At 45.3% G+C, this 139,214-nt stretch overlaps 6 protein-coding genes and 1 pseudogene across 9 annotated transcripts; 2 read left to right on the top strand and 5 right to left on the bottom strand.

Moving 5' to 3' along the window:
* Positions 1–23,605: 23,605 nt before the first annotated feature.
* On the bottom strand, positions 23,606–38,940 carry ZNF805 (zinc finger protein 805). Of its 2 annotated transcripts, XM_030941696.1 has the most exons (4): positions 38,683–38,940; positions 35,641–35,767; positions 31,627–31,722; positions 23,606–26,711 (listed from the first exon to the last, which is right to left on the bottom strand). In XM_030941696.1, exons 1-4 carry the CDS (start codon positions 38,710–38,712, stop codon positions 25,081–25,083), a joined length of 1,884 nt encoding a protein of 627 aa, XP_030797556.1. In that variant the 5' UTR covers positions 38,713–38,940; the 3' UTR covers positions 23,606–25,080. The 2 variants fall into 2 exon arrangements, with proteins under 2 accessions (XP_030797556.1, XP_030797557.1); XM_030941697.1 differs by lacking the exon at positions 35,641–35,767 and having other exon boundaries at positions 38,683–38,702.
* A 6,216-nt stretch (positions 38,941–45,156) lies between these two features.
* On the bottom strand, positions 45,157–50,570 carry AURKC (aurora kinase C). Its single transcript, XM_010387017.2, has 7 exons — positions 50,292–50,570; positions 49,798–49,843; positions 49,350–49,541; positions 48,897–49,035; positions 47,714–47,862; positions 45,651–45,825; positions 45,157–45,458 (listed from the first exon to the last, which is right to left on the bottom strand). The coding sequence occupies exons 1-7, from the start codon at positions 50,347–50,349 to the stop codon at positions 45,288–45,290; spliced, it is 930 nt and encodes a 309-aa protein (XP_010385319.1). The 5' UTR covers positions 50,350–50,570; the 3' UTR covers positions 45,157–45,287.
* Positions 50,571–61,621: 11,051 nt separating this feature from the next.
* Positions 61,622–80,853, bottom strand: ZNF264 (zinc finger protein 264). Of its 2 annotated transcripts, XM_010387020.2 has the most exons (4): positions 80,433–80,853; positions 78,393–78,519; positions 69,423–69,518; positions 61,622–64,465 (listed from the first exon to the last, which is right to left on the bottom strand). In XM_010387020.2, exons 1-4 carry the CDS (start codon positions 80,463–80,465, stop codon positions 62,838–62,840), a joined length of 1,884 nt encoding a protein of 627 aa, XP_010385322.1. In that variant the 5' UTR covers positions 80,466–80,853; the 3' UTR covers positions 61,622–62,837. The 2 variants fall into 2 exon arrangements, with proteins under 2 accessions (XP_010385322.1, XP_030769457.1); XM_030913597.1 differs by lacking the exon at positions 80,433–80,853 and having other exon boundaries at positions 61,622–64,493; positions 78,393–78,515.
* Positions 80,854–86,090: 5,237 nt separating this feature from the next.
* Positions 86,091–90,362, bottom strand: LOC104680964 (annotated as a pseudogene).
* A 4,332-nt stretch (positions 90,363–94,694) lies between these two features.
* DUXA (double homeobox A) lies at positions 94,695–102,942 on the top strand. The gene is made up of 6 exons (XM_010387021.2): positions 94,695–94,755; positions 97,679–97,833; positions 98,672–98,783; positions 99,515–99,660; positions 101,688–101,793; positions 102,590–102,942. Exons 1-6 carry the CDS (start codon positions 94,731–94,733, stop codon positions 102,658–102,660), a joined length of 615 nt encoding a protein of 204 aa, XP_010385323.2. The 5' UTR covers positions 94,695–94,730; the 3' UTR covers positions 102,661–102,942.
* Positions 102,943–114,836: 11,894 nt separating this feature from the next.
* Positions 114,837–120,600, top strand: ZIM3 (zinc finger imprinted 3). Its single transcript, XM_010387022.2, has 5 exons — positions 114,837–114,851; positions 116,967–117,093; positions 118,369–118,467; positions 119,258–119,423; positions 119,589–120,600. Exons 1-5 carry the CDS (start codon positions 114,837–114,839, stop codon positions 120,598–120,600), a joined length of 1,419 nt encoding a protein of 472 aa, XP_010385324.1.
* Positions 120,601–122,894: 2,294 nt separating this feature from the next.
* On the bottom strand, positions 122,895–137,000 carry USP29 (ubiquitin specific peptidase 29). Of its 2 annotated transcripts, none has more exons than XM_010387023.2 (4): positions 136,815–137,000; positions 134,985–135,136; positions 133,310–133,410; positions 122,895–126,124 (listed from the first exon to the last, which is right to left on the bottom strand). In XM_010387023.2, the coding sequence occupies exon 4, from the start codon at positions 126,106–126,108 to the stop codon at positions 123,370–123,372; it is 2,739 nt and encodes a 912-aa protein (XP_010385325.2). In that variant the 5' UTR covers positions 126,109–126,124; positions 133,310–133,410; positions 134,985–135,136; positions 136,815–137,000; the 3' UTR covers positions 122,895–123,369. The 2 variants fall into 2 exon arrangements, with proteins under 2 accessions (XP_010385325.2, XP_010385326.2); XM_010387024.2 differs by having other exon boundaries at positions 136,730–136,953.
* Between the last annotated feature and the right edge of the window lie 2,214 nt (positions 137,001–139,214).

The following is a 139,214-nucleotide window of genomic DNA, read 5'->3' as shown; positions in this document are numbered from 1 at the left end:
TCACAGGATGAGATAGGAGGTCAGCACCAAATACAGGTCATAAAGACCTTGCTGATAAAATAGGTTGCAGTAAAGGAGCTGGCCGAAACCACCAAAACCAACATGGTGACGAGAGTGACCTCTGGTCGTCCTCACTACTACACTCCCACCAGTGCCATGACAGTTTAAAAATGCCATGGCCATGTAAGGAAGTTACCCTATGTGGTCTGAAAAGGGGAGGCGTGAATAATCCACCCATTGTTTAGCATGTCATCAAGAAATCACCATAAACATGGGCAACCAGCAGCCCTCGGGGCTGCTCTGTCTGTGGAGTAGCTATTCTTTATTCCTTTACTTTCTTAATAAACTTGCTTTCACTTTACTCTATGGACTCGCCTTAAATTATTTCTTGCGCGAGAGCCAAGAACCCTCTCTTGGGGTATGGATGGGGACCCCTTTCCTGTAACGTTTGCCTGGCCACCACAGAAGAGACTATACTGCAGAAAGCCCTGACCCAAAGGCTCACTTTGGGTATGTGGTGAGATCCAGTGACACCTTTCTTGCAAACCACAAAAGGAACAATACTGAGGAGACTGCAGCACTGATTGGAGGACTTTGGGTAAGTGGTGGGGTATCCAAGTTAAGAATGGGATTGGGATAGACACTCAAGTTAGGGGAGTTAGAGTCTCTCCTAAGACAGAGTGGGTTAGAGGCCCCTCTTAATAAAAGGCAAGGACACTAGACCGACCTTGGGTTAGAGGCCCAACTCAGGAGGATTAGAGTCCCTTCTAAGATGTAGGGGATTAGAGACCCCTCTCAGTAAAGTCCCTGTTGGCTAAGAACAGGTTTGGCACCTTGGGATGTTAACTCCTATTCTCTTTGGATTAATTGCCTTGCATTCTTTGTTGATGACTGTGGGCAACAGGGTTAGGCATGTACAGGATCATGGGACACTGGGAGCTTTTTCCTCCCGCAAAAGGGGAAACTTGAGAGCTGAGGGGACTACTGAAAAAAAATACCTTCACGACAGCAGCCGCAGCCGCCTGAACTTTTCAGTGTCACTACAATGGGTGGGTCTTTCTCTGGCCTCCCTGATCATTTCGCCTTCCTTGGGAAAGTATTGCCTGTGGAAAGTATTTCCTGGGAAAATATTACCTGGGAAAGTATTTCCCTTTCTTATCTTTTCTGTTACTCTGTTACTCAGGGCGACCGTCTTCCCCAGAGACCACATATTGAAACTCCAAGTCAGAGGTTGGATTAAAGATGATGGGGCCCATCTGGGGGCAAATTTAAGCCTTGCCAGTTTAATATCGGGTGCTAAGCAGAGTGGCTAATGTGTATGTTTTATCGCATGTATTTTGTTCTGGTCAGAATGAAAAAATGTAATTTTCCTTTATAATGCGACTTGGCCCCCAGGGCAATGGTGCCACAAGCCAGATCACTGGGACCACTCAGAGAAAGGGAACACAGAAGCCTCGCATGCCAGCAAAAGGGTAAGAATTTGTTACCAGTCAGATTTCTGACTTCTCTCTCTATGCAAATGGTTGAATGAATGGTAAAATAATAATAATAATAACAAATCAATAAATCAGTGTTTATCTCCTCTGTAAAGTTTTGATTAATGTGAAAAAGAATTGTAAGGCTAGTCTTAAGCTGGTGTATTTTGTGCTTTGAATTCGTTTTTCTGTAGGATAAAACATGGGCTTAGAACACCTGTAAGCCCACTTTTCAAGACGACCCAGCAAGCTGGTCAGGTCCCTGAAACAAACAAACTGGATGAAGTCTCCCCCTTGTTTTATGTCCTTGGGAGCTTGACTTTTTAACCACGTAGTGGTACCTTCTCTTGGTCTCTGCCTTCTCGGGAACAGGAATTTTAGGGTTCATGTCATAGTCAGCTCTAAAAATCGTATTAAGTAGTTAAAAGCCCTTGCAAGCTCAAAATTAACTACTCTAGGCTTCTGTGAAAGGAAGTGGGCATCGTCCCCCACTGTAGCTCAGTAACTAAGATTTTTGCACTTTCACAGTGGCAGTCTGGGTTTGATACCCCACCTAGGAAGTAAGTCATTTCTGGTTTAATATCTGCGGGACCTTGTCTGTTTTCCTCCACAGACTGTTTTAAATTGTCCTTTTTCTATGCACCTAGGAGATAACCTTTGGTAAAGTTCAGAAGCTAGAAATATTGGCTTCTTGGCATGGCTAAAGTTGGGTAATAAGAGATTTGAAAGGATTTCTTTTTTAAAGAGCACTATGGTTAAAAGTTAGCTTAATTAAAAGTGGATAGGCCGGGTGTGGTGGCTCATGCCTGTAATCCCAGCACTTTGGGAGGCCGAGGCGAGTGGATGACTTCATTACTGGAAGCCAGTAATTCAGTTAAAAAACTGGCATATGAAAAATCTTACAAGTGCTGAATCTTTTGTGTGTTTGTGTATTTATATGTGTTGTATGTTTAGATATAAAAGAGTTCTAACTAATTGCCTTAGAAAAATAAGTGCTTAAATCCAATATTTTGTCAGCAAAATAGAAACTGTAATGCGTTTTTGTTCTTGTGACTTTAGTAATCTTTTGGAAAGAAAGACAGTTTTAGAGATTATTGGTAAAATAAAATATCTTGAAAATGTAGACGCGTGGTCTAAATTAAGGTCAGATATCAGATTGCTAAATGCTTTAAGGTCAAACTGTTTCTTTAACTTTTGAAAATTGTTCAATTTACCTACCTTAAAGCCAGTAGATTCTAGGTAAGGCCTGGGGACCTCTGGAGTTAGCCACACCCCCTTTTAACCATCGTGCTCTTTAGTTATGCTGGAGAGTCAGTTCCTATTTGCACTTCTGCCTGGTGTGTCCTAGGCAGGCTCCACACCTAGTACATAATTAAAATCCCTTACTTACCAAGGTTTTCACCAAAAATAAAAGTTGCTAAGAGTTAACATTATAACATGTAACTGACACTACTAAAGAAACAGTTTTGGCCGGGCGCGGTGGCTCAAGCCTGTAATCCCAGCACTTTGGGAGGCCGAGACGGGCGGATCACAAGGTCAGGAGATCGAGACCATCCTGGCTAACACGGTGAAACCCTGTCTCTACTAAAAATGCAAAAAAATTAGCCGGGCGTGGCGGCGAGAGCTTGTAGTCCCAGCTGCTTGGGAGGCTGAGGCAGGAGAATGGCGTGAACCCAGGAGGCGGAGCTTGCAGTGAGCCGGGATCGCGCCACTGCACTCCAGCCTCGGCGACTGAGCGAGACTCTGTCTCAAAAAAAAAAAAAAAAGAAACAATTTTACATGGAAGGGGTGTAAGAAAAGTAAATGTGTTTTTGGTAAAAAAAAAAAAAAAAAAAAAAAAGAAAATGATTATAAGAAGGCATGGGAATGTGGACATTTTTTCTGCCTAAAGTGTTGAACAATTGTTTTAAGTAAGAAAAAAAATCTAAATATTTAAACAAGTTCTGGAAGGTTTATAAAAATTAATTGTAAGAGATTCTGTGTGTGAACATATTGGCTAAAGTTAAAGGGGTATTACTCAGTTTTTCCATAAATTAAACATTCATCTCAAAAAAAAAAAAAAAAGAATCTTACCTTATGGTTAAACATTAAAATTGGGTAAATATGTCTATAAGGGTTTTTTTTTTTTTGTGAGACAGAGTCTTGCTGTGTCACCCAGGCTGGAGTGCAGTGGCACTATCTTGGCTCACTGCAATCTCCACCTCCTGGGCTCAAGCGATTCTCCTGCCTCAGCCTCCTGGAGTAGCTGGGACTACAGGCACCTGGCTAATTTTTGTATTTTTTTTTTTTTTTTCTTTTTGAGACGGAGTATCGCTCTGTTGCCCAGGCTGGAGTGCAGTGGCCCAATCTCCACTCACTGCAAGCTCCACCGCCTCCCGGGTTCATACCATTCCCCTGCCTCAGCCTCCTGAGAAGCTGGGACTACAGGTGCCTGCCGCCATGCCCCACTAATTTTTTTGTATTTTTAGTAGAGACGGGGTTTCACCATGTTAGCCAGGATGGTCTCCATCTCCTGACCTTGTGATCCTCCCGCCTCGGCCTCCCAAAGTGCTGGGATTACAGGCGTGAGCCACTGCGCCCGGCCTGATTTTTGTATTTTTAGTAGAGACGGGGTTTTACCATGTTGGTCAGGCTGGTCTCGAACTCCTGACCTCATGATCTGTGCACCTCGGCCTCCTAAAGTGCTGGGATTACAGGTGTGAGCCAGCACGTCCGGCCATCTATAAGGTTTTATTAAAAATTGGGTTTTGCCGGGCGCGGTGGCTCACGCCTGTAATCCTAGCACTTTGGGAGGCCGAGGCAGGCGGATCACAAGGTCAAGAGATCGAGACCACAGTGAAACCCCGTCTCTACTAAAAATACAAAAAATTAGCTGGGCACGGTGGCGGGCGCCTGTGGTCCCAGCTACTCAGGAGGCTGAGGCAGGAGAATGGCGTGAACCTGAAAGGCGGAGCTTGCAGTGAGCTGAGATCCGGCCACTGCACTCCAGTTTGGGCAACAGGGCAAGACTCCGTCTCAAAAAAAAAAAAAAAAGAGGCCGGGCGCGGTGGCTCAAGCCTGTAATCCCAGCACTTTGGGAGGCCGAGACGGGTGGATCACGAGGTCAGGAGATCGAGACCATCCTGGTCTACACGGTGAAACCCCGTCTCTACTAAAAAAAATACAAAAAAACTAGCCGGGCGAGATGGCGGGCGCCTGTAGTCCCAGCTACTCGGGAGGCTGAGGCAGGAGAATGGCGTAAACCCGGGAGGCGGAGCTTGCAGTGAGCCGAGATCGCGCCACTGCACTCCAGCCTGGGCGACAGAGCTAGACTCCGTCTCAAAAAAAAAAAAAAAAAAAAAAAAAAAAAAAAGAATCTGTTTTCCTTTGTAACACATAATTGGAGAAATTGATTATTTTACTAAGGCTTTGACTAGCATGATGTGCTTTCCTTTAAGGAATCAAAGTTGACTTGTAGAGCCAGTAAAAGCCCTTTGGGGAACTGGCCTCACACCTTGCCTACACAGTCCCTGTACAGGGTTTCTGACCTGTGGTTAAGAATGTCACTTTCTCACAGGTCCAGGAGCTCCACGTTATCTTGGGACCTCAAAAGGAGAGGAATTTACCCAACTTACAGGTATTTGAAGGTACAAACCCATGGCAGGGCTCAGCTTTAAAAAAGTCTTATCAGAGATTCTCTATGAAACAAAGTTCCATCAAAGTCAATTAAAAAGCCTATGTGGGCTGGACGCGGTGGCTCATGCCTGTAATCCCAGCACTTTGGGAGGCTGAGGCGACCAGATCACAAGGTCAGGAGATCAAGACCATCCTGGCTAACATGGTGAAACCTTGTCTCTACTAAAAATACAAAAAATTACACAGGCGTGGTGGTGGGCACTGTAGTCCCAGCTCCTCGGGAGGCTGAGGCAGGAGAATGGCGTGAACCCGAGAGGCAGAGCTTGCAGTGAGCCGAGATTGTGCCACTGCACTCCAGCCTGGGCGACAGAGCGAGACTCCATCTCAAAAATAAAAAATGAAAAAAGCCTATGTGAAAAATAATTATTCTTGCTGCACTTTATGTAAATAATCAGGCCAAGTGTAATAAAGCAAAACAGGCTTACCCTAATTTGCCTTGAGTAAAAATGGGAAACTGGAGAGAGAAATATTGTATTTCAAGAACTATGGTACACTTGTTATTAAATTCTAGTCTCATTAGTTCTTTTTAAGTTTGTTTCTGTAATTTAAGCTAACCCTGCTTATTCCTGTGAACCAACATCTCTGATTGCTGCTCAGAAGAAACAAGAGGGATGGGTAATGTAAAAATCTGGATCAATATTCTAATTCTGGGCACATTATAATCAGCTAACAACCCCATGTCCGCTTAGTTCCAACAGTTGCTCAGTTCATGAAAAGCCTTCTAATTTAGTTTACTTAGAATAACTTTACTTATTTTGCTTTACTCTTGTGGAATATATTGCTGTTATATTCTTTGTGTAGGAATACAGGACAAGCTTACTGAATGTTTTCTTTCTATTCTTTTTTCTTTGACGGAGTCTCACTCTGTTGCCCAGGCTGGAGTGCAGTGGCACGATCTCGGCTCACTCTGCCTCTCGGGTTCAAGCGATTCTCCTGCCTCAGCCTCCTGACTAGCTGGGATTATAGGCACGAGCCACCACGCCCCACTAATTTTTTGTATTTTTAATAGAAACGGGGTTTCATCGTGTTAGCCAGGATGGTCTTGATCTCCTGACCTTGTGATCCACCTGCCTCTGCCTCCGAAAGTACTGGGATTACAGGCGTGAGCCACCGTGCCCGGCTGGAAACTCCTGTTTTTAAAACTATCAGATCTGTAAGATTCCTTCATTATCACAGCAGTGCAGGAAAGACCCGGCCCCATAGTTCAGTCACCCCCCCACCGATCCCTCCCATGACACATGAGAATTGTGAGAGTTACAATTCAAGATGATATTTGGGTGGGCATACAGCCAAACCATATCATATGGGGTCTCACTATGTTACCCAGGCCGTCCGTGAACTCCTAGGCTCAAGTGATCCTTCAGCCTCAGCCTCCCAAGTAGCTGGGACTACAGGTGCACACCACCATGCCTAGCTTGGAAATCAAATTTCAACATGAGTTTTCGTGGAGATGAACTATTTCCAGATCTTAGCCATCTCCCTTACCTTATGTGTATAAGATGGGATTCACAAAACACACATAGAAGGACTTATATTTATTTGATTTTTAATATATGTACTGCTAAGGTGAGCACTTTCTTGAGTTTTCAAAAATTAAAACCAGTAATTAATAAGGCTTGCCCATAAATAAGGAGAAGAAACCAATCTTAAAAAAGAATTGCAAATAGTATACATAGATACCACCATCCCCTTTCAGACAGTAGAGCTTTGTGGTCTTCCCCTTGAGTTGGCTGGACTTAGTGACTAATTGTGGAAAGTGAAAACAGTAACTTGACAGGAGAAACCTGGCAGACAACCACCTAACCAAGTGATCAAGGTTAGCATCACTTAAGTCAATTTTTTTTTTTTGCGATGGAGTCTTGCTCTGTTGCCCAGGCTGGAGTGCAGTGGCACGATCTCAGCTCACTGCAACCTCCGCCTCCCAGGTTCAAGCCATTCTCCTGCCCCAGCCTCCTGAGTAGCTGGGACTACAGGTGCCCACCACCACGCCCGGCTAATTTTTGTATTTTTAGTAGAGACGGGGTTTCACTGTGTTAGCTAGGATGGTCTCGATCTCCTGACCTCGTGACCCACCTGCCTCAGCCTCCCAAAGTGCTGGGATTATAGGCGTGAGCCACCGTGCCTGGCCCATTTTAGTCATCTTGACATCAAGTAACACCTACTATGATGATACAAGGAGGACACTTTGCCAATCTGATGTTCTTCCCCTTAACCCACAATTCTAGACTAATAATGAAAAAATATCAGACAAATGCAAATTAAGGGACATTACATGATGAGTACTCCAGAAGTATGTAGATCATGAAAAACAAGAAAAGACAGAGCAACTGTCCCAGATGAAAGAAAACTAAAGCAATAAGATGATTAAGTGAAATGTGGTGTCCTGGACTGGATCCTGCAACTGCAGGTCATTAGTGGAAAAACACTGGTGAAATCCAAATGCAGTGCGTAGTTCAGTTAGTAGTAGTAGTATACCTATGTTAATTTCTTAGCTTTGACAAATACATCATAGACTTGTGATGTATTAACATGAGGTGGAGCTGCATGAAGTTATATAGGAACTCTATAATATCTTTGCTTCTTTACAGCTAAAATTGTCAGAAAATAAAAAGTTTAAAACAAGAAAAGCAAGGAGAGACTTCTGGCATGACAGCATAAGGAGCTCTGTGGGCCCACTTCCCAAGAAAACTGTTGAAAATTATTAAAAACAAAAATGAAAAAAAAAAAAGTCACGTCTCTGGAGATAGTCCTAAGGAGATACATCAAATGAAAAAATATTTATTCAAGAGAATCTGTCCTTCTGTAAGAACTGTGAGAGTCTGTAGTATTTGAACCAAGACCATCTCTTTCCTTCAACCTTCCCAATTCAGTGATACGGAAACTAGACTCCACAGTGTTGCAGACAAGAACACAGGGCTCTCCCTCCCAGCTTCCAGACAGAGGGCTGTCTTCTCAGCAGGGTAGGATGTCAGCACTTCTTATCTTGCCACCAGAAACTTGCTGAGGCTAAATCCGTAGTGAGTGCAGCCCCAGAGGCAGGAGCTCCCTTCCTCCACCCATCCAGTGCTGGTGAGATGAAGGGTCTTCCTTGGGCACCTTGATGCTGAGTACTGGGGATTCATCACACTTGCCCCACTGAAAGTTGAAGGGGTGGCCTGCCCCTCCACACCTGTGGGTATTTCTCGTTAGGTGGAACGAGAGACTTGAGAAAAGAAATAAGACACGGAGACAAAGTATAGAGAAAGAAAAGCGGGGCCCAGGGGACCGGCGCTCAGCTTACAGAGGACCCACGCCGGCCCCGGTCTCTGAGTTCCCTTAGTATTTATTGATAATTATCTTTACCATCTTAAAGATAAGGGAGTGGCTGGACAACAGGATCATTGTAGGGAGGAAATCAGCAGTAAGACATATGAACAAAAATCCGTGACATGAATAAGTTTAAAGGAAAATGCTGTGCCTTGATATGCATATGCAAACTCTCCATAAACCTTTTAGCAGCATTGCTCCAGCAAGTCCCACCTTATTCCTAAAGGCGGTTTTCCCCTTGCTCAGTAAACAAAGCACACAATCGGGTTTTACACGGAGATGTTCCGTTGCCCAGGGACGGGCAGGAGACAAATGCTTTTCTCTTACTTGAGATTAAGAGAATGGTGACGACCTTTCACCAGCAAGCAGCCTTTAGGCACTTGTTTAACAAAGCACATCCTGCACAGCCCAAAATCCTTTAAACTTTAAGTCACCACAGCACATGTCTCTTGCAAGGACAAGGTTGGGGGTAGGGTCACAGATTAACAGCATCTCAAATACAGAACAAAATGGAGTCTCTTATGTCTACTTCCTTCTGTATAGACACAGTAACAGGCTGATCTCTCTTTCTTTTCCCCACAAAAGTCTGTAGTTGTGTACCATGACAGAGCAGCTGAAAAGACATGAGGCCACTGGCCACCCACTAACACTGAGCACTCAGCCCTCAAAGCAGGGATGTCAGAAGTGGACCATTGTTCTCACTCCCAGCTTTAGAGCCCAGATCCAGAGATACTGCCTGAGGGGACAAGCAGAGAACCTGGAAAGAAACATGTGGGGATAGGCCAACCTGAGGTAGAACAAATATCAAACAGTTTGGGAACCCAAAAAGCCTGATTTTTTGTTTGTTTGTTTTTGAGATGGAGTTTTGCTCTGTCACCCAGGCTGGAGTGCAATGGCACAATGTCGGCTCACTGCAACCTCCGCCTCCTAGGTTCAAGCTATTCTCTTGCCTCATCCCAAGTAGCTGGGGTTACATTTTTGTAGTTTTTAGTAGAGACAGGGTTTCACCATGTTGACCAGGCTGGTCTCGAACTCCTGGCCTCAAGTGATCCGCCTGCGTTGGCCTCCCAAAGTGCTGGGACTACAGACTACAGCCTGACCAACATGGAGAAACCCTGTTTCGATTAAAATACAAAATTAGCCAGGTATGGTGGTGCATGCCTGTAGTCCCAGCTACTCGGGAGGCTGAGGCAGGAGAATCACTTGAACTTGGGAGACAGAGGTTGCAGTAAGCTGAGATTGCGCCACTGCTCTCCAGCCTGGGTAGCAGAGCGAGACTCCGTCTCAAAAGAAAAAAGAAAAGTTATGTTTTAGCATGGACTTAGAGGAATTAAGGACTCGTCGAGTGGAGATCTGAGGAAACAGTGTTATCACTCAGAGAAAACACATAGGACAATGGAACTGACAGCGCATCCTGGGTGTTTGAGGAACACCAAGAAGCCTAGTGCGGCTGGAACTGAATATGCATGGAAGTTGGAGAGATAGATGGAAACAAATTGTGTAGTCTTTTATGCCAGTGAAGAGAGGTTGTCATATGTTCCTATGTGTTCAAAAATGTACCTGGGGTTTTTTTGCAGTATGGTCTGGTAAGAAACTCAGACATGCAAATGATTGCCGGGAAGGAAAAACTTTAGAGTTAGAAACAGTAGGCAAAACACATCCTGCAGGGGTATGTGAGAAGCACCAGGGTGGTATAGGAAGCAGAAGCAGAGGAGAAAGCAGAGCCCAGATCCTTAATCAGAAGAGGATTTGCTAGTTTGAATAAAGTTAGTAGACTTTGGGGTCTAGGAGCTGTCCCTGTCTGCCTAGTACCTGGCCCTGGAGTCATTTGGGAAAAAAAAAAAAAAAAAAAATTATCTCCTGTAGTGTAAGAGCCACACAGAGGAGATGATTCTCATTAGAGGACTCTGGATTTGTTAGTATGCAAATAAAAGGCATGGTTGAGAGTGAGTCATTTGCAATCTCTAAGAATCAGTTAACTCTAAATGACAAGGTCCCAAATTCCATAGCATCAAGAATGCAGAAAATAAGAAAATACAGCTAATGCACTGTGAAATGGGTAGCCATCATGGGGTTTTGAACAGAGCTGTGATGTTATCTGATTTATGTTTTTTGTTTGTTTGTTGAGACGGAGTCTTGCCCTGTCGCCAGGCTGGAGTGTGATGGCACGATCTTGGCTCACTGCAACCTCCTCCTGGGTTCAAGTGATTCTCCCGCCTCAGCCTCCTGAGTAGCTGGGATTACATGCACGTGCCACCACGCCCGTCTAATTTTTTGTATTTTTAGTAGAGACAGGGTTTCACCGTGTTAATCAGGATGGTCTCGATCTCCTGACCTCGAGATCCACCACCTCAACCTCCCAGAGTGCTGGGATTACAGGTGTGAGCCACCGCGTCTGGACTGATTTATGTTTTAAAAGGATCACTCTGGGTACTCTATGGAAATTGGAATATGGGAGGGGCAAGAGGGAGAAGTCCTGTTAGGGAGCTCTGGCTCTTTTCAGATGTGCAAGGTGGAGGATAACTTAAGCCAATGTAGTGAGAGGGGAGGTGGTTTACCACAAGGTACAGATAACAGTAGATCAAGGAGAACAATGAGTAATTGAATTGATACAAATATATGGAAAAGTATGAATGGCTTTATGGGATGGATTGTTGTTTCTAAATCTATCCATTCCCCCACACGAGCTGCTCCAATGGCTCGTCATGTTCACGATGATACTGCTGATGTATCTTATATAAATGTTATACTAAATGTAGATGCTCAGTAAATATGATTGTTTTGCTGTAAGAGACTCTGGGCTAGGGCGAGGGCTTGGGTTCTACACGAAAGTATGAACTCATCAGGCTTCAGTTGCTCAGATGCTATACATGCTAAAGAAAGGAATGGCCCTTGGCCACCTCCAGGAAGACAGTTCTCTTGAGTTTCTGGAATATTTTGCCTGGTAAGAGTAATTTTTAAGCCTGAGTCCATAGGCCTTGATGTATGGATTTGATGAGATAATTTATTCTAAGAATATTGTCACTGAAAAGAGGTCCCAATCCAGACCTCAAGAGGGTTCTTGGATCTTGCATAGGAAAGAATTCAGGATGAGTCCATAAAGTGAAAGCAAGTTTATTAGGAAAGTAAAGGGGCCAGGCATGGTGGCTCACGCCTGTAATCCCAGCACTTTGAGAGTCCGAGAAGGGTGGATCATCTGAGGTCAGGAGTTTGAGACCAGCCAGGCCATCATAGCAAAACCCCATTTCTGCTAAAAATACAAAAATTAGCCGGGCGTGGTGGCACATGCCTGTAATCCCAGCTACTCGAGAGGCTGAGGCAGGAGAATCACTTGAACCCAGGAGGCGGAGGTTGCAGTGAGCCAAGATTGCACCACTGCACTCCAGCCTGGGCAACAGAGCAAGACTCCATCTCAAAAAAACAAAAAAAAGGAATACAGAATGGCTACTCCATAGGCAGAGCAGTAGTTCGGGCTGCTGGACTAAGGCTACTAATAGTTATCTATTGATTATATGCTAAACGAGGGTTAGATTATTCATGAGTTTTCCAGGAAAGGAGTGAGCAATTCTCAGAACTGAGGGTTCCTCCCCTTTTTTAGACCATATAGGGTAACTTCCTGACATTGCCATGGCATTTGTGAACTGTCATGGTGCTGCTGAGAGTGACTTTTCGCATGCTAATGCATTATAATTGGGATATAATGGGCAGTGAGGACAACCTTGGTTTTGGCCGTCTTGGTTTTGGTGGGTTTTGGCCAGCTTTACCCCAGAAAGCTGTTTTATCAGCAGGGTCTTTATGACCAGTATTTCGTGCTGACCTCCTAGCTCATCCTGTGACTTAGAATGCCTGACTTCCTGGGAATGCAGCACAGGTCTCAGCCTCATTTTACCCAGCCCCTATTCAAGATGGAGTTGCTGTGGTTCAAACGCTTCTGACAATATTCCTCGTGGTGAATGCTGGATGTTGCATGCCAGAGGCCCTGGGCCACACTGCATGTTTGCTTTTTGCAAGGGCTGTATGGCTTGCAAGCACCCTGCATTCCTATGTAAATGACCCTCCAGAAAAACCCCAGAAATGAATGCTTGAGTAAACTTCCCTGGCTTGTATTGTAATACCGTCAACATGTTGTCACACCTCTTTGCTGGGGGAATTAAGTGTGTCCCTCTGTGACTGTAATGGGAGATGGCACTCAGAGTTTTGTGCCTGGTTTATTTCCCGTGGACTTCACTCTATGTGATTTTTCCCTTTGGTGATCTTGGTCTATATCCTTTTGTTGTAATAAACTATAACCATAACAGCTTTTCTGAGCCTTGTGTGTACTTCTAACAAATCATGAAGCCTGAGGTTGTATGAGGGAGTAAACCCTGCATAATAGGTAACCTAAAATATCAAAATGATTAAGGCCATTCATCCACTTATCCATTTAGCAAATATCTGAATATCTACTACTGACTAGGAACTATGTGCATGGAACAATTAGGATAAAATCTGTATTAACATCTGTGCTCTTTTGAAGCAGGAAATCTAGTTGGTGAGACAGTCAGGAGTCAGTCGTCAAACCTAAATATATATGCCCATGTATGCACACACACAGACACACACAGATATTTATGAAAGAATGCTTATGATGCAGCTGGGATGAAGGACAAATATGCACTACTGGACAAAGTGTGTGGTAGGGCCGGTGGGAAAAAGGAAACACAAAGTGAAAGCAGAAAGGGCATAAATTATGCAAGATGAAAGGTAATAAATTAGGCACGTCCCAGACCAGATAAAGCCCAAAGGATTGACCATGTAATGATTTGGGAGTTGTTTTTAGAGATGAGGTCTCACTCTGTTGCCCAGGCTGGTCTCAAATACCTGGGCTCAAGCAATCCTCCTACCTTGGCCTCCCAAAGTGCTGAGATTACAGTTGTGAACTACAACACCTGGCCATGATTTGATTTTTATCCCAAGAGTTAAAGGAAGCCATAAAAAGTTTTAAGGAAACATAGTGGAGGCACAGGGAGGGGGAAGCAGAGCACTATGAAATCTGAGATGGTTCTCTGGTTTCAGCTTAGAGAATGAAGAGAAAATGTGGGTAAAAGGAGACTCAGTAATTGAGATGACAGATGATGATTGGATGGACTAGGAAGAGGTGGTAGAGTGGAGAGAAGTGGACATACTTGAGAGACACGTAAAAGTTAAAAATGACGGGGCTGGGCACGGTGGCTCACGCCTGTAATCCCAGCACTTTGGGAGGCCAAGGCAGGTAGATCACCAGGTCAGTAGATGGAGACCATCCTGGCCAACATGGTGAAACCCTGTCTCTACTAAAAATACAAAAATTAGCTGGGTGTGGTGGCACGCACCTATAATCCCAGCTACTTGGGAGGCTGAGGTAGGAGAATTGCTTGAACCCGGGAGGCAGAGGTTGCAGTGAGCCAAGATCGCACCACTGCTCCAGCCTGGGGACGGAACGAGACTTTGTCTTAAAAAAAAAAAAAAAAAAAAAAACTTTCTGATTGTACATGAGGGAAGAAGAGATTGAGGTAACTATGCTGAGTTGGAAATTTCTAGCCTAGGTAACTTAACAGTACCATGTAGTAAAGAGGGAAGACTGAAGTAGATCAAAGTCAGGGAGAAGCATTTTATTGATCTTATTTACATCAGGTAAAGAATGAGGTATCTTTGAAACATCTATGTGAGGATAGCAAGAAGATAACTGGTAATTCAGGTTTAGAGCTGTAAGGATTGCTCAAGACAAGGGTATTCTATTTTCAATGCCATCGAAGGAAGGAAGATAACTGAAGCCAACCAAGGGCACAGATGCAGCCTGGGGAGAGGCCATATGAGGCAAAAGAGCCTTGGACAAAACCTTTAGGTATTTCAACATTGAGTGGGCAGCTAGATACGGATGACTGCACAAAGAAGGGAGAGAGGGAGGGATTGAACGAGGAAAAAGATGTTACAGAGCCAAGGAAAGAGAACATAGTTCAGGAATTGAGTGTGTGAGACAATCAAATTCTACTGATGGCCCAAGAAAGACAAGGACTTGTGATTTATAAGCATGAAGTCACTTCTGACCTTAGTCACAGTGTCAGAGAAGGTGGCATTATAGCAAGGACTTCCACAAAGAGTAGAGGTTTGGGAAGCAGAGAGAAAAAAAGCAAGAAAGAGGTAATGGAGAAGTGAAAATATTACACAAAAAGGAAAACATCTCTAAGAGGCTTCTCTGTTGAAGGAGGAGAGGGACGAAAGGACAAATAAGTTGGAGAAACCCACACACACAAAGACCAGAGTGGTGGTGACTACACTCAAGCAGAAGTCAGTTGTGCAAAGATAACTTAGAAAGGGTGAAAGTGACAAAATATGCAGATTAAAAACAGGCTTGTAGGTGGCCATGATGACATCAAAGGCAAATGTTAAGAGGAAACTCAGGATTGCAAAGGAGGTGACCACTGCTTACGTGTGATTCCAGGGATCAACGAGACAGAGAAGGGAACACTTCAAACACGTGTCATTTTACCCAAGAGCAGGGATATGGAATGGCACCGGGAAAGGCAAACAGGTATGTTGAGAGGCTGTACAACTGCAATGCCGTAGGTCATAAGAAAAGACAGTTAATGCAGATGCCTGAGAATATCAAGAAAACAAATTATATAGGTAGGACTGGGAAATAATATACAGAAAGACATTTCTTCCTTCAAACCTCAAACAGCTTGGAGAAATGACAGATCTAAAGTCTTGACTACTCAGATCACTGGGATCCCACCAACACATTGGTCCCTTGGATGTCTGGTTCCTAGTAATGCACCTAAACAGTCCTTCCTTGGCATTGATCCATCCTCCAATCCATGGTTCTATACCGTGTTGCCTGATGTACATACCCAGTACTCTAGAAATTACATGGAAATTACATGATGAGGCCAACACATCAGGAGATACTGCCACTGAAGAGATACTTAGCTACACACACTTCCCAAGAAAGGGGCACATACCAGGCAGTGTAGGACCACATGTGGATGCACGAAGATCGGAAAAACAGCAGGAGTTGGTGGAAAGCATGGGCAGGAAACTTCACTGTGCTTTTGCAGGTAAGAATGGTCAAGACAAGGTAAGCAAGCTAACCAGGGTTAGGCTTGACTTTCTTATTTATTTTTTTGAGACAGGCTCTCACTGTCACCTAGGCTGGAGTACAGTGGTGCCATCATAGCTCACTGCAACCTCAGCCTCCTGGGCTCATTTAACACTCCCACCTCAGCCTCCCAAGTAGCTGGGAGTACAGGCATACAACCACCATGCCTAGCTAATTATTGTATTTTTTTTTTTTGTAGAGATGGAGTCTCACTATGTTGCCCAGGCTGGTCCGAACTCCTGGACTCAAGTGATCCTCCCACTTCAGCTTCCCAAAGTGCTGAGATTACAGGCCTGAATTTCATTAGGGACTGTCCCTACTTGCTTAATATCTGACCCTGGAGTGGTTATGGCAGGAAGATAGTGGCTCCACGTGTGAGACCTTGATAAAGGGGGTGGTAGAAGGGAATGGGCACTGAATTGTTGGGTTGCATATCAAAGGCACATACCCAGGGGAGTCCTTTGCTACCACTTAAAATTAGCTAGTCCTGGGATGGGCAGTCTCTCAGGATCAGCAAGGCCCCATTTGCCAAACAGCAGAATAGCCAGTACAGTGGCTCATGCCTGTAATCCCAGCACTCTGGGAGTCTGAGGTGGGAGGATTACTTGAGCCCAGGAGTTTGAGGCTGCAGTGAATTATGATCACACTACTGCCCTCCAGCCTGGGTGACAGTGAGACCCTATCTCTAAACAAAGCCAGCAAAATAAAAACACATGTGAATACATGGATCTCCAATTAAAGTGAGGCAGAGTGGCTATGAATGTCCTTTCCAGCAGGTAAGAACAAGGACAGAAAGTGTAAGTAGATAGTCTGTCTCCCAGGTCCATGCTCTTGACACTGCTCCAAAAGAGGCAAAAGAAACTGTCCATTTACGATTTAGCTGAGACCATCCAATTGTGAGATACGAAACACAAACAGATTTTGCTAGGAGCAAAAATAATCCATCTCTTAGCAATCATTTAAAATCTTCAATCCTCAAAATCGAAATACATCACTGAGCATTGTGGAGCCTCCCCAGCTTTCCACAATGGAAAGGAAAGGCTGTCTGTCGGCCGGAGTCCGAGTACAAAGAGGAGTCACAGAGACCAGATTTCTCAAGGTCTCTAGCATCATGTCTCTGTAAGGGCCCTCTCAGCTGGAGCCAACTGCTCCCACTTCCTCCAAGTGAAACTCACAGACAGATCCATCAAATTGATTAAGCCTGCAACAACATATTCTTTAATCTCAAATTATCCACATTTAATGATACAGAAATTATGACGAACTCCATATTCTTCAACTATCTCTGTTGTAGCCAGAAGCTACAACTTTCAATAGCAAGAACAAAGAGTGGATGAGAAACTGACATACATACGTGCTAGGGAAAGAACACAGCATTTACCTACTCATCACATGTTTGCCAAAGTAAAGGCCAAGAAAGAGTGTATCTGCAAGTCAAACCACTTGAAGACTATCTATGAAAGATATTAGGCAGAGGCAAGATCCTTTCTCACAAGACTTCCTCTGTTTCCTGTCATCACTGAATTAAATCCTGGCCAGTTTGTTAAGTATTTTCACCGTGACTCTGATTTTTTTTTTCTTGGTTACAATAGTTTACAGGTATATAAGCCTTCATCTCAAAGCTATGGCTTATTTTTGTTACAGAAAATTTTATTTGCTTAATGTTACAGAAACTTAAGCTAACTCAGCATTTTTCCATTTAAGTTACTGTGAAAAAGACAACACAGCAGGCCAGAGACTGCTATTCTTTGATCTTGCAAGGTTCATCCTTGGCTGGAGTCTGGTCTTTAGGTTTCGGGAGGTTTCCCATTGTTCCCAGTAATGAGAAGTAGCTCCATGTGCCTAAATTGTCTGTGCATGTGGCTTATGCTGAACACCTCCTATTCTTCTGGAGGTCTAGAACTGTGGTATGTGCTAGAAAGGGAGTCCAATATAAACTCTGAGCAATGGATGCCCAAGACGACCTCCTGGAATACATCTCACACGCGTTGTTGTGAAGTCCCAGATGGAGCTTCAATGAAGCACATCCTGTGTGATTTCATTAAGATTCTTGAAGATTGTGCCTGGTTTCCTCTGGACTTGGGTCTGAGCCTTTTCCTTTTACTGAGTTTGCTCTGGATTCTTTCGGTGTGGTAAATTATAGCCATTGAGTATGACAAAATGCTGAGTCCTGTGAGTCTTCCTAGCAAATCATCAAATCTGGAAGGGGTCTTAAGGACTCCAGCAGTCATTCATTATGATTTCTAAAACTGTGTACATAGGTCCATAAAAGTCCATGTAGATTCTCTGAGGTCAAGGTATGCCATATATGGTGCCACCTATATGCACAGCTTTGTGGTAAATGCGCTGAGGGAACTGAAAATTGTAATTAAAAAAATACCCTGCTGTGTATGGCCATTTACCAAAACACACACATATATAAAGGGTCTACTAAGGAACAAAAAGGAATGGGGTAGTGGTTGGACGGGGGGATGATAAAGGAAAAAGAAATGGCCACAATGTGTCTGGTTTGAGTAACAACAGAAATTAGGGGGTTCACTGATGTGCCTCAGGCATCTCAAACACACTTAAAACCATATGCATGCCTTAGCCCTTCTCTACTCCTCCCCACCCTTCCCACATTTTCTCAAACCCAGACATTCTCCGTCTTTTCTACAGTCACAATAGCTTATGCAGGTATTAAAGAGTGAGTCTGGTTTATCTCATTTGCTCGAAGGAATGGCCAAGATGTACTGTCAAATAAGAATAGATTATAAATAAATGAGCACACAGTTTGACCCATTTTAGTAAAAATAAGTGACCAGGAAACAAAAACTTACCATATGAGAAGCAATGAAGTGGCTGAGGACATGGGTTCTGAAGCCAGTGTAATGGCTTCCAATCCCCAAACCCAAATTTCATAATTGTGAAACCTTTGACAAATTCCTTAGTCTTTCTGTATCTCTGTTTTCTAAACTGTTAAAGGGCAGAAATAACTTTATGGAGCTGTAATAAACGTTAAAAGAGCTGATGCATGTAAAACATTCAAAACAATGTCTGATACACAGTAATACTTTATGTTTCTGTTCTCTTATGATGATTATGGGTGCATCCCCATGACCAAGGTCATGGCCACATGATACATGCATATAGGCTCAGTGAGTACAAATACAGAAAAGGTGTGGAAGGATGACCAGTGGGGAATGACATGAGAAACATCCAACTTGGAGACACGGATTTAGGGAAACTCTGTAGATCACTGAGAGTAGAGTCTTCAGCGTGAACTAACTCACTCATGGGGTGAAGGACAAGTTAGAAAACAGCAATGATCACGACAGATGCTGGGAAATAAAGCTGTTTTATAGATGGAAGAAAGACACAGACTCTACAAAGGAAAAAAGCCAGGAATTCACAGAGGCCAGGAAAGGACCTTCAAGTCAGAGATTTAGCAGTATGGAGGTCCAAAAAGAGAGTGAGGGGGTGAAAAGGGACCTTTCTGAGACATGCTTAAGTCAGGCAACGGTGGTGGAAGCCATTTGGTAGTGTATGGGGAGTAAAAGGAAATGTAAAGGGGTGGAGACGATGCACAGAACAGTTACTCAGGGCATATGGGTGGAAGAAAGAAGGAATAACCAGAACTTGATAGGCAAGGAAGGGTGAAATAGGTTGGAAATGAGGCTTGAGATCTGAATAAAGCTATAGATTATGGGAAAGAAGTTGGTTAATAAGAAGTTAAAGACGAAACAAGAGTATGAAAGACAGAGGACACAGACAAATTTGGTTCGGGAAGGGTGCGTGGGTCTAATAAAAAAGTATAAGAGTGATTTTAGAAGAGAAATGACCCCTTCTCCATTGAGGATATAACAAGGCTTACAGAGCTGGAGGATTTTACATACAACCTTCCCCTGGAGTATGTAACTCTGAATGATACGCAGATCACCCTCAGTTATAAGATCTGTTGACAGAAATATTTAAGGAGCCCAATATAAAAGACTACAGGACTTCTACTCCTCCAGATAATTCAGGATTTCTATTCAAATATTGAGACAAACCACCAGAAAACCATGACTTTGGAATTTAGTTTTGTCTGTTTTCTGTACCCTTTAGTATTATAAACTAAGCAAAGAAATCAAAGATGTACAAAAGAACCAAATGGAAATTAAACAACTGAAAAATACAAAAACCAGAATGAAAATTCACTGGACAAGCTCAACAGTAGACTGCATATGACAGAAAAAAAAAAAAAAAAACAATCAGTGAGCTGAAAAAAAGTCAACAGAAATTAACCAATATGAAACAAAGGGAAAAACAGACCAGAAAAAGGGGGTAAACATGAAAGCACAAGAGACCTCTAAGACAGTAACAAAAGATCTACCATTCGTATCACTGGAGTTCCAGAGAGGAGAAAGAGTAGGGATGAAAAAATATTTCAAGAAATAATGGTCAAAAATTCCCAAATTTGGCAAAGGGCATAAACCTACAGATCAAAAAGCTGAAAAAAACCAAACAGGATACACCAAAAAAAGTCATGTCACACATCTCATAAGCAAACTTCTGAACGCTACAAAAAACAAACAAACAAAAAAACACTTTGAACGCAGGTTGATAAAAATGACACATTACGAACTAGGGAACAGCGGTTCAAATGGTAACAGATTTCTCATCTGAAACCATAGCAGACAGAAGGAACAAACATGTTTCTCAAGTACTAAAAGAACTGCAGACCCTAAATCCTGTATCGCACAAAAATATCCCTCAGGAATGAAGGGAACATAAAGACACTTTGAGACACCAGCAGACCGACCCTAGAAAAAAGGCTACAAGAAGTTCACCAAACAGAAAGAAAATGTTAATAGAAGGTGGCTTAGAATTTCAAAAAAGAATAGTGGAATGGGTAAAGAGATCAACAAGCAATATTTGCTGTGACTTTTGTAAAATATATTTGACAGTGGAAGCAAAAATTACGTTTTCCAACATGGTGCTCAATTTTGAAGAGGAATTACTTTAGACAATTATATTAACAGGCAAGGTAAAGGGACCAATGGAAGTAAGGTTTCTATACATCAAAGTGCTAAATTTTTCATACCATTAACTGTAATTATGTTACATATGTACATTATACTACTTAAAGCAACCACTAAAAAAATACAAATAAATATATTTTAAAAACACTACAAATATATCAAATGGAATTCTAAAAAATGTTCAACACCAAAACACAAACAAACCCAAAAAACTCAAGAAAGAAGCAATAGGGAACACAAAAAACCAAAAAACTAATCATAAAATGGCAGACATAACACTAACATAATTATTGTAAACTTTAAATGGTCTAAATACACCAATAAAAGACAGAAATATGCAAACTGGGACCAGGCACAGTGTCTCATACCTTTAATCCCAGCACTTTGGGAGGCTGAGGTGGGCAGATCACCTGAGGTCAGGAGTTTGAGACCAGCCTGGCCAACATGATGAAATCCCTTCTCTACTAAAAATACAAAAATTAGCTAGGTGTCGTGGCAGGAACCTGTAATCCAAGCTACTTGGGAGGCAGAGGTTGCAGATTGCGCCACTGCACTCCAGCCAGGGTGACAGAGCAAGACTCCATCTTTAAAAAAAAAAAAAAAAAAAAAAAGCTGATGCGGTGGCTCATACCAGTAATCCTAGCACTTTGGGAGGCTGAGGCGGGTGGATCACCCGAGGTCAGGAGTTCGAGACCAGCCTGGCCAACATGGTGAAACCTCATGTCTATTAAAATACAAAAAATCAGGCGTGGTAGCAGATGCCTGTAATCCCAGCTACTCAAGAGCCTGAGGCAGGAGAATCACTTGAACCTGGGAGGTGGAGGTTGCAGTGAGCCGAGATCACACCACTCCACTCCACCCTGGGCAACAAGAACAAAACTCCATATCAAAAAAAAAAAAAAAAAAAAAAGGCCAGGTGCAGTGGCTCAAGCCTGTAATCCCAGCACTTTGGGAGGCCAAGGTGGGCAGATCACAAGGTCAGGAGATCGAGACCATCCTGGCTAACATGGTGAAACCCCGTCTCTACTAAAAATACAAAAAAATTAGCCAGGTGTGGTGGTGGGCACCTGTAGTCCCAGCTACTCGGGAGGTTGAAGAAAGAGAATGCTGTGAACCCGGGAGGCAGAGCTTGCAGTGAGCCAAGATTGCGCCACTGCACTCCAGCCTGGGCGACAGAGTGAGACTCTGTCTCAAAAAAAAAGATATGCAAACTGGATATAAAATCACAACCCAAATATATGCTGTTCACAAGAAACTTACTCCAAATATAGTGATACAGATAAGGTTTTAAAAAATGATGAAAATGTATAAATCATGCAAACATTAACCCAAAATGTAAGCATGACCACATGAATATCAGATAAAAATTGATGAGTATTAACAGGAGCAAAAAGGGACATTACTTAGTTATAAAAGGGTCAATACACCAAGACTACTAAGCAAACCTATATGTGTATATATCAAACAACAGAGCTCTAAATTACGTGGAGCAAAAACTGATAGAACTTAAAGGAGGAATAGATAATTCCACAATTATAGTTCAGGACTTCAACATCCCTCTCTTGACAATTGATAGAAATACTAGAGAGAAAATCAGCAAGGATATAGGAGACCTAAATAACACCACCAACTAACAGGATCATACAAATATGTATAGAAACTCCACCCAATGACCGAGAACACACATTCTTTTCAAGCAGCTATACAAAACAAGATAGCCTATATCCTGGATCATAAGGAAAAAAAAGTCAACAAATTTAAACAGTAACATCAAATGCAAAACAAATTAGAAATCAATAACAAATAGCAGGGAATACTCCAAATACTATTAAACAATATACTTCTAAATAATTCATGGATTAGAGAAGATGTTTCAAAAGGAATCAGGAAATCTTAGAACTGAGTGAGATAATCAAAAACATATTAAAACTTGTGGGATGAAACTAACAGTACTGTGAGAAAAATGTACAGAACTTAAAGGTTACATGAAAAAAGAAAAAAGCCTCAAATCAATAAGCTAAACATCCACCTCAGGAAACCACTGAGTCAAATACAACCAAAGCAACTAGAAGGAAGGATACAATACAGATCAGAGCAGATATCAGTGAAATTAAGAACAGAGAGTGGAGAAAAATCAGTGACATAAAGTGCTATTTCTTTGAAATGATCAATGAAATTGACATACGTCTACAAAGACTGGCAATAAGTGATACATTTCCAATATCAAGAATACAACAAGGAACGTAAGTACAGATCCTGCTGCCATCAAGAGGATAAAAGGAAATATTTCAAAGAATGTTACAAATTAGAATATTCACATAAAATGAACACTTCCTTAAGAAAATCTATAAAAATTCATTCAATATGAAATACTCTGAATAGTTCTATACCTATTAAATAAAATAAATACATAATTACAAAGCATCCAAAAGGAAAATCTCCAGGTCCCACTTGTTTGCTGGAGAATGCTACCAAACATTAAGGGAACAAATAACACCGATTCAACATATGATCTTCCAAAAAAATGGAAGATAATTCCCTCCAACTCATGTTAGGAGGCTAGTTATCATCTAGACATCAAAACCAAACAGTAACAGTTGAAGAATGGCTGGGCGCGGTGGCTCAAGCCTGTAATCCCAGCACTTTGGGAGGCCGAGACGGGCGGATCATGAGGTCAGGAGATCGAGACCATCCTGGCTAATACAGTGAAACCCCGTCTCTACTAAAAAATACAAAAAACTAGCCGGGCGACGAGGTGGGCGCCTGTAGTCCCAGCTACTCGGGAGGCTGAGACAGGAGAATGGCGTGAACCCGGGAGGCGGAGCTTGCAGTGAGCTGAGATCCGGCCACTGCACTCCAGCCTGGGCGGCAGAGCAAGACTCCGTCTCAAAAAAAAAAAAACAAAAAAAAAAAAACAAAAAAAAAACAGTTGAAGAAAAAAAAACTACAGATTATCACTCATGAAATTAGAGGGAAGCTTCCTCAACAAAATACTAGCAAATGAAATACTGTAGCATAGTATATAAACAAAATTATATACTCCATGAGCAAGTAGGGCTTATCACAAGGATGTGAGGCTGGTTCAATACACGAAACTCAGTCAAGGTAACACATCAACTGACTACAGAAGTAACATGACATAATTAGATGAATCAGTGGAGAAAAAGCAAGTGACAAAATTCAACACTTATTAATAATAACCAAAAAATCCCAGCAAATTAGGAATAGAGAGAAACTTTCTAAACTCGATAGAGAAACTCTTTGGAAGAAACTTTCAACATCATATTAATGAGAAACTGAACATTTCCCCCCAATATCATGAACAAGGCATGGATAACGTGTCACTATTTGTATTCAACATCACACTGGAAATCCTACCTAGTGCAGTAACATGAGAAAAGCAAATAAAAGGTGTACAGATGGGAAGCAAGAAATAAAACTGTCCCAAATTGCAAATGATATTTCTATGTTTAAAATCTTAAGGATTATCCCAAAGGAAATGGCAAGAAATGATGAGTTTAGAAAGGTTGCAAGACAGCAAGATGGAAAAAATGTTTCTGTATACTAGCCAACATCATGTGAAAATTGAAATTTTAATCAATGCCATTTACAATCACGCAAAAAACTATGAAGCTATAAATCTTATTTTAAATGTGCAGGAGTTATACTGTGTAAACTATAAAACAGTAATGAAATATATAGAAGAAAATTTAAATAAATGAAAAGATATGCCATGTTCATGAATTGGAAGGCTAAGATGCCAATACTCAACATACTGATCTACAGATTTAACTCAATTATATCAAAATCCAAGCAAGAATATTTGAAAAACAGAAAAATCAATCCTAAAGTGTATATGGAAAGTCAAAGAAACTAGGAATGCTAAATGAATTTTAAATAAAAATAAGACAAAAGAAATCACATTACCTAATTTTGAGATTTACCATATAGCTATAGCAATCAAGTAAACCGACAGATGGGAATCAAGAAAAATTCTCAGTGTTAGTGTTCAAAACCCATTAAAAAAGGATTTTTTTTTTAAATCAAAGACTTAAACAGTCTTAAGTGTTGGAATAAAATGTGCGCATTCATGTTTCCTTTAATCCTTAAATATGAAAGTATTTCATAACGCAAGCCTTCATATTTCTCATAAACAATGCTTCTTAAGAAGAGACAATGTTGAAGAACAAAGACATTCAGTAAGTTTCCAGACCTTCCCTTACTAACTTTCCTGACGTGGGACAGAAACGTACATATAAGACAACAGTATAAAAGAAGCAGTGTCTGCATTTCATTTTTTCTATGTCACCTCTTTTTATAAAAATTCCTGAGATAACACTGCACTGTAAACTAATGACAAAGATGGAGCTAAAGGTTTTCCTAAGTGCATAACAACCATTGGGTGTTTTTCCAGGATGAATTCAGATGGAGAATAAGGCTCTAAGCTGTGTGATTTTCTAATATGACTCCTTAGGTGACAAATGACATTTGGCAACAGGTTTTCTCACAGTGAAGACACTTGTGGGGTTTCTCTTTGGTATGTATGATCAGATGCCATGTAAGATGCTTCCTCTTGCAAAAGATTTTCCTCAGTGGTGACATTCAAAAAGTTTTTCCCCAATAAAAGTTCTTGGATGTTGACTGAGGTCTGCCCACTTGGAAAAGGTCTTCCCACATCGGTTACACTGATAGGATTTCTCCCAGTATGCATCCTTTGATGCTGAGTGAGGGATGAGCTGCGACTGAAGGCCTTTCCACATTCACTGCACTCATACGGCTTCTCTCCAGTGTGGATGATAGAGTGTCGAATGAGGTTTGTGCTCCAGCAAAATGTTTTCCCACACTCAATGCATTCATAGGGCTTCTCTCCACTATGAATCCGCTGGTGCCTTGTGAGGCCTGACCTGCGGTTGAAGGCCTTTCCACACTCCATGCACTCATAGGGCTTCTCTCCAGTGTGGATGCTGAAGTGGCGAATAAGGTCTGCCCTATTGCTAAAGGCTTTCCCACATTCTTTGCACTCGAAAGGCTTTTCTCCAGTGTGGGCCCTTTTATGCAATATAAAAGTAGAGCAGTGGGTGAAGGCCTTTCCACATTCATTACACACATAAGGCTTCTCCCCAGTGTGAATCCGCTGGTGCCTCTTGAGGTATGATCGGTGGTTGAAAGCCTTCCCACACTCGAGGCACTCAAAGGGCTTCTCCCCAGTGTGGATGACATAGTGGTGAATCAGGGCTGCGCTCTCACAGAAGGCCTTCCCACATTCACTGCACTCATAGGGCTTCTCCCCGGTGTGAGTCTGCTGGTGCCACATGAGGTATGACCTGTGCTTGAAGACCTTGCCACATTCGAAGCACTCGTAGGGATTCTCACCACTGTGGATGATGTAGTGTCGAATGAAACCTGGTCTATCTCGAAAGGCTTTGCCACACTCTTTGCACACAAAGGGTTTTTCTCCAGTGTGGCTCCTGTTATGCAAGACGAACGTGGAGCGGTGGGTGAAGGCCTTTCCGCATTCACTGCACTTGTAAGGCTTCTCTCCACTGTGAATCCGCTGGTGCTGGGTAAGGTGTGACTTCCGATTAAAAGCCTTTCCACACTCCATGCACTTATAGGGCTTCTCCCCAGTGTGGACCATGTGGTGCTGCAGGAGGTATGTACTCTTGCTAAAGGTTTTTCCACACTCTGTGCATTCATAGGGCTTCACTCCAGAGTGAATCCTCTCATGCCGAGCAAGCAGACGTTTCTTGTTAAACACTTTTTCACATTCACTGCACTTAAAGGTATTTTCCTCTTCCTGAATCACTGGATTTTCACCTGATCCATGAGAGTCACAGTCACGGACATCATCTCCTAAGGAGACCTGATCCTGTATAACCCTTGAACACACACCATCAGCTGTCCCTAAACCATCATGTTTGGGGCTCACTTTTCCAGGAAGCTTCTCCTTTTGGGAATCTAACCCTGGTCTCAAGTGTTCTCCCTGCATTTCTGAAAACCCATCCTGATCCTTGGGTTGCCCCAACTGGGAGTCCCCTGAAGCTCCTTGTGTTAGTTGTCCCCAGAATGAGATTTCTTCAGACAAGGCTAGCTCACAGGTGGTAGGTTCTGGGTTCTCGGGTTTTCCTTTGTCACCTGAAAGAAATCCAATACACAAAAGGGCCTGTTACTAACGTAGAAAGAGAAGAAACAAAATCACCACTTCAGTGAAACAAATGAAGTTGTAAACGGTGTCTTTATGTCTGTTATGTTTTGCCATCTTGAACCCCAGGTCTGTAATTTGTTTCTTTCTTTTCCTTGGATTCCTGACTCCTTGAAAGGGAGACCAGGCAGAGAGACCGGGTGAGGGGACAGGGCCTTGGGTGGAGATACCGCCTCAATTCCAAACTGAGTATTTATATAAAGGTAACTCATTATGGGTTCCTAAATAGTTTATCCTAAATAGATGACTCTGGCTGAGGTCTGGTGGCACCAGAAAGGCCAATCAGTGAGTAGAAGGTTAGGTCTCTGAGCCACAAGATATCAGCTGAACTCTGGAAAAGGGGCGAAGGCTGGAAACTTCACATGGCACTACGGGCAATGTCTCGATCAATTGTGCTTGTGTAATAAAGCTCAATAAACTCTAAAAACCAGAGCTCCACTGAGTTTCCTGGGTTTGCAATGCTCTGTGCACATATTTTACATATCAATGCTGGGTGTGTAACAAGTCACCAAGGAAGCTTTGTGTTTGGAACACCCTCAGCCCCATATCCTGTGTCCTCTTCTAATTTGTATGCTTTGTCTGCAATACACAAAACTGTGAGTATAATAGGTTTTAGAAAGTCTTGTGAATCTTTTTAGCAAGTTATGAAACCTGAGGGTGGTTTCAGGAAGTCCCCGAATTTGCAGTTGGAATTAGAGGATTTGGGCAGACTTGACAAAGTCCTGGAGGACTGTGTCCTTAATTTTGAGTTTGGCTAATCCTGGGTAGAAAAAGATCAAGGCAGTTTTCCAGTAGAAGATACCCAGTGAAGTAAGTCCTACTGGTCACGAGAGAAAGTGGAAGGTCACTATAGCCTTAGGAGACAGAATATGCAAATGAGCTATAGCACATGAGAGGGTTGTGGTGATGAGAATCTAGGGAAAGAAGAGGCACAGGGGAACTGATTCCCAACATCCTGACCTAGGTGACAGCTGTGAAGAGCAGTGCCACTCTCAGGACAGGGCTCATAAGGCAGAGGTACCACTCTGGCACAGACACAATGCCAACTGGAAATAAAGAAGAACAGAGAGCTCAGAAATCCCCTTGCACACAGATGGGGCTTTGGTAGATGGCAAGGAGGCACAGCACCTCAGTGGTGAGAGACTACTAAGGAAATAGAGCTAGAAAAATTCGGTACCCACATGGGGAATGGAAATATTGTATTCCATCACATTCTATACTCAAAACCAACTTTAGATTGATAAAGACTTAAATGCTAAATGGCAAGTTTTACAACTGACAATAAAATAAACAAGAATACCTCTTCAATATTAGGGTAAAGCAACATTTTTTTCCACAAGGCACAAAATCATTAATCACATAAAAAAACCATAAATCAGACTACACTATGTAAGGAACTCACTGAACAAAAGATACTTTAAAGAGAGTAGAAGGACAAAATTAAAAACTAGAAGAATATACCTACAGCAAATGTAACTGATAAAAGATAGGTATCTAGAATGTACAAAAATCAAATAAAAAAGAGAAAGCCAAAGAAGTTAATTGAAAAATAGGCATTTATCACCAAATAACATCTCACAGAAGAAAATACAGATTGGCTCAGAATCATGAAAAACACTAAACAACCTTACCAATGAGGAAAATGCAAATCAAGAGCACAAAAGATAATATTTTGTGTCCATTTGATTGGGAAAAATTGAGGGGCCTTATAGTTTCAAGTACTATAGGATATGGATCAATGGAAACTTCCAAAAATTCCTGAGAGGAATTTTTTGATATAGACCCTTTAGAAAACAGTGAGAATGATCTTGCAAACTAGAACATTTACATAGTCTATAATCCAATTATTGCACTCCAGAAACATCAAAAATGTGCCCCTACACATGTGAAAGATGAACATATATAAATGTCCACAGCATCACTGATATAAAAACATGTAAACAATTAAGTGCTCAGTGAACGAATATATGAATATACTGTGAACCATGAACACTGAATTGTTGAATTTTCTTCAAGGGTAAGGAAGTCGAGCATTTTTATGTTGACTACAGAAAGGATGAAGTTACAAAACAAGCAGAATATAAGTGAAGAAAAAATGTCCATGAAAAGGTGTGATATAAACTCTTGAAAAAACTGACCATGGCCAAGGGCAAGACCTCTTCCATCAGGGGAAAAGAGAAGCTACCGATATGAGAGGTTGAGAGGAACGTGTAAGGATTGCTGATTAAACAATATAAGTAGATGATACTGTCAACATGAAAACCTGCTGATACATCAGCAGTCACATGCTGAGTGGCTGGGGAAATATTAACTGTCTGGAACAAGGTCTGAATGCTGGAGTACCCCATGCAGGACAAAGAGCTGACCAGAGGCACAAAGCAGATACAGAGATTAAGTTTTGGGAGTCTATTAACATCCCCTAGAAAAAAGATGACAAGAGCTTAGAGTAAGAGCATAAGGAGGCTGGGCGTGGCTCACGCCCATAATCCCAGCACTTTGGGAGGCCGAGGTGGGCAGATCACCTGAGGTCAGGAATTTGAGACCAACCTGACCAACATGGAGAAACTCCGTCTCTACTAAAATACAAAATTAGACAGGTGTGGTGGTGCATGCCTGTAATCCCAGCTACTCGGGAGGCTGAGGCAGGAGAATTGCTTGAACCCGGGAGGCGGAGGTTGCGTTGAGTCAAGATCACGCCATTGCACTCCAGCCTGGGCAACAAGAGCGAAAGTCCATCTCAAAACAAAGGGCCGGGCGCCGTGGCTCAACCCTGTAATCCCAGCACTTTGGGAGGCTGAGACGGGCGGATCACGAGGTCAGGAGATCGAGACCATCCTGGCTAACACGGTGAAACCCCGTCTCTACTAAAAAATACAAAAAACTAGCCGGGCAAGGTGGCGGGCGCCTGTAGTCCCAGCTACTCGGGAGGCTGAGGCAGGAGAATGGCATAAACCCAGGAGGGGGAGCTTGCAGTGAGCTGAGATCGCGCCACTGCCCTCCAGCCTGAGCAACAGAGCGAGACTCCGTCTCAAAAAAAACACAGAAGGATAGGTTTCATGGAGGTGATAGAGGGATGAATTCAGGAGACATGCATGATGTGAAATCGAAAGGCTCTGGAAATGGGCTGGATGCAGGGACTCATGGAGGTGGAGGGGTTGACCCATCTGAGGTTGGATCCAGTCACCTAATCTGCCTGGATGGCAGAACCATTCACTGAAACTTGGGAGGTGGCAGGAGAAAGCAAGATCACGGGTTCCTTGTTAGGCATGTTGAGTTTTGTGCTTTCGTGATTTTCAAGTGGAGATGTGGCACTGAGGAAGGGACGATCTGGAACAGACTCTGAAGGGCTGAGTAGGAACTGCACAGACACTCAGGGTTGGATGAGCAGCTCAAGTAACCCATGCGGGCAGACACCAAGGCTCTGCAGTGGCATCAATCCACACACCTGACAGATGGCCTCAGTGTCCTCAGCAGCCTGAGTGTGGGACAGAGGTCAAATGTCACCCTGAGGTTTTTGGAAAACAGGAGATATAGGAAGACATGGAGGAAGTACTGCTTCTTAGTGTCTGTCTGACACTAAGGGAATGGGTGGAAGGAGAAGGTGGGAGAGGCTGATAGGCAGAATGTAACTGGAAAGAGAACTTGGGAGAGTAAGACAGGCCCTGTTCCCCAGAGTTCAGAAGGAAATATAACGTATCATCACTCATTAAGGTTTATATGACATGAGTAACACTCATAGCTTATTCTGATGAGTCACTTACGTAATATGGCTCAGAAACTATGCAGTTTTATGCATTAATGTATCACATGATTACATCTTCAAACTGCCCAATGGCATAAAAATGTTTTTCTTTTTTTTTTATAAAAATAATTTCTGGGCTGGGCGTGGTGGCTCATGCCTGTAATCCCAGCACTTTGGGAGGCCGAGATGGGTGGATCACAAGGTCAGGAGATCAAGACCATCCTGGCTAACACGGTGAAACCCTGTCTTTACTAAAAATAAAAAAAATTAGCCAGGTGCGGTGGTGGGCGCCTGAGGCAGGAGAATGGTGTGAACCCGGGAGGTGGAGCTTGCAGTGAGCCGAGATTTTGCCACTGCACTCCAGCCTGGGCGACAGAGCGAGACTCTGTCTCAAAAAAAAAAAAATTCTAATAGCATTTTTCAGGAACAGACTGAGTATAGTGGACTGAGTAGGTGCTCACCAGACCATCTGCTCTTCTCCTTGGACAGGCAGCTCAGCCACAATTCCTAGACTCATGGACCCAAGTACAGCCAAACGCCCAGTTCCCATGGGTGAAATGTGAGGGGAGGTGGTATTTCTGGAAGTGGGTATGACTTCCCTTATTCCCTTAATTCTCTACCAGCAAGAGGATGTCAGGACAACCTTAAAGCAACAGGTTGATAACAGAAGGACTCTAGGTCCTGAATAACTGTGTGGTACACAGTTCCCTCCGGACCCACACAGACCTTGGTATGAGTGAAAAAAGAGTTTTCATATGTGAATCATTTAAATTTTGGAGTTTGTTGGATACAGCAGCTGGTGTTAACTTAGCCAAACTCATATACAAACTTCACTAGGGTCACAGAGTAGCTGACTGGCAAACCAGGTTTCAGGCACACAAGGTTGGAGCCCCAGGACCAATCTCAGTTCATACACCTCACTCCTCCCCAGGAGTGATGACAAGTGTGACAGGGCTAGGAGGACGGAGAAACCACTAAGGGCTCCAAGGCTCCCAAACCCTTAGAGAAGCCACAGTGAGAAGCTTCCCAAGAGATCCCAGGGCCAGTGGTCTCTATCCAGTCTCAAGCCAGCAGGGACACCGACCTCCCCAGATCTTGGCTCTTACCTGGACAGGCGTCTTGGAAGAGGTCTTCCTTCCTGGTCCATGGCTCCTGCCCATGCTCTAGGTGGTAGATCAGCTCAGGTCTGGGAACAGGACATCCTGTTTATGGAGAAAGAAAGTGGACACACGGATGTTGGTGAAAAGAAATAAAGACCTTCAATCCAGTCTGGGACTTCAGGATGGGGACCAGACCTTGGAATGAAGCTACACCTATCCATGGGAACAAAAAGTTAGCATGTGATCTGGAAACCAAGCACAGGCCATGTCATGCTGCCACAGAATCACTACTCCTAATAGTAAGTCAAAAACTAGTATTTGTAGGCTATAACCATGTCCAGGGGACTATGCCAAGCATTTAAATGCATTATGTCATTTCAAAAGTGAACAATATTTACGGAATATCTTAGAGAAAAAGTGATACACTTTAAATATTAAATATTGATTCTTTTCATTCAAAACAAGGTATGTATCTTCATTGATCTATTCTTTTTTTTTTTTTTAAACATCCTAAGCGATGTTTTATAATGCTCTTCCTCTAAACCAAAGACTAAATGTGTCTGTTGCCCAGGCTGGAGAGCAGTGGCATGATCTCGGCTCACTCAGCCTCCCGAGTAGCTGGGACTAGACGCGCGTGCCACCACGCCTGGTTAATTTTTTTGTATTTTAAGTAGAAACGAGGTTTCACTATGTTGGCCAGGCTAGTCCTGAACTCCTGACTTCAGGTGATCCACCTGCCTCGGCCTCCCAGCGTGCTAGGATTACAGGTGTGAGCCACCATGCCTAGCCATTAAATGAGGATTCCAGTTGAGGATTTCCTCACGGTATACCCAGGAAGTCCATTATCATAATCAACACCATTTTGTTGACAAAGAAACCCAGGCTCGGGGAGGTAAAGTGATTTGCTGAAGAGCACAGAACTGGTGAATGGCTGAGTCAATAAGGACACCCAGGTCCTGCCATCTCTGTCTGTGTGTTTAACCACAAAGCTCCACAATGCTGCCCAGAAAGTGCCAGGTCAAGGCATGCCCCTGACAATAATCATGACGAGGATGATGGTAACAGTATTGGTGGCAACAGAGATTGTGATGGCTCCCAAGACACAGTCTGGTCTCCCAGGTGCTGTTCTGAGCCCTTTTCATAAAATAACCCTTGACCCTGGCAACAGCCCTGGGATGCAAATAGGATAAGTCCTCATTTGAACAATGAGAACACTGAGGCACAGGCAAGTTCAGTAACGTGCCCAAGGCCGTGGAGTTTTTAAAGAGCAGAGCTGGGGCTGGACACCAGGGTTCTGGCTCCAAACCCTGCTCTCCCAAGCAATACACTACAGAGGAAACCAAGAGCACCAGAGTGGGTGGCAGAGGGTGGTAACGAGGCCGAGATGTGAGCTGGAGGATTCACCCTCAGGGACCAGTGGCCAGGGTGAGGGGCGGGTCAGTGACTCCAGACCCCAGCATTTCATGAACCATTCAAATATTTAAAAACTGAACGTCCTATTGTGATATGGTTACATAAGGATATTGACAGAAACTTCACATAGCAGCACAGTGGCTCACATCTGTAGTCCCAGCTACTGGAGAGGGTGAGGTGTTAGGATCACAGTGAGCTATGATCTTGCACCACTGCACTCCAGCCTGGGCGACAAGAGTGAAACCCCATCTCAAAAAAAAAAAAAAGTTCACAAAAGAAGAATTTTTACTACAAAAAAATTCAGTGATGGTTTCATAAAATGAAGGTGTTTCATCTGTGCTGAGTAAGTTAAACTGGATGAGGGACTCATAGGAGTGGCTAAGTTTTCCTTATTTGCTGAGGACAAGGATCCTGTGAGAAGAAATGGAGCATGAACACTGCCTGGAACAGGCCTGAGACACCCAGTCAGTGCTCTGGGGATCTGGACTGTTAATTGCTTTTCTTTTCTTTTCTTTTTTTTTTTTTTTCGAGATGGAGCCTCACTCTGTCAGCAGGCTGGAGTGCAGTGGCGCGATCCCAGCTCACTGCAACCTCCGACTCCCTGGTTCAAGTGATTCTCCTGCCTCCACCTCCTGAGTAGCTGGGACTACAGGCATGCGCCACCATGCCTAGCTAATTTTTGTATTTTTAGTAGAGATGGGGTTTCACCATGTTGGCCAGGCTAGTCTCTATCTCCTGACCTCGTGATCCGCCTGCCGTGCCCTCCCACAGTGCTGAGATTGCAGGCATGAGCCACCGTGCCTGGCCTGCTTTTCCTAAAAGTGATCCACTTGTTATTTTTCTAGATTTCTTCAAAAATGGAATCCTTATCACTCTGGTAAATGAAAAATCCAGAGTCACTTGTCTTGATGGCAGGTAACCATGAAAAAGCAGCAATAAATCAAAACAACGTATACAAAAATTAGCTGGGTGTAGTGGCACCTGCCTGTAATCCTAGCTACTCAGGAGGCTGAGGCATGAGAAATGCTTGAATCCAGGAGGCAGAGGTTGCAGTGAGCCAAGATCGCACCACTGCACTCCAGTCTAGGCAACAGCGAGACTCTGTCTCAAGACAAACAGTGCTGTTTGGTCCCTGTGAGCTCATGCTGCTTGTTCAGGGCTGTGAGCCTAAGGCTGCTCCCTCTGTAGAAAAGGGGAAGTTACCAACAGTTTGCAGGATGTTAAGACTCAGCACTAAACCAGACTTTTCCTCAAATGCTAAGAAGGCAAGACGAGATGCAATAAAAGAACAACTTCCTTGGGTGTCTCTCAGCACCAGCTGATATAGTGTCTGTCCAAGCACTCTCTGAAAAAGAGCTTCTCAACCTTAGCACAACTGACATTTAGGTTCAGATAATTCTTTGTGAGATCGGGGGACGAAGAGGAGAAAGGATCTGTCCTGTGCATTACAAGGATGTTTAGTGGCATTCCAGGTCTCCACCCACTAGATGTCAATGTCATCATCTTAGCTTTAACAACCAAAATGTCTCCACACATTGCCCAGTGTCCACTGAAGCTCAACATCGTCCCTGCTTGAGAACCACTAGCTTAGAAAGACATGAACAAGGTAAAGGGAGGAGGCTGTGGTGAGAAAGGGGCCTCCTCAAGATTTGGTGGTCAGGGAAGGGCTGGGTGAGGAGGCAATGGCAGTGCTGAGAAGCGGCGGCCATGAGAAATGCTGAATTACCCTGAGAACACTCATCAAACAGAACAGCAAATGCAATCGCCTGAGGGGGGTGGGCACTTGGGGAAATAGCAAGAAGCCCAGCAAGGCTGCAGCAGAGTGACTTTAGAATCAGAGGACACGAAGGTGATTAAAGTGTTGTTTAGAGTAACACCTGGTGGTACGGAAGGTCAGTCTCCTGGGGGCCTGCCTGACTCAGCCCTTCTTGGAGAACACCCCACCACCCTTGACACCACAGACTGCGCTGTGGAGCAGATACACAAGCAACCAGGCCCACCCAGGCAGATCCTGCTCTGGAACTCAAAAAAAGAACTGCAGACGGAGGCCAGTCCATGCTGGGCAGCGGGTGAGAGACAGAGGCAAGTATGAGCTGGAGGTGGAGCAGCATTTGCTGCCTCAAGCACGCCCCACAGAGGCCAGAGAAACAGACAAGAAATCTGGAGGGGAAGGAGGGATCACAAAGAGTAAAACCTGGGGTGATTATTCTTCCCTTGAACTCGCTGAGGCAGAAAAAACCATACAGAGTAGACAGTGACATGAGCAGACCCAGAGAGAGAAACTAGGACACCATCGTGGTGGTTCTCAGTTCCTACTTCAACCCTTCATAACATACAGCTGGAAATCCTACCTTTGGGGTCTGCAAAACACCCCATTTCCTTCCACCACCTTCTTCTCCTTTGGCTGGGAGCCAGAGAGTACACTATTTCTTGTCCAAAGTGATACAGGGAGACTGTTCAGGAAGAGGTGAGTGTAGAAAATGACTGAAGTTGTAGGAAGAAGGCAAGGCAGGTTCGAGAAGCCTTCTTAACCCATCAGGCCTGGAGTCAGGGGATGGAATGAAGGAGGTGGCAGGTCCCCTGCATGGTGGAGGGGGAAGGCCTTACCCAGAGATACCAGGAGCCCACAGTTTTCCAGCATCACCTCCTGGTACAGGGTCCGCTGAGCTAGGTCCAGCTGCCCCCACTCCTCCTGGGTGAAAGTCACAGCCACATCATCAAAGGTCACAGACACCTGAAATGTCAAATAGAGGTAGCAGAGTTTGCCGTGGGACTGTCGTATGTGGTTTGCTGGAAAAGGTGCAGCAAGATCAAGGCCCAAGTCACTGAGGGACCTCCTGAGGGCCTAACTTTGTACCAGGCTGAAGGACGAAGGCAGACATTGCTTTGGACAGATGACTGCAATGTAAAAAAGAAAAGCGTCCTATACAGGAGCCATCAGAGAATGACAGAAGACAATGGCAACAACTTGTAGACAATTAGAGTTCGGGGACATCAAAGAAATGAGGAAATAATGACAATAATAATAGCAATAATGCTGACAACCACAGTGCCTGAGCCTCACTGGTCCAGCTCATGCTGAAGGCTTCATGTTCTGTTTTAAAGCTACTACAACTCCCAAACTCTGAAGTCAGACTTCTCACGTTTGAATCCAAACTCCTGAAACTGACACTTGCCAGTTTTGTGACCTTAGGGACCTCATTTATCTCTGCCTCAATTTTCAGATTAATACAGAGTTCCCATTTTCCTAATAACAGACATAAGTTATTCAGAGCTTGATGGACCTTGGGATTTTATTAATCCTCCCACAGCCCCTGAAGTGTTACTAAACACCACCGCCAATCACCTCCATGTCACAGTCGCTGACTTGAGGCTAAGGGAGCTCCGCGGATTCTGCTAGTCTTTTGTGTTTTCTGTTTTTCGTTCGTTTGTTTGCTTTTTTCAGAGACAGGGTCTCACTCTATTACCCAGACAGGAGTGCAGTGGCATGCTCAGAGCTCACTGTAACCTCGAACTCGCAGGCTCAAGCAATCCTTCTGCCTCAGCTGCCCAAGTAGCTGGGACTACAGGCATGCACCACTGCGCCCAACTATTTCCTTTTGGTAGAGGTGGGATCTTGCTATGTTGACCAGGCTGGTCTCGAACTCCTAGCCTCAAGTGATCCTCTCACCTCAGCCTCCCACAGCATTGGGGCTACAGGTGTGAGCACCAAGCCCAGCCAGAGTTTCACATGTTATAAGCAGAGACAGAATTTTAACCCAGGTCCCTCTGCTTCAGGATTTAATACTGTGACCCCAACAACCCTCCATCACCAATGTGAATCTACAATACAGTTGTGAAGCATTTCTACATATTTTTGCTATTTAATCTATTTTAGTAGCTCCTGAAAATATCCCCAAGACGTGGGCAAAACCCTCATCACCAAATTCAAGAGTGCCAAATGCCGGAGGAGTGGCAGTGCCTGGACCAGCTCATCCTCTCCCCTGGACCCCAGAGAGACTGCATAATGAACCATCAGCCTTTTCCTTCCCTGAGTCCTGCCAGCAGGTATCCCTAAGGCCAGTGTGCTTCAGGACCAGGAAACTCAAGTGGCTGAGGATAACACAGGCTGTGGTCATGAGAACCCCCGCTTATGACTGGCCAAAATGCCTTATGGGCTGAAGGCAGGATGAACATCCAAAAAAGACCACAGGATCTTGCCCTTCCAGGCCATGTCTCAGCAGGTGGGGATGCGGGTAACCATGGTAACCTCACAAGTCCTCTTGGACCTCCTTAAACAACCAACACACTTTGCCCTTATCTACACAGTCCTCTCTAATGGAATATCTGCCTTTCGCTTCCGATGGCCACTGTGACTTGCTGGAGAAAGAGTGCAAAGTTCACCTCCAGGGCTTCTCAGCCAACTGACTGTAAAAACAAAGGCTCTGGTGGTCCACACACTAAATATGAATTTCTGTTATTTAAGTGCTGTGTGTCAGCAGGTAACTAAACAGGTTGGAGTCTTGACCTCCTCTTGTGTATGGCAGTGTTTATAATAGAATGTCACTTTAAGGAGATCAGGATTAAATGAGATGATAAATAATGTTCATTTCTCAGTTCACATCAAGGACTCAATGAAGGCCAACCGTTATAGTTCTTGTGTTAATATTGATGCTCTTTGTCCCCACAAAATCCTTACGACCTCAAATCAGTAGCTGTCTAAAATTTTGCCAGATTCTTTATACAAAAATGCTAGACCAAGGGCAGGTGAGAAGGGGACTACTTTAGTCTGAACTGCCACGAAAGGCCACTTCAAAGAAGTGACATTTGAGTAGAGCCAACAAGATATGAAAGGGTCTTGCAGAGATCTGAGGATAGCGTCTGAGGCTGAATGAACTGGAAAGGCGAAGGCTGAGGGATGAGAAAGAACTCTGAGTGATCATATTGGTGTGTCTGAAGGGCTGAGCCAGGGAGGAAAGGAAGGAAAGAAGGACAGAGGTGGTCAGCCATAGTGGACCGGGTAGGGATATGCAGGCCATGGCTGAGTTCTGCTTATGTGTGTGACGGCAGTCCCTGGAGCGGAACTTAATTTATCCTTCCACCAATTATTGAGCACCTATCAGAGGCCTGACACTTTTGGCGGTGGAAAGCTGCAGAAGGGCTAAAAGTGGGGCATCGTATGTGATTGGTTAGGCTGAGCACGTATGGCTTTCTCTGCTTGGTCCTCTGTTGGAAGCGGAGGCAAAAATTAGAAGAACAGTCAGTTACTAATCAAGTCCTATTTGGGGCCTACTGTTCCAGGAGTTACCGTTTAGCTTCCTGAAATGTCACCAGAGGGTAATCTAGCTCCTTGCAAGACTAAGTTAAGGCAGGCTGGTTTCCAGAGTTGTTTAATGTAGAACAGGAGGTTGGTTTCCTGGGCAGGTGGCTACAAAAAATTGTACGTCACAGTCCTATAATCTATGTATAGTCTGACTACTGTTCACTTGAATATTCAGTCTCTCAGGTACTACCACGACAGAAGATAAACTAAGTGACGAGCCTGCTCCACGTTTCCTAAACAAACAACACTACAAAGAGGAATCCTGTGGCTGTCTTGGCTTCCGGCCTGCCCAGGAGGCTTCCCCGAACTAGCAGAAAAGCAGCAAGGCCGAAACCTCGTCCACTCACCTGCGCCGGGTCCGTCAAAGCCGTCGCCATACTGGGACCCTGAGGCCCGAGCGCGGCGGGGGCTGCGGCGAACAGGGCGGGTCTCGCGGGCTCAGCCGAGCCCCCACCCCTTCCCTGCGCCGGGCGCGGTGACCTTGGCTGACAGTCGAACTCTCCCGTTACGGGGAGGCTCACGGTTCGCTCCGAGACGCGGAGGTCGCTGTCGGCCTCCTACCTGCTCATTTCCCCAGAGCCGCCAGGGAGGCGGCCACAGAACACCGCCCCCTCCCTACAGCCGGCGTGGACGGAACCGTCGCGCCCAAATTACGTCTCCATCCAAATGCCGGAAGTCCCGCCCCAAGCTCGCGTCCCACAGGAAACGCCCCTGGACTATCATTGGCCCCAGGGCCCGCCGTCGCACCTGGCAATGCCTTTTAGTTAATGTAGTTAAATGTTCTAGTTAATGTTCTCAACAAACCACCTGCAAAGGGGGCCGATCCTGAGCCGGCAGACCTCAGTGTAAAAACCGCAGCGGGCCTACAGCCCGGCTCAGGCCTGCCTGTGTCCTGGGGGCACAACTCGGAGGCCAGGGGCCAAGCGTGAGACCGTCCATTCTTCGCCGGAGGAAATCGAGCCCCAGGAGGCAGGGACATTTGTCAGGGTCTGGGCCAGTGCAGAGACCCTAGACCAGGCCCCGGACCCTGACTTCCACCTTGCGTTATCTCCCCTACGGATCCTCTTACACAGATCAGTGGGCAGTCAGAGTAACCAAAGGGGGACGTCAGGCGGCGCGATGCGGCCGGCCTGGAATCCCAGCGCCTTGGGTGGCCAAGGGGGGCGGATCGCTTGAGCCCAGGAGCTCAAGACCAGCTTGAGCAACGTAGGGAGACCACTAAAAAAAAAAAATCTTTTTTTTTTTTTTTTTAATAAGCTGCGTGTGCTGGCGCACACCTGTGGTCCCAGGAGGCTGAGGCAGGGGGATCGCTTGAGGACAGGAGTTTGAGACCTGTCTCGGCGACAGAGCGAGACCTCATTGGTACCAAAAAAAAAAAAAGTAGGCCGGGCGCGGTGGCTCACGCCTGTAATCCCAGCACTATGGGAGGCCGAGGAGGGTGGATCACGAGGTCAGGAGATCGAGACCATCCTGGCTAACACGGTGAAACCCCGTCTCTACTAAAAATGCAAAAAATTAGCCGGGCGTGGTGGCGGGCGCCTGTAGTCCCAGCTACTTGGGAGGCTGAGGCAGGAGAATGGTGTGAACCCGGGAGGTGGAGCTTGCAGTGAGCTGAGATCATGCCACTCACTACACTCCAGCCTGGGCGACAGAGTGAGACTCCATCTCAAAAAATATATATTTATATATATATATATGTATATTTTTTTGAGTCAGGGTCTCGCTCTGTTGCTCAGGCCATAGTGCAGTTGTGCGATCACAGCTCACTGCAGCCTCAAACTCCAGGGTTCAAGTGATCCTCCCACCTCAGCTACCCGAGTAGCTGGGACTACAGGCACACACCACCATGCCCAGCAAATTTGGGGTTTTTTGTTTTGTTTTGTAGTTTTTGTAGTCAGAGTTTCACCATGCTGCCCAGGCTGGTCTTGAACTTCTGGGCTCAAGTGATCCACTCACCTTGGCCTCCCAAAGTGCTGGGTTTACAGGCGTGAGCTACCGCATCTAGTCTGCTCAAAAATTTTTTTTAAATTAGCTGAGCATCGTGGCGCACCCGTGTAATTCCAGTGACTCAGAAGGCTGAGGTGGGAGGATGTCTTGAGCCCAGGAGGTCAAGGCTGCAGTGACCTGTAATCACACCACTGCACTCCGGTCTGGGCAATAGAGCAAGACCCTATCCGGCTGGGACACGTTGCAAATGCACTGTCTGTCTTGGAGCTTCTTTGGCCAAGCTCCGTCTTCACATGGTCCAATCACTTTTGCTTTCGGTATTGGCCCAGAGCCCTGGTAGAGTGGATTTGCCATTCCTTGATGTGGGGAGTCTTGGAGTGGGGGAGCTCATGACTCCAACTTTGAGCATGATCAGTTTGAAATGTCTGTACAACCACAAAGTGTCTGTGCCACCGCAGTTCAATCTCTGACTGAATATTGGGAGAGAAGTCGTGCCTGGACATAAAAATTTGGAAGTTTTTGGCAAACACTGTTATTTCAAGTTATGATACTGGACAAGACCACGAAAAAAAAAATGAGCATAGATGGAGAAAGGAATGGAAAGAGGTGAACATTGTTAAACAAAAATTACAGGAGGCCATTGTTTTGGAGCTCCTACAGTAGGCCCCACCGACCAAACCAAAATGGAATCTTTCATGCTAAATGTCATCTAATCAAACTGAAGCTTTAAGGAAGCAGACAGATCCCAGTTTTTCCTAAAAGCAGATTTCAGCCTACCTGAATTAGTGAAATTAGGAAGTCCCCTCTGCTTTAACCCTTAGAAAAAAAGTAACCTGTTAACCAATCAACTTTTGTTTTCTATTGTTCTATTTTATTGTTCCCACCTTACAAAACCCAGTGTTCTGCCATTGTCCAGTGGGAACCCTAATTTCTATTGTGTAGAACAGAGATTGCCCCAATTCATGAATCACAAACAAAAGCCAATTAGATCTAAATTAGTTGTAATTTTGGCCTTTTGACAACCCTGAACTAACTGGTTGCAAACAAGAAAGCAACAAAGTCATGTTAGGAGTTACAACAATCTTTTTTTTTTTTTTTTTTTTTTTGAGGCGGAGTCTCGCTCTGTCGCCCGGGCTGGAGTACTGTGGCCGGATCTCAGCTCACTGCAAGCTCCGCCTCCCGGGTTCACGCCATTCTCCTGCCTCAGCCTCCTGAGTAGCTGGGACTACAGGCGCCTGCCACCTCCCCCGGCTAGTTTTTGTATTTTTTAGTAGAGACGGGGTTTCACCGTGTTCGCCAGGATGGTCTCGATCTCCTGACCTCGTGATCCGCCCGTCTCGGCCTCCCAAAGTGCTGGGATTACAGGCTTGAGCCACCGCGCCCGGCCAACAATCTTTTAAGAATTATATTATACAGGCTGAAATTCCAGCACTTTAGGAGGCTGAGGCAGGCAGATCACCTGAGGTCAGGTGTTTGAGACCAGCCTGGCCAACGTGGTGAAACCCTGTCTCTACTAAAAACACAAAAATTAGCTGGGCGTCGTGGCGGGTGCCTGTAATCCTAGCTACTTGGGAGGCTGAGGCAGGAGAATCACTTGAACCCGGAAGGCAGAGACTGCAGTGAGCCGAGATCATGCCACTGCACTCCAGCCTGGGCAAGAGAGCAAGACTCCGCCTCAAAAAAAGAAAATAAAAAAAGAATTATATTATACAAAACTTTAGTACTCTCCATTAGTGACTGCTTTTTTTTTTCTTCTCATGACTATGAAGGTTAGAGAATAAGATCCAGCTTTCAATGATTTGACAAATACATTATGGTTATGAAAATGGAAACAGGGTGTACAGAAAATGCCCTCCAGAGATTTAAAAGTGGAGAAAGTATCATGACAGGATGTTAACTGCGTGGAAATGGAGATGGAATCAATTTCCTAGAAGGTATTATTTATAAATTGTGATTACTGAGCGATGTGGCTTAATTAGCATGCAAGCTGTTAACACTGTTATCCATCACTGACAATACTATTTTGCCCAATTTAGAAGAGTCATAATTCTCCTTTTCACATATGTACGACCCTTAGGGTTAGTTTTGGCTTTGGATGCAGAACAGATATTAAAGTTAATATGTGCAGGTGAGGAAAGCTATGTAGATATTGGTGACAATTTTTTTTTTTTTTTGAGATAGTCTCACTCTGTTGCCCAGGCTGGAGTGCAGTGGCACGTAGCTGGGACTACAGGCACGAGCCACCATGGCCAGCTAAGTTTTGCATTTTTTAGTCAAGACGGGTTTTTACCATGTTGGTCAGGCGGGTCTCGAACTCCTGACCTCGAATGTTGATGTGCCTGCCTCAGCCTCCCAAATTGCTGGGATTACAGGTGTGAGCCACCACACCCGGCCTGGAGACACTTTTAAGTCCCTCATGGAAGGCATGTCAGTGTCTTCATTATTTTATTTTTTTATTTTTTTGAGACGGAGTCTCGCTCTGTCACCCAGGTTGGAGTGCAGTGGCCGGATCTCAGCTCACTGCAAGCTCCGCCTCCCGGGTTTATGCCATTCTCCTGCCTCAGCCTCCCAAGTAGCTGGGACTACAGGCACCCGCCACCTCGCCCGGCTAGGTTTTTGTATTTTTTAGTAGAGATGGGGTTTCACCGTGTTAGCCAGGATGGGCTCGATCTCCTGACCTCGTGATCCGCCCGTCTTGGCCTCCCAAAGTGCTGGGATTACAGGCGTGAGCCACCGCGCCTGGCCGAGTGTCTTCATTATTTAAACATATATCATCTGGTGATCAGTGCTGAGGCCCTAGTGATTTTTCTATCCTTACCTGCCAAAAATGTGCCCAGTGATGTGTTTATCCAGCACCTAAAATGTATAAATAGCAGAGTGTATATGTATGAACCAGTTAATTTATTAGGAATTGCCAAGTGTTTGAAATGTTAATTCAGGAAAACTGATAGGATAAAGCAAAGCATAGAGAGGTAAGCACTGTGTCTCCTCATGCAGGTAAAAGAAAGAAAAAGAAAAGAGAGGCAAATACTGAAGGTGCAGGTTAAAAACCATGAACCAATGTCTTGGAGTATTTAACTTACAGATCTGCAATAGTGGGAGCTGCTCATCTGAGTGAAGTGGCTGAATTATTTATACTTAGGTTAGTGGGTCTGGTCATAACAGAAATCATGCCTGCAACTGCTGGACATTTCACAATGAGGAGCCTTTGTAGAATATAATGATAGGAATAACATTAACAAGGCAAACTCCATATAATGTGCTTAACAACTAAAGTTAGGAGAAATACTGGTGTAACTGACTGCATTGATCAAAAAACGTATTGGAGCTTACAGCTGAGTAGTTTAGATGCTTACTGTGGTAGTTTAGTCAGTTTATAATGGGTGCAGGGAGCAGCTGACACATGGAACTGTCACAGAAGGTTACAGAAGGCTGGAAGGCCACTCCCCAAACTGCAGCATGCAGTAATTTCTTTTTTTATTTTATTTTATTTTTTTTTGAGACGGAGTCTGGCTCTGTCTCTCAGGCTGGAGTGCAGTCGCTGGATCTCAGCTCACTGTAAGCTCCGCCTCCCGGGTTTACACCATTCTCCTGCCTCAGCCTCCAGAGTAGCTGGGACTACAGGCGCCCGCCACTTCGCCCGGCTAGTTTTTTGTATTTTGTTAGTAGAGACGGGGTTTCACCATGTTAGCCAGGATGGTCTCGATCTCCTGACCTCGTGATCCACCCGTCTCGGCCTCCCAAAGTGCTGGGATTACAGGCTTGAGCCACCGCGCCCGGCCTGCAATAATTTCAAAAGAGGTGATGTTATATTTATTATGAGGAATGACTTATTCTAATGTAATCAGAGTATGACACAACACAGAGGTGCTAATGTATTCATTTGAGAATTGCGTTGCACTGATGTGCAGTGAAATATTTTATTTCTAAGACAGCAGCATATTGATGTCCATAAAAAGACAGTGGATCTTTCGGTTGATGAGTCTTGTTTTACAAATGGTGTACTCCTGAAAACATGAAGAATAAGTTGGATCAAGGAGCCACTGTGATAGGTGGCAGGTTATGTACCCTCAGGGCATTTATCTGCAGAAAGTAGGCAAGAGTTTTCTTCTTTTCTTTTTTTTTTTTTTTGAGACGGAGTCTTGCTCTGTCGCCGGGGCTGGAGTGCAGTGGCCGGATCTCAGCTCACTGCAAGCCCCGCCTCCCGGGTTTATGCCATTCTCCTGCCTCAGCCTCCCGAGTAGCTGGGACTACAGGCGCCCGCCACCTCGCCCGGCTAGATTTTTGTATTTTTTTTAGTAGAGACGGGGTTTCACCGTGTTAGCCAGGATGGTCTCGATCTCCTGACCTCGTGATCCGCCCGTCTCGGCCTCCCAAAGTGCTGGGATTACAGGCTTGAGCCACCGCGCCCGGCCTCTTTTCTTTTTTTTTTGAGATGGTGTCTCACTCTGTCTCCCATGCTGGAGTCCAATGGCACGATCTTGGCTCACTGTAGCCTCTACCTCCCGGGTTCAAGCGATTCTCATGTCTCAGCCTCACGAGTAACTGGGATTATAGGTGCCCGCCACAACGCCCGGCTAATTTTTGTATTTTTAGTAGAGACAGGGTTTTACCATGTTGGCCAGGTTGGCCTCAAACTTCTGACCTCAAGTGTTCCACCTGCCTCGGCCTTCCAAACTGCTGGAATTACAGGCATGAGCCACCATGCCCGACCTGAAAGTAGGCAAGAGTTTTCAAGGAGAATGGAGTCACCATCTCCAGAGGTGGAGGGTGGGAGTAGCAGGGAGAACCACCTTGGGCAGCTCTCATAGGAAAGAGTTCCCACAAGAAATATTCTATCCAGTCTCATCCTAATTCACACAACTATGAAGAGCTGGTACGAAATGATTCGGTTTTTATTAATTAGCATCTTACATCTTAAAAGAGAAAAAAAATAAAGACAAATGAGGTGGCAGAGCCAGGAGAGCTCCCTGAACACACACAAAGGAACAGAGGCAGACAGGGCTCAGGAAGCCACCTGAGCACAGGGAGGCAGCACCCTTCGGGAGTGGGCCTGAACCCAGGGGTGCTTCAGGATCTCGGCCAGGGGCAGTCGCTCCCAGGGCTGGTATCTGAGAAGCTTGGAAATCAAGTCCCGGGCCCCCAAAGGCATTGATAGTGGAAACCTCACATCTACCTGATGAGGCCAGGAGAGAAGGAAGAGAAGTCTGGTTAATCTCTTTGGTCAATGTTCTCCCTCTTCTTTGAGCCTTGTTAAGGCGCTGTTCTGGACCACAGCAGACAACCCTGTGTGTGTGCCCCAGTTCCCACAGCCCAGCAGCCATCACTGACCAGCTCCCCCATGAATGCCCAAAGGTGACTGTCCCACCTTGAGGATGCGTCTGTAAGTCTCACTATGGGAGGCGCTCTCGAAGGGTGGATATCCCACCAGCAGCTCATAGCAGAGCACTCCAATGCACCACAAATCCACCTTTTCATCATATGTTCTTCCCTCAATCATTTCTGGGGGCAAGTAGTCCAGTGTCCCACACATTGTCTTTCTCCTAGAGGAAGGCAGAAAAGGGAGTAAGTACTAAGCAGAGGCCCAGGATGAGGGAAATTCTCCTTCCCCAGCTTTCATTGAGATGTGGAGGCCCTAGGACATCCTGGAAAGTCTCTCCCAAGCACAGGAGTTTGGAGAGACAAATTTTTAATATGGATCAAGGTTTAGAGAAGGTAAGTACTGGAACAGACTATTCATAAATTTATATTTTGGAAGTATAGTGATTTAGCTCATGCTCCAGAATGTTTTCACAGAATAGTCTCAGCATTAAGAAAGATCTAGAACAGGCCGGGCGCGGTGGCTCAAGCCTGTAATCCCAGCACTTTGGGAGGCCGAGATGGGCGGATCACGAGGTCAGGAGATCGAGACCATCCTGGCTAACACGGTGAAACCCCGTCTCTACTAAAAATACAAAAAAAAAACTAGCCGGGCGAGGTGGCGGGCGCCTGTAGTCCCAGCTACTCGGGAGGCTGAGGCAGGAGAATGGTGTAAACCCGGGAGGCGGAGCTTGCAGTGAGCTGAGATCTGGCCACTGCACTCTAGTCCGGGTGACAGAGCGAGACTCCGCCTCAAAAAAAAAAAAAAAAAAAAAAAAGAAAGATCTAGAACAAACTGATGGTGTATCAATGAGAACCAAGTAAATAAATTATGGTAAGAAAATTTCTGTATGAAAATTATTCATACAGAAAAACACACTGCTGGAATTGTGGAGCAACGACTTTCTTTTTTTTTTTTTTTTTTTTTGAGATGGAGTCTCGCTCTGTCGCCCAGACTGGAGTGCAGTGGTGCAATCTCGGCTCACTGCAAGCTCCGCCTCCCAGGTTCACGCCATTCTCCTGCCTCAGCCTCCCGAGCAGCACAGGCGCCCGCCACCACGCCCGGTTAATTTTTTGTATTTTTAGTAGAGACAGGGTTTCACTGTGTTAGCCAGGATGGTCTCGATCTCCTGACCTCGTGATCCGCCCGCCTCGGCCTCCCAAAGTGCTGGGATTATACGTGTGAGCCACCGCGCCCGGCCAGCAATGACTTTCTTTACATGCAAACTTACTGGTATAGTTATATATTAACAAAGAACAGAAAATAAAAGGTTTGAAGGGATCACATTATTGAAATTTACAAATACATATTAAGTATATGTGTTTGAAAAAGGCAGCAGAGGCCAGGCGTGGTGGCTCATGCCTGTAATCCCAGCACTTTGGGAAGGCCGAGGTGGGCGGATCACCTGAGGTCAGGAGTTGGAGACCAGCCTGACCAACATGGTGAAACCCATCTTCAGTAAAAATACAAAATCAGTCGGGTGTGGTGGCCCATGCCCGTAATCCCAGCTACTTGGGAGGCTGAGGCAGGAAAAGCGCTTGAACCTGGGAGGTGGAGTTGCAGTGAGCTGAGATCACACAATTGCAATCCAGCCTGGGCAACAAGAGCAAAACTCTGTCTCAAAAAAGAAAAGAAAAGAAAAAGGCGGTATTTCAGCCAGGCGTGGTGGCTCATGCCTGTAATCCCAGCACTTTGGGAGGCCAAAGTGGGCGGATCACCTGAGGTCAGGAGTTCGAGACTAGCCTGGCCAACATACCAAAACCCCGTCTCTACTAAAAGTACAAAAATTACCTGGGTGTGGTGGCACATGCCTGTTATCCCAGCTACTTGGGAGACTGAGGCAGGAGAACCGCTTTAACCTGGGAGGCCAAGATTGTGCCCCTGCACTCTAGCCTGGGTAAAAGAGTGAGACTCCGTCTCAAAAAAAAAAAAAAAGAAAAAGAAAAAGGCAGTATTCCAATACAAACCCCAAGTTCGTATCTAGGTTTTACACATGGACACATGAAATACATTAAATTGGGTCATTCCTAACTGGTACTTAGAACTGACCCTACCACCACCACCTGACCTACCTCAGGGAGGGGGTGTGCACAGACCAGCCAAAATCTGCAATCTTCACCTCACCCCTGAGCCCCAGTAGCAGGTTCTCTGGCTTTATGTCTCTGTGAATCACTTTCTTCTCATGGCAGTACGTCAGGGCGTCTGCCAACTCCTCTATTATCTGTGGGTGCAAAGAAAAGTCACCCTGAAAGTGAAGCCTGGCACAATTTCCATCTGAGGTGGAACGCTCATCATGAATTGAATGATTGCAGTGGGATCTTTTTGGTCTGGCAATTAATTGCACCAGTTACTGGTGTGTGGGGTGTGGATTTCCTTTCCTTTTTATGTGGTCTTATAGGATGGATGGTAAAATGGACACAGATCCTCCCTGTTGTCCTAGCACAGCAAGTAGCCAGATACAGAACCTACACTGAGCCACTCAGATGATCTCTTACAGGACTTGAGGCCCGAGGAAATGAAACAGAAACAGGAGGAAAGACGGAAGACCACTCATCCTGGCAGACCAAGCTGACTGGACCATTGCTGCTGGGAAAATCATTGCCATGATTCCCTTTCCGGCACCCTCTAGAAATCTCTTTGTACCTATCTCTAAGCCAGTTCTAGCTGTTTATTCAGTGAACTCCTTCACAGGCTTTCAATATGTTTCTTTACATAAGGCAGTGGAGTTAGATTCTGTTGCTTACAACCAAGGAATCCAAACCTATACACAGTACTTATTAATATTCTGGAGATACAATGAGGTTAATTATGGTATCCAAGGATGAAAGTAAACTTTTCTTTTTTTTTTTTTTTTTTTTTTTTGAGACGGAGTCTCGCTGTGTCGCCCAGGCTGGAGTGCAGTGGCCGGATCTCAGCTCACGGCAGCTCCGCCTCCCGGGTTCACGCCATTCTCCTGCCTCAGCCTCCCAAGTAGCTGGGACTACAGGCACCTGCCACCTCGCCCGGCTACTTTTTTTTGTATTTTTTAGTAGAGACGGGGTTTCACCGTGTTAGCCAGGATGGTCTCGATCTCCTGACCTCGTGATCCGCCCGTCTCGGCCTCCCAAAGTGCTGGGATTACAGGCTTGAGCCACCGTGCCCGGCGAAAGTAAACTTTTCAAAAGGCAATCCGGACCCTCCTGACAGCCACAATCAGAGCTCCCACCAGCCCACAATAAACTCATAGACCCCAGAGCCTCCAGTCCCCCACCTCACCGTGGCTGTGCGCTGTTCATCTAATTTCTCGCTTTTTTGCAGCTCCTTGTAGAGCTCCCCCCTCGGAGCATATTCCAGAATCAGGTACACCCGGCGTGCATCATGGAAATAGTTATACAGGCGCAGGATATTGGGGTGTCTGAAGGATTAATGTTGGAAGAGTCAGATTTCTCCCTGAGGCCTATCATATGATGCCACTGTCACTGCCTGGTCACACAACTGGCAAATTACGCTGGGACCAGAATAACAACAGCCTTATCTGGGAGCGAGTGAGGGGAAAACAGAGGAACCAGGATTCGACTGTCTGACCCAGGGTAGGAGGTAGTGTAAATGGAATGAGCTGCAGAGAAAAGTCTTCAAGGTATAAGTGAAGGGTTTACTTGGGGTTAGTATTTGGGGAAAATGCTGGGCTCTGACGTCAAAGGTGAAAGAGCAAGCAGAGACTGTCCTTACTGTAGATGCGCCTGGATCTCAATTTCCCGGCGCAGCTGGTGCTCCAGCCCTTCCTTCTCTATCTGCGACTTGAAGAGAACCTTCAGGGCCACAATGAAATGGCTTTCCTTGAGCCGAGCCAGGTACACATTCCCAAATTTCCCCTTGCCCAGGGGACGCCCGATTTCAAAGTCATCGACTGTGAGGTGCCGCCTGACAGGAGAGGAAGAAAAGAGCCTCAGCTTGGGAGGTAGGGTAGGTGGAGGGACAGTCAGGGACCCCAATGCTTTCCTTCCTCTTTCACTGTATCCTTCCTCTGCCGCTTTCCCTTCTCACAAGGGCCTAGTCCTGTGTTCCTCAGGTCAGTAGTTCTCGGTCCCAGGAGCCAGTACCCCACACACCCAGCCTGTCCTTCATCCCCACGTCCCACCTCCCTTCCTTTTCCAGATACCAAACCCAAGGGGCTCACACGGCTGGGCTGCTGGGCCGCTGGGCTGTTTGGTTTGCTGCCGTCACTGAAAGAGAGGAAAGGAGACGGGACGGAAGGAGAAAGGGGAGACAAAGAGAGGGCAGGGGAACAGTAGAGGAGGGAGAAAGCGGAGGAGAACAGTAGAGGAGGGAAGAGGGAGCGAGAGGTGAGGGGAAGAAGGGGAGGAGAAAAAGAGAGGGAAGGGGAAGGCAGGGGGAGAGAAGGCGGGCAGAGGCGGAGGGAGAGGTAAGGGGAAGAAGAAAGAGTAAGGTAAGGGAGGGAGGGGAGGGGGAGGTGAAGAGGCAGAGAGAAAGGAAGGGGAGGGGAGAGTAGGGGAGGGAGAGGTGAGAGAAAGAATGGGAGGGGAGGGAGGGAGTGGGTAGGAAAGGAAAGGGTTGGGGAAGGGAGATGTCAAGAGATGTGTCTTCTGCGCACCCGACCCCGGGCCCAGCCCCCAGCCTTCCCCGCGTCCTTTCTCTGGCGCTGGCTCTCACCCGCTTCGCCTGCAGGCTGAGCTCTGCCCGGCTGCACCGCAGCTCTGGGGGAGCTCATGGGGAGAAGAGGTGACGGCGCGGACGCCTTCCTGAGCCCTCTGGATGGCTGTTCCCTTTCACAGGGTCCTGAAAGGGGTTGGGAGGTCACTTTCCGGCCGAGGCGCTTCCAATCCTGCTCGTCCTGCGGCCTCACCGAGGTCCCCGACACACACAGGCTCCGGTATCCGCGGCCTCGTGAGCAGCCGTGGCTGCGCGGCCTTCTTTTATACCCGGCGCTGCCCGCTCAGAGCGGTACTTCCTGGCTGACTCCCATTGGCTGAAATTCCTGACGCCATCGGAAGTGCGCCCAATAGAAAAGACAGAAATGGGAGTCTCCGCCCAGGGCCCCCGGGTCGGGGCGCAACTGGAGCGCTGCGGCCGGGGCTGGGCCCTGAAAGCGAGGCCCAGGGGTGAGGCCCGAGAAGGAAGGAGGCAGAGGGTGCGGAGAGGCGGTGATGGGAGCGGGCCAGAGAGAATGAACAATGCATACACCCACGGGGTGCGCATGCATCACCTAGGAAAGGGCCGCGATGCACGTGGGAATGAACAGACGCCCACTCCTGACGTGCTGGAGCCTTGTGCAGCCCGCGACCCTAAACCACCTCGCGCCTCGTGCAGCCGGCGACCCCAAAACCACTTTGCTTCAAGGTCACATCCGATTCAGGCCACTCTCCAGGGTCACCGCGATGGGGCTCCCTGAAGCCTGTGGCTATGCCTGCTCACAGCCAGGACGCCCCGAGCCCAGCTCACTTACCCCTCTCCTCCCACTCGCCAGGTATTTGTTGGACCCTGTAATCAGTTTGTGGTTTTGGCCTTAGATCGTAAAATCAGCCCCCACGTATTTATTTGTTTAGCAAACACGTAAGTTTCAAAAACATTTAAAATTGAATTCTTTTAGACAGGGAACGTATCTTGCAGAAATATAATTGAAGGCCTGGCGTGGTGACTCACGCCTGTAATCCCAGCACTTTGGGAGGCGGAGGCGGGGGGATCACTTGAGATCACCAGTTTGAGACCAGCCTGGCCAACAGGGCGAAACCCCGTCTCTACTACAAAAATTAGGTGTGGTTGCGCATGCGTGTAATCCCACCTACTCGAGAGGCTGAAGCAGGAGAATCGCTTGAACCCGGGAAGCGGAGGTTGCAGTGAGCCAAGATCAGCAAGGTCCCATTTGTCAAAACATCAGAATAAAAACACATGCTGAGCCAGGCGAGATAGCTCATGCCTGTAATCCCAGCACTTTGGGAGGCTGAGGCAGGAGGACCACTTGAGCTCAGGAGTTTGAAACCAGACTGGGTAACACAGATCTCATCTCTAGATTAAAAAAAAAAAAAAATTCAGCCGGGCATGGTGGCAAGCACCTGTAATCCCAGCTACTCAGGAGGTTGAGGCGGGAGGATCACCTGAGCCCGGGAGATTGAGGCTGCAGTGAGCTACGAATGCACCACTGCCCTCCAGCCTGGGAGACAGAAGTTCATTAAAATCACCTGGCCAGTCAACACAAGGCCCATGGCTCATAACACTTCCCGAGGAGGGTATTTCTTCTCCTTGGAGCAGTTCAGTTGAGACCACACAATTTTAAGATGTGTAACATGCCTGTGGCAAAGATTAAAATTTTTTTTTTTATTTTTTTTATTTTTTTTTTTGAGACGGAGTCTCGCTCTGTCGCCCAGGCTGGAGTGCAGTGGCCAGATCTCAGCTCACTGCAAGCTCCGCCTCCCGGGTTCACGCCATTCTCCTGCCTCAGCCTCCCGAGTAGCTGGGACTACAGGCGCCCCCACCTCGCCCGGCTAGTTTTTTGTATTTTTAGTAGAGACGGGGTTTCACCGTAGCCAGGATGGTCTCGATCTCCTGACCTTGTGATCCGCCCGTCTCGGCCTCCCAAAGTGCTGGGATTACAGGTTTGAGCCACCGCGCCCGGCCAAGATTAAAAATCTTTAACCCTCAAAACCCAAGGACACCACTGAGCATTCCAGAGGCACTCCAGCTTCCCACAATTGAGACAGGAAAGGCCATGCTGCACTATGATAAAAAGGGGTGCTATGCAATTCCCACGAGCCAGATTCCCATGGGTCTCCAGCATCCCGTCTCTGTAAGGGACCTCTCGGCCGGAGTCAGCTGTTCAGCGCCTCCAAAGTAAAACTCAGACACCCATGATTCCAATAACATACTCTTTAATCGCAAGTTATCTGCATTTAATAATGCAGAAATTATTATAAACCCATATTATTTAAATCTCTCCCCATTGAAGCCATGAACTAGTTTCAAAAGCAGCAACAAAAGGATGATGAATTGTTTACACATATACTATAGAAATACACATTGATCTGGCAATAACATCTTTACAAAGGTGAACAAAGGGAGTACCTGCAAGTTGCACCACTTGTAGCCATATATATATATATATATATTCATACACGTGTGTGTGTATATATATATCATCTTGAAGTGGTCCACACACACACACACACACACACACACACACACACACATATATATATATATATATAGAGAGAGAGAGAGAGAGAGAGAGAGAGAGAGAGAGAGAGAGAGAGAGAGCGCGAGCAGACCAGGTCCTTTTTTAAAAGACTTTCTCCATACCTTTTCATCACTAAATTAAATCTCTAGACTAAGTTGTTCATAAGTTCCACTGTAATTTAAGATTTTCTTTTTCCTCTTAACAAAACTGAGGAAAGGAGGAATTTTTTTTTTTTTTTTTTTTTTTTGAGACAGAGTCTCACTGTCACCCAGGCTGGAGTGCAGTGGCATGATCTTGGCTCACTGCAAGCTCTGCCTCCCAGGTTCAAGTGATTTTCCTGCCTCAGCCTCCCAAGTAGCTGGGACTACAGGCATGCACCACCATGCCCGGCTAATTTTTCACTTTTGTAGAAACGGGATTTTGCCATGTTGGCTAGTTTGGTCTCAAACTCCTGACCTTACGTGATCCACCTGCCTCGGCCTCCCAAAAGTGCTGGGATTACAGGCGTGAGCCACCGCACCCGGCCTGAATTTATTATAATCATTATGTAAGCCTTCACCACAAAGTCATGACCATTATTTTTTTTGCTGAAAAATTTATTTGCTTAATGTTACACAAATTTGACTTATGTAGCATTTTAGTACCATTTAAGTCACTAAAACAGCAGGTTGGAGACTGCTATCCTTTTTGAGTTTGCAAGCTTCACCCTTGCTGGAGTGTGGCCTTAGACTTTGGGAGGTTTACTACTGCTCCACCCACCCAAAACAGGAGTAGCACAGTGTCCTGTTTTTCGGTGCTTTTTCTCCTGGTCCCCAGCTGAAAAGGTTATCCCCTTTCCAGCTGAAAAGCTGAACCCCTGCTAACATTCAGGAAGTCCAGAATTGTGGGATGTGCCAGAAAACATGCCCGATAAAAACCCTGGCACTGAGTCTCTAATAAACTTCCCAGTGGACACATAGCATGTGTTGTCGTACCAGATGGAACTTAAATATGGCACTTCCTGTGACTTCACTGAAACAAGACTCAAGAGATTGTGCCTGGTTTTCTCTGAATTTCAGTCTTCCCTTTACTATTCGCTTTGTATTCTTTTGCTGTAGTAAATCATAGCTGTTGAGTATGACAGAACGCTGAGACCTGAGTCTTCTCAGCAAATCATCAAACCTGGGGGGTGTTCTTGAGGATCCTCATTCATAACGATTTCTAAAATCATGTACATCTGTCCAAAAAAGACCAGGTAGGCTGGGCGCGGTGGTTCACGCCTGTAATCCCAGCACTTTGGGAGGCTGAGGCAGGATTAATCACTTGAACCTGGGAGGCGGAGGGTGCTGTGAGTCGAGATCGCACCACTGCACTCCAGCCTGGGTAACAGAGCAAGACTCCATCTCCAAAAAAAAAGAAAAAAACCCAAGTAGATTATCTTTGAGGTCAGGTATGTCATATATGGTGCCACCTATATGCACAGCTTTGTGGCAAACATTCTGTGAGGAACCAAAAACTGCAATAAAGGCTGGTGCAGTGGCTCATGCCTGTAATGCCAACACCTTAGGAGGCCGAGGTGGGTGGATCACCTGAGGTCAGGAGTGCAAGACCAGCCTGGCCAACGTGGTGAAACCCCGTGTCTACAAAAAATACAAAAATGAGCCGGGCATGGTGGCCAAGGCCTGTAATCCCAGCTACTTGGGAGGCTGAGGCAGGAGAACTGCTTGAACCTTGGGGGATGGAGGTTGCAGTGAACTGAGACTGCACCACTGCACTTCAGTCTGAGTGGCAGAGTGTGAGATTCCATCTCAAGCAACAACAACAACAAAATTGCACAAAAATGCTTTGCTGTGTGTGGCCATTCACCAAAACACACACCTATGGAGGGTCTACTCAAAAAAGGTGGAATGACAGAATGGGCCAGTGGCTGGATGTGGGGACGAGGTAAGAGAAAAAGAGGTGGTTGCAATGTGGCTTGGGCAACAAGGTTCAAGTCTGGGAAATTCACCCTGATCTTCTTCAGGCACTTCAAACATTCCTAAAGCCAGATGCACGTCTTACCGCTTCTCTACTCCTCTTTCCCACTCCCCTTTCCTCAAACCCAGACGCTGTATTTTCTACACAGTTACAACAGAGATTGCACTCATTAAAGAGTGGCTTCGGTTTACCTTCCTCAAGCTGAAGAAACAGCCAAGATGTCAAATGAGAGCAACAGATTACAGCACTGTTGGATCAACTTCAGCAAAAATGGTGACCAGAAAACAAACCCCCCATATGAGAAGCAAGACAGTTGTTAAAGACATGCATTCTGAAGCCAATCTATGTGGCCTCCCATTCCTAAATCCAAACGTAACTGTGTAACATGGGCTCACTCTTAACCCAAGCCTATCTATATTCCACTCTGCAAAACGGAGGAAATAGCATTACCTACCACACACAGATGCTGTAAATGTTGAAAGAGCTGATGCACGTAAAACATTCACAACAATGTCTGACACACAGCCACACTATGTTCGCTTGCTCTCATGAGAATTATGGGTTCATCCCCACGGCCAGGGCCATGGCCACACGGACATGCATACAGGCTCAGTGTTTACAAATGCAGAGAAAGTGCAGAAGACGCCCAGTGGGCCACAGACATGAGAAACATCCAGTCTGGAGACACAGATTTGGGAAATTCTGTAGATCATCGAAAGTAAATGTCTTCAGCGGGAACCATCTCATTCACAGAAATCACAGCAAGTGAAAAAGCAACGACCAATGATGGATTCTGGGAAACAAAAATATTTAAGCGTTGGAAGGAAGACACAGACCCTCTGGAGGAGAAAGCAACTTTCAGAAGCCAGGAAAGAAACTTCAGGTCAGAGAGGTGGTCAGCAGTATAAAGTTCTAACAAGGAAGTAAGAGGACAAATGATGGAAGCCCTCCTGTAGCTGTCTGTGGAGTGAGAAACGACAAGGGGTGGGGACAGGTAGTGTGCAGAACAACTACACAGACCACGTCTGTGGGAGACAGAAGAAATGGGCAGAGACTGATGGGCAAGTGGGGTGGAACCCATTTGGGGATGAGGATAGAGACCTGAACATAGATACAGATTATGGGGGGAAAATCGGGTTATCAGAGACCAGTTAAAAGACTAGGGGAGGAAGTATGACAGAGAGCCTAGAAAGACGGGGCAGGAGGTGGGAAAATGTGTCCAATAACAAAAGGCAAGAGTGATCCTGGAAAAGACGTGACTCCTTCCTGAGGATACAAGGCTTAGAGAGCTAGGGAACTTTACAAACGCTCCATGGAGAACATGACTCTGAACAATCTGCAGATCACTCTCAGTTGTAAGATCTGTTCATAGAAATATTGGTGTAGCACAACTCAGAAGACTGTGGACTTCCTATTCCCCCAGACAGTTTTAACATTTCTATTCAAATGTCAAGACAACCAACCAGAGAACCATGCCTTTGGAATACAGTTGTCTATTCTCTGAGAGTCTTTCTTTGGCATTAAAAAATAAGCAAAGAAACAGAAGGTGCACACACGAACCAAATGGAAATCAAACAACTGGAAAATACAAAACCAAAATGAAAACTCACTGCACAAACTCAACCGATTAGGTATGACAAAGGAAACCAGTGAGGACCATGGAAAGTCAATAGAAATTAATCAATGTTAACAACAGAGAAAAGAGACTGGAAAAAGAAAAAAGATGCGAGCCTGAAGGACCCATGGGAGTGTAAAAAAAGATCTGCCATTCATGTTACTGAAGTCCCTATAGAGACAAGACTGGGGGTGAAAAAATATTTGGAGAAATAATAGTTGAAAGTTCCCCAAATTTGGCAAAAGTCATAATCCTGTAGATCAAAAAGCTAGGCAAGCACCAGGGAGCACCAAATAGGATACACTCAAAAAATTCCATGCCATGCACATCACAGTCGAACTTACGAACACTACAGACAATGAAAAACACTTTGAATGAAGCTTGACAGAACTGATGCATTACAAAATAAGGAATGAGTATTTGAATGGTAGTTGATTTCTTGTATTAAACCATAATGGATAGAACAGAGAGACACGTTTCTCAAGTCTAAAAGAAAACAACTGCCAACTCTGAATCTTATATTCCACAAAAATATTCTTTGGGAATGAAGGAAATATAAAGACATCTTTAGGCCGGGCGCGGTGGCTCAAGCCTGTAATCCCAGCACTTTGGGAGGCCGAGACGGGTGGATCACGAGGTCAGGAGATCGAGACCATCCTGGCTAACACGATGAAACCCCGTCTCTACTAAAAAATACAAAAAACTAGCCGGGCGAGGTGGCGGGCGCCTGTAGTCCCAGCTACTCGGGAGGCTGAGGCAGGAGAATGGCGTGAACCCGGGAGGTGGAGCTTGCCGTGAGCTGAGATCCGGCCACTGCACTCCAGCCTGAGCAACAGAGCGAGACTCCGTCTTAAAAAAAAAAAAAAAAACAAAAAAAGACATCTTTAGAGGAAGGAAAACAAAGAGCATTTGTTACCCTAGAAGAAAGATTAGTAAGGTCAGTAGTGTGTAACAGAAATGAAATGCTAATAGAAGAAGGCTTGGGATTTCAAGAAGGAGGAGTGAACAATGGAATGGGTAAAGAGGTCAAGAGACAGGCCGAGGCAGGTTGATCACGAGGTCAGGAGTTCAAGACCAGCCTGAACAACATGGTGAAACCCTGCCCCTACTAAAAATACAAAATTAGCCAGGCGTGGTGGCGCATGCCTGTAATCCCAGCTACTCAGGAGGCTGAGGGAGGAGAATCGCCTGAACCCAGGAGGCGGAGGTTGCAGTGGGCAGAGATCGTGCCACTGCACTCCAGCCTGGGCAACAGAGGGAAACTCTTGTCTCTTTATTTAAAAAAAGAAAAAGAAAAAGAAAAAGAAAAAAAAAACAGACGTCAAGAGACAATGCTTCTCATGATCTTTTGTAAAATATGTGTGAGAGATAAAGCAAAAATTACATCTTGCGGCTGGGCGTGGTGGCTTATACCTATAATCTCAGCACTTGGCAATAATCTCACTCGGCATTAATCTCACTCGGCATTAATTACACCTGTAATCTCAGTACTCGGGAGGCCGAGGCAGGTGGATCACAAGGTCAGGAGTTCAAGACCAACCTGGCCAAGATGGCGAAACCCCGTCTCTACCAAAAATACAAAAATTATCCGGGGATGGTGGCAGGCCCCTGTAATCCCAGCTACTAGGGAAGCTGAGGCAGAGAACTGCTTGAACCCTGGAGGCAGAGGTTGCAGTGAGCTGAGATCATGTCAAAGCACTCCAGCTTGGGTGACAGAGCGAGACTTGGTCTCCAAAAAAAAAAAAAAAAAAAAAAAGTCTTGCAACATAGTGCTCAATTTTTGAAGAGGAATTACTATTACTTAAGATAAGCTAAAGGAACTTAATGGAAGTAAAGTGCTAAACTGCTGATACATCAGCAATTACAATATTAAAATTACATCAGCAATAAAATTGTCAGTTAAATTGCTGATAACTTACTAAACTGTTTTAAGTTTATACTTACACTGTAATAGAACAATCACTAAAAAATGCAGATATATACAGACAGTCCCTGACTTAAGATGGTTCGACTTACTACTTAGCTTTACAATGGTGCGAATGCGACATGCATTCAGCAGAAACCACTTTTTTATTCAAAAGCACTTTGGGAGGCTGAAGCGGGCGGATCACGAGGTCAGGAGATCAAGAACACCCTGGCTAACAGTGAAACCCCGTCTCTACTAAAAATACAAAAAATTAGCCGGGCGTGGTGGTGGACGCCTGTAGTCCCAGCTACTCCAGAGGCTGAGGCAGGAGAATGGCGTGATCCCGGGAGGCGGAGCTTGCAGTGAGCCGAGATGGCGCCACTGCAGTCCAGCCTGGGCAACAGAGTGAGACTCCGTCTCAAAAAAAAAAAAAAAAAAAAAAATTCTTTGTAGTAACTTTATTATAAAGTAGGCCTTGTGTTAGATGATTTTACCCAACTGCAGGCTAACGTAAATTTTCTGAGCATGCTGAAGGCAAGATTGGCTATGATGTTCGGTAGGGTAGGTGTATTAAATGCATATTTGACGTATTATTTTCAACTTGCAATGGGTTTATTGTGACATAACCCAATCATAAGTCAAGGAGCATCTATACTAAAAAATACTACTACATATATATCAAATCAAATTCCAAAAAAAAAAGTTGAAGTAATCTACAGGAAGACTAGTAAACAACCCCAAATAGCAAAGAGAGGAACAATAAAAAAGGAACACAAAAATCATTTAAGGGCACACTTAGGCCCTAAAATATCAATAATTATTTTAATTTAAATGATTTCAATATACAAATTAGGACAGAAATATGCAAAATGAATTTAAAAAAGCATGGCCTGAATATACGCTGTTCAAAGAAACTGACTTCATAAGTAATGATACAGGTAAGCTTTAAAATTGAAGAAATATTAACCATGCAAACATTAATCAAAATATGCAGGAGTCACTATAAGAATATTAGATAAAGTATTGACAAGACCATTAAAAGACAGAAAAAGGACATCACATAATGATAAAAGAGTCAATTCACTATGAAGACTTGGCAAACCTACATGTATATGTACCAAACAACACAGTTTTGAACTTTGCAAAACAAAAAGTGATAGAACTTAAAAGAGCTACATACTTCCACAATGATGTTCAGGACTTTTTGTTGTTGTTGAGACAGAGTCTCGCTCTGTTGCCCAGGCTGGAGTGCAGTGGCGAGATCTCAGTTCACTACAACTTCTGCCTCCCAAGCGATCCTCCTGCCTCAGTCCCCCAGTAGCTGGGATTACATGCACACACCACTATGCCTGGCTAATTTTGCATCTACTATGTTGGCCAGGCTGGTTTCGAACTCCTGACCTCAAGTGGATCCGCCCGCCTTGGTCTCCCGAAGTGCTGGGATTACAGGCGTGAGCCACTGCTCCCGGCCTATGTTCAGGACTTCAACACCCCTCTCAGTAAGTGACAGAAACGCGGACAGAAAATCAGCAAGGAAACAGCTGACCTGAATAACAATGAGCAGGATCACAGAGACATTTATAGACACTCCACCCAGTAACAGTAGAACACCCATTCTTTTCAAGCAGCTATACGGAACAAGATAGACCCTAAACTGGGTCGTAAAAAAAAAAAAAGTTAACACATTTAAAGAGTCAGATCAAACAAGGAACAAATTAGAAATCAGTAACAAATATGCCAAACACCAGAAAATTAAACATACTATTAAATAATTCATGGCTAAGAGAGAATGTCTCAAAAAATAAAAACTATTAGAATTGAGTAAAATGTAATGAAAACATTAAAACTTGTGGGATTAAACTGTGATATGACGCAAATTTATAGAATGTAATGTTTACATTAAAAAAAGCAAAAAAATCTCAAATCAATAATCTAAAAACCTACTTTGAAAAGTTACAAAGAGCCAAAGCAAGTGGAAGAATACAGATCACAGCAGAAATCAAAGAAATCAAGACTAGAAAGAGACAAATCATTATATAAAGTGCTAGTTCTTTGAAGTGAGAGACAAAGCAAAAATTACATCTTTCAGCATGGTGCACAATAAAACTGATAAATGTCTAAGAAGACTCGATCATAAAATGAGTATGTACATTTTAAATATTAAAAATAAAATGATATAAGTGCAGATCCTGCTATCAAAAAAGAATAAGGGAATGCTACAAATATAGATGAAATATTCCTTCAACAGGACAGACTGTCAAAATTTATTACACGAGAAATAGATACTTTGAATAGTTCTACCTATCCAATAAAATAAATATGTAATGTAAAAGTCTCCAGAAGAAAAATCTCCGGCCCAATGGTTGACTAGAGGTCATCAAATGTGACAAGAACAAATAACACCAATTATACAGTCTTCCAAAAATTAGAAGAGAACTCTTTCCAATTAATGTTGAAATGTCAAGATCACTTAGACATCAAAACCACACATAAGACATTTAGAACATAAGAAACAAAAGAAAAAAGAAACAGAATTACACATCATTAGTCAATAAATTAGAGGAATATTTCCTCAACAAAATACAAACAAAGGGAATGACGTCAAATGATATTATACGCTACAAACAAGTGTGGTTTATTCTAAGGATGCAAGCCTGGCTCAATATTCAAAACTTGATCAAAGCAATACATTCTATCAAAAGGATGTAGAAGCAAAATAGCATGATGGCAACTGGTAGAGAAAAAGCACTAGACAAAATTGAACACTCATTCATAGCAACACAGAATCTCAGAGGACTGGGAACAGAGGACGTTTTTTATGCTTATAGAGAACATGTTTTATAAAACTTACATTATACTTTATAATGAAAACTGAACATGCTGTGCCCTCTGGCTCATGCCTGTAATCCCAGCACTTTGGGAGACCCAGGCAAACAGATTGCTTGAGCCCAGGAGTTCAAGACCAATCTGGGCACCATGATGAAACCCGGTCTCTACAAAAAAATACAAAAATTAGCTGGGCGTGGTGGTGCGTGCTTGTAGTACCAGCTACTGTGGGGTGGTGGTGGCTGAGGTGGTGGGATCACTTGAGCCGGGGAACTTAAGGCTATGGTGAGACAAGATTGTGCCACTGCATTCCACCCTGGGTGACAGAGCAAGACCCTGTCTCAAACAAAAAACAAAAAAACAAAAAACTGAACATTTTCCCCCTATTATCAGCAAACAGGAAAGGATGGCCTTTCTCACTATTCCTATTCAACGTTATAATGAAAGTCCCAGCTTGTGCAATGCAATAAGACAAACAAAAAGGAAATAAAAGGTATACAGATAAGACGAAAGATAAAAAATGGTCTGTATTTGCAGATGACATGTCTATATAGAAAAGTCCAACGACTCTGTCAGAAGAATTAGCTAAAAATAATAAGTGAACTCAGCAAGGTTGCAGGGTAGCAAAACAATGTCCAAAAAATTGTATTTCTGTATACTACCAAAAATTGTGTGCAATTCTAAGTTCAAACATCAATGCCATTTACAATCACTCAAATTACACACACACACACACACACACACACACACACACACAAAAGCACACTAGGATGCAAATTCTAACAAAAATGCATAGGGATCTATATGCTGAAAATTTTAACATTAATGAAATACTTTGAGGAATGCTTAGCTATTATAAATTAAGAGACCTACTCCTGAACTCATGAACTACAAAACCCAACACAGTAAAGATACCAATTCTTAACAGATTAATCCACAGATTTAACTCAATTTCTGTAAAAATCTAAGACTTTTGTAAATACGTACAAACTAATCCTAAAAATTATATGGAATGTCAAAGGAACTAGAAATGCTGTCAATTTTAAAGAGCAAAGAAGAATCACTTTACTCAATTTAAAAATTTACCATTGACATTTTGAGCTAAGTAATTTTTTAAAATTTAAAAAAATAAAAATTTACCATACGGCTACAGTGATGAAATAAACCAAAAGATGGGCATCAAGAAAAAAGCCTGAGTGTTAATATGTGTATCCTTACTGACTTAAATGTGAGTATTTCATGGCTCAAACCTCCTAAGTTGTCATAAAATTACGCTTCTCAAGAGTAAGTACTATTGTGGAACACAGAAGATGTGCGATTAAAGTTTGCAGACTTTTCCTAAACTAACAATTCTGACACTGGATAGCAATAAATGTACACACAAGCACAAAAAGGGTCAAGGCCCTTTACCTTGAAACATTTCCCTTCCCCAAACACATTAAGAAATCTATGACAAAGCACCATAGGCTTGGCTGAGAAGTCTGAAAAAATCTGTGCTTGCATTTCATTTTTTTCTATGTCTCCTTCTCCTTTTAAAAATAATTCCTGAGATAACATTGCACTGTAAACTAAGGAGAAAGATGCAGCTGAAGGTTTTCCTATGTGCACAATAACGACTGGGTCTCTCTCCAGGATAAATTATCAGATGGAGAATAAGGCTCTAGACTGAATGAATTTCTAATATGACTCTTCAGATGACAAGTAATATTCAGCAACAGGTTTTTCTCACAGTGAAGACACCTGAGGGGTTTCTCTTTGGTATGGTTGATCAGACGCAGAGGAAGATGTTTCCTCTGGCAACACATTTGCCTCAGTGGTTACATTCAAAAAGTCCTTTCCTAAAAGAAGTTCTCGAAGGGTAACTGAGGTTTGTCCACCTGTAAAAGGTCTTCCCACATCTGTTACACTGATGGGATTTTTCCCAGCATGCATCCTTTGATGCTGAGTGAGGGATGAGCTGCGACTGAAGGCCTTTCCACATTCACTGCATTTATACGGCTTCTCTCCAGTGTGGATGATGGCATGTCGAATGAGGTTTGTGCTCCAGCAAAACGATTTCCCACACTCAACACATTCATAGGGCTTCTCTCCACTATGAATCCGCTTGTGCCTCGTGAGGCCTGACATGCGCGTGAAGGCCTTTCCACACTCCACGCACTCATAGGGCTTCTCTCCAGTGTGGATGCTGAAGTGGCGAATGAGGTCTTTCCGATTGCTAAAGGCTTTCCCACATTCTTTGCACTCGAAAGGCTTTTCTCCAGTGTGGGCCCTTTTATGCAATATAAAAGTAGAGCAGTGGGTGAAGGCCTTTCCACATTCACTGCACACGAAGGGCTTCTCCCCAGTGTGAATCCGCTGGTGCCTCTTGAGGTATGATCGGTGGTTGAAAGCTTTCCCACACTCGAGGCACTCAAAGGGCTTCTCCCCAGTGTGGATGACATAGTGGTGAATCAGGGCTGCGCTCTCCAAGAAGACCTTCCCACATTCACTGCACTCATAGGGCTTCTCCCCGGTGTGAGTCTGCTGGTGCCACATGAGGTATGACCTGTGTTTGAAGACCTTGCCACACTCCAGGCACTCGTAGGGATTCTCACCACTGTGAACAACATAGTGCCGGAGAAAACCTGGCCTGTGTCGAAAGACTTGCCCACATTCTGTGCACACAAAGGATTTTTCTCCCGTGTGTCTCCTGTTATGCAAGACAAAATTGGAGCGGTGGGTGAAGGCCTTTCCACATTCATTGCACTTGTAAGGCTTCTCTCCACTGTGAATCCGCTGGTGCTGGGTAAGGTATGACTTGCGGTTGAAGGCCTTTCCGCACTCCATGCACTCATAGGGCCTCTCCCCAGTGTGGATCATGTGATGTTGCAGGAGATGTGTGCTCTTAATAAAGGTTTTCCCACATTCTGTGCATTCATAGGGCTTCACTCCAGAGTGAATTTTCTCATGTCCAGCAAGGAGGTGTTTCTTGTTAAATACTTTTCCACACTCACTGCATTTAAAGGTATTTTCCTCTTCCTGCATCATGGGATCTTTACCGGACTCACATGAGTTATGGCTGTGAACTGTATCTCCTGGAGAGACTTGCTCCTGTCCAATCCTCGAACACACACCGTCAGCTGTCCCTAAACCATCACATTCAGTGCTCATTTTCCGAGGAGGCTTCTCCTGGGGATCTACTCCTGGTCTGAAGTGTCCTTCCTGCATTTCTGATAGCCCATCCTGATCCTCGGCTTGCCCCAACTGGGAGTCCACTGAGTTTCCTTCTGTCAGTTGTCCCTGAAGTGAGATTCCCTCTGACAAGGCTGGCTTACAAGTGGTAGGTTCTGTGGTCTTAGGTTTTCCTTTGTCGCCTGAAAGAAATCCAGCACACAAAAGGGCCTGTTAGTAAAGAACAACATGGAAAAAAGAGTATTACCATTTCTGTGAAAAACCGTAGATAAAAATATTGCCTCTGTGTCTGCTATTTTCTGTATCTCAAATTCTATGGTTTGCAATTTCCTTCTATCTTGGTCCGTGGACTCAGGATATTCTGAAAAGGAGACCTAGGGGCAGAGGCAGAGTCAGGAGACAATGCGTCTGTCCGTGGAGTCACCTTCACAATTACAGATTGGACCTGGGTAGACACAGTAACGATGACACTGTGCGTGGTAAGCTTCCTCTAGGCAACTAAGCGAGGACATGCTGTCTTGCTACAAGAACACGAGGAAGGAGCATCTAATGAGCCTACATGGAAGACAGGAAGCGAGTAACAAAAAAATTAATCCCCAAAGAGAAGTACGTTTTTTGTGTGAAGTCGTGGAAAGTAACCTGTAAACACTGAGTATTTCCAAAATGTTTTTCCTCATGGTGGGACCCAACGGCCCCATCTGGCAGTTTATGCAAACAGGTAACTCATTATGGACCCCTCCACAGTTTATCCTGATTGGGTTAAGGTCTGGATACACCAGAAAGCTAAGCCACGTGATTAGAAGGTTAGGGCTTAAGTCACAATGTAAACGCTGAATCTCTGGAAAGGATGGCATGCTGGAGACCGAGCCACACAGGTGATGAGACAATCAACTATGGTTATGTAATGAGGCTTCAATACAATTGTGGACAATGAAGAGCCGGTGAGTTTCCTGGGTTGGCAACACTCTAAGCTTGTATTGCCATATGCCAGACTGGGGCACAGTGAGTTCCTGAAGACACTAAGGCTTTGTTCTGGGAACCTTTCCAACCCAACATTCTGTGTCACTTCTAATTTGTTCCCTTTGCTGTAATAAACATGACTGTAACTAAAATAGGTTTTAGGGAGTTTTGTGAGTCTTTTTAGCTAATTAGTGAACCTGACAATGGCTTTGGGACCCAAATTGTAGTCAGTGTCAGTAGAGTTGGACAGACCTGGTAGTCTTAGAGGACTATGTCCTAAACCTTGAGCTTGGCTAATCCTGGGTAGGAAGAAATCAGTTATCCAGTAAGAGGTGCTCAACAAACTGAGTCCTATGCTTGTGAAGAAGAGTTGCCATAAAGAGAAAGCAGGAAGGACACTGTAGTCTTAGGAGACAGAGTACAAAGAAACTGCAGGATGGTGTTGATAACAATCCAGGGACAGAGAGGAGATTGATTCCCATCAATCTGGGTGACAGTGAAGGTCGTATGACTGATGTTACTATCACTCCAAGGCTCATAAGGAAAGAGTTAAGAGGACCTGGCTTGACACAGAGTCTCGTGTGCCTGAGGAACAGCCTGGAGAAAAGATGAGCACCACACACACGAACAATGGCCAGGCTGCTGTGTATGGTGCTCATCTGTTCTTTTTTTTTTTGAGACGGAGTCTCGCTCTGTCGCCCAGGCTGGAGCGCAGTCGCCGGATCTCAGCTCACTGCAAGCTCCGCCTCCCGGGTTTACGCCATTCTCCTGCCTCAGCCTCCCGAGTAGCTGGGACCACAGGCGCCGCCACCTCGCCCGGCTAGTTTTTTGTATTTTTAGTAGAGACGGGGTTTCACCGTGTTAGCCAGGATGGTCTCGATCTCCTGACCTCGTGATCCGCCCGTCTCGGCCTCCCAAAGTGCTGGGATGACAGGCTTGAGCCACCGCGCCCGGCCTTAGAAAGATACTTTAAAGAGAGTAAGAGGACAAAAGTAAAACGTAGAATATATTTTTCAGCACATCTAAGTGATAAAAGGCAAGCATAAGAAATGTACGAAGAACCCCTACCAAGAAAACAGAGAAAGGACAACAGGTTAATGGAAACAGGCATTTCTCATAAAATAAAAAATGATTTGTCTTTTCACAGAAGAAAATGTAAATCAACCAAAAATCATGGTAAGTTGCTAAAACATTACAGCAGTGAAAGAAAACGAAATCAAGAGCACATGAGACTACTGTGTCCATTTGAGGAGCAAACACTGAGAAGCCTTATAATGGGAAGGATATGGATCAGTGGAACCTCTCACTTTTCTGGTTAAGTGCAAATTGGCGCTTTAGAAAACAAAAGGAATGATCTTGCAAACTTGAGCATTTGCATAGCCTACAAACCAGTAATTTCACTCCAAGAATTATCAAAAAATGCTCCTCCACAAGTGGAAAATGAATTATATATACGAATGTCCACAGTATCACTGTTTTTGTGAATGAAATGTAGACAATCATTATTATTTTTTGCCTCTGCTTCATGGTCTCTCACGAATTATTTTTATTTATTTTTTTGACACAGGAGCTCACTGTCACCCAGGCTGGAGTGCAGTGGCCTGAATAAGATCACTTCAGCCTCGACCTCCTGGGCTCAAGAGATCCTCCCACCTCAGCCTCCTGAATAGCTGGGACCACAGGCCTGAGCCACCATGCCCAACTAATTTTTTTAATTTTGCAGAGACGGGGTCTCGCCACGTTTCCCAGGCTGGTGTCAAACTCCTGAGCTCAAGTAACCCTCCCACCTCAGCCTCCCAAAAGTGCTGGGATTATAGGCGTGAGCCACTGTGCCAGCCAAATCTAGACGATTAAATGCTCACATAGTAAACAAATGTATCAATTAATATACAAATGTATCATAAGCCACAAGCATTTATTTTCTTCAAATATAAGAAACTTGAGGCCAGGCACAGTGGCTCATGCCTGTAATCTCAGTACTTTGGGAGGTCAAGGCAGGTGGATCACCTGAGGTCAGGAGTTCGAGACCAGCCTGGCCAACATGGTGAAACCCCATTTCTATTAAAAATACAAAAAATTAGCTGAGCGTGGTGGCACGCACCTAGAATCCCAGCTACTCGGGAGGCTGAGGCAGGAGAATCGCTTGAACCCGTGAGGCAGAGGTTGCAGTAAGCCAAGATTGCGTCACTGTACTCCACCCTTGGCAACAACAGCGAAACTCCATCTCAAAAAACAAAACAAAACGAACAAACAAAAAAACACAAAAATTAGCTGGGTATAATGGTGTGTACCTGTAATCCCAGCTACTTGGGAGGCTGAGGCACAGAGACTGCAGTGAGCCAAGACAGCACCACTGCACTCCAGCCTGGGCTATACAGTGAGACTCTATCGAAACAAAAAGAAAAGAAAAAAGAAAAAACAAGCATATTTTTATGTTGAGTAGAGAAAGGATGAAATCACAAAACAAGCAGAATATAAATGAAGAAAGGATGTCCATGAAAGGAAGCGTCATCTAGACCCTGGTATAGGAACTGGCCATGACTGGGGCAAGACCTCTTTCAGTAAGGAAAAGAGAAGTTGAGATAAACATTTAAGGGCTGCTGATCAAGCAATACAGGACGGTGGACTTTCTTTTCAACATGAAAGCCTGCTGACACATCCGCACTAACATGCTGAGACATCTGTGCCTGGAGATGAAAACTGTCTGGTTGGCTGGATGCAGGGACTCATGGAGGTGGAGGGATTGACCAGTTTGAAGTTGGGGCCAGTCCCCTAATCTGCCTGGATGGCAGAGCCATTCACTGAAACTTGGGAGGTGGCAGGAGCGAGCAAGATCACGGGTTCCTTGTTAGGCATGTTGAGTTTTGCGCTTTCGGGATTTTCAAGTGGAGTTGTGGTACTGAAGAGGGGACGATCTGGAACAGACTCTGAAGGGCTGAACAGGGACTGCACAAACACTCAGGGTTGGATGAGCAGCTCGAGGAACCCATGCAGGCAGAGGCCAAGGCTCTGCAGTGGCACCAATCCACACACCTGACAGATGGCCTCAGTGTCCTCAGCAGCCTGAGTGTGGGACAGAGAAGGTCAAATGTCACCCTGAGGTTTTTGGAAAACAGGAGATATAGGAAGACATGGGCAAAGTACTGCTTCTTAGTGTCTGACTGACACTAAGGGAATGGGTGAAAGGAGAAGGTGGGAGAGGCTGAGAGGCAGAATATAACTGGAAAGAGAAATTGGGAGAGTAAGACAGGCCCTGTTCCCCAGAGTTCAGAAGGAAATGTAACACAGCATCACTCTTTAAGGTTAATAATGACATTTTGATGAGTCACTTACTATGGCTCAGAAACTGTTTGGTTTTATGCATTATTATATCACATGATAACATCTTCAAACTACTCAATGACACAAAAATGATTTCTAGTGACACTTTTCTGGAACAGACTCAATGTAGTGGACTGAGAGTAGGTGTTCACCAAACCTTCTGCTCCTCTCCGTTGGCAAGTGGCTCAGCCACATTTCCCAGACTCATGGACCCAAGACAAATGCCTAGTTCCTGTGGGTAGAATGTGACGGGAGCTGGTATTTCTGGAAGTGGGTGTAACTTCCCTTATTCCTGGAAGTGGGTGTAACTTCCCTTATTCCCTCAATTCTCTGCCAGCTCGAGGATGTTAGGATAATCTTAATGCAACAGGCTGATGACAGAAGGAACCTGGGTCCTGAATAACTGTGTGGTACAGAGCTCCCCACTGACCCACACAGACCCTGGTATGAGTAAGAGTTATCATATGTGAACCACTGCAATGTTAGAGTCTGTCTGATACAGCAGCTACTATTAACTTAGCTGAAGTTATATATAAAGACAGGAGATCTTGACCACATAGCAGGTGACTGGTAAGCCACAACTCAGGCCCACACAGTTGGAACTCCTGGACACATCTTAGTTCATAAATCTCACTCCTTCCCAGGAATGGTGACACTGTGACGGGGCTGGGAGGACAGAGAAACCACAGGTCAAAGGGCTCCACGGCTCTTAAATGGAACACTCTACTGCGATACAGTTATATGGAGTTATATAGAGAGAGGCCACAATGAGAAGTTCCCAAGGGATTCCAGGGCTGGTGGTCTCCATCCAGTCTCAAGCCAGCAGGGACTCCGACCTCCCCAGATCTTGGCTCCTACCTGAACAGGTGTCTTGGGAGGGGTCTTCCTTCCTGGTCCATGGCTCCTGCCCATGCTGTAGGTGGTAGATCAGCTCAGGTCTGGGAATAGGACACCCTGTTTATGGAGAAAGAAAGTGGACACATGGATGTTGGTGAAAAGAAATAAAGACCTTCAGTCTAGTCTGGGACTTCAGGATGCAGACCAGACCTTGGAATGAAGCCGCTCCTGTGCACGGGAACGAAAAGCTGGCATGTGACCTGGAAGCTAAGAGCAGGTCCTGTCATGCTGCCACAGAATCTCTTTTTTTTTTTTTTTTGAGACAGAGTCTGGCTCTGTCGCCCAGGCTGGAGTGCGGTGGCCGGATCTCAGCTCACTGCAAGCTCCGCCTCCCGGGTTTACGCCATTCTCCTGCCTCAGCCTCCCAAGTAGCTGGGACTACAGGTGCCCGCCTCATCGCCCAGCTAGTTTTTTGTATTCTTTAGTAGAGACGGGGTTTCACCGTATTAGCCAGGGTGGTCTCGATCTCCTGACCTTGTGATCCGCCTGTCTCGGCCTCCCAAAGTGCTGGGATTACAGGCTTGAGCCACCGCGCCCGGCCCAGAATCTCTACTCCTAATAGTCAAAAACTAGTACTTATAGGATATAAACACACCCAGGGGACTATGCCAAGCATTTAAATGCATTATGTCATTTCAAAAGTGAACAATATTTAGGGAATACCCTAGAGAAAAACTGATGTATTTAAATATTAAATACTGACTCCTTTCATTCGAAACAAGGTATGTGATTTCACTGATCTAAGTCTTTTTTTTTTTTTTTTTTTTTTGCATCCTAAGAAATATTTTATAACGCTCTTCCTCTAGACCCAAGACAAAATGAGGTTTCTAGCTGAGGATTCTCTCACAGCATCCCCAGGAAGTCCACGTCGTGATCAACACCATTTTATTGAGAAAGAAACCCAGGCTCACAATGCTGCCCAGAACGTCCCGGGGCCAGGCATGCCAACGACAGTGATCGTGATGAGGATGACAGTCACAGTACTGATGGCAACAGGATCGCAATGGCTCCCTGCACACAGTCTGGTCTCCCAGGTGTTGTTTCGAGCCCTTTTCACGTAATAACTGTATTAGTCTGTTCTCACTCTGCTAATAAAGACATATCCAAAACTGGGTAATTTATAAAGAAAAAGAAGTTAAGGGACTCAGTTTCACAAGGCTAAGGAGGCCTCACAATCATGACACAAGGCGGAGAAAGGCACGTCTTACATGGCAGCAGGCAAGAGGGCATGTGTAGGGGAACTCCCTTTATAAAACCATCAGATCTCACGAGACTTATCTGCTATCACGACAGCAGCACGGGAAAAACCCGCCCCCATGATTCAATTACCCCCATGACACATGGGGATTATTACAATTCCAGGTGAGATATGGGTGAGGACACAGAGCCAAACCCTATCAATAATTCTTTACCCCGGTAACAACCCTGGGATGCAGATGTGGTAAGTCCTCATCTCACCAATGAGAACACTGAGGCACAGACAAGGTCAGTCATTTCACCAGGCCACATAGTTTCTAAAGAGCAGAGCTGGGGCTGGACACCAGGGTCCTAGCTCCCCTTCCAAACACTACATTAAGGAAGAAACTACTAGCACCACAGAGTGGGTGGTGGGTGGTGATGATGACGCAGAGATGTGAGCTGGAGGAGTCGTCCTCAGGGACCAGCAGGCAGGGGGAGGGGCAGGTTCAGTGATTCCAGACCTATGAAGCTGTCCTTTGAGGGTTGTGTTTTTTTTCCGTTTTTTTTTTTTTTTTCTTTTAAGTAGAAGTCCTCTTTTTATGAAACGTTGGTGAGAGTAGATACTATTTGATGTTTTGGTAAATGTCCTTATATAACTCTGTCACAGCAGGACGTTCACATTTTTAGTGGTTCATGAAATACATTTGACTATATGTGGAGAAACAAGGAACATAATGAAGCTGGTTGGTTGCTCCTAAGTTCACTGGACAAAGTGATGAAAGAAAATTATAAACTCAGGGATTCTAACTCCCGGCTTCAGCAGCAGATACTAAGCCTCAAATCTGCTAAGATTGCCCAGAGTCTTATCCCCTGTAGAGAAAGAGCTGAAATTGTGGGAAAGCAGACATAAGCTCGTCATGTGAGTGGCTGACCTGCAACAAAAGGTGCATGCTCAGCCTCACCAGGTGTCTACTGTTAAAGAGAGGACACTGATAGGAAAAGAATGGGACCCTGAAACTCGGAATAGGGATGTGTGGGAGGACCTTGATGAAGCTGGGGACGCTGAGCTTGAAAAATCTTTTTGAAACTTTTGCCAGAAGAAACAGCTTCCCCAACCCCAGGAGTGGCAACATCCCCTCCCTGACCCACGCTGCCATCAGCCTTTCCACCTTTGTCTGAGATCAACCCTGTGCTGCCTGAAGCAACAGTGATGGCCTCCCCTGAGGCAGTTGCCAGGCAAGATAACGTGGATTCTCCTCTGGCACCCCCAAGATCTTTCTTTGCTTCTAGACCTACAACTAAAGTCCTGGTGGGCCCACAGAAGTGAGGGTCAGAGTGTGACCCATGGGGAGGTGAGCTGCACTCGAAAGGAATTGAGTTTTCTAATTTATAGAAGCAAATATCCGGAGAACAGGCATGGGAATGGATATTAAGGGTGTGGGATAATGCTGGAAGGAAGGAACATACAGATGGATCAGGGTGAATTTATTGATTTGGGCCCACTAAGTAGGGATCCTGCATTTAATGTTGCAGCCTGGAGAGCTAAAAAAAGTTCTGATAGCTTATTTGCTTGGCTAGCTGAAATATGGATTAAAAGATGGCCCACAGGCCAGGCGCGGTGGCTCAAGCCTGTAATCCCAACATTTTGGGAGGCCGAGACGGGCGAATCACGAGGTCAGGAGATCGAGACCATCCTGGCTAACACGGTGAAACCCCGTCTCTACTAAAAAATACAAAAAAACTAGCCAGGCGAGGTGGCGGGCGCCTGTAGTCCCAGCTACTCGGGAGGCTGAGGCAGGAGAATGGTGTAAACCCGGGAGGCGGAGCTTGCAGTGAGCTGAGATCCGGCCACTGCACTCCAGCCTGAGCAACAGAGCGAGACTCCGTCTCAAAAAAAAGAAAAAAAAAAAAGATGGCCCATCATGAGCGAGCTGGGAATGCTTGATCTCCCTTGGTCTAATGTAGAGGAAGGAATCCAACCGCTCAGGGAGACTGGGATGGTGGAGTGGATTAGTCACTTTAGACCCACTCATCCCAGCTGGGAGGGTCCAGAGGACATACCCTTGGCCATTGACTTGGGAAACAGATTTGCGAGGGCAGCACTTGCATCTTTGAAGAGCCCTGTAATTGCCAGATCTAGCAGTGGGAACTGCAGTCACTCACCTACACAAATTTAGATACATTGGGAATAATTGGATCCCGAGGTGGCAGGGGCCAAGGGGTGGCACTCAACCATCAAAGGCAAGGTAGGCATAGCTATCATAATGGACAGCAGAGACAAAGCAGCAATCAGAATAGTCTGACTTATGTAGATCTCTGCCACTGGCTAATGAATCACGGTGTTCTTAGAAGTGAAACTGATAAGGAAGCCTACTGCAATTCTACTTAATTTATATAAGCAGAAAACTTCCAGGTCAAATGGACAAAAGACTAATTTGAATTACAAAAGCAGAGAATCATGGCCCCTCCTCAATCAATTTCCAGACTTGAGCCAGTTTACAGACCCAGAACCCCTTGAATGAAGGGGGGATCAGGTCCCTTGAGGAAGGACCCTACTACACTACTAACAATTTATGCAGTTAATTTTTCTCCCATCCTTCCCTAAGGAGACCTCTGTTTTTTTTTTTTTGAGACAGAGTCTCGCTGTGTTGCCCAGGCTGGAGTGCAGTGCCGCGATCTCAGCTCACCGCAAGCTCCGCCTCCCGAGTTCACACCATTCTCCTGCCTCAACCTCCTGAGTAGCTGGGACGACAGGCGCCCGCCACCACGCCCAGCTCAATTTTTTTGTTATGTTTTTAGTAGAGACGGGTTTCACCGTGTTAGCCAGCATGGACTCCATCTTCTGATCTCGTGATCCGCCTGCCTCAGCCTCCCAAAGTGCTGGAATTACAGGCATGAGCCACTGTGCCCGCCAGAGACCTCTGGCTTTTTACCAGGGTAACTGTGCACTGGGGAAAGGGGAATGATCAGACATTTCGGGGACTACTGGACACTGGCTCTGAGCTGACGCTGATTCCAGGGACCCAACACGTCACTGTGGTCCTCCAGTTAAAGTAGGGGCTTTTGGAGGTGAGGAGTTTTAGCTCACGCCCGACTTACAGTGGGTCCAGTGGGTCCCCAGACTCAACCTGTGGTCATTTTCCCACTGCCAGAAGGACTAACAGGCACAGACCCGCTTAGGAGCTCCCTGACTGGTAGGGTGAAGGCTACTATGGTGGGAAAGGCCAAATGGAAGCCATTAGAGCCGCCTCTACCTAGAAAAATAGTAAATCAAAAACAATGTTACATCCTTGGAGGGACCGTGGAGATTAGTGCCACCATCAAGGACTCGAAAGACGCAGGGGTGGTGATTCCCACCACATCCCCATTCAACTCTCCCATTTGGCCTGAGCAGAAGACAGATGGATCTTAGAGAATGACCATGAATTACAGAAAGCTTACCCAAGTGGTGGCTCCAATTGCAGCTGCTGCACCAGATGTGGCTTCATTGCTTGAGTAAATTAACCATCTCCTGGTACCTGTGTGCAGCCACTGACTTGGCAAATGCCTTTTTCTCCATTCCTGTCCATAAGGCCCACCAGAGGCAATTTGCCTTCAGCTGGCAAGGCCGGCAATACACCTTCACAGTCCTACCCCAGGGGCCTATCAACTCTCTGGCTTTGTGTCCTAATCTTATTCAGAGACCTTGATCGCTTTTTGCTTCCACAAGATATCATACTGGTCCATTACATTGATGACATTATGTTGACTGGATCCAGCGAGCAAGAAGTAGCAAACACACTGGACTTACTGGTGAGACATTTGTGTGCCAGAGGATGGGAAATAAATCTGATTAAAATTCAGGGACCTTCTACCTCAGTAAAATTTCTAGGGGTCCAGTGGTGTGTGGCCTGTCGAGATATGCCTTCTAAGGTGAAGAATAATTTACTGCATTTGGTCCCTCCTATACCCAAGAAAGAGGCACAATGCTTAGTGGGCCTGTTTGGTTTTTGGAGGCAACACATTCCTCATTTGGGTATGCCACTCCGGCCCATTTATCGAGTGACCCGAAAGGCTGCCAGTTTTGAGTGGGATCCAAACAGTACAACGCTCTGTGACGGGTCCAGGCTGCTGTGCAAGCTGCTCTGCCACTTGGGCCATATGACCCAGCAGATCCAAAGGTACTTGAGATGTCAGTGGCAGATAAGGATGCTGTTTGGAGCCTTTGGGCAGGCCCCATGGGCGAATCACAGTGGAGGCCTCTAGGATTTTGGAGCAAAGCCCTGCCATCTTCTGCAGATAACTACTCTCCTTCTGAGAGACAGCTCTTGGCCTGTTACACTATGGGTCATCAAGTCCATGCAACCTGAACTGCCTACCATGAACTGGGTGCTTTCTGACCCAGCTAGCCATAAAGTGGTCATGCACAGCAGCATTCCATCATCAGATGTAAGTGGTATATATGTGATTGGGCTCAACTGGATCCTGAAGGCACAAGTAAGTTACATGAGGAAGTGGCTCAAATGCCCACGGACTCCACTCTTGCCACCCTACCTTCTCTCCCCCAGCCTGCACCGATGGCCTCACGGGGAGTTCCCTATCATCAGCTGACAGAGGAAGAGAAGACCTGGGCCTGGTTCACAGATGGTTCTATATGATACACAGGAACCACCTGAAAGTGGACAGCTGCAGCACTACAGCCGCTTTCTAGGACATCCCTGAAGGATAGAGGCGAAGGGAAATTTTCCCCGTGGGCAGAACTTTTGAGCAGTGCACCTGGTTGTACACTTTCCATGGAAGGAGAAATGAGAAGATGTGTGATCATATACTGATGCACCAGCTGTAGCCAATGGTTTGGCTGGACGGTCAGGGGCTTGGAAGAAGCATGATTGGAAAGTTAGTGACAAAGAAATCTGGGGAAGAGGGATGTGGATGGACCTGAGTAGTCAAAAACTGTGAAGATATTTGTATCCCATGTGAGTGTTCACCAACGGATGACCTCAGCAGAGGCGGGTTTTAAAAATCAATTGTATAGGATGACCCATTCTGTGGACACCACTCAGCCTCTTGCCCCAGCCACCCCTGGTCATTGCCCAACGGGCCCATGAACAAAACGCTCATAGCGGCAGGGATGGGGGTTACACATGGGCTCAGCAACGTGGACTTCCGCTCACCAAGGCTGACCTGGCTACGGCCACTGCTGAGGGCCCAATTTGCCAGCAGCACAGACCAACACTGAGCCCTCAATATGGCACCAACCCCTCAGGGTGATCAGCCAGCTATCTGGTGGCAGGTTGATTATACTGGACCTCTTCCATCATGGAAAGGGCAGAGGTTTGTCCTCACTGGAACAGACACTCTGGATATAGGTTTGCCTATCCTGCACGCAATGCTTCTGCCAAAACTACCATTCATGGACTCATGGAATGCCTTATCCACCGTAACGGTATTCCAAACAGCATTGCCTCTGACCAAGGCACTCACTTTACGGCTAAAGAAGTGTGGCAATGGGCTCATGCTCACAGAATTCACTGGTCTTACCATGTTCCCCATAGTACTGAAGCAACTGGATTGACAGAAGGGTGGAATGACCTTTTGAAGTCACAAAAGGTCACAATTACGAAGTCACAATTACGCCAACTAGTGACAATACTTTGCAGTAGGCCATGTATGCTCTGAATCAGCATCCAATATATGGTACTGTTTCTCCCACAGCCAGGATTCACAGGTCCAGGAATCAAGGGGTGGAAGTGCAAATGGCACCACTTACCATCAACCCTAGCGATCAACTAGCAAACTTTTGCTTCCTATTCCTGCGACATTACATTCTGCTGGCCTAGAAGTCTTAGTTCCAGAAGAAGGAATGCTGCCACCAGGAGACACGACGATTCCATCAAACTGGAAGTTAAGATTGCCACCTGGACACTTTGGGCTCCTCCTACCTTTAAGTCAATAGGCTAAGAAGGGAGTTATGGTGTTGGCTGGGACGACTGACCCAGACTATCACGATGAAATCAGTCTACTCCACAATGGAGTTAAGGAAGAGTATGCATGGAATACAGGAGATCCATTAGGGTATCTCTTAGTATTACCACGCCCTGTGATTAAGGTCAATGGGAAGCTACCACAGCCCAATCCAGGCAGGACTACAAATGGCCCAGACCCTTCAGGAATGGAGGTTTGGGTCACTCCATCAGGAAAAAAACCATGACCTGCTGAGGTGCTTGCTGAAGGCAAAGTGAATACAGAATGTGTAGGAGAAGAAGGTAGCCATCAATACCAACTACGACCAAGTGACCAGTTACAGAAATTAGGACTATAATTGTCATATTTCCTCCTTCTTTTATTAAAAACATGTTTGTGATGTATACACTTGCACTAATAAAACATCTGCATTTTATTTCCTTTATCATGTGACATAAGATTTATTGACTTCATATCAGCATTTAAGTATTGTTACCTTTATGTAATAGCACTTGGGCTGGGGATTAGTGTGTTTCGGTTGCATGAAGGATAGTTGTATTATGTTAGGCATAATTATTTTTGTCTTTATTTGAAGATTATGTATGATCTCTGGAGATGTGTATGGGTTCAAGTTGACGAGGGATGGACTTGTGATGGTTAACACTGTGTCAACTTGATTAGATTGAAGGATGCAACATATTGATCCTGGGTGTGTCTGTGAGGGTGTTGCCAAGAGATTAACATTTGAGTCAGTGGGCTGGGAAAGGCAGACCCACCCTTAATCTGGGTGGGCACCATCTAATCAGCTACCAGCCAGGCCAGGATATGAAGCAGGCAGAAATCCGTGAAAAGACTAGACTGGCCTAGCCTACCAGCCTCCATCTTTCTCCCATGCTGGATGCTTCCCGCCCTCAAACGTCGGACACCAAGTTCTTCAGCTTTGGGACTTGGACTGGCTTCCTTGCTCTTCAGCTTGCAGATGGCCTACTGTGGGACCTTGTGATCGTTAGTTAATACTACTTAATAAACTGTCCTTTTTTTTTTTTTTTTTTTTTTTTTTTGAGACGGAGTCTCGCTCTATCACCCAGGCTGGAGTGCAGTGGCCGGATCTCAGCTCACTGCAAGCTCTGCCTCCCAGGTTTACGCCATTCTCCTGCCTCAGCCTCCCGAGTAGCTGGGACTATAGGCGCCCGCCACCTCGCCCGGCTAGTTTTTTGTATTTTTTAGTAGAGACGGGGTTTCACGGTGTTAGCCAGGATGGTCTCGATCTCCTGCCCTCGTGATCCACCCGTCTCGGCCTCCCAAAGTGCTGGGATTACAGGCTTGAGCCACCGCGCCCGGCAACTGTCCTTTTTATATATATTTATTCTATTAGTTCTGTCCCTCTAGAGAACCCTAATACAGGTGGCCACTCTTGTCTTGAACTTGCTAAGGCAGAAAAAGCCATAGAGAATAGACATGACATGAGCAGACCCAGAGAGAGAAGCCAGGACACCATCATGGTGGTTCTCAGTTCCTACACCAGCCCCTCATGAGGCACAGCTGGAAATCCTACCTGAGTTTGCAAAACACCCCATTTTCTTTTACCACCTTCTCCTTTGGCTGGGAGCCAAAGAGTACTCTGTCTTTAGCCCAAAGAGATACAGGGAGACCAGATAGGAAGAGGTGAGAGTAGAAAATGACTAAAGCTGTGAGAAAGAGGCAAGGTAGGTTCTAGAGGCCTCCTTGTGCAGCCAGGCCTGGAGTCAGAAGGTGGAATGAACAAGTGGCAGGTCACCTGCATGGTGAAGCGGGGAAGGAAGGCCTTACCCAGAGACACCAGGAGCCCACAGTTTTCCAGCATCACCTCCTGGTATAGGGTCCGCTGAGCTAGGTCCAGCTGCCCCCACTCCTCCTGGGTGAAAGTCACAGCCACATCATCAAAGGTCACAGACACCTGGAAAGTCAAACAGAAGGAGCAGTATTGGCCTTTCAGCTGCTGAATGTGATCACAGATTGTGCTCCACTGGAAAAGTTGTACAGTGATGGAGGCCTGAATCACAGAGCACCTCCTGAGGGCCTAGCTCTGTGCTGGGCTCGAGAGGAAAGGGAGATGCTTTGAACATAATGAGGAGAGAAACCTCCTATTTAAGAGCCATTAGAGAATGACACAGGACAACGGAAACAACTTGTGGACTGTGAAATACAGAAACTAAAGGCTCTAAAACGACAAGGAAATGGGGAAATGGTAATAATAGCAACAAAGGTTACAACAGCAGGACCTGAGTCTCACTGGTCCAGCTGGGTGCCTGCCCCATGTTGAAGGCTTCACATCCTGTGTTACAGTGACTAGAAATCCCTAGCTCCAAACACTTGAAACCGACACTTGACAGCTGTTACCTCAAAGACATAATTTCATTTCTCTGAGCCTTGATTTCTAGATCAATACAATAATACTTCCTTCCCACCAGTAACAGTTGTTAAAGAGAAAGTATTCAATGCTCAGTGTGCTCTGGGATTTTTATTAATCATTCCACAGCCCCTGCAATCAACACCATCATCACCTTCACAGTCACTCGATGCTAAGGAAGTTCTATCAATTCACCCGGTCACGTATCTCACCACCACAGATAGGATCTAAACATGGGGTTACTATGACTCACAGTCTAAAAGCGTAACTCCAACACTCCCCCAACATCAAAGCAAGTCTAATATGATGAAGTTACAAGCATTTCCACTCATTTCTGACATTAAGTCCATTTCAATTAGCCCTGAAAACGTATCTGTGGGCCGGCCACGGTGGCTCATGCCTGTAATCCCAGCACTTTGGTCGAGGTGGACGGATCACTTGAGGTCAGTTGAACACCAGCCTGGCCGATATGGTGAAACCCCGTCTCTACTAAAAATACAAAAATCAGCCAGGTGCCGTGCTGCATGCCTGTAATCCCAACTACTTGGGAGACTGGGGCAGGAAAACTGCTTGAACCCAGGAGGCGGAGACCGCAGTGAGCTGAGATTGCGCCACTGCACTCCAGCCTGGGCGACAGAGCGAGACCCTGTCTCAAAACAAAAAAAAAAGTATCTGTGAATACGGGCACAAAAAGCTCAGCATTCCTCACTGACCCCACAGAGCGGCACTGGAGGGGCTGCATCTACCTGGGGAATGACAGGCCCCAGAACAGCTTCCCAGGCCCTCTGGGATCTCCCTGGGTCTCCCAGAGCCCCCAAGGAAATTCCACAATGAACCAACCATCAGCCTCTTTCCTTGCTGGGTTCCGACAGAACTTGTCTAGGACGCCAAGATACTTCGGGGCCACGGAACACGAGCGGCCAAGGATAATGCAGGCTGTAGCGATGACAGTAACGGCATCTGACTGGCCACAATGTCTGTACTAGCTGCGGATGGGTAGAAAGTCCAGGAAAAGACCACACACGCTTACCGTCCATGTCTCAGCAGCCGCAGGAAACCATGGCAACCTCACACACCCTCCTGAGCCTCCTTAAATATACACCTTGTCTCTGACCACGCATTTGTCGGCCTGCTACTGCCCTGCCCTGCCCTCCCCTTCCCCTCTCAGGCCCCCAATTCCATGCTGGAATGAGACCTGGTCCACCAGAGAGGATGCTTGCAGGCCACGGATGCTGGGAGTCCCCAGAGCAAGCGTCATTCACTCAACCACCTACGGAGCTCTTTCCAGTAGGCCCAACACCCTTTACGGCCAGGTATAAATAAGTGGCAACCAGCTCCACACACCAAAGCGAACGACGACTGCAAAGACAAATATAGGGGATACCTGGGCTCCCACCCACTTCGGGAACCGCCTCCGCCCTGGCAAGGAGGCGGCAACTGCGAAGCCACCGTCCACTCACCTGGGCCCGGTCCGTCAGCACCGCTGCCGCCATCACGTCACCCCCTGGGCCGCAGAGCTGGGACAAAAGACCCCCGGGCGGCTTGATGGACCCCACCTGTGCCCGGCCCTGGCCGGTTGCCCGGGGCTTCCAGGCGCGTTCGGGGCCGCCGCCTCCTCGGTGGCAACCGCGTTCCAGACCCAGGGCGCCGCCCCTGGCGACCGCGGGGCTGAAGGGCGGGGGAGGAGAGACCGCGGCTTCACGACGACCCAGGAACAAGCCCCTGGAGGCGGTCAGGCTCAGTCAGGCTCGTACAAAGGTGCGGCGGGGATTCCTATCCTCCTCCCCTGCTCGGTCCTGACTAGCCACTCGCAATGCGGTCCCGGCTGAGGCCCCTCAGTGGCTACACACTGCTCGGGACAGAAGGGCAGAGGAAAATGGCGTCCCCGGCGAACAACCCGGAAGTCCCGCCCCCGCCGGCGTGGGCCGTCGGAGTCGTCCCCGTCCTAGGCCGTCATTGGCCCAGCTCCCGCCGCTCGCATAACGCAAGGCCTTCTAGGTAGTGTAGTTTTCCTGACGTGTTCGCCAATGGGAGGAGCGCTTCCAGGCTCAAGTTTTCCTTCCAGGGAAAGGCACTCCAGGACCCGAGGAGATGCTCCAGACCCGCCTCTTTACGGTGGGCACAACGCGAGGGGAAGTTGATGGAGGGAGGGAACCGAGGGGCAAGGGTTACACTCCATTCTTCTCTCGGGAAAATCGGAGCTTGGGAGACAGGGACTTTACTTCAGTTCAGGGCACAAGCAAAGGCGCAGAACTGGGTCCTCAGCTCGCCTGGCGACTGACCCCCTTTCAGATCCCTCCTCCCCGAATCATCATCTTGGAAAACACAAAAAAGTAGCCTAATGACTGAGTGGAAGCCCTGCCTTGACACATTGTGTGCGCAAACTGCCCTCTTTTGGGCTTTCTTTGGACGAGTGCAGCCTCCACGTGATGCAGGGAGTCATGTATTTGGCCCAGACCACACAAAATGTGGATTTGCCCACTTCTGAGGTGGGGAGGCTGCAAGTGGAGGAGGCTCGGAGGCTCAGGATGGTTAGTTTGAAATGTCTACAGAACCACAAAGTATCTCTGTCATAGGCAGTTCAACTTGTGACTGAATGCTGGAAGGTTTGAGCACGGATATATGAATTTAGGAGTTATCTTACACTGTTATTTCAAGTCATGATACTGAGTGAGACCATCAAGGCAATGCATGTAGATGGAGAAGAGAACACACAGAGCATGAGCCGGGGACCAACTCTACATCATTAAATGGTTGATGACAGTATTACCAGAAAGGCCAGGCCTTGCATCTGGATCCTGCTGTTTGCTGCACAGAAGGCCAATCAGCAAGACAACGAGTATTTTCAGGGATGAAGACTTTATTCGGTGCTGCAGCTGAGGAAAATGGGAGATCAATCTCAAATCCCTTTCCTCAACTGACTAAAACTAGGGGTTTATACATCAGGGAAGAAGTGTAACTATGTGTGAGAAAACAGGAATTAGGAAGGGGTAAGGAAGAGGAATGGGTCAACAGGCAGCAGATGGTCAGTTAGGCAATCATGATGGGTAAGGGGTATAGCATCTCGTTTTCCAGATGTGGTAATCCAGTAAGTTTCAGTTTCTTTATACTATTTGGGAAGGCTGATGCTTGGTTTCCTGAGAAAGGAAATCAGATAAGACAAAAGTGTCTCGAGTTTTAGGAATGGGAGGCTCAATGTCTATAATGTGTTTATTCAAAAGAAACCATAAATATCAATTCTATGGGACACTGGAGCTGGTTTCTATTTATCAATTCCTTGATCATGGGGAATCTGGACATGATCTTTCTGGCTGCTTTATGCTGAGGAGGGGTATTGTGGGTGGCTGCATACCATAGATGACCACATGGCCACTCAGATGAACTCAAAGGTTAATCTAACACTATAGGCCAGGCGCGGTGGCTCAAGCCTGTAATCCCAGCACTTTGGGAGGCCGAGACCATCCTGGCTAACACGGTGAAACCCCGTCTCTACTAAAAAATACAAAAAACTAGCTGGGCGACGTGGCGGCGCCTGTAGTCCCAGCTACTCGGGAGGCTGAGGCAGGAGAATGGCGTGAACCCGGGAGGCGGAGCTTGCAGTGAGCTGAGATCCGACCACTGCACTCCAGCCTGGGCGACAGAGCAAGACTCTGTCTCAAAAAAAAAAAAAAAAAAAAAAAAAAATCTAACACTATAGTTTTCTTTTCTTTTCTTTTTTTTTGAGATGGAGTTTTGTTCTTTCACCCAGGCTGGAGTTCTGTGGCACGATCTCTGCTCACTGCAACCTCTGCAGTGAGGTTCAAGTGATCCTCCTGCCTCAGCTTCCCGAGTAGCTGGGATTATAGGTGCCCACCATCACACCTGGCTAATTTTTGTATTTTTAGTAAAGATGGGGTTTCACCATGTTGGCCAGGCTGGCCTTGAACTCCTGACCTCATGATCCACCCACCTCGGCCTCCCAAAGTGCTGGGATTACAGGCGTGAGCCACTGTGCCCAGCAGCACTATAGTTTTCTTTGGAAACACAGTTTTTCTCTCTGTAGTCCCTGACTTCCATCAAAGGCAAATCATAGCAGGAACAACCTACCTGCAAAACAAGCTTCAGTCCCACCATACTTATCCAAACAAAGTACAGCAAGAATCACTGTTCGTACAGTTCCTCCTAAATTGGCTTTGCTGGAACCCTTCACAAGGAATCTCTCAGACTCGACATCCAAAGACCTCTCAAGCCCAGCCAAAGATCTGTCTGCACCTGCAAATACCTGCATGAATTGGGTGAAACCCCCTTTTCTTGAGGCCCCCAAACATCTTGAGGTTCCTGGGCCTATCAGAAAATGACACTGTATTTACTACAGGCCAGGAACCCTGCAAGGGAACTGTGTACACAAGATATGAGGCCAGTCCTTCCAAGAGCTCCCATCAGCTCCATAAAGTCAGTCTTTTTTTTTTTTTTCGAGACAGAGTCACGCTCTGTCACCCAGGCTGGAGTGCAGTGGCGCTATCTCAGTTCACTGCAAGCTCTGCCTCCTGGGTTCACGCCATTCTCCTGCCTCAGCCTCCCAAGTAGCTGGGACTATAGGCACCCACCACCATGCCCGGCTAATTTTTGTATTTTTAGTAGAGACGGGGTTTCACCATGTTAGCCAGGATGGTCTCAATCTTTCGACCTTGTGATCCACCCACCTCAGCCTCCCAAAGTGCTGACATTACAGGCATGAGCCACCATGCCTGGCCCATAAAATCAGTCTTAATTCCTCAAAGCAGTCTCTCACCGTCAAAAATATGCCATTCCTGTCAAAGCCTTGGGAAAATACCCAGTGCCTACAATTGTGTTATAAAATAACATGGATTTTAAAAAATAGAGATAGGGTCTTGCTCTTTTACTCAGACTGAAGTGTAGTGGCATGATCCTAGCTCACTACAGCCTCAAACTCCTGGGCTCAAACAATCCTCCTGCCTCAGCCTCCCAAGTAGCTAGAAAACAGATTCTTGAGAAAGATTTACAAAAATTTCTCCTGACTCAAAAACAAAACAAAAAGAATCAGCAACATTTGAAACACACACAAAAAGTAATAAAATAAATTCAGTCCTTGAAATAAATATCTGTGTTTGTGTGTGTGTGTGTGTGTGTGTGTGTGTGTGTGTGTGCCATTTCTCCCTAATTCCGTTTCTCAACTGCATGCATCCTTAACTCATGAAAGATACTTTTTACCCTCTTGGCTCCACAGTTAATGGAGAAAAAAAAATCAAGAGTGACTTCTAAGATTGCTTAATATACTATATAATGCAATATTTTTATTTATAATGAAATAACTTAGTACAGTCCATGAAACTCCTGCTCTGCTTCATACGGCATAAACAAATGTATACATAATTATATATTTTACGAATATATCAGCCTTCTAATTAGAGTCCTGGAAGTTTTCTATCTAGGCCAGTAGGACAATTTCCAAAGTTACCAGAAACTTGAATTCAAGAGTTCTTTTTATTAACTCTCCCAAAGAAGCCCTGGACTGTAGCTGACCGTGAGCCACCTTTGGAGAAGACTCAAGGCCAAACAATAATCATGGATGACAAAAGTCTTAGGACAACCACAGTTAAAAAACAATGGACAAGGAAATTTGGTTATTTCTGTGACAAACGACTACGACACATGTACTTTTCTCAAATTTTAAGAGTGGGAGGGGGAGGCTGAGACGGGCGGATCACGAGGTCAGCAAATCGAGACCATCCTGGCTAACAGGGGAAACCCCGTCTCTACTATAAAATGCAAAAAACTAGCCGGGCGAGGTGGCGGCGCCTGTAGTCCCAGCTACTCGGGAGGCTGAGGCGGGAGAATGGCGGGAACCCGGGAGGCGGAGCTTGCAGTGAGCTGAGATCCGGCCACTGCACCCCAGCCTGGGCGACAGAGCAAGACTCCGTCTCAAAAAAAAAAAAAGAGTGGGAGGGTCAATTTCTATGTTTATTCAAAAGAAACCACAAATGTCAGTTCTATGGGACAAATGGGCTGGTTTTAACAAGAAACTGACAAGCTCACATTAGGAGTTCTAACTGTCCTCCCACAAAGGTATATTAAGCAATCTTAGAAGTCACTATTGGTGATTTTTATTTTCCATTAACTGTGGAGTCAAGAGGATAAAAAGTATCTTTCATGAGTTAAAGATTTATGCAGTTGAGAAATGGTATTAGGGAGAAATGGAACACACACACACACACGTTTTATTGCAAGAAATGGGGGTCGTGTGTGGTAGCTCATGCCTGTAATCCCAGCATTTTGGGAAGCTGAGGAAGGAGGATTGCTTGAGCGTAGGAGATCGGTCAGAGTGGTGGGAGAAGCTGTAAGAAAAGGACGCAAACCTTCTGAAAGGTCAGATGTCTCTGCATAGCTTTGGGGGAGAATAAGCTGAAGGCAGCTGTTCTCTTACCCTGAGGCAGAGGGCAAGGAGTAGGTACAAGGAAGTGTAGGGGAATTTAACATAAACAGGCTTGTTTGCTTATGTTAACTAGGAACCAACCTTTGATCATCCATGAGCGAGACTGCTCCCATAAAGGGGGAACAATAATGTTAATTACCCACAGATTGTGTTGGCTCCAGGCTTTTGGCATTATGTCTGTACTGAATAAAAGCAAGCAGCCCCAGCTTACTGAGACTGCTCACTCTTCAGCAGTCCCCTAGCTGCTCTTACACTACATACCTGTGTCTGAGTACTCGTTTCATCCATTGCTCAGCCAGGGTCTACAGGACGGACCCAGCTCTTGAGGCCAGGAGTTAAGAGACTAGCCTGTGCAACATAGTCAGACCATTCCTCTACAGTAATTTTTTTTTTTTTTTGAGACAGAGTCTCACACTGTCACCCAGGCTGGTGTGCAGTGGTGCAATCTTGGCTCACTGCAACCTCTACCTCCTGGGTTCAAGCGATTCTCCTGCAATCCTCGTGTGATTGCCCTGTCCCTGCTGCTGGGCTTGAGCGTGGGAGGCAGAGGCTGCAGTGAGCCACGATCGTGTCACTGCACTCCAGTTTGGGCAACAAAAAAAAAAAAGAAAAGAAAAGAAAAAAAAGAAGGTTTTAAAGATACCATTAAGTAGCCTATAGCTCTAAACTCTGATCTGCTTCTTACCTAATCCTTTTCTTTTTGCGGGGGGCTGTTAGACACTCTTGCACTGCCCATAAACTCATTCAGCAACTTATTTCTAGGGATCTTATTATGCTTCCTAAAAAGCCCCAACATTTTCCAAGCTTCCTGGATTCTCCCAGCCCTTAAAAAGAGGACAGCTGGCCGGGCGCAGTGGCTCATGTAGGTAATCCCAGCACTTTGGGAGGCCAAGGCGGGTGGATCACCTGAGGTCAGGAGCTCGAGACAGCCTGGCCAACATGGCGAAACCCTGTCTCTACTAAAAAGACAAAAATTAGCCAGCATAGTGGTGGACGCCTGTAATTCCAGCTACTTGGGAGGCTGAGGCAGGAGAATCGCTTAAACCCGGGAGGCAGAGGTTGCAGTGAGCCGAGACCGCGCCATTGCACTCCAGCCTAGGCGACAAGAGTGAAACTCTGTTTCATAAAAGAAAGAAAGAAAAAAAAAAGGACGGCTATACAGTTGAGAGAGAGATAGCTGGCCAATTCAGATTCAGAGTAGTGTGTCTGACAGGCTGGCTTTCATATGCAGATTTGATATCAGCAGCATAGTCAGCAAATGCCACCTGAAGCTCTGGTGGGTGCTTATCCATTGCCATGAGTGTCAGGATCTCTTCTCTCAGGTTGTTGCAGGAAGTGTGACCATATTCTTTATTATCTTTCCAAATTTGAGGAATCACTTCCAGCCGATTAACCACATCCCATGCTCGGAGATCTATCAGTGTTTGGGAGTGGGGGAAGAAGGCTGAAGGTATCAGGTATGCCACTTCAAGATGACATCAATTTATTCCATCAGACAAATCAAATTGAAGAATGTGGAATAATAGAAATTACGCCGATGACCAGGTCCAGTGAATTTTCGGTTGTCTCCAGTATTTAAAAGGCCATGTAGCTGGGTATGGTGGCTTACACCTGTAATCCCAGCACTTTGGGGGGCCGAGACGGGCGGATCATGAGGTCAGGAGATCGAGAGCATCCTGGCTATCACTGTGAAACCCTGTCTCTACTAAAAATACAAAAAAATTAGCCGGGCGTGGTGGTGCGTGCCTGTAGTCCCAGCTACTTGGGAGGCTGAGGCAGGGGAATCGTGTAAACCTGGGAGGTAGACCTTGCAGTGAGCCGAGATCACGGCACTGCACTCCAGTGTGGGCGACAAAGCGAGACTCCATCTCAAAAAAAAAAAAAAAAAAAAGCAGGCAAGTTCTAGATCTTTGAGAGATGATGAGGATACTCTCATGGCTTACTGAAAAAACATCATCATCCAGGTCCTTTGGAGAAAATCTCTTTCCTATTAATTCATTCATTATATCATAGACGGTGAAGGATGATCCATTTGAAGGGCTTCCAGGCTTATAAAACAGCTGAATAAAATGAGTGGTTTTTTTCAAATGAGTGGTTTTTCTCATCCATCCCAGTTCTCCAGGAGACACCAGCAGATGTCCTATAATTCAAATCTGATGCTATCAACTTGGAGCCTCAGATCCCACAGGTTGAGGACTAAGTCCCGTAAAATTGCCCTTCACTTCAGATGCCAATCACAATCACCAGGTTGTGGCCTGTGCTTTTAACCAGCTACATTAGAATTGGTGTTCCCACAACCACCTAGAACTCATTTCTAGAATGGCTCATAGAACTCAGGGAAAACTTTGCTTATGTTTACTGTTTTATAATAAAAGATATCACAAAGGATACAAACAGCCAGATAAAAAAGATACATGGGGCAAGATATATGAGAAGAGGTGTGGAGCTTCCATGCCCTCTCCAGGCACACCTAATGTGTTCAGCAATCTGGAAAGCTAAAATCTTGTTGTCCAAGAGTTTTTATAGAGCTTCATGTCGAGCCACCCCATCCCTTCCCCTTCACAGAGGTTGGTGAGTGGGGCGAAAGTTTCAACTCTCTAATCTTTCTGGTGACCAGCTTCATCTTGAGTCTGTCTAGGGGCTCCACCCTAAGGCATCTCATTGGTATAAACTGAGATGTGATCAAAAAGTCATTAAAAAATAACAAAAGACATTTCAACACACAGGAAATTCCAAGGGCTTTAGGAGCTCTGTGATAGAAATCAGAAAGTCAAGCCTATTCGAGTTTGGAGAGGCTAACACTGGATAGCGTGAGCACCAATACAATGAGAGAAATAGATTATAACACAGCCGATAAAAATCCTCCAGTCCATGTGGCTTCTAAAATAATTAACTTAAAAAGGCTGGGCTGGGCTGGGCGCAGTGGCTCACACCTATAATCTCAACACTTTGGGAGGCTGAGGCAGGTGGATCATCTGAGGTCAGGAGTTTGAGACCAGCCTGGCCAACATAGTGAAATCCCATCTCTACTAAAACAACAACAAAACAAAAACTAAAAAACAAAATTAGCTGGGTGTGGTGGCACACACCCATAGTCCAGCTACCTGGGAGGATGAGGCAGGAGAATCACTTGAACCTGGGAGGTGGAGGTTACAGTGAGCCGAGATCGTGCCACTGCACTCCAGCCTGGAAGACAAGAGTGAGACTCTTTCTCAAAAAAAAAAAAAAAAAAAAAAAAAAAAAAAAAAAAACAGAAACAAAGAAAAAGAAAAACAGAAAAGAAAAAGGATGGATGGGTAAAGTCCTTTACAGGAATGTCAACTTACAAGTATAAAATGTAAAGAAGTAATAGAAATAGAATCCCCACAAGCAGTGATCACAGATTCAAGGAATAATTGTCAATGGAGGCTAAAACTAGAGGGTGAAGTGGGGGGACTTAATATTATTCAGACATTGCAAGGAATTGCCCCACAAAGTACTTATTAATTACAAAGAAGAAAGAGTGGAGAGATCTAGTAGACAACATCTTAACCAAGTAGTCAAAGTTCAAATCCCCCAAATGGACAAAGTGTATACTTAGGGGCCACCTCATAGGACATAACAACATTGTCAATTCTGGGGCAAAACAATTGCGTTCATTGAATTATTGTTGGAACTCTGGAAAAGGTATACATTTTTCACAATAAATAACTTGTCCTCCAAATCGCCAATGTACTGAATACCTGATATTGGGCAAATTACATGTCTTCCTGGGCCTCAGTGTCCTCACATTAAAAATATGGAGATAATATTATTACTTATCCGCTCAATTGTAAGGTTTACAAAAAGAAAATACATAGTTAATAACTTTACTCAGGGCTCAGTAAATGTTTGCTATTTGGAATAAACTGATAGGAGGCTACATGCAATCTCTACTTACCTGTTTAGCATGAAGCTACAAAAAAAAAATTGTTTTAATGTTAATACTGGTCAGCTGTGCCTGAACTTTTTTTTTTTTTTTTTTTTGAGATGGAGTCTTGCTCTGTGGCCCAGGCTGGAGTGGCAGTGGCGCGATCTTGGCTCACTGCAACCTCCACCTCCCGGGTTAAAGCAATTCTCCTGCCGCAGCCTCCTGAGTATCTGGGGCTACAGGCGCCCGCCACCAAGCCCGGCTAATTTTTGTATTTTTAGTAGAGACGGGGTTTCATCATGTTGGCCAGGCTGGTCTCGAACTTCTGACCTCAGGTGATCTGCTCAGCTCGGCCTCTGAAAGTGCTGGGATTACAGGCGTGAGCCACGGCGCACGGCTTGTGCCTGAATTTCAAAGAGAAGAAGATAAAATGAGGCATGCCCCTTCTCCTTCCTATCATGGCCGAACCAGTGTTTCAGGTTAACTTTGCCATGCTTTTAGCTGAGAGGAGGGGTCCGTTCAGTTGGCTGGGAGCTTAGAATGCTATTTTTGGTTTACAGCTCTGTGATTCACTCGGGAGAGATGCGGAGTTAGGACAACAGGAGAGAAGCGAACCCGGACAGCAACGCCTCCCTGACATCCACCGCTCTGGCAGGGAGACCACGCGGCCGGGGCCCGCCCGACCGCAGGTCTCGGGCCCCGCAGCGCTAACAGCCGCGGGAGGGGGACCCAAACGTCAGTGGTCCCCAGAATCAGGACCCTACCTTGCTCCAGCATCTCGCCAGCCCTCCCTGCAGTCACTGAGCGCCGCGGAGAGGACCAGCCAGGCGCGCCCCGCCCCTCGAGCCCCGCCCCCGAGCCCCGCCCCTCGAGCCCCGGCCCTCGAGCCCCGCCCCGAGCCCCGCCCCCTCGAGCCCCGCCCCCTCGAGCCCCGCCCCCTCGAGCCCCGCCCCGCCTGGGGACGCATTTCCCTTGCCTGCACCCAAGCCGGTAAAAGGGTAGACGTGGCAGCTCAAGGCACCTGCACCCAGCAGGTTGCAGGCCCCGCTCTCCCAGGGAGACAAACATACTTGCGGAACCCCACAGAGAGGTGAGGCTAAAAAGAGGTACCGGTGATGATACCCGGGCTTTTAAGGGCACGGAGTTGAGAACTGGAGTGAAACATACAAATAAAAGGAAATAAAAGCTCATCAAGGTTTCTTTTTTTTTTTTTTTTTTTTTTTGAGACGGAGTCTCGCTGTGTCGCCCAGGCTGGAGTGCAGTGGCCGGATCTCAGCTCACTGCAAGCTCTGCCTCCTGGGTTTACGCCATTCTTCTGCCTCAGCCTCCCGAGTAGCTGGGACTACAGGCGCCCACCACCTCGCCCGGCTAGTTTTTTGCATTTTTTTTAGTAGAGACGGGGTTTCACCGGGTTAGCCAGGATGGTCTCGATCTCCTGACCTCGTGATCCGCCCGTCTCGGCCTCCCAAAGTGCTGGGATTACAGGCTTGAGCCACCGCGCCCGGCCATCAAGGTTTCTTTGTGTTGCTGATGGTGTAGCGCAGGTCAGATAATCGCCCTGCAGAAAGGTCAGTTCAGGAATTTGGGATCCAGGATGACTTCTGATTATTCCCCAGAGGTACCGCCTGTGCACTGTTGGCCTCCCTTCTCCACGACTTCACCTGCATTTTGATGTACAATTTTAAAGCTTCCCGATGTGGTATTGGAAATGGAATCCTGTGTCTTTTGGGAAACATTTACTAAAAGGCATCACATCTTGTTCTCCGTTTTCAGGAAGTTCACTCCTTCCTGTCAGTACTTTCACTAGACAATTAAAATAAACATAGATCCAATTTAGAAGAATGCTATAAAGATACAAAAACACATAAAAACAAAATGTTATTTTAAAATACTGAATTAAGAAAACACTTGCAGTGTCTAGGACAAATGCAGCATAATATTTAAGTCTCAAAGAAATATTCTACCTAAGAAAGAAGCAAAGAATCTGAAAGCTAAGAAAAGAAAAATAAAATATGGCAAATACAGTTGATGAAAGGTGTTCAAACACGCTAGTACTCAAATTAAAAATAAAACAATGAGATATTTTTCCAGCTCTAAGATCTATAATGATTGAAAATTTGATGGCTGGGCATGGTGGCTCATGCATTTACTCTCAAAGCACTTTTGGAGCCCTAGCGGGTAGGATCGCTTGAGCCCAGGAGTTGGAGGCTGCAGTGAGCCATGGTTGCACCACTGCATTCCAGCCTGGGTGACAGAGTAAGACCCTCTCAAAACAAATAAATAAATAAACAAATACAATTTAAAAAAGAAAGAAAAGCATTTTAAATAACGAAACTGAAGCAGGTCAGGGTCACTGGTGTCATTGTTTAAGGTGTTATCTAAGCTCGTGGTCTCATGACCAAGAAAATTAAGCAGTGTGGACACAAACGGTGAGGTTGGAGCAAAAATAGAAGCAGAGAGTAAAATGGTGATTGCCAGGGGCTTGGGTGAAGGGGAAATGGGGAAATGTCGGTCAAGAGGTACAGAGTTCCAGTTTTGCATGATAAATTTTTGGGGATTTAATGTACATAGTGACATTATTTGACATATGTACATAGTGACATGTGACATAGTTAACAAACTAGAAAAAAATTTTAAATGGGATGTTCAGAAACGAAAAAACAATACTACTTGACATTTGCTAAGAGGATAGAATTTTTTTTTTTTTTGAAACGGAGTCTCGCTCTGTTGCTCAGGCTGGAGTGCAGTGGCATGATCTTGGCTCACTGCAAACTCCGACTCCCGGGTTCACACCATTCTCCTGCCTCAGCCTCCCAAGTAGCTAGGATTACAGGCACCTACCACCACACCCGGCTAATTTTTTTGTATTTTTAGTAGAGATGGGATTTCACTGTGTTAGCCAGGATGGTCTTGATCTCCTGACCTCGTGATCCACCCGCCTCGGCCTCCTAAAGTGCTGGGATTACAGGCGTGAGCCACTGTGCCTGGCTGCTAAGAGGACAGATTTTTATTTTTTGCTACAAGGTTAGATCTTAAGTGTTCTTCTGCATGGGGGAGAGAAGGATATTTTTTTTTTAAGTGTTCTGACCACACACACACACACACAAAATGTATAATTTGAGGTGGTTAATACATCAATCAGCTTGATTTGATTATAGTAACCATATCATATTATATATGTATATCAAAATTCAAATTGTATATTTAAAATATATATCTTTTTTGTCAACTGTACCTCAATAAAGCTAAAAAGTAAATACAAGGCTCAGGACGGTGGCTCACACCTGTAATCCTAGCACTTTGGGAGGCTGAGGCAGGTGGATCACCTGAGGTCAGTAGTTCAAGACCAGCCTGGCCAATATGGTGAAACCCCATCTCTATTAAAAATACAAAAAACTAGCCAGACGTGGTGGCAGATGCCTGTAATCCCAGCTACTTGGGAGCCTGAGGCAGGAGAATCACTTGATTCCGGCAGGCGGAGGTTGTAGTGAGTTGAGATCGCACCACTGTACTCCAGTCTGGGCAACAAGAGTGAAACACTGTCTCCAAAAAAAAAAAAAAGTAAATACAATATTTAATTGGAGTAAACATAATATAATGTAACATATATGCACACACACAAAGGGTGTGATTTGAGGTGGTAAATACATCAATCAGCTTGATGTGATTATGGTAATTATATCATATGTATATTTCAAAATTCAAATTGTATATTTAAAATATATATCATTTGTATCATTTTTGTCAACCGTACCTCAATAAAGCTAAAAAGTAAATACAATATTTAATTGGAGGAAATACAGTATAATGTAATACATATGTACACATACACAAAGGGTGTGATTTGAGGTGGTAAATACATCAATCAGCTTGATTTGATTATGGTAATTATATGTGTGTATCAAAATTTAAATTGTATATTTAAATATATGTCATTTTTGTCAACTCTACCTCAATAAAGCTAAAAAGTAAAGACAGTATTTAACTGGAATAAATATAATGTAATGTAATATACATGTTATATAGCATATCAATATTATATTGTTTATTATTATATATTAATATGATGTATTTAATGATAATACATTATAATTTATTATAATAAATTTTCAATATTGTGTCAATTAATTTAAAACACGTTTATAATTATAATATCGAATGTTCAAGTAGATAAACATATAATTTGTATCAAAATAGAAACATCAATATAAACAAACAGCAGAACATTGTGCTCTAGATTTCCAGACAAATTTGGTGAAAAAACATTGTGATGAAATATCATATATAGAAAAGAAAAATAATTTATCATTGTTTTAATTAAATAAAGTGTAAAATTTTCCTGTTAAATGTTATTTCGTGTTATTTTCCTGGTTCAAAATTGTTTCTCAAAAATGGCTTGATATCTGGCCAAATTTTATGTGTGGATAGTCAAATATATCAATAAATGAAATTCATATCACTTCTTTATGTGTTTTTAATAACATTTTTAAAATTACACAAATATATACATGTAATAAAACTTTCCCTTTTATCCTGCAGTATTGTAGATTACAGCTATAAAAGGTGGCAACCACCAGCCAGCTTCCCTCAAGACTGATCAATGACTGATCAATGACTGGTCAATGGTGAGGCATTTTTTTCAACACACGGGTACCCTCACTTGCATAAGTTGCAGGGTCGTGCCTGTGCAGGGTAGGATCTTCTCTCTATTTACAATTTTTATGCTTCGTTAAGATGGACTTTTCACATTACTTAAAATATATATTGCATTCAACTATTATTTATCTTGATCATAGAATTTTTAGCACCCCCTTAAATTTTGTTCCTGTCTCACTAGCCTCACTCTTATTTGGTACTAATTAGAAATAACACTTTTAATTTAATAAGGAGAGGCCACTATGTCAAAAAATAGGTGGACAGCATAAAAACCCCATTTACAAAAGAATAAATGTATATCATAAGCATTGAAAAAATATGTATAAACAGAATAGTACTCAAAAATATTCTTTTTTAAAGAAATTGGGAACCATTGCAAGCTTGTCTCCCTGTTCAGATTCCAGTGATTTGGGAGGAATTTTTTTCCCACAAGGGGGTTAGGGGAGCCAAGGAGCATGACTCTGGGTATGTGAGTTGGCATGGGGCAAAATGTTCTTGTGATGGCTTAAGTGTAGGGGTTGATAATAATTTATACATTAGTGTAAATTATTAAATATCCGTTGACGAAAAGGAGTTCTATCTAGTCCTTTTTAGATTGAGGATACATGTTTCTAAGGAGTTTCTAGGGAGTAATAAAATTAATAAGGGTGGAACTAGAGATTTATGTAAATAGTTTAAAAAAGTAGGCGGGACCACCTGGCTAAGCATATAAAACCCAGCCACTGTGCAGAGTGACTTGTTTCTCAGACGGTGGCTCAGCCTTCAGGACTCTCTTCCAGCATGGCCGAAGACAACTCTTCACACAGTAAGTTCCCTTGTGCTTGACCGAGCGTTTGTTGGCTTGGGGGAAAAGTAGGGCTAAAAACCTAGTGGTCTTGTCAGAAGTTGTGAGAGTTCCATTTGTAAACTTTAAAATAACTGTACCTGGATAAGGGAAAACCAGTTTCTCAGATGTGATATTATGAAAACAGGCTGTTTTCAGTGCATTTGAGCATTGGGAATTTCAGAAAGGTACAGATATTCAAGAACTAAATAAGACATATTTGAGCTTCAGGTAGGAAGAGAGGAGGAAGGAGCAGAAAAGAAAAAAAAGGAGAGGGAGACAGATACTAAAAGAAAGCAACTATGGGCCACGTCACAAAGTTTAGAGCTCAAAATATCCTTGAAATCAAGGATTCCAAATCTGGAAAGCATTTTCCAGATTTCTCTCTACAGAACGTTTGAACTTTTCTCCTGAACTTTGGACTTTATCTAATCGCCTACTTGTCTCTAACAGGAGTCTCAGACTCAACGTGTTCCAAACTGAGCTCCCAAGGTTCACATCTCAACTATTCCTCCCACTGTTTTCTCCAGCTCCGGAGGTGACAGGTCATGCCTCATATCTAGAAAACACCCCTGACTCCATTTTTTTCCCTCATAACATAATCTAGTCAGGCTGGACATTCTGATGGCTTTAACGTTCAAATATCTAAGGAATCTGACCACTTCTTGGTCCATCTCCTTAGATGATTGGTCCATTGCATTAGATTATTGCAGCCTTCTCCTAACTGATCTCTCTGCTTCCACCAACGTATTCTCAATGCTGTACCTCATGTGATGTTAAACTGTTAATTAAATTATGGTAGCCAGGTGCGGTGGCTCATGCCTGTACTCCCAACACTTTGGGAGGCTGAGGTGGGCGGATAACAAGGTCAGGAGTTCGAGACCAGTCTGGCCAACATGGTGAAACCCTGTCTCTACTAAAAAATTAGTAGAGACAAAAATTAGCCGGGCATGGTGGCATGTGCCTGTAACCCCAGCTACTTGGGAGGCTGAGGCAGGAGAATCACTTGAACCCAGGAGGCGGAGGTTGCAGTGAGCCAAGACTGCACCATTGCACTCCAGCCTTGGCAACAAGAGTGAAACTCTGTCTCAAAAACAAAAAAACAAAAAAACAAAAAACAAAACGATGGATCAGTTGTGTGAAACTGAAGACAAGGACAAGCATTCAAAGATCAAACAAAAAAGCTGTTGGGCTTTTAACTGAACCTCTAGCATCTCTAATAACTTTTCCTCTCATCTCAATTCACTAAGTCTAATTCTGTTACAAAATGGTGTGTTCCAAAATGCTTTCCAGATTTGGTTATTTCAAGGAGGTGTCCTATCCAGAAAATTATGTGATGTTGTTTTTTTTTTTTTTTCCTATTGGAAAATTCTACTGAAAGTATGAAATTCTTTTTCCAGTTAGTTTTGTCCTCTCTGTGGTGTTTTTAAAAACATCTTGGAAACTGATACTGTTTGCCTGCTATTGCTATTTGCAATGGAGCAATGGAGCAATGGAGCAAAGTAAAAAAATATGCTCCGGCCAGGCGTGGTGGCTCATATCTGTAATCTTAGCACTTTGGGAGGCCAAGGCTGGGGGATTGCTTGAGCCCAGGAATTTGAGATCAGCCTGGACAATGTGGTGAAACTTGATCAAAAAGTAGAAAAATTAGCTGGGTGTGGATGTGTGCACCTGTAGTCCCAGCTACTTCGGAGGCTGAGGTAGGAGGATCACCTGAACCTGTGGAGGTGAAAGCTGCAGTGAGCCATGATTGTGCCACTGCACTCCAGCCTGGGCAACAGAGTAAGATCTGGCCTGAAAAAATAAAAATAAAATAAATAAAATATATGCACCAAGGAATTTTGACCCGGAAAACTGAAAGGGGTTGAAATGGCCCACTGTATCACAGACTCTTTGTTTCTATGGCTTCATCACTATGCCGCATCACCTGCACTATTGACTTATACTGTTTCTAATCCATACGAACAGAACACATTGCTTTTCTTTTTTTTTTTTTGAGACGGAGTCTCGCTCTGTCGCCCAGGCTGGAGTGCAGTGGCCGGATCTCAGCTCACTGCAAGCTCCGCCTCCTGGGTTCACGCCATTCTCCTGCCTCAGCCTCCCGAGTAGCTGGGACTACAGGCGCCCGCCACCTCACCCGGCTAGTTTTTTGTATTTTTTAGTAGAGACGGGGTTTCACTGTGTTAGCCAGGATGGTCTCGATCTCCTGACCTTGTGATCCGCCCGTCTCGGCCTCCCAAAGTGCTGGGATTACAGGCTTGAGCCACCGCACCCGGCCAACACATTGTTTTTCTTAAAAAAATTATTGGTATTTTCATGACATACACATTGTTTTTTTGTTTTGTTTTGTATTTTTTTTGTTTTTGTTTTTGTTTTTTTGAGATGGAGTCTCGCTCTGTCACCCCGGCTGGAGTGCAATGGCATGATCTCAGCTCACTGCAACCTCCGCCTCCCGGGTTCAAGCGATTCTCCTGCCTCCACCTCCTGAGTAGCTGGGATCACAGGCACATGCCATCACGACTGGCTAATTATTTGTATTTTTAGTGTAGATGGGGTTTCACCATGTTGGCCAGGCCGGTCTCAAACTCCTGACCTCATGATCCACCCACCTTGACCTCCCAAAGTGCTGGGATTACAGGTGCGAACCACCGCGCCCAGTTCACAGTGGTTTTTAATGGTTTTACAAAACAGAGGATCCCTGACTTCTTAGGATGGCATTCAGATGAGCTCAAGAAGTTGAAAAATCGCCATTGTGTGTTCAAGAGCTCCACCATTGTACCAGGGCAGTTCTCCCCGAGCGGGTTCCCGTGGATTCGGGAAGAGGAAGTGAGAGACTAGCTTGAACCTGAAGTTTGAATATATAAATTAATCTATTACATGCGCTGCTTTTATAATCTTCCTACAGAGACGGTAACAACAAATCACAGGCGCAGTCGCACCAAATTCACAGAAGATCAATTGAAAATCCTCATCAATACCTTCAATCAAAAGCCTTACCCAGGTTACGCTACCAAACAAAAACTTGCTTTAGAAATCAATACAGAAGAGTCCAGAATCCAGGTAAGTTTAAATTCGGTATCTCCAGGACTAGAAGTAGAAAGGCAGGAGGGAGAACCATTAACAGAGCCCGTACGATGTACCCATGTGCTGAGGGTTTGGTGGGGAGTATCTCAACGGACCCTCAATAAACCTACAAGGGTGTTGGTTGACCAGCTAATTTTTTTTGGATTTTTAGTAGAAACAGAGTTTCACTGTGTTGGCCGGGCTGTTGTTGAACTCCTGACCTCATGATCTGCTTGCCTCAGCCTCCCAAAGTGCTGGGATTACAGGCATGAGCCACCACGCCCAGCAGGTTAATATATATATATTTTTTTACTTTTTTGTTTTTAGTAGAGATGATGTTGTCACACTATGTTGCCCTGGATGTGAATGCCAAGTCTTGACTTAAAACTAGGTAGATGGGCCAGGCGTGGTAGGTCATGCTTATAATCCCAGCATTTCGGGAAGCCAAGACAGGTGGATCACCTGAGGTCAGGAGTTCGAAACCAGCCTGACCAACATGGAGAAATCCCATCTCTACTAAAAATACAAAAATTAGCCAGGCATGATGGCACACGCCTATAATCCCAGATCCTTGGGAGGCTGAGGCAGGAGAATACTTGAACTAGGGATGTGGAGGTTGCAGTGAGCCAAGATCATGCCACTGCACTCCAGCCTGGGCCACAGAGTGAGACTCCATCTCAAAAAAAAAAAAAAAAGAAGACTTGGCAGAATGTGACAGAAGTGAGTAATAATCCTGGGCTTAGGCCCAAAAAGAACTGCTCACTTTGGGAACAGGCAGTGATGTAGCTTAAATGATATTTACATGTAATTCTCTCCTTTTCTTTTCCTCACTTAGATTTGGTTTCAGAATCGAAGAGCTAGGCAGAGATTCCAGAAAAGACCAGAAGCTGACACTTTAGAGTCAAGCCAGAGCCACGGGCAAGATCAACCTGGTGTGGAGTTTCAAAGTAAATAAGCATCTCAGTTCTGTTCCCCAGCAGAGCTTCTCTACGGTGAAGCCAACTGCTACTTTGAAAAAAGAATGTCTCTTCCCTGATGACCTCCTATTCAGGGTCTTATGGTGGCAAAGGGTTCATCGTACCCTAGAAGTTCTCCCCTGCCCTCTTCCCAGGCCTTCTGAGTGTTTCTCTTGCCTATTTTCTTTCTATTTATTTATTATTTATTTTATTATTCTTATTTTTTGAGACGGAGTCTCACTCTGTCACCCAGGCTGGAGTGCAGGGACTTGATCTTGGCTCCCTGCAACCTCTGCCTCCCAGGTTCAAGCAATTCTCCCACCTCTGCCTCCCAAGTAGCTGGGATTTACAGGCAGGCGCCACCACACCCAGCTAATTTTTATATTTTTAGTAGAGATGAGGTTTTGCCATATTGGTCAGGCTGGTCTTGAACTCCTGACCTCCTGATCTGCCCCCCTCAGCCTCTCAAAGTGCTGGGATTACAGGCGTGAGCTACTGCACCCGGCCTCTTGCCTACTTTCTACTAAGTCCAGACATATCATCCCGTGTCTCCTCTAGAACCTTCCACCTAGAAGGAACTTGGGACAAGATCCTCTCAGGAGGAGTCAGTGGGATCGAAATTGGATGGAGAGTGACAAGTTTGGGTTGTGTGTTTGAATATGTGAACGGACTCTTGAAATATTCCTTGACCGCCTCCCTCAATCTTTCCATGCCTTTCCTAGGTAGAGAAGCCAGACGGTGTCGTACCACCTACAGCACGTCTCAATTACACACTCTCATCAAGGCATTTGTGAAAAACCCATACCCTGGGATTGATTCCAGAGAAGAACTTGCTAAAGAAATCGGTGTTCCAGAGTCCAGAGTCCAAGTGAGTGATAAGTGTGGCTGTCCCATCTTCTAGGGATATAGGTATAGAGGAAGGGAAGCCACATGGGCCTCAGGCAGTTCCTCATCATGCTGGGCACAGTTCAGGGTCTTTCACAGCTGTTCCCTGTCTGCTGGCTTCTACCCCCAGGTGCCCACAGGACTCGATCTCACATCCCCTTCTGGTATTTTCTGTCTGTCCTGAGCAATGTTGCATTCCTTGGCTCCCGAACAGTGCGTGGCACGTGACACCCAGTGAGAATTTGTTGAGTTAGTGAATATTAGTTAACATGGCATATAAGCCAGGCATTTGGCTAAAGCCTTTTTTTTTTTTCCACGAGATGGGTACTCACCCTGTTACCCAGGCTGGAGTGCAGTGGCGACATCTTGCCTCACTGCTGCCTAGACCTCCTGGGTTCAAGTGGTTTTTGTGCTTCGGCTGCCTAAGTAGCCTGGATTACAGGTGTGTGCTACCACGCCCGGCTAATATTTTTTGTATTTTTAGTAGAGACAGGGTTTCGCCAAGTTGCCCAGGCTGATCTTGAACTCCTGGCCTCAGGCGATCCACCCTCCTTGGCTTCCCAAACTGCTGGGATTACAGAGTTGAGCTGCCGTGCCCAGCCTATTTGACTAAAGTCTTTATGTCTACCGTATCCTTCAGATCTTCTAATTATGCCCTGAGGTTAAAATTATGAGGTCCAGGCTGGGTGCGGTGGCTCACGTCTGTAATCCCAGCACTTTGGGAGGCTGAGATGGGCAGATCACCTGAGGTCAGGAGTTCAAGACCAGCCTGGCCAACATGGTGAAACCCCGTCTCTACAAAAATAAAAAAATTAGCCGGGCGTGGTGATGCAAGCCTGTAGTCCCAGCTACTTGGCAGGCTGAGGGAGGAGAATTGCTTGAACCCGGGAGATGGAGGTTGCAGTGAGTAGAGATTGCACCACTGCACTCCAACCTGGGCAACAGAGCAAGACTCCGTCTTGGAAAAAAAAAATTCTAAATGTCCACTTTAGACATTTAACATTTAGCTCAGAGAAATGTACCAGTCTGTCCAAGGATTCATTCCTGACACATCTTAAAATGGAATAAAATTGTCAGACTGCTGTGTAGGTTGTGTGTGCGTATAAACCAGTGCTGCCTCCCGTAAGCAGGACATGAATGCACATTAGTGGTTCTGATGGTTCTTTCCTTTTACCTCCCTCATCTTATTTTCATTTTTCGTTCTCTCGTTTCATTTTGCATTATTTGGAGCATCTACTATGTGCTAGGTACTGTGCTAGGTAGCGATTGCTATGGTTTGAATGTTTGTCTCCTCCAAAACCAATGTTGAAACTTAACTGCCATTGTAACACTATTAAGAGTTGTGGCTGGGCGCAGTGGCTCACACCTGTAATCCCAGCACTTTGGGAGGCCGAGGCGGGTGGATCACCTGAGGTCAGGAGTTCGAGACCAGCCTGACCAACATGGAGAAACCCGGTCTCTACTAAAAATACAAAAATTTAGCTGGGCATGGTGCCGCATGTCTGTAATCCCAGCTACTTGGGAGGCTGAGGCAGGAGAATTGCTTGAACTTGGGAGGTGGAGGTTGTGGTGAGCCGAGATCACGCCACTGTACTCCAGCCTGGGTGACCAAGAGAGACTCAAAAAAAGAAAAAAAAAAGTGTGGGTGTATATATATATATGTACACACATATATAATATATACGTATATATTATATATACGTACATATATATATATCTTGGGTTGGGCATAGTCAAGTGTGCCTCTAGTCCCAGCTACTTGGGAGGATTGCTTGAGCCCAGAAGTTCAAGATCAGCCTGGACCACGTGGTGAAACCTCGTCTCTACAGAAAATTTAAAAATTAGCCTAGTGTGATGATACACACTTGTAGCACTAGCTACTCTGAGAGAGACCGCTGTCTCTAAAAAAAAAAAAAAAAAAAGAAAGAAAAGAAAAAAGAGAAGAAAGCAATCATGAGTTTTACACAACATCCTTTGTTTAAATTAAGTTTCTTTGTCTTACCCACTTAGATTTGGTTCCAAAATCGAAGATCTAGATTACTTCTCCAGAGAAAAAGGGAACCTGTGGCTTCCTTAGAACAAGAAGAGCAGGACAAGATTCCTGAGGGACCGCAAGGTAACTAGCCTGTTGTTCCAATGTGGTTCACAAGCAGAGTCCTTGGATGTCCAGTGCTTTGTCCTGGTGGAGCCGACAGCTCCTCTGGGAGGTGGAGGATATTCCCACCCAAGTGCTCCACGGTACTGTGGGATTGCTTACAGTCCCCAAAGACTCTTCCCAGGCCTGTGGACCTTCTAAAGAATCCACTGCCCACTTTCCTGGAGTCCAGCAACCCCATGGATACAAATTCTGTTCACCGATGTATTCACAGTGCCTGGTGCAAAGTAGGTGCTCAATACACTTCTGTTGAAGGTGTGACTGAGTGAGCGGAGGAATGAATCCTCCGGTGTGGTCTGCCAGGGACAGCGGGGGCATGGCTTTCTCAGGAGGTAGTAGGTTCCATATTGGATTGAAAAGGTGGGGGCTGGGCACGGTGGCTCACGCCTGTAATCCCAGCACTTTGGGAGGCCGAGGCGGGCGGATCACGAGGTCAAGAGATCGAGACCATCCTGGCTAACACGGTGAAACCCCATCTCTACTAAAAATACAAAAAATTAGCTGGGCATGGTGGCGGGCACCTGTGGTGCCAGCTACTCGGGAGGCTGAGGCAGGAGAATGGCGTGCACCCGGGAGGTGGAGCTTGCAGTGAGCTGAGATCATACCACTGCACTCCAGCCTGGGGGACAGAGTAAGACTCCGTCTCAAAAAAAAAAAAAGAAAAAAAAAGAAAAAAAGGTGGGAAAAGGTTGACTTCCATGTTTGTGAATATAAGCTGACCTCTTATATTCTTTCCCCTATCTTTTATCCGCCTTAGGTACAGAAGATACACAAAATGGCACCAGCTTCAGTAACGACTCTCATTTCTCTGGAGCGAGAACGTGGTGAACATAGTCAAGTTCAGTGTACTTGATATTCTCCATTGGGCCCCAAATCTCTCTCACACTCTTCCTGGGAGTCTATCCTTCTGTTGCAACTGCAAGCTAAGCCTTCTGAAGATGGTAAAGGACTTGGCCCGACGTGGTGGCTCACACTTGGAATCCCAGTACTTTGGGAGGCCAAGGCAGGAAGATTGCTTGAGCCCAGGAGTTTGAAACCAGCCTGGCCACCGCACTCCAGCCTGGGTGGCAGAGCGAGACTCCGCCTCAAAAAAAAAAAAAAAAAAAAAAACCCTTAAAGTTCGAGGAAGAACGAGCTATATACCTCATCTCAAAGAATCTACTCACACACTTATTCATTGCAAAAGGAAAATCAGTAATATGGCAGCGGAGAAATACGGCCAACTCCACCTTAACCGCGGGGCTGAAAGTCACAGTAATGGCACAAACCAACGTGAGAGTCTTCCTGATATGATACAGGAAGAAGGCCACAGTCTCTTCTGCATGGTACCGACAAACAGTGGGTGAGCTGAAACTCAGAATTAGGCAACGTCAAGCAAACACAAACTCGGGATGACAGGCTGCAAAGTAACATCCATGTGCTCTTCAACAACGGATGGATCAGGGCTACTCCGGAGGCTGAGGCAGGCGGACTGCTCGAGGCCAGGAGTTCCACATCAGCCCGGGCAACATGATGAGACCCCATCTCTACAAACAAGTTTTAAAAAATGAGCCAGATGTGGTAGTGTGCGTCTGTAGTCTCAGCTACTCAGGAGCCTGAGGCAGGAGAATGGTTTGAACACAGGAGATTGAGGCTGCAGGGAGCTATGATCATGCTACTGCACTCCGGCCTGGTCGACACAGCAAGTTCCTGTTTCCCAACAACGACAACAACAACAACAACAGCAAAACAAAACAAACAACACATGGATAGAATAATGACAGTAAACATGGAGAAAAAGTAGGCTGACTCAGGAAACACTTAGAAAGTACAGCCATACCTCGCTAGGCACAGAGGCTCACGCCTGTAATCGCAGTACTTCGAGAGGCGGGTGGATCACGAGGTCAGGAGATTGAGACCATCCTGGCTAACATGGTGAAACCCCGTCTCTACTAACAATATTTAAAAAATTAGCCAGGCGTGGTGGTGGGTGCCTGTAGTCCCAGCTGCTCGGGAGGCTGAGGCAGGAGAACAGAGGGAATCCGGGAGGCGGAGCTTGCAGTGAGCTGAGATCGTGCCACTGCACTCCAGCCTGGGCCACAGAGTGAGACTCCATCTCAAAAAAAAAAAAAAGTACAGCCATACCTCAAAGACATTGTGGATTGGGTTCCAGATCACCACAATAAAGCAAATATTGCTATAAAGCGAGTCACACAAATTGTTTTGTTTCCTTGTGAATATAAAGTTACATTGGCTGGGTGTGGTGGCTCATGCCTATAATCCCAGTACTTTAGGCCATGGAAGTGGGAGGATCACTTGAGTTGTGAGGTCAACCTGGGCAGGAGTTGTGAGGTCAACTTGGGCAATATAGGGAGATCCTGTCTCTACTTAAAAAACTAAGTTACATTTACACTACACTGTAGTCTAATAAAGTGTGAAATGGCTTATGGCTAGGAAACAAGGCACATACCTTAAGTTTAAAACACCCCATGCCGGCTGGGTGCCGTGGCTCATGCCTGTACTCCCAGCACTTTGGGAGGCTGAGGCAGGTGGATTGCTTGAGCTCAGCCTGGACAACATGGCAAAACCCCGTCTCTAAAACAAAACAGAAACAAAAAAGCTTGATGCCCTTATTTGTAGCTCAATTGTTTTTTAAAAAGAAAATATATAAAAATACTTTATTGCTAAAAATACTAATTATCGCCGGGCGCGGTGGCTCAAGCCTGTAATCCCAGCACTTTGGGAGGCTGAGACCGGCGGGATCAAGAGGTCAGGAGATCGAGACCATCCTTGCTAACAACGGTTAAACCCCGTCTCTACTAAAAACACAAAACTAGTCGGGCGAGGATGGCGGGGCGCCTGTAGTCTCCAAGCTACTCGGAGAGGCTGAGGCAGGGAGAATGGTGTGAACCCGGGAGGCGGAGCTTGCAGTGAGCTGAGATCTGGCCACTGCAACTCCAGCCTGTGGCTGCTAAATATTAAAGTGGTTGTGGCCGGGCGCGGTGGCTCAAGCCTGTATCCCAGCACTTTGGGAGGCCGAGACGGGCGGATCACGAGGTCAGGAGATCAAGACCATCCTGGCTAACACGGTGAAACCCCGTCTCTACTAAAATACAAAAAAAAAAAACTAGCCGGGCGACGAGGCGGGCCCTGTAGTCCCAGCTACTCGGGAGGCTGAGGCAGGAGAATGGCGTAAACCCGGGAGGCGGAGCTTGCAGTGAGCTGAGATCCGGCCACTGCACTCCAGCCTGGGAGACAGAGCCAGACTCCGTCTCAAAAAAAATAAAAAATAAAAAATAAAGTGGTTGTAACAATTTCTTAAAAACAACAATGAAATTTGCCGCAGTAACTGACCCTTCCTTCCATGAAGATTTCTCTGTAGCATGCGATGTTGTTTGATAGCATTTTACCCACAGTAGAACTTCTTTCAAAAGTGGAGCCAATCCTCTCAAACCCTGCCACTGCTTTTTTAATTTCGTGCATCAATATTGTCTTAGGAATTTTCTTTGCTAAGCATTTGTGAAGACACTGGGGTGAAGGTTGGGTTAAACTTTTGAATTTGAAGTAGGCCAGGCATGGTGACTCATGCATGTAATACCAGAGTTTGGGGAGGCTGTGGCAGGAGTATTGCTTGAGGCTAAGAGTTCAAGACCAGCCTGGGCAACATGGCCAGACTCCATCTCGACAAACAAATTTTTCAAAAAAATTTGCCAGGTGAAGTGGCACATGCCTGTGGTCCCAACTACTTGGGAGCTGAGGTGGGAGGATTGCTTGAATCCAGGAGGTCGAGGTTGCAGTGAGCCGTGATTGCACCAATGCACTCCAGCCTGGGTGAAAAAGAGAAACCTTGTCTCAAAAAAAAAAAAAAAAAAAAAAAAAGACTTTGAAGGAAAGTGACTTACAGGGAAAGAATGTGAAGAAAACATTGGAGGCCAATGCTGTGGCTCACACCTGTAATCCCAGCACTTTGGGAGGCCGAGGCGCTTGGATCATCTGAGGTCTGGATCATCTGAGGAGTTTGAGACCAGCCTGGCCAACATGGTGAAACCCCATCTCTACTAAAAATACAAAAGATTAGCCGGGCATGTTGGCATACGTCATTAATCCCAGCTACTTGGGCGGCTGAGGCAGGAGAATCACTTGAACCCGGGAGACAGAGCTTGCAGTGAGCCAAGATCACGCCATTGTACTCCAGCCTGGGTGACAGAGCGAGATTCTGTCAAAAAAAAAAAAAAAAAAGGAAAATAAAAAAAGAAAAAAACATGGGTAGTTTGGCTAGAGCATAATAGATTTTCTGGTTTTCAAAAGTTTGAACTGCAATGAAGAAGCTGTGATGTACTGCTTTTGCAATTTTCAGTAGCAAATATGCACATAGAGAAACAACAAAATCGACACATTTGAGTACCTTTAAAAAAACACTTTATTTGCTTATCTGTAGAAGCAATTTCTCATCTGTTCAAGTGTTTTTTTTTTTTTTTTAATTTTAATATTTTCACAGAAGCTGGTCTTTTTCTTTTTCTTCTTTTTGAGACAGAGTCTCGCACTGTTGCCCAGGCTGGAGTACAGTGGCACAATCTTGGCTCACTGCAAGCTCCACCTCCCGGGTTCACACCATTCTCCTGCCTCAGCCTCCCAGGTAGCTGGGACTACAGGTGCCCGCCACCTTGCCCAGCTAATTTTTATATTTTTAGTAGAGAGGAGGTTTCACCATGTTAGGTAGGATGGTCTCCATCTCATGACCTCGTGATCTGCCTGCCTCAATGAGGTCTTTAATTTAAAAAAGATTGACCTCGTGATTCTCCTCCCTCGGCCTCCCAAAGTCCTGGGATTACCTGGCCGATACATTTTCAAAGAGTAATGATATTTTGTGTTTGTGTGGTCTTTTGCTTTTTTCTTATTTTTCTATTTTTGTGTTTAGGTTTGATGAGCAGTAACATATTTTTGTTATTTATTTATTTATTTATTTACTTACTTACTTATTTATTGTGTTTGCTGGCTGAACATCTGGGATCTGAAGAGCAGTAATGCTTTGAAGGGAATCTTTTTTTTTTTTTTTTTTGGTCTGAGAAGTAGTTCTCAACAGTGGACTTAAAATGTTCAAAATCATACTGTAAACAAATGTGCTATCACCCAGGCTTTGTTGTTCCATTTACAGAGCACAGATAGAGTAGATTTAACATAATTCTTTTCTTTGTTTGTTTTTTTGAGACACAGTCTCACTCTGTCACCCAGGCTGGAATGCAGTGGTGTGATCTTGATCTTGGCTCACTGCAGCCTCCACCTCCCAGGGTCAAGTGATTCTCTTGCCTCAGTCTCCTGAGTATCTGGGCCTACAGGCATAGGCCACCATGCTTGGCTAATTTTTTTTGTATTTTTAGTAGAGATGGGGTTTCACCATGTTGGCCAGGCTGGCCTGGAACTCCTGACCTCAAGTGATCTGCCAGCCTTGGCCTCCCAAATTGCTGGGATTAGAGGCGTGAGCCACCGCACTCGGCCAGCGCAATTCTTAGAGACTTTAAAATCTTTTAAATGGTAAGTGAGCATTGGATTAAACTCAGTCACCAGCTGCATTAATTTCATGTAAAAGAATCATCCTGTCCTTGGAAGCTTTGAGGCCAGGCATTGACTTCTCTCTACCTATAAAAATCCTAGATGGGGCCGGGCGCGGTGGCTCAAGCCTGTAATCCCAGCACTTTGGGAGGCCGAGACGGGTGGATCACGAGGTCAGGAGATCAAGACCATCCTGGCTAACACCGTGAAACCCCGTCTCTACTAAAAAATACAAAAAACTAGCTGGGCGAGGTGGCAGGCGCCTGTAGTCCCAGCTACTCGGGAGGCTGAGGCAGGAGAATGGCGTAAACCCGGGAGGCGGAGCTTGCAGTGAGCTGAGATCCGGCCACTGCACTCCAGCCTGGGCGATAGAGAGAGATTCTGTCTCAAAAAAAAAAAAAAAAAAAAAAAAAATCCTAGATGGAATCTCCTTGTAATAGAAGGCTTTTTCATCTACATTGAAAATCTGTTTTGAGCCAACTGCAGTGGCTCATGCCTGTAATACCAGCATTTTGGGAGGCTGAGATGGGAGGATCACTTGGGGCCAAGAGTTTGAGACCAGCCTGGGCAACATAGTGAGACCCTGTCTCTAAAAAAATAAAAAATAAAAAAGGCCAGTGCAGTGGCTCAGCAAAAAACAAAAAGATGTAAATCACTCCACCCCTTTCAGTTCACCCTCAGGCTTGCTCTGTCCCTCAGGCTGGAATGCAGTGGTAAGATCCTTGCTCACTGTATCCTTGACCTCTTGGGCTCAATTGATCCTCCCACCTCAGCCTCCCAAGTATCTGGGACTACAGGAGTCCACCATGGTGGCTGGGATTCAGGTGTGAAACACCGGGCTGGCTGGGTCATTTTCTTTTTCTTTTTTCTTTTCTTTTTTTTTTTTTTTTTGAGACGGAGTCTCCCTCTGTCGCCCAGGCTAGCGTGCAGTGGCACGATCTCAGCTCACTGCAACCTCCACATTTTGGGTTCAAGCGATTCTCTGGCCTCAGCCTCTTGAGTAGCTGAGTAGCTGGGACTACAGGTGTGCACCACCATGCCTGGCTAAATTTTATATTTTTAGTAGAGACAGGATTTCACCATGTTGGCCAGGCTGGTCTTGAACTGCTGACCCCAGGTGATCTGCCTGCCTCAGCCTCCCAAAGTGCTGGGACTACAGGCTTGAGCCACTGCATACTGCCAAGGGTCATTTGCTAATACGATCTTTGGGTACCTCTTCTCTTGGGAGGAGGTCTAGTCAGGTGCATCCTGTCCCATGAAGTCTGGTTTAATCTCTCAGAATTCAGTTGGACACTCAATTTTGGAACATATCCATGTCTGCAGGCAAGGGCAGGTAGCCTGTGTTTAAATTCAACACCCAGACTAGGGTGGGGCTGGATTGGCATGTTGATCTCATTTTGAGAGTGTTAGTACCACTGAAGAGATTTTGCCGGTTGGAGATTGCAGCCTGAATACTTTCTGTTGGGTGGAGAGCGCTTTAAGACATTATTCCACCTCCGTTGGCCCTATTTCTTTTTTCTTTTCCTTTCTTTTTTGTTTGAAACGGAGTCTCGCTCTGTTGCCTGGGCTGGAGTGCAGTGGCACAATCTTGGTTCACTGTAGCCTCCGTCTCCCGGGTTCAAGCGATTCTCCTGCCTCAGCCTCCCAAGTAGCTGGGATTACTGGCACGTGCCAACATGACCAGCTAATTTTTGCATTTTTAGTAGAGACAGGGTTTCCCAATGTTGGCCAGGCTGGTCTTGAACTCCTGTCCTCCCAAAGTGCTGGGATTACAGGCATGAGCCACCGTGCCCAGGCAATTTTTTGTTGTTTTACTGTATTTTCATCCTCTGTGACATTTGGATAATGTTTCCCATGCTTTCTATTTCAAAGTTAAGATAAAAAATTTTTACTTGTAGGAACTTAAAAAAATTTCCATTGGAAACAGATTGGGCAGATTGGAAAATTAAGCTTTCACAATCACAATTTTTGTGAGAGTTCATTCGGTCTTGGAGAAGTCGAGGAAAGAATTGGGAATTGAAATTTCGACGTGGCCTGATAGGACCAGGTGGGGCTTTTGAGAGGAAGTGAGTGTTTTGGGTTGTTTCTTGACTGGATTACTATTCGGAATACAGCGGGTAGGGGGCCCATTAAGTTTTAGTCGTTCGTCTAGCTTTTCAGTATACGTGTGTGGATCCTCCACGGGGGCCTGCTCCGCACTGCTCTGCGTTCCACCGGGGCAATTGCCTACCGGGAGCTCTCTCAGGATCCGCGTCGTTCAAGCTGGCCCGAGTCCCCCCACTGGCTGAATAAAAAACCACTTCCTTCTTTTTTTTTTTTTTTTTTTTTTTTTGAGACGGAGTCTCGCTCTGTGGCCCAGGCTGGAGTGCAGTGGCCGGATCTCGGCTCACTGCAAGCTCCGCCTCCCGGGTTCCCGCCATTCTCCTGTCTCAGCCTCCCAAGTAGCTGGGACTACAGGCGCCCGCCACCTCGCCCAGCTAGTTTTTTGTATTTTTTAGTAGAGACGGGGTTTCACCGGGTTAGCCAGGATGGTCTTGATCTCCTGACCTCGTGATCCACCCGTCTGGGCCTCCCAGAGTGCTGGGATTACTCTTCCTTCTTTAATCCGGTGTCTGAGGAGTTTTGTCTACCGCTGGTCCTGCTACACATGCCTTTTCATTTTCAGTCCCTTTCAGAAGAAAAGACCACAGGCATCAGAAATCAATCAATTTGCTAATTTATGCCAGATTCCAGTGGAGGTAAGCTGATTTTGTTTCTCCCTGAAAAAGCCAAATGTCTGGGTTTTCTTTCTTTCTTTCTTTCTTTTTTTTTTTTTTTTTTTTTTTTTTTTTTTTGCATTTTTACTTAGTTTCATTTTTCTACCGCTCCTATTTGCGGAATAAGCCAGATGTTTTACATTGGTACATTAGATTTTTTGTTTTGTTTTTGAGATGGAGTCTCGCTCTGTCACCCAGGCTGGAGTGCAGTGGCATGATCTCGGCTCACTGCAACCTCCACCTCCCAGGTCCAAGTGATTCTCCTGCCTCAGCCTCCCAAGTAGCTGGGATTACAGGCGCACACCACCACGCCCAGCTAATTTTGTGTATTTTTAGTAGAGACGGGGTTTCACCATGTTGGCCAGGCTGGTTTCCAACTCCTGACCTCAGGTGATCCACTCGCCTCGGCCTCCCAAAGTGCTGGGATTACAGGTGTGAGCCACCGCACCCTGGCCTAGATTTTTTTTTTTTAATTGTCATATTCAAAAGTGATGCTCCCAGGACACCCAAAATTATTTTCGTGGTCCTCCAATCCTCAGCATTATTGGTGGCCCACAGCTACCTCTGAAAACTTTTTTTATTGACAAATAATAATTGTGTTTATTTATGGGGTACAATGTGATGTTTTGATGCATGTTTGCATTGGAGGATGATTAAATCAAGCTAATTAGTCTTTTTTGTGGTGAAACCATTTACAATTTACAATTTACTCTTTTTTAAAAGTATATATATTTTTTGTTTTTTATATATATGTATAAAAGTATATATATATTTGAAAGAATATATATAGTTTTTTGTTCCTCAAACTTTAATAAACATTAAAGTTGTGCCCGGCAAGTTTACTCTTTTTTAAAACATATTTACTTATTTAAAACTTTATTCCTGGCTGGGTGTGGTGGCTCATGCATGTAATCCCAGGATTTGGGGAGGCTGAGGGAGGAGGACTGCTTGAGCCCAGGAGTTTGAGACCAGCTTGGGCGACATAGCAAGATCCCTTCTCTACAAAAAATAAAAAGTTAGCTGATGTGGTAGCATGCGCCCATAGTCTTAGCTATTCAGGAGGCCGAGGTAGGAGGATTGCTTCAGCTGGAGATTTTTAAACTGCTGGGAGCCGGGATCACACCACTGCACTCCAGCCTGGGTGACAGCATGAGACCCTGCCTCAATAACATAAAATAAAAATAAAAACTTTATTATTTAAACAGAGACAGGGGTTTCACTATGTGCACAGGCTGGTCTCAAACTCCTGGGCTTGGCCGGGTGTGGTGGTTCACGCCTATAATCCCAGTACTTTGGGAGGCTGAGGGGGGTGGATCACTTGAGGTCAGGAGTTTAAGACAAGCCTGAACAGCATGGTGAAACCCTGTCTCTACTAAAAATGCAAAAATGAGTTGGGCATGGTGGTGCGTGCCTGTAATCCCAGCTACACAGGAGGCTGAGGCAGGGGAATCCCTTGAACCCGGGTGGCAGAGGTTGCTGTGAGCCGAGACTATGCCACTGCTCTCCAGCCTGGGTGACAGAGCAAGACTTGGTCTAAAAAAAAAAAAAAGTAACTCCTGGGCTCAAGTGATCCTCCCACGTTGGCCTTCCAAAGTGCTGGGATTATAGGTGTGAGCTACCACGCCTGGCCCAAATCTACTCTTTTAGCAAACAATTACCAATGATCCAGCTATCCCACTTATGGCAAAGCTGAAGGGACTATCTGCATCCCGTGTTCACTGCGGCGTTATTCATCATGACCACAGCTGCTTCAGGATTCACGGTTTCTGCTCTCAGCCTTCCTCACTGTGCTCTAACTGATCTGATGCTTGCTACATCGTCTTTGCACAGGCTTGCTTTTTTTTTTTTTTTTTTTTTTTTTAGCTTGAGTCTTGCTCTGTCGCCCAGGCTAGAGTGCAGTGGCATGATCTTGGCTCACTGCAACCTCCGCCTCCCGGGTTCAAGTGATCCTCTTGCCTCAGCCTCCTGAGTAGCTGGGATTACATGCGGGCACCACCATACCCGGCTAATTTTTGTATTTTTAGTAGAGATGGGATTTCATCATGTTGGCTAGGCTGGTCTTGAACTTCTGACCTCAGTTGATCTGCCCACCTTGGCCTCCCAAAGTGCTGGGATTATAGGCGTGAGCCACCGCACCCAGTGACAAGTTTTTAAAATTTTAAATTAATTTTTTTTTTGTAGAGATGGGGTCTCACTATGTTGCCCAGGCTGATCTCAAACTCCCAGGCTCAACCAATCCTCCCATCCAACTGGGATTACAGGTTCGAACCACTGTGCCCAGCCCTGTTTTTTTTTATTTCAATAGTTTTTGGGGTATAGGTCGTTTTTAGTGACATGGATGAGTTTTTTTTGTAGTGAATTCTGAGATTTTCACGCACCCATCACCTGAGCAGTGTACTGTGTACTCAGTATGATGCCTTTTAATAATATAACTTATTAATGTTGGAAATTCTAAGCAATTTCATTGATAAATAGTCCTGCCTCCTCACCACCTTGCCCTCCAAAAACTTTTGTAGGTATAAATTTAAAATAACTGCCTGTATTCAGAGGCAGTTATTTAAATAGTCAAATAACTGCTCCTACCTACTATCGTTATGTTTTTTGCTTGTTTATGAAAAATCCCCAGACGCTGAAAAGGGAGAGAACGGACATTTCAAGGTGTTAAACTTTGCTGCGTGTCAGTGAAATCTATGTCACTGTTAAGTTTTCAGTGTTTCTATTTGCCTCACTTTTAGGAGTGATCAGAAAAGATTAAGATTTTTTTTTTTTTTTTTTGAGACGGAGTCTCGCTCTGTTGCCTGGGCTGGAGTGCAGTGGCCGGATCTCAGCTCACTGCAAGCTCCGCTTCCCGGGTTTACGCCATTCTCCTGCCTCAGCCTCCTGAGTAGCTGGGACTACCGGCGCCCACCACCTCGCCCGGCTAGTTTTTTGTATTTTTTTTTTTTTTTTTAGTAGAGATGGGGTTTCATCCGTGTTAGCCAGGATGGTCTCGATCTCCTGACCTCATGATTCGCCCGTCTCGGCCTCCCAAAGTGCTGGGATTACAGGCTTGAGCCACCGTGCCTGGCCAGATTAAGATCTTTTTTTGCTGTTGTTTGTCTGTTTTTCCATTCATTTCTCATAGTGTCTGCTTTATCATTTTGCCATTATCTGGCGGCAAAGCCATGTATAACTGGTAGATTTTCCTTAAGGATTTCACCTTTTATCATTATGTTGTACTTAAAAAACACAAAACTCATGCATTTTTTCTTCCTACACTTGATCTTAGCCAAAAGACAGAGAAGTGACTGAAGTCTGTTTTTTCCGATAATCATATTGTGACTTCTACTTTTTTCTGTGCATTTTTACAGTGTTAGCTGATAATTTTAATATTAACTTAATTTATATTATTTTGTGTGGTTCTATTGTATACCACAATACAGTTGTGCTTTACTTTTGCATACTACTGGAGAATACTTTTTTTTTTTTGAGGTGGAGTCTTGCTTTGTTGCCCAGCCTGAAGTGCAGTGACGCAATCTTGGCTCATGGCAACCTCTGCCTTCCAGGTTCAGGTGGTTCTCCTGCCTCAGCCTCCCGAGTAGCAGGGATCACAGGCATGTGCCATCACACACAGCTAATTTTTGTATTTTTAGCAAAGACGGGGTTTCTCCATATTGGCCAGGCTGATCTCGAACTTCTGACCTCAGGTGATCCACCTGCCTTGGCCTCCCAAAGTGCTAGGATGACAGGCGTGAGCCACCGCGCCTGGCTATGGAGACATTTTTGATTGTCACAACTGGGTGTTTGCCTGTTTACTACTGGCATTTAGTGGGTGTAGGCCAGGATTACTGCTCGACATCCTGCAGTGAACGGGATAGCACCTCACAACAGAATAATCTGGTTGAATATTCCATAGCCCAGAAGTCGAGAAGCCCTTGCTTATATCAATTGATAATATCTTCCCTTTGATTCCTAAAGTTATAAATTTGTCTTTTTAAAAAAATCCTCCCTCCCTCCCTTCCTCCCTCCCTCCCTCCCTCCCTCCCTTCCTTCCTTCCTTCCTTCCTTCCTTCCTTCCTTCCTTCCTTCCTTCCTTCCTTCCTTCCTTCTCTCCCTCCCTCCCTTCCTTCCTCTCTCTCTCTCTTTTTTTTTGAGGTCTTGATACGTAGCCCAGGCTTGTCTTGAACTCCTGGCCTCAAGCAATCCTCCCAGTGTCCCAAAGTGCTGGAGTTTCAGATATGAGTTGATGTGCCCAATATTTGCTTCTATTTTTTTTTTTTTTTTTTTTTTTTTTGAGACGGAGTCTTGCTCTGTCGCCCAGGCTGGAGTGCAGTGGCCGGATCTCAGCTCACTGCAAGCTCCGCCTCCCGGGTTTACGCCATTCTCCTGTAGCTGGGACTACAGGCGCCCGCCACCACGCCCGGCTAGTTTTTTGTATTTTTTAGTAGAGACGGGGTTTCACCGTGTTAGCCAGGATGGTCTCGATTTCCTGACCTCATGATCCGCCCGTCTCGGCCTCCCAAAGTGCTGGGATTACAGGCTTGAGCCACCGCGCCCGGCCTATTTGCTTCTATTTTTTAAAAAATAAATTAATAAGTGAAGATGTAGTTAGCCTGGGTGTGGAGCATTCTACACTGGGTGATCCCCAAGTTCCAAAGCAATTATGCTGTTTCATGGTTCTTTTCTATTTTCCCTCAGATCTGCTTTCCCAAGACTTTACTGATTGGTAAAGAACAGGAAATGAACAATTTCCAGGTGAGTTTTTCAAACAAATCTAAATGCTCATAATGAACAAACATATGACCCATGTTCCTGTTGCTCAGAATTAACCTCCGCTAACCTTTTGGCATATTTTCCTCCTTCCTTCCATACTTTTATTAAAAGGTAACACACACTCTACTTTCTCCTTTCCTATCAAAGCTAAAACATTTCAAGTAAAGCTCAAGGCCTGGCACGGTTGCTCACACCTGTAATCCAGCATTTTGGGAGGCCGAGGCAGGTGAATCGCTTGAGTTCAGGAGTTTGAAACCAACCTGGGCAACATGGTGAGATCCCATCTCTACAAAAACTTAGCTGGGTGTGGTGGCATACACCTGTAGGCTCAGCTACACTGGAGGACAAAGTGGGAAAATCCCTGAACCTGGGAGGTTGAGGCTGCAGTGGGCCATGATCGTGCCACTGCACTCCAGCCTGGGAGACAGAGCGAGACCCTGTCTCAAAAAAAAAAAAAAAAAAATTCTTGGTTACAGAAACACCAGGGGTTTGGTCTAGGTCTTGCTACTGGCTGCACAGAAAGGTAATGACTGAGACAATAGGTATTGCCAAGGAAGAAGCTTTAATCAGCTGCCCTAGCTGATTAAGAAGAATGGGAGCTCAGGCTCAAATCCTTCTCCCAGACTCACTAAAACTAGGGGTTTATATAGCACGAAAGAAATGTAACAATGTGGCCAGGCGCGGTGGCTCAAGCCTGTAATCCCAGCACTTTGGGAGGCTGAGGCAGGCAGATCACGAGGTCAGGAAATTGAGACCATCCTGGCTAACACGGTGAAACCCTGTCTCTACTAGCCACCACATCTGGCTAGTTTTTGTATTTTTAGTAGAGATGGGGTTTCATCATGTTGGTCAGGCTGGTCTTGAACTCTTGACCTCGGGTGATCTGCCTGACTTGGCCTCCCAAAATGCTGGGATTACAGGCGTGAGCCACTGTGCCCAACCTATATTAAAATAATAATTTCTGCCGGGCGCGGTGGCTCAAGCCTGTAATCCCAGCACTTTGGGAGGCCGAGACGGGCGGATCACGAGGTCAGGAGATCGAGACCATCCTGGCTAACACGGTGAAACCCCGTCTCTACTAAAAACACAAAAAATTAGCCGGGCGAGGTGGCGGGCGCCTGTAGTCCCAGCTGCTCGGGAGGCTGAGGCAGGAGAATGGCGTGAACCCGGGAGGCGGAGCTTACAGTGAGCTGAGATCCGGCCACTGCACTCCAGCCTGGGTGACAGCGAGACTCCGTCTCAAAAAAAAAAATAATAATAAAATAAAATAAAATAAAATAAAATAATAATTTCTAATAGAGGCAGAATATTTTAAAGAAAAATAGAAAAAAAAATAAAAATAAAATTTTCTTTTCTTTTTTTTTTTGAGACGGAGTTTCGCTCTTGTCGCCCAGGCTGGAGTGCAGTGGTGTGATCTTGGCTCACTGCAACCTCCCTCTCCTGTGTCAAGCGATTCTTCTGCCTCGGTCTCCTGAGTAGCTGGGATTACAGGTGCACCCCACCACGCCTGGCTAATTTTTTTGTATTTTTAGTGGAGACGGGGTTTCTTCATGTTGGCCAGGCTAGTTCAAACTCCTGACCTCAGGTGATCACTCTCCTCAGCTTCCCAAAGTGTAAGGATTACAGGTGTGAGCCACCACACCTGGCCAAAATAAAATTTTCTTTGAGATGGGGGTTTTACTATGTTGCCCAGATAGCCTCAAACTCCTGGTCTCGAGCAATCCTCCTGCCTTGGCCTTCCAAAATGTTGGGATGACAGGTATGATCATATGACACCATACTCGGCCTCTGGCTTACTCTAAGGAAAAGATGACAACGTGGATTAACGAATGGTGGAGAAGATGGAAACTAATGGCTGGGTTTGAGATTCAGGAAGTAAAATTGGTGGGACTAGAGGGTAGGGAACGATGGCAGTGTCGTGAGTAGGTCTAAGGTTTATGGCTCATTGGCAAGATCCTCTGGGCACAATTTATTTTCGTCCAGAGTAGAGCGAATTATGGACATGATGAAAGCTTGGTTCAGCAGAAATAAGTTTCTGTATCCCCCGCCGCAGGATTCCGTGGCATTTTTATACCGATTGGGAATCTGTTGTTACAGGGAGGAGTGACCTTCGAGGATGTCACTGTGAACTTCACCAAGGGGGAGTGGCAGCGGCTGAATCCCGAACAGAGAAACTTGTACAGGGATGTGATGCTGGAGAATTACAGCAATCTTGTCTCTGTGGGTAAGGACGGTTTCCCGGGCAGGGGAACTCAAAACCTAAGGTGTGAAACACACAGACACCCCATGGCTGGCCGAATAGGGTTGGCACAGAGGTGCTCCTCACTTTGCATATATTTTTGTAGAGCTGGGACTAGGGTGGGGCAAGTGAAATGTACCAAGTCCTGCATTTAAGGAGCCCCCATCCTCAGGGTCATGCAAGTGCCCGGAGAATGAGTGAGGGTCTCTGTAAGTTTTGTGGGCTGGATGCCCCACCCATCACCCTACCCCTGGTCTTGATTTTTGGAAAAGCTTTATCCTCCAAGAAGAAAAATCATTTCCTTTCTTCCTTCCCCTTCCCTCCCTCCCTCCCTCCCTCCCTCCCTCCCTCCTTCCCTTCCTTCCTTCCTTCCTTCGTTTTACCTTCCCTCCCTCCATCCCTCTCTCCCTTCCTCTCTCTTTCTTTCCTTTCTCCCAATACGGTCTGGCTCTGTCACCAAGGCTGGAGTACAGTGGTGCAATCATAGCTTACTAGTAATTTTTTATTTTATTTTATTTTTGGAGACAGAGTCTCGCCCTGTCGCCCAGGCTGGAGTGCAGTGGTGTGATCTCTGCTCACTGCAACCTCTGCCTCCCAGGTTCAAGTGATTTTCCTGCCTTAGCCTCCCGAATAGCTAGGATTACAGGCGCACACCACCATGCCTGGCTAATTTTTGTATTTTTTGCACAGACGGGGTTTCTCCATGTTGGTCAGGCTAGTATCAAACTCCTGACCTCAGATGACCTGCCTGCCTCAGCCTCCCGAAGTTCTGGGATTACAGGCACGAGCCACTGTGCCTGGCGTCACTGCAACATTGACTTGGGGGACCTGGGCTCAAGCCATCCTCTCACCCCAGCCTCCTGAATAGCTGAGACCACACACGTGCACCACCACACATGGCTTTGGTTTTGTAGAGACTGGTTCTTGCTATCTGCATGTAACATGTAACATGTTGGTCTCCAATTCGTGGGCTTAAGCAATTCTCCTGTCTCCGCCTCCCAAAGTGCTGGGACTACAGGCATGAGCCACCATGCCCAGCCCAGAAAAAGCATTCTTTGTTTAGTTTGACTGCTCGTGTGCATTCCCTCAAACTGTCCATCCACACAACTCCCTGCAACCAATGGCACATACCTGCACACTGACATACAAATGCTCACACTCACAAATATTCACACATGTATACGCAAGCACTCATATACACTCACACACTCGCACAAACAACTCACACATCCACAAACATCAAGGTATCTTCCATCACAGGACGAGTGGAAACCACCAAACCCGACGTGATCTTGAGGTTGGAGCAAGGAAAGGAGCCATGGTTGGTGGAAGAGGAAGTGCTGAGAAATGGCCGTCCAGGTAGGTGACCAGGAGAGCACTGTGTGTCAGTGTTGCATAGAAGCCGATCTGGTGCTTCTAAATGATGAAGTCATTTGGCAGCAAGCAGAGCCGGCTGTGACTTCCTGCGAGTGCTGGAAGAAATCTCCAGATATTTTTATCTCCACTCAGAAATGTTCTTTACATTCTTCTCTGAGTTTTCCTTTGCAGGCAAACTTTCTTTTTTTTTTTTTTTCTTTCTTGAGACCGAGTCTCACTCTGTCGCCCAGGCTGGAGTGCAGTGGCGTGGTCTCAGGTGACTGCAATCTCCACGTCCCGGGTTCAAACGATTCTCCTGCCTCAGCCTCCTGAGTAGCTGGGATTACAGGCGTGTGCCACCACGCCTGGCTAATTTTTTGTATTTTTAGTAGAGACGGGGTTTCGCCATGTTGGTCAGGCTGGTCTCGAACTCTTGACCTCAGGCGATCCACTTGCCTTGGCCTCCCAAAGTGCTGGGATTACAGGTGTGAGTCACCACGCCTGGCCTGACAAACTCTCTTAATCTCCCTCTCCATGGTATCCCTGGGCTCTCACCTGGTCCCCGTGCACTAGGTCTACGTTGCTCAGTCCTTTACAGATAGACACGTGATAGCTTCATGTAACATTAGTTCACCTAGAACTCTAACAGAGCTGACATTAACTTTGGTTTCTCATAGACGTTAGGTTTGAAGCCAGAATGATCACCACAATAGATTGTTTATGGCATTTTATTCCAAGCATGTGAGTGGAACGTTTTACACGCGACATTTTTTTTTTTTGTATTCCATTTTAGAAAAAAACGGGGACGTTGGAGGACAGATTTGGAAGCCCCAGGATGTGAAAGAGAGTCTCGCAAGAGAAGTCCCACCAATCAATAAGGAAATGCTGACTACGCAGAAAGCCGTAGAACGTACCGGATCTAAGAAAATACTTGAACTGGGCATAGATAATGTTTCTTCCAGACTCAGATTCCCACCAATCAATAAGGAAATGCTGACTACGCAGAAAGCCGTAGAACGTACCGGATCTAAGAAAATACTTGAACTGGGCATAGATAATGTTTCTTCCAGACTCAGATTCCTCGAATGTGACCCGTTTGAAAGGCATTTGAGCCACAATTTACATTTGAAAAGCTATGTACAAAATGATTCTCACAACGATAATGGATACAGAAAATTAGTTGGTGAGAATCCATCCAAATTTGTAGGAAACCAGCTTAAATGTGATGCCTGCAGAAAGTCATTCGGTTCAGAGTCGCGCCTTCAGAGTCATCTGAGGCGGCATGCTGGTCAGAAATCCTTTGAATGTCGTCGCTGTGGAAGAGCATTCGGGGAGAAGTGGAAGCTTGATAAACATCAGAAAACGCATGCAGAGGCCAGGCCCTATAAATGTGAGAAATGTGGAAACACCTACAAGCAGAAGTCAAATCTCCTTCAACATCAGAGAGTGCATACTAAAGAGAAACCCTATCAATGTAAGACATGTGGAAAAGCCTTTTCTTGGAAATCATCCTGCATTAATCATGAGAAAATTCATAATGCCGAGAAATCCTATCAGTGTCATGAATGTGAGAAATCCTTCAGGCAGAACTCAACCCTCCTTCAACATAAAAAAGTTCACACTGGACAAAAACCCTTTCAGTGTCCGGACTGTGGAAGGGCTTTCATTTACAAGTCAGATCTTGTGAAACACCAGAGAACACACACGGGAGAGAAACCCTATAAATGTAGCGTATGTGAGAAGGCCTTTTCCCAGAAATCCAATGTCATCGATCATGAGAAAATTCACACTGGGAAGAGAGCTTACGAGTGTGATCTATGTGGAAATACCTTCATCCAGAAGAAAAACCTCATTCAACATAAAAAAATCCATACTGGGGAAAAGCCCTATGAGTGTAATAAATGTGGAAAAGCCTTCCTTCAGAAGTCAAACCTTCACACCCATCAGAAGACTCACAGCGGAGAGAGGACCTACAGATGTAGTGAATGTGGAAAAACCTTCAACCGGAAATTAAACCTTAGTTTGCATAAAAAAACCCATACTGGACAAAAACCTTATGAATGTTCCGAATGTGGTAAAGCCTTTGCTGACAAGTCATACCTTGTTAGGCACCAGAAAAGAATTCACTCCAGATAGGAGCCCCATGCACTTAAAAACACATGGGAAAATATGGTCGCCTGGAATTGTCACCCCAGAATTCATGTTGAAATGGCCTGTAATTTGGAGGCTGTTTTTGAAGGTAGCGAGGCTTTATTATGCACAGTGTCCTTTGAACACCGATTTGGCATACTCACTCAGCAAATATGTATGAAGCATAAATATTTACTCGATGCCTTTTGTGCACCAGGGACTCTTAAACACTGCAGATATAGCAATAAACCAAATGTGCTAAAAAGCCCTTATGGAGTTTTTTTCCAGTGAATAGTGACCAGTGGTATCCATATCTTTAAAAACGTTTAAAAGACTGTACTTTTGGCCAGGCCTGGTGGCTCAAATGCCTGTAATCCCAGTACTTTGGGAGGCCGAGGTGGGCGAATCACCTGAGGTCAGGAGTTCAACACCAGCATGACCAACATGGTGAAACCCCATTTCTACTAAAAATACAAAAATAGCTGGGCATGGTTGTGGGCACCTGTAATCCCAGCTACTCGGGAGGCTGAGATAGAATTGCTTGAACCTGGGAGGCGGAGGTTGCAGTGAGCTGAGATTGCACCCTTGCACTCCCACCTGGGCAACCGCGCCTGGCCTACATTTCTTTTTTCATAGTACGTTCCTTCTTTTCCTCTTAAATGCTACAAATAATGTATTTTTTAAAAACCTCATACGTGTGTTTCTAGTTGCTCTTCTCTTCTTTCCCACACCTACTCTGCCTAATTTTGTCCTGTTCATTATATATCACCAGGCTCTTCTTATCTCTGTACACACAAAACCCTCTCAACTTCCATTTATCTACTCAAATGGCCATTTTTAAAAATCATTCTTTACTCCTTGCTGAATTCAGTGTAACATCACCCACTGATACTGGGTACATCATAGGCTCTTTAAGGCTTGGCCACTGGGAAATGGACATTTATGGGGATGGGTTTATCATCTTATTCATATTAATAACATGAGCAACATCTTACAGTGCTTTTGAATTCACAAAAATCACATGGATATTTAATATACCGCATTTTTCATATAACCCTGATGTTATGACCTGAAATTATTGGGAAATGGTAAATGCAGCTGATTGCTGTATAGCAAATTTTACTAGTAACCAGTCGCAAACACACGTGGAACCCAGCCAATGGTATATGTATTGGTTAGGTTATTATTTTCATAACTTTACAAAGGAAAACTATTTGCCCCCTGCTTTCTTTTTTGTGTCCTGACTGAAAATCATGGAGTGCTTTGACCACTCTCACCAGCCAAGCTGCAGGTTTTTCCCAGAAGGCTTGAATCCAAACCAGAGCCTGAAACAATCCCAGGCACTGATAGAGGTATTTAGGTTTAGGTTGCTGCCCAAAACACTAAAAGAAACTGGTCCCCGCCCTCGACCAAATTCCTTATAAACTTATGTAAACCCCATACCCTGACCCTCTCACTGCAGTGGACACACCAAGGTAGGCCATCCTCCACCTTTTTTTTTAGACAGGATCTTTGTCACCCAGGCTGGAGTGCGATCATAGTTCACTGCAGCCTTGAACTCCCGGACTCAAGTGATCCTCCCACCTCAGCCTCCTGAGTAGCTGAGACACGCCTGGCAAATTTATTTATTTATTTTGAAATGGAGTTTCGCTTTTGTTGCCCTGGTTGGAGTGCAGTGGCGTGATCTCGGCTCACTGCAACCTCCATCTCCTGGGTTCCAGTGATTCTCCTGCCTCAGCCTCCCGAGTAGCTGGGACTACAGGCGCCCGCCACCATGCTCAGCTCATTTTCTATTTCTAGTAGAGATGGGGTTTCACCATGTTGGTCAGGCTGGTCTCAAACTCCTGACCTCCGGTGATCCGCCTGCCTTGGCCTCCCAAAGTGCTGGGATTACAGGTGTAAGCCACTGTGCCTGGCTGCTAAATTGCTTTTTGTAGAGACAGGGTCTTGTTATATTGCCCAGGCTGACTTTGAACTTGTCTGCTCAAGCAGTCCTTCCACCTTGGCCTCCCAAAGTGCTGGGATGACAGGCATGAGTGACAGTGCCCAGCCAGTTGGCCATGCTGTTTCTCTCTCTGTCCGCCTGAGGATATGCTGCAGCACTCTCTAAGTTCCCCTTCGTCAATGCTCCGGACAGATCCCTCTGGTGTTTAGTGCTTCTTTCTTTGGAACCGCAACTGGCCTGATCTCAGAATGGTTTTGGGCACTCTCTTGTTGGAATGTCCCTGCTGCCACTTTTGGAGTGACTCTTATCGTCTTAGGTTCAGTGGGACAAAATAAAGGAATGCAAAAAATTCAATGAAAATCATTTATCTAACATAAACAATCCATATCAACAGTAGCAAAATACACCAAGATACTCCACACATTACCAGTGTTCTTCCAACTCTCATGAGCACTAGCATCTCCATCCGATTGCTGGCTCACACCCCGTTTCTGCGTCAGTTGGTCTGGAGGGGGACCCAAGAATGTGCTTTTCTAATCAGTCCCTAGCTGCTGCTGTTGCCGGTGGGAGAACATTTTGAAAACCATTGTGTCAACACATGAAGAGCACCATTCTAATCTTGTAGGGAAAATATGCATATGCACCTGAGTTCTGGGATCTAGGTGTCTGAAGCAGTTAAAATAGATATACCCCAAAATAAGTGTTTTTCATTGAGCTTTCAACCTGAGATACTTGTTCCTTCATTCTGAGTGAAGTACAGGATTCTTCTTGCAAGGATGAAGTGAGGCCGAGTGAGTTTGCCAAGCAGGTCTGTACAAAGAGTCGTCTTCTTATTCCTCCTGTGGGATCACTCCTGCCTGTGTGCTCAGTAGCCGAGAGTTCTCTGCCTTTCTTAACAGCTCCTCAAAAATTCCATTGTGCATGTAGAAGAAGATATACCCAGAGTGAAGCCTTGCCTCCTGCATTTTGGTCTCTGAGATTTCTGATACGCATAGATCGTTGTATGTGAACCAGGCCTGCTTCTGAAAGTCATACACATCGCTGATGTAATGACCTGAGTTTGGGGAGCTCCCAATATGGCTGACAACACTGATGAGTCTGTAGGCCTGAAGAGGATCCCCCATCTTCACGTTTCTTGTCAGTTCCTTGGCTTCACCTCTTGTGTTGTCTGTATCTAAAATGTTTTCGTTTCCTGGGTTATCAGAACCCAATGCCCCGAGGTGGTTCAGGTCAGCCTGCTGAAGTCTTAATTCTGTAGACTGATTGGGGGTCTCCTCTGCATGTTCCTGGGCATCCGGTTTCCTAACACCTGGAGGTGGTGCCTGCTGAAGAAATTCCTCTATGATGCTCTCCTCAAAACACTGCTGGAGCTGTTCAGTCATTCCTTGAGATCCTTCTGGAACCCTGTTTTCTTTACACTCATAAAAGTCATTGGTAGACTCCATGACACTGTCAGAATCGAACTCTACGAATGTATTGGTTTTCTCATACTTCTGAAGTTCTGGATGTTGAGGCACTTCTTGAAGATGAACCTCAACAAGCCTTGTGTCTGGGCTGCTGATCGGCTTCCCTCCATCTTCACAGATCACAGGAAGAGAAATGTCTTGCTGGTCCATCGGTGAGTCAGCCACTGGAAGCTCCTGTTCACTGATTGCCCTGTCCCTAAAGTGGACCAATTCTGACTCTAGTGCAGAGCCATTTTCCAGGTCTCTCTGATGCTGCTCTTGGCTTGCTTCTCCACAGTCTCTCTGGGATCTTTGTAGGTCGGCATTCTTTTCTGGTTCAACAGGTACAACCAGGGAATCACTGGATTCTGAGGTCAGCTTCATTGATGGTGTCAATGGGCTGGTGATCTCAGAAATCATCTCCTGGGAGACTTCCAGGACTTCACATTTCCCAACAGGTGCATGACTGCTCAAGGGAAGAGGTGGTTTGGTGCTTTCGTTGCAATAAGAAGATAAGCTTAAATATTTGGGAATATACACTTGCTCGTTATTCTTCACCAGCAACCAAGCATTGTTGAAGCTATAGCGTTTCAGATGAACGATAAGGACCCTGGAGAGCCTGCTAAATGTATGCCTTGCAACACAACTCTTGTGCTTACACATCTCACAGTTATATTCAAGCTCTTCTTCTCTAAAGAAAAGATCTAGAGAATTCTGAACAGACAAAGGAAGTGGTTTTGTTTCTTGGTGCAGGTTGATGGAGAGATAATTGTTAGGTTCTACCTTGAGAACCGCATGACCGCAGGCTTTACAGATAATGGAGAGCTGCAACTCAAACTCAAAATTAGCAACAACAGGACAAACAAACACTTTGGTGGCAGCACTACCAACATGCATTTGTGGAGATGAATTTTCATCCCCGCATTTTTTCCCAGTATTCAAAATGGCATTTAAGTGTTCCATGTCTTCTTTCAGCTGGTCTAAACACTGACCTAAAAACTCATGTGCATCATTCTGCATGTTGCCAGAAAATATTTCTGCAACTGCTGAAATGACTTTTTTAACATTCCCAAGTAATTCTCTCTTGATCTCTGTACTACAGAAATCTTTCAAAGCAAGCAGCTGGGTCAAGGTCATAATAAGAGCCTCAAAGGGAATATATTCCCATGGGACATCTTGAGTGAGTAAGTCATCAGCAAAAGACGGAATTGCAAATAGCGATTGTAAAATTGCATTCATGTAACAGGTGTTTCCCAAATTGGGGAACCCTTGCTGCAGTTGCTCTGAATGAGAGTCAAGAGGCACCTGGGCTTCGTTGCATTTTGGGTCATCCTGGCTGTGCTCTGGTTCTAATGGAAATGTCAAACCATTTTTGGTATCAAGAGTCTGGGTTGCAAGAACAGTCTCATCTAGGTTAGGATGTCCATTAGAGTTGGTCTTGAATGAAGGCCCGAGTTTCAAATCGCTAGCTTTTTCTAAATCCTCTAAACTTGATGGGTTCTTCCTATTGCTTTGTATATATTTCAAGGAATCTGTCATATATTTCTTGTTTGCTACAGGGTTATGTTCCTTCAGAATGTCCTCGTTCATCTGTAGATCAGATGCTAGTGGGTTTTTCTCCTTCCCACCTTGATTTTCTAATAACCCTTTTTTCACATGTGTTGGTGATTTTGACATAAACAAAGGCATCTTCTGATAACTTGGCTTGTTACAAATGCTGTAAAATGAAGTTTTGTCAATTTCCTTCAGCACATTCCTGCTTTCAAACACACTCCAATCATCATCAGGTTTCATGGATTGCTGAAATTTGTTTTGATGGATTATGTCCAGGAACATATTCAACTGTTTAGCATCTCTGTAGGATAGTTTGTCAATAAACAAGAACACATTGTTTTTCAAAGTTAAACGCAGGTGACTTTGTCTTTTTTTACAATGTCTAAGGACCACACTTCTAATGTTATTACTCAGCTGAAAAATTCTTATAAATTTTCCAGATTTGAAAGTGACCACCAGTTTAATTTCCTTTTGTCTTTGCACTGTTTCAATGAGAGCTTCTTTCAACTTAGTCATCCCAGTCCTCTGGCTCCAAATCTGGATGAATCCACGTACCTTTAGAGATATCATCCTTTCTTTATGTAACCTAAAGAAGAAAAGCACACATGCATTTTAATCAAAAATATATTAACAGTTATATTTTATGAAAAACATCATTCACATATAATAATGATTTATTTTTCATCTTCTTATGCTCTAAGTAAAACACTCTTTTGGGGAACTGCTCATATTCTGAAGCTATGCCAGTTCTGTAGAAGACATAGACTGAGGGCACACACTCTTTCAAGGGAGTTGTTAGACGAGAAAGAAGATACAAATGGCCAACAGAGATATGAACAGGTGTTCAACATCACTGCTCATCAAGAAAACACAAATTTGGTTGGACATGGTGGCTCATGCCTGTAATCCTAGCACTCTGGGAGGCCAAGGTGGAAGGATCACTTGAGCCCAGAAGTTCAAAACCAGCATGGCAACATAGGGAGACCTCATCGCTACATAAAATTTTTTAAATTTAAAAAAGGGGAGGGGCCAAGATGGCCAAATAGGAATAGCTCCCAGCAAGACCAATGCAGAAGGTAGGTGACTTCTGCATTTCCAACTGAGGTACCCAGTTCATCTCATTGGGACTGGTTAGGCAGTGGGTGCAACCCACAGAGGGTTAGCAGAAGCAGGGTGGGGCATTGCCTCACCTGGGAAGTGCAAGGAGCCAGGGACCTCCCTCCCCCAGCCAAGGGAAGCTGTGTGGAACTGTGCTACTTGGCCCAGATACTACGCTTTTCCCACAGTTTTTGCAGTCTGCAGAGCAGGAGATTCCCTTGTGTGCCTACACCACCAGGGCCCTGGGTTTCAAGCACAAAACTGGCCAGTTGTTTGGGCAGACACTGAGCTAGCTGCAGGAGTTGTTTTTTTTTTTTTTTTTTTTTTTTGGTACCCCAGTGGTGCCTGAAACCCCAGTGAGACAGAACCATTCACTCCCCTGGAAAGGGGGCTGAAGCCAGGGGTCCAAGTGGTCTCACTCAGTAGGTCCCACTCCCACGGAGCCCAGCAAGCTAAGAACCACTGGCTTGAAATTCTCACTGCCAGTGCAGCAGTCTGAAGTTGACCTGGAATGATGGAGCTTGGTTGGGGGAAGGGCATCCATGATTACTGAGGCTTTAGTAGACACTTTTCCCTGGACAGTACTAAGGAGGGTGAGAGGTTTGGACTGGGCAAAATTCACCACAGTGTGGCAAAGCAGCTGTGGCCAGACTGCTTCTCTAGATTCCTACTTACTGGGCAGGGCATCTCTGAAGGAAGGGTAACAGTCCCAGTCAGGGGCTTACAGTTAAAATCCCCATCTCCCTGGGATAGAGCAGCTGGGGGAAGGGGTGGCTGTGGGCACACAGCTTCAGCAGATTTAATCTTTCCTGCCTGCTGGCTCTGAAGAGAGCAGCTGATCCTGATAAGAGGGATTTCCCAGAACAATAGCTCTGCTAAGGGACAGGCTGCCTCCTCAAGGGGTCCCCGATGCCTGTGCCTCCTAACTGGGAAAGAACTCCCAACAGGGGTTGACAGACACCTCACACAGGAGAGCTCTGGCTGGCATCAGGCTGGTGCCCCTCTGGGACAAAGCTTCCAGAGGAAGGAACAGGCAGCAATCTTTGCTGTTCTGCAGCCTCCACTGGTGATACCCAAGTGAACAGGGTCTGGAGTGGACCTCCAGCAAACTGCAGCAGACCTGCAGAAGAGGGGCCTGACTGTTAGAAGAAAAACTAACAAACAGAAAGCAACAACATCAACGTGAACAAAAAAGACCCCCACACAATAACCCCATCCAAAGGTCGTAAGCCCTCAAAGATCAAAGGTAGATAAATCCATGAAGATGAGGAAAAACCAGCACAAAAACGCTGAAAAATCCAAAAAACAGAATGTCTCTTCTCCAAGTGATCGCAGTTCCTCTCCAAGGAGGGCACAAAACTGGACGGAGAATGAGATTGACGAATTGACAGAAGTAGGCTTCAGAAGGTGGGTAATAACAAACTCCTCCGAGCTAAGGGAGCATGTTCTAACCCAGTGCAAGGAAGGTAAGAACCTTGATAAAATGCTACAGGAATTGTTAATTAGAATAACCAGTTTAGAGAGGAACATAAATGACCTGATGGAGCTGAAAAACACAGCAAGAGAACTTCGTAAAGCGTATACAAGTATCAATAGCCAAATCGATCAAGTGGAAGAAAGGATATCGGAGATTGAAGATCAACTTAATAAAATAAAGCATGAAGACAAGATTAGAGAAAAAAGAATGAAACGGAATGAACAAAGGCTCCCAGAAATATGGGACTACGTGAAAAGACCAAACCTACGATTGATTGGTGTAACTGAAAGTGACAGGGAGAATGGAACCAAGTTGGAAAGCACACTTCAGGATGTTATCCAGGAGAACTTCCCCAACATAGCAAGACAGGCCAACGTTCAAATTCAGCAAATACAGAGAATATCACAAAGATACTCCTTGAGAAGAGCAACCACAAGACACATAATCATCAGATTCTCCAAGGTTGAAACAAAGGAAAAAAGTGTTAAGGGCAGCCAGAGAGAAAGGTCAGGTTACCTACAAAGGGAAGCCCATCGGATTAATAGTGGATTGCTGCAGAAACCCTACAAGCCAGAAGAGAGTGGGGGCCAATATTCAACATTCTTTTTTTTTTTTTTGAGACGGAGTCTCGCTCTGCCACCCAGGCTGGAGTGCAGTGGCCGGATCTCAGCTCACTGCAAGCTCCGCCTCCCGGGTTTACGCCATTCTCCTGCCTCAGCCTCTGGAGTAGCTGGGACTACAGGCGCCCGCCACCTCGCCCGGCTAGTTTTTTGTATTTTTAAGTAGAGACGGGGTTTCACCGTGTTAGCCAGGATGGTCTCGAACTCCTGACCTCGTGATCCACCTGTCTCGGCCTCCCAAAGTACTGGGATTACAGGCTTGAGCCACCGCGCCCGGCCTCAACATTCTTAAAGAATTTTCAACCCTGAATTTCATATCCAGCTAAACTAAGCTTCATAAGCGAAGAAGAAATAAAATCCTGTACAGACAAGCAAATGCTGAGGGATTTTGTCACCACCAGGCCTGCCTTACAAGAGCTCCTGGAGGAAGCACTAAATATGGAAAGGAAAAGCCGGTACCAGCCACTGCAAAAACACACCAAAATATAAAGACCAATGGCACAGAAGAAACTGCATCAACTAATGTGCAAAATAACCAGCGAGCATCACGGCGACAGGACAAATTCACACATAACAATCTTAACCTTCAATGTAAATGGGCTAAATGCCTCCAGTTAAAAGATACACACTGGCAAATTGGATAAAGAGTCAGGACTCATTGGTGTGCTATACTCAGGAGACCTATCTCATGTGCAAAGACACATAGGCTCAAAATCAAGGGATGGAGGAATATTTGCCAAGCAAATGGAAAGAAAAAAAAAAAAAAAGGGGAGGGGCTGCAATCCTTGTCTCTGATAAAACAGACTTTAAACCAACAAAGATAAAAAAGACAGGGGGCATTACATAATGGTAAAGGGATCAATGCAACAAGAGGAGCTAACTATCCTAAATCTATATGCACCCAATACATGAGTATCCAGATTCATACAGCAAGTTCTCAGGGACCTACAAAGAGGCTTAGACTCTCACACAATAATAGTGGGAGACTTTAACATCCCACTGTCAATATTAGATCAATGAGACAGAAAATTAGCCAGGATATTCAGGACTTAAATTCAGCTCTGGACCAAGTGGACCTAATAGACATCTACATAATTCTCCACCCCAAATCAACAGAATATACATTCTTCTCAGCACCACATAGCACTTATTCTAAAATCGACCACATAATTGGAAGTAAAACACCCCTCAGCAAATGCAAAAGAACGGAAGTCATAACAAACAAGCTCTAGGCCGGGCGCGGTGGCTCACGCCTGTAATCCCAGCACTTTGGGAGGCCAAGGCTGGGGGATCACGAGGTCAGGAGATCAAGACCATCTTGGCCAACATGGTGAAACCCCGTCTCTACTAAAAAATACAAAAAAATGAGCTGGGCGTGGTGGCAGGGCACCTGTAGTCCTAGCTACTTGGGAGGCTGAGGCAGGAGAATGGCGTGAACCCGGGAGGTGGAGCTTGCAGTGAGCAGAGATCGCGCCACTGCACTCCAGCCTGGGGGACAGAGTGAGACTCCGTCTTAAAAAAAAAAAATTAAAAATTAATTAATTAAAAAAAAAAAGCTCTCAGACCACAGTGCAATCAAATTAGAACTCAGGATTAAGAAACTCACTAACCCACACAACTACATGGAAATGAACAACCTGACCCTGAATAACTACTGGGTAAATAACGAAATTAAGGCAAAAATAACGAAGTTCTATCTGGAAGTGGTGGCTCATACCTGTAATCCCAGCACTTTGGGAGGCTGAGGCAGGTGGATCACTTGAGGTCAGGAGTTCAAGACTAGCCTGGCCAATATGGTGAAACCCCGTCTCCACTAAAAACACAAAAATTAGCCAGGTGTGGTGGTGCATGCCTGTAATCCCAGCTACTCTGGAGCCTGAGGCAGGAGGATCGCTTGAACCTGGGGGGCGGAGCTTGTAGTGAGCTATGATTGTGCTACTGCACTCCTGCCTGAGTGACAGAGTGAAATTCTGTCTCAAAAAAAAAAAGGAAAAATAAAAATAAAAATAAAGAAATAAAGAAATTCTTTGAAACCAATGAGAACAAAAGGACAACATACCAGAATCTCTGGGGCACAGCTAAAGCAGTGTTCAGAGGGACATTTATAGCACTAAATGCACATATCAGAAAGCTGGAAAGATCTGAAATCAACACCCTAACATCACAATTAAAAGCACCAGGGAAGCAAGAGCAAACAAATTCAAAAGCTAGCAGAAGACAAGAAATAACTAAGATCAGAGCAGAACTGAAGGAGATGGAGACACGAAAACTCTTCAAAAAAATCAATGAATCCAGGAGCTGGATTTTTGAAAAGATTAACAAAATAGACGGTTAGCCAGCCTAATAAAGAAGAAAAGAGAGAAGAATCAAATAGACAATAAAAAATGATAAAGGGGATATCACCACTGATGCCACAGAAATACAAACTACCATCAGAGAATACTACAAACACCTCTGTGCAAATAAACCAATCTAGAAGAGCCGGGCGCGGTGGCTCAAGCCTGTAATCCCAGCACTTTGGGAGGCCGAGACGGGTGGATCACGAGGTCAGGAGATCGAGACCATCCTGGCTAACACGGTGAAACCCCGTCTCTACTAAAAAAAATACAAAAAACTAGCCGGGCGAGGTAGCGGGCGCCTGTAGTCCCAGCTACTTGGGAGGCTGAGGCAGGAGAATGGCGGGAACCCGGGAGGCGGAGCTTGCAGTGAGCTGAGATCCGGCCACTGCACTCCAGCCCGGGCGACTGAGCGAGACTCCGTCTCAAAAAAAAGAAAAAGAAAATCTAGAAGAAATGGATAAATCCCTGGACACATGTACCCTCCCAAGACTAAATCACGAAGAAGCCGAATCCCTGAACAGACCAATAACAAGTTCTGAAATTGAGGCAGTAATTAATAGCCTAACAACCAAAAAAAGCCCAGGACCAGATGGATTCACAGCCGAATTCTACCAGAGGTACAAAGAGGAGCTGGTACCATTCCTTCTGAAACTATTCCAAACAACAGAAATATAGGGACTCCTCCCTAACTCATTTTATGAGGCCAGGATCATCCTGATACCAAAATCTGACAGAGACACAACAAAATAAGACAATTTCAGGCCAATATCCCTGATAAACACCAATGCAAAAATCCTCAATAAAATAATGGCACACAGAATCCAGCAGCACATCAAAAAGCTTATCCACCATGATCAAGTCGGCTTCATCCCTGGGATGCAAGGCTGGTTCAACATAAGCAAATAAATAAATGTAATCCAGCATATAAACAGAACTAATGACACAAACCATATGATTATCTCAATAGATGCAGAAAAGGCCTTCGATAAAATTCAACATCGCTTCATAGTAAAAACTCTCAATAAACTGGGAATTGATGGAACATATCCCAAAATAATAAGAGCTATTTATGACAAACCCATAGTCAATACCATATTGAATGGGCAAAAAGTGGAAGAATTCCCTTTGAAAACCTGCACAAGGGTGGGCACAGTGGCTCACACCTGTAATCCCAGCACTTTAGGAGGCTGAGGTGGGCGGATCACCTGAGGTCAGGAGTTCGAGACCAGCCTGGCCAACATGGTGAAACCGCATCTCTTCTAAAAAATACAAAAAGTTAGCCAGGCGTGGTGGCAGGTGCCTGTAGTATCAGCTACTTGAGGCTGAGGCAGGAGAATTGCTTGAACCCCAGAGGTGGAGGTTGCAGTGAGCTGAGATCACGCCACTGCACTCCAGCCTGGGCAACAAGAGCGGAAACTCCGTATCAAAAAAGAAAAATGAAAATTAAAACCATACCTGATGAGTTATCATTTGCTGTCATATTTGGACTGGAGTGGATTGCAGAAGTTGGAAAACATGAGGGAAAACTGAAATACTATTAGGAAGAATTGATGGAGCAGAGAGTAAATGCTGGATATGCAACCGGTAGTGTCAACACAGGGAGCACAGGCCGGGTGTGGTGGCTCATGCCTGTAATCCCAGCACTTTGGGAGGTCGAGGCAGACAGATCACCTGAAGTCAGGAGTTTGAGACCAGCCTGGCCAACGTGGTGAAACCTGGTCTCTACTAAAAATACAAAAATTAGCCGGGCATGGTGGCGGGTGCCTATAGTGCCAGCTACTCGGGAGGCTGAGGCAGGAGAATTGCTTGAACCCTGGAGGTGGAGGTTGCAGTGCGCCAAGATCTCACCACTGCACTCCAGCTGGGGCAACAGAGTGAGACTCTGTCTCAAGAAAACACAGAAAACAAAAAACAAAAAAAACAGGGAGTAAGGAAAGGGAGTAAGATGGCGAGTTGTTGTGCTAGCTAATTAGCAAAACTGAGGCGGGGAGAGAGACAGAGAAAGGGAAGTATGAAGAGTGAAAAAAAAAAAATGGAGGGAAAGACATCTCAAAACACAAACAGAGATTTCAGAAAAAAGAAAAAATATCTCTCTTAATTTGCTCCCTCCCCTTACTCATTTGCCTATTTCTCTCCAGGCAATCAGGAATGCCTACTTCCTTCCAACATTCCAATTTCAGGAAGAGCAGTGAAATTCCAATGAAACCCACAGAAAAAATTGCCCTTTGCCCACTCACAGTTGTTTCCGAAGAAACTTGAGTCAATTTACGGAAGTTTAAGCTTTGGAGAGCTGTCCATGGTCACACTGCAGGCAGAGCTCTGACTGCCACGGCTGTTACTAGAAAGAAATAAAAAGGTCAGAGTCCTGAAACTGAGCTTTATTTAAAAAGTCTGCACAGAGTCCCAACCATCTTTCGTGTTTATTTATTGCATTCTATCTTAGAAACTGGGAAAACCAACCTTCCTCCAAAATCCTTTACGTTAATTCAATCTGGGAGAAAACCTGGTGTGTTAATGGGATTATCTCTAGATGCATTCCTAAAAGCGCCCCTCCCCAATTACACAGATTAGATTAGTGTATCAACCAACCTCACATTCATTGGTTTTCTTGGAACTCTGCCACAACCAGACTTTCTAACAACATTTGTTGCCTGATAAACCGTATACTTTATGGGTCTCTAACTTAAAGACTAGTTCTGACTTTGCTCACCTAGAACTTTAAGCATCTTTATTTTTTCCTTGTTACAAAGAGGCACTACAGAGAGGATGCACAGAGATCACACATTGTACATTCCAACTTCCAGGATTCCAAGCCTGGCTTCATCACTTACTGCTTTTATAACACGAAGGCTGAAACTCAACCCTCCTGAGTCTTAGTTTCACATAAGTGAAAATGGGGCATCAATAATAACAGTGACTTCTTAGGATAAGCCATTGGGCTAAAATGGCTCAAAATCATGTCTGCACATAAGTAATTACCATAATTGTCAACATCATATTCCTATTGCTAATTCTAAGAATATATTAAACTACAGGGATGCCTCATATGGAGAAAATTAAGGTTCCATCATGGGAGGAAAGGGAGTTTAGTGACATTTATTACAGGTTTATTGTTTGTTGTACTACATCAGTCTGTATGATTTACATGCTTTAATACAATTTAATTCTGCAAGTGACCATATGATATTCAATTTTATTACATTTAACATAGTAAGAAAACTGAGGTCCAAATACATTATTAATACATTAAGGGACTTTTCGGAGTCAATTCAGCTAAAGAAACAGGGATGTGCAATCAGAAATGGCTGCAGTTGATGGGTGCCCACATTTCTTCAATGTAGGGCATGAACTATACTATGCCAAACCCAGCAAACCATGTGGGAAGCAGAAAATCTTCCATTATTATAATTAATGTGTCCTCCATTTCCCGAGAGATCCTAACATAATATCTAGAGTGTGAAGAAAAGTCCCTCTATTTCATCCTGTGGCTGCTGATAAATTAGTGCCTCTTTGGGGAAACTTCACCCTCACTGGACCTTAAATTTAATGAAAGGAGGAATCACAAAAATTAGAGTGATATCTAATTTTAACTCAGCTTTTCCCTGAGCTGAATTCAAAAGACAGATAGTCTTCATCATTTTCATTTTGAATGCATGCTCTTTTCTGAAGATGCCAGTATCCAATGCCACAGAAAACAGAAAACTATCCCTCAAAATAAAAACCCAGAATCAGGATTTTCTAATTTACAATTCAGCCTCATAAAGGGTAGGAGATGAAATTCCCCTCATCACAATATCTGACAATATCTTTAGGGCATTAAGTTTAGAAAAACCCTCCTTCCAACACACACACACACACACACACACACACACATCCCATCACCCAAACAAGCAAACCTTGAATGAAACTTACAGTTCGGAGAGCTGTTCTGGGTGAGAGTGGACGATAATTCTTTTTTCAGAAATGAGATCTTGCTATGTTGCCCAGGGTGGTCCCAAACTCCTGGCCTCAAGAGATCCTCCAGCCTCAGCCTTCCAAAGTGCCTGGATTAGACTCCATAGTGCCTGGATGAGAATGGATGAAAGTTGAGTCTGACAGGGATTATGATGTTCCGACCTTTTATTCCCAGGTGGCTCCACCCATATCACAGGTTTTTCCAGGACATACGTTTCTTGATTAACTTATCTCTGCGTAAGAGTTTAAAACATTTGTCTAGAAAAGGCTAGCTAGTAGACCTAGCTAGCCTTTTCTAGACAAATGTTTTAAACTTTATTTATTTCAATTTGTAAGTTAAAACTTTTATTTAGAAATCATTGCAAGTATACATAAGAATTGCAAGATTAGTAGAAATAACTCATATTCCCTTCACCCAAATTTACCAAGTGTGTATATTTTGCTACCTCTGTCTGCTTTCTCTCTCCCTCTTTTGATGTTTTGTCTGTCTGTCTATCTATCTATCTATCTATCTATTTTTTAATAAAGACGAGGTCTCACTATGTTGCCCAGGTCTGGAACTCCTGACCTCCAGTAATCCACCCCTCTCGGCCTCCCAAAGTGCTGGGATTACAGGCGTGAGCCACCGTGCCCAGTTAGATGTTCAAGTCCCTTATATAAAATGATATTCTTTTACTCCAATTAATGTTTACCTGTTTTCCTTGTAGTAACCGTCCTTTTTGTTTTGTATATATAAGTATGTATACATTAAACATATATATAATCCTACATTTTCAACACGTGTAACAGATGTGGATAGTTTCAAAAAGATCATTTTACGTTCTAGTGGTTACCCTGCTTGACCAGAGTGTACTACTTTTATTTTTCTATTGTAGTGCATTGTCTTTTTCTCTCTTTTTTTTTTTTTTTTTTTTGGCGGGGGGCAGAGCAGGGGCGGGGACGGAGTCTCACTCTGTCACCCAGGCTGGAGTTTAATGGCGCAGTCTCGGCTCACTGCAGCCTCTGCTTCCCGGGTTCAAGTGATTCTCCTGCCTAAGCCTCCCAAGTAGCTGGGATTACAGGCGCCCGCCACCACACCTGGCTAATTTTTTGTATTTTTAGTAGAGATGGGGTTTTGCTATGTTTCCCAGACTGGTCTCGAACTCTTGACCTCAGGTGATCCACCTGCCTCGGCCTCCCAAAGTGCTGGAATTACAGGCGTGAGCCACCGTGCCCAGCCTTTTTTTATTTTTATTTTTGAGACGGAGTCTCTCGTTCTGTTGCCCAGGCTGGAGTGCAGTGGTGTGATCTCGGCTCACTGCAACCTCCACCTCCCGGGTTCAAGCAGTTCTGTCTCAGCCTCCCGAGTAGCTGGGATGACAGGCACCCACCATCATGCCCAGCTAATTTTTGTATTTTTAGTAGACTGGGTTTCACCTTGTTGGTCAAGCTGGTCTCTAACTCCCGACCTCAGGTGATCCACCCGCCTCGGCCTCCCAAAGTGCTGGGATGACACGAGTGAGCCACCGACCCAGCCTTTTTCTTTTATATACTTTTTGAGACAGGGTCTTGCTCTGTTGCCCAGGCTGGAACGCAGTGGTGCGATCATACCTCACTACAGCCTTGATCCCCGAGGCTCCAGTCATCCTCCAACCTCTGCCTCCCGACTATCTGACACTACAGGCGTGGGGTAATTTTTAAAGTTTTTTGAGACATAGTCTCACTTTGTCGCCCAGGCTGGAGTGCAGTGGCGCGATCTCAGCTAGCTAATTTTTAAATTTTTTGTAGAGATGGGGGGGAGGGTCTCACTATGTTGCCCAGGCTGGTCTCCAACTCCTGGGCGCAGGCGATCCTCCCGCCTCGGCCTCCCAAAGTGCTGCGATTACAGGCATGAGCCTGGCCAGCATTTTCTGTTTGGATGTTTTTACGTAACCGGAGTCGTCATGATGGAGGTACAGTTCCTTGGACTTCCGGCTCCCCGGCTGAGGAAATCTCAGCTCGGACCCGCCCCTTCCGGCGCCGCCTCCCCGGATTCTCCCAGCGACACAAGAGTTCCGAGCTCCATACGCTGCGTCCGTGCAGTGCCGGGCTGAGGCCTCCAGACCTGTGGGACTCGGTGCGGGCTCCAGCGTGGCCAGGGAACATGGAGTTGCTGGCCTAGAGCGGGTGGGGCCTACAGGCAGGAGTTACGATTCAGAGAAAACCAGCCCAGGGGCGGGTTTACTCCGCTACCCATTCAGCCTCAAGCGAGGTGGGGTGTGGTAGGCGGGCTGGTGCCAGAAACCACGTCAGCAATTGTTAATCAACAGTCTTCCCGGCCGGGCGCGGTGGCTCACGCCTGTCATCCCAGCACTTTGGGAGGCCGAGGAGGGCGGATCACCTGAGGTCAGGAGTTTGAGACCAGCCTGACCAACGTGGCGAAACCCCGTCTGTATTAAAAATACAAAAATTAGCTGGGCATTGTGGTGCGTGCCTGTAGTCCCAGCTACTCAGGAGGCTGAGGCAGGAGAATCGCTTGAACCCCGGAGGCGGAGGTTGCAGTGAGCCGAGATGGCGCCATTGCACTCCAGCCTGGGCGACAGAGAGAGGCTCTGTCTCAAAAACAAAAACAACAAAACCCAAAAAACAGTCATCCTCCAGGTAGAAGAGCCAGAAAAGAGGGTGCGGAAGAGACTTAAAAGTCTCAGGCCTTCACGCGTATTTGCCTCAGCCACCCATGAATCCTACAGGAAAACTAAAACAACATGGCGACAAGCCCCTCAGTCTTGGGGAAGCGGACGGTTTCCCAGACGAGCTTTAGGAGGAGGCGCCGCGGGGCCTCACGGGTGACGTCGTCCCCGGGGGTGGTTTGCACGGAGGGTCGCTTTGGGCGCGCGTAGAGCCGCGTGGTGCCTGGGCCGGCGACGCCCGGGCGCCGTCATTTGCTGCCCTGTCCCGGCGCGCGAGGGGCCAAGGCTGGCCGGGGGCTGGGTCCGCGCGGTGGCGACTGCGTCCTGCCAGCTTCCATCTCTCCGCCTGAGGCGGTTGCCAGAGTCAGGTCTCCAGGCCGGGCGCTCACGCGTCTGTGCCCCGGGAGGCCCCAAGATGCTGGTGAGGCCTCCACCCGGACTGGTGTCCAGGCTCTTGACACTGTGGTGAGAAGAAATTCATGGAGGAGCAAAGTGTGGAGATTCATTGTGAAGGTAATAAATACATACTGAAGAAAGAAAAGTGCAGACATACCACAGAGCATCACGCCCAACGGGGTTTGGGGCTGCTGCCTTTAAATATTTATTTAACCAAGGGGTGGAATATTCCTGAAGGTTCTTGGAAAAACGTAAACATTTCTTGGTACTGTGGTGCCACCCATTTTTATACTAAATATGGGTGTTCCCCAGAACTGTCACAGTGGGTGTGTGATTTAGTATGTAAATGAGCGCATAATGAGAGGTCCTAGCTGAGACGGGTCAAATCCAGCACCATGTTGGGTCCAGTTGGCTTTAGCCAGCTTGGCCCACACCCTGGTTTTCAGGGTCTTATCCGCCGCTAACTTATGCAGCTATTTCAACGATTTCCTTTGCTAGTCATGTGAAACTGTTGCCTGGAATTTTCCGTTCTCCTGCGACCACCTTTATTATTCCTGTCTCAAGGGGCACCCCATTTGTGCCTGTAAAGGGGACTGCATTGGGACCAGGCTTCTGGCTACTCATGCAGCCTCAGCCAGATAGTTGTGTGGCTGAGTCCTGTGTTCATTCCACAAACATGCAGCAAGGCTGCGTGGGTTCCAGCCCTTCCTACGCACTTCCCTGCTGCATGACACTGGCAAGTTGCTTAAGCTCTCTGTACCCCATTTCCTCCTCAATAAGGCAGGGATGGTGATAGTACTAGTTCCAAAGGATTATTGTGAGAATTAACATAATACATGAGTTAACATGTATAAAATGCCTAGAACCTTGTCTTTGGATCCCCTCAATATCCAAGGTGTTTGTATACTAAAGGAAGACACCCAACTTAATTTTGGATCTACAGACCTTGCATTATCTGCAAAATGCCACTGGCTTCTTGACACTGAAGTTATACAAATGTGCCATAATTTCCTTCACAAATTTCTGGTGTATGTTGATGTTGCTTGAATTAAAACAACCCTGTGACAAGTGGCCTCGTGGAAGTCTTTGTACTTGCTCATGCTTGTTTTCTGTGGCTGAACTTGTGGGATTTACCTGAATCACC

The sequence above is a fragment of the Rhinopithecus roxellana genome, chromosome 12 (genome assembly GCF_007565055.1).
Source record: "Rhinopithecus roxellana isolate Shanxi Qingling chromosome 12, ASM756505v1, whole genome shotgun sequence".
Lineage (NCBI taxonomy): Eukaryota > Metazoa > Chordata > Mammalia > Primates > Cercopithecidae > Rhinopithecus > Rhinopithecus roxellana.
This window is presented reverse-complemented; position numbering and strand designations above follow the sequence as displayed.

Coding starts and splice junctions, on each gene's coding strand:
- DUXA (XM_010387021.2), top strand. CDS start 94,731: ATGGCCGAAGACAACTCTTCACACA. Junction 94,756..97,678: donor CGAAGACAACTCTTCACACA/GTAAGTTCCCTT, acceptor ATCTTCCTACAG/AGACGGTAACAACAAATCAC. Junction 98,784..99,514: donor ACCTGGTGTGGAGTTTCAAA/GTAAATAAGCAT, acceptor TGCCTTTCCTAG/GTAGAGAAGCCAGACGGTGT.
- ZIM3 (XM_010387022.2), top strand. Junction 117,094..118,368: donor CAGCAATCTTGTCTCTGTGG/GTAAGGACGGTT, acceptor CTTCCATCACAG/GACGAGTGGAAACCACCAAA. Junction 119,424..119,588: donor GGCATAGATAATGTTTCTTC/CAGACTCAGATT, acceptor CCACAATTTACA/TTTGAAAAGCTATGTACAAA.
- USP29 (XM_010387023.2), bottom strand. CDS start 126,108: ATGATATCTCTAAAGGTACGTGGATTCATCCAGATTTGGAGCCAGAGG.
- AURKC (XM_010387017.2), bottom strand. CDS start 50,349: ATGAGCTCCCCCAGAGCTGCGGTGCAGCCGGGCAGAGCTCAGCCTGCA. Junction 49,844..50,291: donor TCAGCCTGCAGGCGAAGCGG/GTGAGAGCCAGC, acceptor CCTCTCTTTCAG/TGACGGCAGCAAACCAAACA. Junction 49,542..49,797: donor CGGCCCAGCAGCCCAGCCGT/GTGAGCCCCTTG, acceptor CTCTCCTGTCAG/GCGGCACCTCACAGTCGATG.
- ZNF264 (XM_010387020.2), bottom strand. CDS start 80,465: ATGGCGGCAGCGGTGCTGACGGACCGGGCCCAG. Junction 78,520..80,432: donor TGCTGACGGACCGGGCCCAG/GTGAGTGGACGG, acceptor TTGACTTTCCAG/GTGTCTGTGACCTTTGATGA. Junction 64,466..69,422: donor CTCCCAAGACACCTGTTCAG/GTAGGAGCCAAG, acceptor GATTTCTTTCAG/GCGACAAAGGAAAACCTAAG.
- ZNF805 (XM_030941696.1), bottom strand. CDS start 38,712: ATGGCGACGGCTTTGACGGACCCGGCGCAG. Junction 35,768..38,682: donor CTTTGACGGACCCGGCGCAG/GTGAGTGGACGA, acceptor TTGACATTTCAG/GTGTCTGTGACCTTTGATGA. Junction 31,723..35,640: donor TGGGCTCCTGGTATCTCTGG/GTAAGGCCTTCC, acceptor CTCCATAAACAG/GATGTCCTGTTCCCAGACCT.